Raw genomic sequence first — 144,179 nt, 5'->3', positions numbered from 1 at the left:
AGTTTATACAGATTAATCCTTGACCACGTGGATCATTTTGGTCTTTGTCTCCCTGCTGTCTGTAACCTTCCGCTCCAACAATCAGAAATCTGGTTCCCATCCATCATTCATTTACATAATTCCAGTATACATTTATAGTGACTTCAGAAATGTTAACTCAGTCCAGCATGAGAAATTACTTTACCAGCTAGAGTGTGATGCTCAGGTACAGTTCTTTTGCTGTTAGTCTTAGTCTCCACTCATTCCAAAGCGAGGTTAGTATCTCCTCCCTCCCATTCCCTAAAATATAGTTTTTTTATTCTCAGAGCCTGCATTCTATCCTAAGATCCCAACCACACAAATGATTTTTTTAATTGCTAAAGTAAGGTTCACTGTTTATGCTGTAAAGTTCTATAAGTGGGTTTTAACCTATACATAATGTCATGTATCCACTATTATAATGCCATACATAATCATCACCACATTAAAAAATCCCCTGTCTTTTACCAATTCAGCCCTCCCTGCTCCAAAAACTTTTGGCAACCACTGATCTGTTAACCATCTCTATAGGTTTCCCTTTCCAAAATGTCATACAGATTGAATTACACAGTATATTGCCTTTTTCAGACTAGCTTTTCTTTTTCTTAGCAACATGCATTTAAAATTCACCCATTTTGTGGGGGTTGATAGCTCATTCCTTTTTATAGCTGAAGAGTATTTCATTTTACAGACATACAGTTTGTCTATGCACTCCCCTATTCAATGACATATTAATTACTTCCAGTTTCTGACAATTATGGATAAACCTGCTATAAACATTTGCAGGTTTTTGTGTGAACATAATTTTCAGATCAGTTTGGTAAATACCTAAGTGCAAGATTGCAGCATCACATGGAAAGACTATGCTTAGCTTTGTAAGAAACTGCCCAATTTTCTTCCAAAGTGGCTGCATTATTTTGCATTCCTACCAGCAATGAATGAGAATTCCTCTTGCCATCAGTTAGTATTGTAATTTTTTTAAAATTTAGCCATTCTAGTAAGTGCATAGTGGTATCTCATTTCTTTTAATTTGCAATGATAAATGATGTTGGGCATCTTTCCATATACAGATGGTCCCCAACTTAGGATGGTTTGCCTTATAATTTTCAACTTTACAATGGTGGGAAAATGACACACATTCACTAAAAACTGTACTTGGAGTTCCCATACAGCTATTCCGTTTTTCACGTTCAGTACAGTTTTCAACAAATTCCATGAGATATTCAACACTTCATTATAAAATAGGTTTTGTGTTAGATAATTTTTCCCAATTGTAGGCTAGTGTAGGTGTTGTCAGCAGATTTAAGGTAGGCTGGGCTAAGTTATGATGTTCAATAGGTTAGATATATTAAGTGCATTTTTTTTACTCACGGTATTTTCAACAACAGATTTATCAAGAGGTAACCCCATTGTAAGTTTAGGGCATATGTATTGATTTGCCATCTATATATCTCCTTTGGTAAGGTGTCTGTTCAGATATTTTCCTAATTTTTCTATTGAGGTAAAATTCACATAACATAAAATTCACTGTTTTAATCATTTAAAGTGTAGAATTTAGTGGTTTTAAGTGCATTTGTAATGTTGTACAGTCATCATCAGTGTCTAACTCCAGAACATTTTTATCACCCACAAACGAGATAGCATACTCATTAAGCAGTTACTCCCTAGTCTATCTTCCCCCCAGCCCCTGGCAACCATTAATCTGTGCTCTGTCTCTATTTTGAATATTTACTATAAATGGAATCATACAATACGTGTCTGTTGTGTCTGGCTTTTTTCACTTAGCATGTTTTCAAGGTTCAACCATGTCACAGCATGGATCAATAATTCATCAACTGATGAATGGAAAAAAATTATAGCATATTCATTCAATGTGATATTTTTCAGCCAAAAAATGCAATGAATTACTGGGTTGTTTCTACTTTTTTGGCTACTATGTAATGCTGCTATGAATATTTGTGTATGTCTTTGTATGAATATATGTTTTCAATCTTTAGGGTATATATCTAGGAGTGGAAATGCTGAGTAATATGGTAATTCTATGTTTAACTTTTTGAAGAACTGCTAAATTGTTTTCCCCAGTAACTGTACTGTTGTACACTCCCACCAGGAATGTATGAGGGTTCCAATTTCTCTAGACATTTGCCCACACTTAATTTTTTCTGTTTTTGTTTTTATATAGCCATCCTAAAGTGTATGAATTGGTATATCATTATCATTTTGATTTGCATTTTTCCAATAACCAATGCCATTAAGTATCTTTTCATGTGTGTACTGGTGATTCGTATATCTTATTTGGAGAAATGTCTCTTCAGATCCTTTGCCTATTTATTAATAAAGATGCCTTTTTGTTGAGTTCTAAGATTTCTTTATGTATTATATATACTAGACCCTTATCAGATATGATTTGCAAATATTTCATTCCATTCTATGAGTTGTCTTTTTATTTTATTGATAGTGCACAAAAGTTTTTAATTTTGATAAAGTTCAATTTTTATCTATTTTTTTGTTTTGTTGCTTGTGATTTGGTGTCATGTCTAAGAATTCATTGCCAAATCCAAGGTCATGAAGATTTACTCCTAGGTTTTCTTCTGAAAGTCTTATAGCATTAACTTTTACACAGGTCTTGGATCAATTTTGAGTTCATTTTTGTACATGGCATGAGGATCCACTTTTTTGCATATGGATATACAGTTGTCCAAGCATCATTTGTTGGAATGACTATTCTTTCCCTCATTGAATGATCTTGGCACCCTTGTCAAAAATCAATTGGCCATAGTTGTATGGGTTTATTTCTGGATTCATAATTCTAGTCCATTGGTCTCTGTTTATCCTTATGCCAGCACCTGTAGCTTTACGCTAAGTTTGAAAACGAGTTAGTGGGTGCAGTGCACCAGCATGGCACATGTATACATATGTAACTAACCTGCACATTGTGCACATGTACCCTAAAACTTAAAGTATAATAATAATAAATAAATAACTAAGTAAAACAGAAATGCTTAGTCCTCTACTTGTTCTTCTTTTTCAATATTGTTTCAGCTACTCAGGGTCCCTTGTGATTCCATATGAATTTTAGGATCAGCTTGCTTGCTTTTGCAATAAAAGGCAGATTCTAGAGGTACTGTATTCAATGTGTAGATTACTTTGGAAAGTGTGGTGATTTTAACAATATGAAGTTTTTTAATCCAACACATAGAAGGCCTTTCTGTTTAATTTATTTAATGTCTTTCAGCAATACTTTATAGTTCTCAGTGTACAAGTTGCACCTCCTTGGCTAAATTTGTTCTAATGTATTTTGTTCTTTTTGATGCTAGTGTAAATGAACTGTTTTCTTAATTTCAATTCAGATTTGTCACTGCTAGGTTATAGAAATAAGATTGGTTTGGGTGTGTTGATTTTGTATCATACAATGTTTTTGTGTATTCTCTAGAAGATCCTGGATTTTCATGTGATCATGTTATCTGCAAATACTGATAGTTTACTACTCCCTTTCCAAGTGTGGATACCACTTATTTCTTTTTCTTGCCCATTTGCTCCAGCTAGAATTTCAAGTACAATGTGGTGAAAGCAGGCATCCTTGTCATAATCCTGACCTTAGAAGAAAAGCTTTCAGTCATTCACTATTAACTATGATGTTATCTGAGGGTTTTTCATAGTTGTCCCATACAATGTTAAGGAAGTCCCCCCCTTCTAGTTCTAGTTTACTGAGTGTTTTTATCATGAAAGGATATTGGATTTTGTCAAATACTTTTACTTCATCAACTGAGATAATCATGCGGGTTTTTTCCTTGATTCTCTTAATGTTAGGTATTACCTCAATTGATTTTTGTATGTTGAGCCACCTCTACATTCCAGGGCAGGGGCAGGAGGGGACAAATTTCACTTGGTCATGGTGTATAACTTTTGTAATATGCTACTGGAATTGGTATGCTAATATTTTGTTGAGGATTTTTGCATCTATATTCGTAAGGATATTGATCAATAGTTTTGTTATTATGTCATCTATGGGCTTTCATAGCAGGGTAATATTGGCCTCATAAAATGAGTTAGAGAGTATTCTCTCTCCTCTTCTATTTTTTGGAAGAATTTGAGAAAATTGGTATTAATTATTCTGTAAACATTTGGTAGAATTCACCAACAACGCCATCTGGAGGTGGGCATTTCTTTCCAGAACGTTTTTAGATTACTCATTCAAGATCTATACTTGTTACAAGTCTGTTTAGATATGCTACTTCTTTTCAGTCAGTTTTGGTACTTTGGGCATATCTAGGAATTTATCCATATCACCAAGTTTATCTAATTTGTTAACTAAAATTGTTTCTAATATTCCCTTATAATGTGACCACTTTTATTTCTAATTTTAATAATTTGAGTCCTCTCTTCTTTTTTTTTAATGTTTTTCTTTTTTTCTTTTTCTTTTTATTATTATTATTATTATTATTATTATTATTATTATTATACTTTAGGCTCTATGGTACATGTGTGCAACGTGCAGGTAAGTTACATGTGTATACATGTGCCATGCTGGTGCGCTGCACCCACCAACTCGTCATCTAGCATTAGGTATATCTCCCAATGCCATCCCTCCCCCCTCCCCCCACCCCACAACAGTCCCTAGAGTGTGATGTTCCCCTTCCTGTGTCCATGTGTTCTCATTGTTCAATTCCCACCTATGAGTGAGAATATGCGGTGTTTGGTTTTTTGTTCTTGCAATAGTTTACTGAGAATGATGATTTCCAATTTCATCCATGTCCCTACAAAGGACATGAACTCATCATTTTTTATGGCTGCATAGTATTCCATGGTGTATATGTGCCACATTTTCTTAATCCAGTCTATCATTGTTGGACATTTGGGTTGGTTCCAAGTCTTTGCTATTGTGAATAATGCTGCAATAAACATACGTGTGCATGTGTCTTTATAGCAGCATGATTTATAGTCCTTTGGGTATATACCCAGTAATGGGATGGCTGGGTCAAATGGAATTTCTAGTTCTAGATCCCTGAGGAATCGCCACACTGACTTCCACAAGGGTTGAACTAGTTTACAGTCCCACCAACAGTGTAAAAGTGTTCCTATTTCTCCACATCCTCTCCAGCACCTGTTGTTTCCTGACTTTTGAATGATTGCCATTCTAACTGGTGTGAGATGGTATCTCATTGTGGTTTTGATTTGCATTTCTCTGATGGCCAGTGATGGTGAGCATTTTTTCATATGTTTTTTGGCTGCATAAATGTCTTCTTTTGAGAAGCGTCTGTTCATGTCCTTCACCCACTTTTTGATGGGGTTGTTTGTTTTTTTCTTGTAAATTTGTTTGAGTTCATTGTAGATTCTGGATATTAGCCCTTTGTCAGATGAGTAGGTTGCGAAAATTTTCTCCCATTTTGTAGGTTGCCTGTTCACTCTGATGGTAGTTTCCTTTGCTGTGCAGAAGCTCTTTAGTTTAATTAGATCCCATTTGTCAATTTTGGCTTTTGTTGCCATTGCTTTTGGTGTTTTAGACATGAAGTCCTTGCCCATGCCTATGTCCTGAATGGTAATGCCTAGGTTTTCTTCTAGGGTTTTTATGGTCTTAGGTCTAACATTTAAGTCTTTAATCCATCTTGAATTGATTTTTGTATAAGGTGTAAGGAAGGGATCCAGTTTCAGCTTTCTGCATATGGCTAGCCAGTTTTCCCAGCACCATTTATTAAATAGGGAATCCTTTCCCCATTTCTTGTTTTTGTCAGGTTTGTCAAAGATCAGATAGTTGTAGATATGTGGCATTATTTCTGACGGCTCTGTTCTGTTCCATTGATCATTGATCTATATCTCTGTTTTGGTACCAGTACCATGCTGTTTTGGTTACTGTAGCCTTGTAGTATAGTTTGAAGTCAGGTAGTGTGATGCCTCCAGCTTTGTTCTTTTGGCTTAGGATTGACTTGGCGATGCAGGCTCTTTTTTGGTTCCATATGAACTTTAAAGTAGTTTTTTCCAATTCTGTGAAGAAAGTCATTGGTAGCTTGATGGGGATGGCATTGAATCTGTAAATTACCTTGGGAAGGATGGCCATTTTCATGATATTGATTCTTCCTACCCATGAGCATGGAATGTTCTTCCATTTGTTTGTATCCTCTTTTATTTCCTTGAGCAGTGGTTTGTAGTTCTCCTTGAAGAGGTCCTTCACATCCCTTGTAAGTTGGATTCCTAGGTATTTTATTCTCTTTGAAGCAATTGTGAATGGGAGTACACTCATGATTTGGCTCTCTGTTTGTCTGTTATTGATGTATAAGAATGCTTGTGATTTTTGTACATTGATTTTGTATCCTGAGACTGCTGAAGTTGCTTATCAGCTTAAGGAGATTTTGGGCTGAGACGATGGGGTTTTCTAGATATACTATCATGTCATCTGCAAACAGGGACAATTTGACTTCCTCTTTTCCTAATTGAATACCCTTGATTTCCTTCTCCTGCCTAATTGCCCTGGCCAGAACTTCCAACACTATGTTGAATAGAAGTGGTGAGAGAGGGCATCCCTGTCTTGTGCCAGTTTTCAAAGGGAATGCTTCCAGTTTTTGCCCATTCAGTATGACATTGGCTGTGGGTTTGTCATAAATAGCTCTTATTATTTTGAGATACATCCCATCAATACCTAATTTATTGAGAGTTTTTAGCATGAAGCGTTGTTGAATTTTGTCAAAGGCCTTTTCTGCATCTATTGAGATAATCATGTGGTTTTTGTCTTTGGTTCTGTTTATATGCTGGATTACATTTATTGATTTGCGTATATTGAACCAGCCTTGCATCCCAGGGATGAAGCCCACTTGATCATGGTGGATAAGCTTTTTGATGTGCTGCTGGATTCTGTTTGCCAGTATTTTATTGAGGATTTTTGCATCAATGTTCATCAAGGATATTGGTCTAAAATTCTCTTTTTTTGTTGTGTCTCTGCCAGCCTTTGGTATCAGGATGATGCTGGCCTCATAAAATGAGTTAGGGAGGATTCCCTCTTTTTCTATTGATTGGAGTAGTTTCAGAAGGAATGGTACCAGCTCCTCCTTGTACCTCTGGTAGAATTCGGCTGTGAACCCATCTGGTCCTGGACTCTTTTTGGTTGGTAAGCTATTGATTATTGCCACAATTTCAGCTCCTGTTATTGGTCTATTCAGAGATTCAACTTCTTCCTGGTTTAGTCTTGGGAGGGTGTATGTGTTGAGGAATTTATCCATTTCTTCTAGATTTTCTAGTTTATTTGCGTAGAGGTGTTTGTGATATTCTCTGATGGTAGTTTGTATTTCTGTGGGATCGGTGGTGATATCCCCTTTATCATTTTTTATTGCATCTATTTGATTCCTCTCTCTTTTTTTCTTTATTAATCTTGCTAGCGGTCTATCAATTTTGTTGATCCTTTCAAAAAACCAGCTCCTGGATTCATTTATTTTTTGAAGGGTTATTTGTGTCTCTATTTCCTTCAGTTCTGCTCTGATTTTACTTATTTCTTGCCTTCTGCTGGATTTTGAATGTGTTTGCTCTTGCTTTTCTAGTTCTTTTAATTGTGATGTTAGGGTGTCCATTTTGGATCTTTCCTGCTTTCTCTTGTGGGCATGTAGTGCTATAAATTTCCCTCTACACACTGCTTTGAATGCATCCCAGAGATTCTGGTATGTTGTGTCTTGGTTCTCATTGGTTTCAAAGAACATCTTTATTTCTGCCTTCATTTCGTTATGTACCCAGTAGTCATTCAGGAGCAGGTTGTTCAGTTTCCACATAGGTGAGTGGTTTTGAGTGAGATTCTTAATCCTGAGTTCTAGCTTGATTGCACTGTGATCTGAGAGATAGTTTGTTATAATTTCTGTTCTTTTACATTTATTGAGGAGAGCTTTACTTCCAAGTATATGGTCAATTTTGGAATAGGTGTGGTGTGGTGCTGAAAAAAATGTATATTCTGTTGATTTGGGGTGGAGAGTTCTGTAGATGTCTATTAGGTCCACTTGGTACAGAGCTGAGTTCAATTCCTGGGTATCCTTGTTGACTTTCTGTCTCGTTGATCTGTCTAATGTTGACAGTGGGGTGTTAAAGTCTCCCATTATTAATGTGTGGGAGTCTAAGTCTCTTTGTAGGTCACTCAGGACTTGCTTTATGAATCTCGGTGCTCCTGTATTGGGTGCATATATATTTAGGATAGTTAGCTCTTCTTGTTGAATTAATCCCTTTACCATTATGTAATGGCTGTCTTTGTCTCTTTTGATCTTTGTTGGTTTAAAGTCTGTTTTATCAGAGACTAGGATTGCAACCCCTGCCTTTTTTTGTTTTCCATTTGCTTGGTAGATCTTCTTCCATCCTTTTATTTTGAGCCTATGTGTGTCTCTGCACGTGAGATGGGTTTCCTGAATACAGCACACTGATGGGTCTTGAGTCTTTATCCAATTTGCCAGTCTGTGTCTTTTAATTGGAGCATTTAGTCCATTTACATTTAAAGTTAATATTGTTATGTGTGAATCTGATCCTGTCATTATGATGTTAGCTGGTTATTTTGCTCGTTAGTTGATGCAGTCTCTTCCTAGTCTCCATGGTCTTTACATTTTGGTATGATTTTGCAGTGGCTGATACCGGTTGTGCCTTTCCATGTTTAGTGCTTCCTTCAGGAGCTCTTTTAGGGCAGGCCTGGTGGTGACAAAATCTCTCAGCATTTGCTTGTCTGTAAAGTATTTTATTTCTCCTTCACTTATGAAGCTTAGTTTGGCTGGATATGAAATTCTGGGTTGAAAATTCTTTTCTTTAAGAATGTTGAATATTGGCCCCCACTCTCTTCTGGCTTGTAGGGTTTCTGCTGAGAGATCCGCTGTTAGTCTGATAGGCTTCCCTTTGATGGTAACCCGACCTTTCTCTCTGGCTGCCCTTAACATTTTTTCCTTCATTTCAACTTTGGTGAATCTGACAATTATGTGTCTTGGAGTTGCTCTTCTCGAGGAGTATCTTTGTGGCGTTGTCTGTATTTCCTGAATCTGAATGTTGGCCTGCCTTGCTAGATTGGGGAAGTTCTCCTGGATAATATCCTGCAGAGTGTTTTCCAACTTGTTTCCATTCTCCCCGTCACTTTCAGGTACACCAATCAGACGTAGATTTGGTCTTTTCACATAGTCCCATATTTCTTGGAGGCTTTGCTCGTTTCTTTTTATTCTTTTTTCTCTAAACTTCCCTTCTCGCTTCATTTCATTCATTTCATCTTCCAGGGCTGATACCCTTTCTTCCATTTGATTGCATCGGCTCCTGAGGCTTCTGCATTCTTCACGTAGTTCTCGAGCCTTGGTTTTCAGCTCCATCAGCTCCTTTAAGCACTTCTCTGTATTGGTTATTCTACTTATACATTCTTCTAAATTTTTTTGAAAGTTTCCAACTTCTTTGCCTTTGGTTTGAATATCCTCCCGCAGCTCGGTGTAATTTGATCATCTGAAGCCTTCTTCTCTCAGCTCGTCAAAGTCATTCTCCATCCAGCTTTGTTCCGTTGCTGGTGAGGAACTGCATTCCTTTGGAGGAGAAGAGGTGCTCTGCTTTTTAGAGTTTCCAGTTTTTCTGCTCTGTTTTTTCCCCATCTTTGTGGTTTTATCTACTTTTGGTCTTTGATGATGGTGATGTACAGATGGGTTTTTGGTGTGGATGTCCTTTCTGTTGGTTAGTTTTCCTTCTAACAGACAGGACCCTCAGCTGCAGGTCTGTTGGAGTACCTGGCCGGCCATGTGAGGTGTTAGTCTGCCCCTGCTGGGGCATGCCTCCCAGTTAGGCTGCTCGGGGGTCAGGGGTCAGGGACCCACTTGAGGAGGCAGTCTGCCCGTTCTCAGATCTCCAGCTGTGTGCTGGGAGAACCACTGCTCTCTTTAAAGCTGTCAGACAGGGACATTTAAGTCTGCAGAGGTTACTGCTGTCTTTTTGTTTGTCTGTGCCCTGCCCCCAGAGGTGGAGCCTACAGAGGCAGGCAGGCCTCCTTGAGCTGTGGTGGGCTCCACCCAGTTCGAGCTTCCAGGCTGCTTTGTTTACCTAAGCGAGCCTGGGCAATGGCGGGAGCCCCTCCCCCAGCCTCGCTGCCGCCTTGCAGTTTGATCTCAGACTGCTGTGCTAGCAATCAGCGAGACTCTGTGGGCGTAGGACCCTCTGAGCCAGGTGCGGGCTATACTCTCCTGGGGCACCGTTTCCTAAGCCCATCGGAAAAGCACAGTATTCGGGTGGGAGTGGCACCCCTGGAAAGGGAACTCCCTGACCCCTTGTGCTTCCCGAGTGAGGCAATGCCTCGCCCCTGCTTCGGCTGGCACACGGTGCACTCACCCACTGACCTGCGCCCACTGTCTGGCACTCCCTAGTGAGATGAACACGGTACCTCAGATGGAAATGCAGAAATCACCCGTCTTCTGTGTCGCTTGCGCTGGGAGCTGTAGACCGGAGCTGTTCCTATTCGGCCATCTTGGCTCCTCCCCCTTTTTTTTTTTTTTTTGTAGTTAGTCCAGCTAGAACTTTAACAAATATGTTGACTTTTTTTTTTTTTTTTTTTTTGAGACAGAGTCTTCCTGTTGTTGGCCCAGGCTGGCGTACAACAGCATGATCTCGGCACACTGCAAACTCTGCCTCCCGGGTTCCAGCAATTCTCCTGCCTCAGCCTCACGAGTAGCTGAGATTACAGGCACCTGCCGCCACACCCAGCTATTTTTTGTATTTTTTAGTAGAGATGGGGTTTCACCATTTTGGCCAGGCTGGTCTCGAACTCCTGACCTCAAGTGATCCACCAGCCTTGGCCTCCCAAAGTGCTGAGATTACAGGTATGAGCTGCCACGCCTGGCCAATTTGTTGTCTTTTAAAGATTCAACTTTTGGTTTTGTTGATTCTATTGTTTTTCTATTCATTATTTTGTTTATCCCCACTCTAATCTCTATAATTTCCTTCCTCTGCTTGCTTTGGGTTTAGCTTGCTCTTTTACTGTATGTTAGGAGCAAGCCCCTCAAAATCTGGCCGTAAACTTGCCCCAAGACTGGCCATGAACAAAATCTCTGCAGCACTGTAACATGTTCATAATGGCCCTAATGCCTGAGCTGAAAGGCTGTGGGATTACGGGAATGAGGGCAAGGAATACCTGGCCCGCCCAGGGCGGAAAACTGCTTAAAGGCATTCTTAAGCCACAAACAATAGCATGAGCGATTTATGCCTTAAGGGCATGTTCCTGCTGCAGTTAACTAGCCCAACCTATTCCTTTAATTTGGCCCATCCCTTCGTTTCCCAAAAGGGATACTTTTAGTTAATTTAATATCTATAGAAACAATGCTAATGACTGGTTTGCTGTTAATAAATATGTGGGTAAATCTCTGTTCGGGGCTCTCAGCTCTGAAGGCTGTGAGACCCCTGATTTCCCACTTCACACCTCTATATTTCTGTGTGTGTCTTTAATTCCTCTAGCGCCACTGGGTTAGGGTCTCCCTGACTGAGCTGGTCTTGGCAATTGTAGTTCCTTAAATTAGTATGTTAGTTTATTGATTTCTTTCCTACTTTTAAACTGTACGTATTTACGCAATAATTTTCCTTCTTAGCACTGCTTGCACTGCATCCTATAAATGTAAGTATGTTGTATTTTCATTTTAATTTGTTTCACGATATTTTCTGATTTCCCTTGTGATTTCTTCTTTGACTATTGGTTAAGTGTGTTGTTTAATTTCTACAAATTTGTGAAATATCTAGGTTTCTAGCTTTATTTCATTCTGGTGAGAGAAGAAGCTCTGTATGCTTTTTCACACCTTTAATTTATTGATAATTTTTTTTTACATAACATGTGGCCAATCGTGTAGAATGTCTTATGTGCACTTGATAAGAGTGTGTATGGTCTTGTTAGATGCAGTGCTCTGTATGTCTCTGAGGTCTAATTGTTTCACATTGTAGCTTAATTCTTTATTTCTTGATCTTCTGTCTATATGTTCTAAACATTATTGAAAGTGGGGTGTTAAAATTTCCAACTATAATTATTGACCTATCTATTTCTCCCTTTGACTCTATTTTGTTTTGCTTCATATATTTTGGGGTTCTGTTGTTAGGTGTATATATGTTTTAAATTGTTACATCTTCTTGATGGGTTCACTCATTTATTAATATATAATGCCCTTAGTCTATTTGGTCTGATACTAGTATACCCACAACTGTTCTCTTTTAGTTATTATTTGCATAATGTATTTTTTCTACTCTTTCACTTTCAACCTATTTGTGTTTTTCCACCCAAAGAGTCACAGATAGCATGTAGTTGGATCATTTTTAAAATTCATCCTACTAATCTCTAACTTTTAACTGGAGATTTCAATTCCTTAACATTTAATATAATTAATGATAAGTGAGGAGTTACTCTGCCATTTCATTTTGGCATTTATTTTCTATGTGTCTCACATCTTTTTATTCCTCTATTACTGCCACTTTTGTGTTTCTTCTTTCTTTTTAAAATTTTATTTTATTTTTAACTGACAATAATTGTACATATTTATAGAGTACAATGTGATGTTATGATACATGTATACATCATGAAATGATTAAATCAGGCTAATTAACATATCACATCTCACACTTATTATTTTATAGTGTGGTGAGAACATTTAAAATCTACAATCTTAGCAATTTTGAAATATGCGATACATTATTATTTACTATAGTCACCATGATGTGCAATAGATCACTAGAAATTATCCCTTCTATCTATTTGAACTTTGTCCCCTTTGACTAACATCTCCTCTTTCCATGGTAGTTTTTTTTTTAAAAACTTTTATTTTAGATTCAGTGGGTACAAGTGTAGGTTTGTTATCTAGGTATATTGTGTGATGCTGAGGTTTGGGGTACAATTGTCACCTGGGTACTGAGCATAGTATCCAACAGTTAGTCTTTCAATGCTTGTTCCCTCCGTCACACCCCCCTCTAGTAGTTCCCAGTGTCTATTGTTGCCATCTTCATGACCATGAGTACCTAATGTTTAGCTTCCACTCGTAAGTGAGAACATGTGGTATTTAGTTTTCTGTTCTTCCATTAATTTGCTTAGCATAGTGGCCTCCAGCTGCATCCATGCTGCTGCAAAGGATAGGATTTCATTCTTCTTTATGGCTGTGTAGTAGTATTCCACGGTGTATATTTATCACATTTTCTTTATCCAATCCACCATTGATGGGCACCTAGGTTGATTTCATGTCTTTGCTCTTGTGAATAGTGCTGCAATGAGTATGTGAGTGCATGTGTCATTTTGGTAAAAAGATTCATTTTCTTTTGGTTATATATTCATTAATGGGATTAGTGGGTCAAATGGTAGTTCTGTTTTACATTCATTGAGATATTTCCAAACTACTTTCCACACTGACCGAATTAATTTACATCCCCACCAACAGTATATAAGCATTCCCTTTTCTCCACAGTCTTGCTACCATCTGTTGTTTTTGGCTTTTTTAATAATAGCCATTCTGAGTGGTGTGGGTTTTGATTTGCATTTCTCTGATGATTAGTGATGTGCAGCATTTTTGATGTGTTTGTTGTATGTCTTCTTTTGAGAAATGTCTGTTCATGACTTTTGCCCATTGTTTAATGGGGTTATTTGTTTTTTGCTTATTCAACTATATAAAGTCCTTATAGATTCTGAATATAGACCTTTGTCAGATACATAGTCTGTGAATATGTTCTCTCATTCTATAGGTGGTCTGTTTAATTTTTGGTAGTTTCTTTTGCTGTGAAGAAGCTCTCTCTTTAGTTTAATTAGGTCCACTTGTCAATTTTGGGGATTTTTTGCAATTGTTTTTGAGGACTTAGTCATAAATTCTTTCCCAAGTTCTATGTCCAGAATGGTGTTTCCTAGGTTTTCTTCTAGGATTCTTACAGGCTGAAGTCTTACATTTAAATCTTTAATCCATCTTGAGTTAATTTTTTTGAATGGTGAAAGGTAGGGGTCCAGTTTCATTCTTCTACGTATACCTAGCCAGCTATCCCAGTACCATTAATTTAATAGAGACAACATTCCCATTACTTATTTTTGTTAACTTTGTCAAGGATTAGATGGCTGTTAGTGTGCAGTTTTATTTCTGGGTCTACTATTCTGTTCCACTGGCCTATGTGTCTATTTTTGTACCAGTACTATACTGTTTTGATTACCATAATCTTATAGTATAAAGTAGAGTAATGTGATGCCTTTGACTTTGTTCTTTTTGCTTAGGATTGATTTGCCTATTTAGGTCCTTTTTTGGTTCCATATAAAATTTAGAATAGTTTTTTTCTGATTCTGTGAAAAATGGCGTTGGTAGTTTGATAGGAACAACATTGAGGCCTTGTGCAGTGGCTCACACCTGAATCCTAGCACTTTGGGAAGCTGAGATAGGCAGATCACCTGAGGTCAGGAGTTTGAGACCAGCCTGGCCAACATGGTGAAACCACATCTCTACTAAAAATACAGAAATTAGCCAGGTGTGGTGGCACGTACCTGTAATCCCAGCTACTTGGGAGGCTGAGGCAGGAGAATTGTTTGAACTTAGGGGGGTGGAGGTTGCAGTGAGCCAAGATCACGTCACTGCACTCCAGCCTGGGCAACAGAGCAAGACTCCATCTCAAAAAAAAATTAAAAAATAAAAATAAAAGGAAAAGGAATAGCATTGATCTGTAGATTGCTTTGGGTTGTATGGCCACTGTAATGACATTAATTCTTCCAATCCATGAACATGGAAAGGTTTTTCCATTTGTTTGTGATTTCTATGATTTCTTTTTCTTTTCTTTTTTTTTTTTTTTGATGGAGTCTCACTCTGTCACCCAGGCTGGAGTGCAGTGGTGCAATCTCAGCTCACTGCAACCTCCACCTCCTGGGTTCACGCCATTCTCCTGCCTCAGCCTCCGGAGTAGCTGGGACTACAGATGCCCGCCATCATGGCTGGCTAATTTTTTTGTGTTTTTTAGTAGAGACAGGGTTTCACCATGTTAGCCAGGATGGTCTCAATCTCTCCTGACCTGGTGATCCACCCATGCTGGGATTACAGGCATGAGCCACTGTGCCCAGCCTGTGTCATCTATGATTTCTTTTAGTAGTGTTTTGTAGTTTTCCTTGTAGAATCTTTCACCTCCTTGGTTAAATGTGTTCTGACGTATTTTATTTTTTGTGTGGCTATTGTAAATGGAATTGAATTATTGATTTGGTACTCAGACTGAACATCATTGGTATATAGAAATGATACTGATTTTTGTACATTGATTTTTGTATCCTGAAATATTGTTAAAATTGTTTATCAGTTATAGTAGCCTTTTGCAGAGTTTTCTAAATATAGAATCATATCATCAGTGAAGAGAGATAATTTGACTTCTTCTTTTCCATTTGGATGCTTTTATTTCCTTCTCTTGCCTGATTGGTCTGACTAGCACTTCCAGTATTATGTTGAGTAGGAGTGGTGACAGTGAGCATCTTTGTCTTATTCTAGTTCTCAAGGGGAATGCTTCCAGTTTTTGACTGTTCAGTATGATGCTGACTGTGGGTTTTTCATTGATAGCTCTTATTATTATGAGGTATTTTCCTTCATGCCTAGTTTCTTGAGGGTCATTATCATGAAGGGATGTAGGATGTTATCAAAAGCTATTTCCATGTCTACTGAGATGATCATATGGTTTTTAATTTTGTTTCTGTGGTGAATCACATTTATTGATTTGCATATGTTAGAACCAACCTTGCACCCCAGGAATGAAACCTACTTGGTCATGGTAAATTAATTTTTTGTTGTGTTGTTAAATTCAGTTTGCTAGTATTTTGTGGCAGATTTTTGCATCTATGTTTATCAGGGATATTTGCCTGTATTTTTCTTTTTTGTTGTGTCTTTGCCAGGTTTTAGTATCAGGGTGGTGCTGGATTCATAGAGTAAGTTAGAGAGGAGTCTGTCCTCCCCCATTTTTTAGAATAGTTGCAGTAGAATTGGTACCAGCTCTTCTTTGTATATTTGGTACAATTTGGCTATGAATCCATCTGGTCTGGGGCTTATTTTGGTTGGTAGGTTTTTTATTACTGATTCAGTTTAGGAACTTGATATTGGTAGTTTCAGTGTTTCAATTTCTTCCTGATATCACCTTGGGAGATTGTATCATTCTAGGAATTTATACATTTCCTCTAGATTTTCCAGTTTGCATGTGTAGAAGTGTTCTGAAGATCTTTTATATTCCTGTGGGATCAGTTGTAATGTCAGCTTTGTCATTTCTGATTGTGCTTATTTGGATCATCTCTCTTTTTTCTTTGTTAATCTAGCTAATGTTCTATTAATCTTGTTTATCCTTTCAAAAAACCAATTTTTTTTTAATTCTTTGTGTGAATGTTTGGCTCTCAATTTCATTCAGTTTTGCTCTATTTTAGTTGTTTATTTTCTTCTGCAAGCTTTGGGGTTAGTTTTTTCTTGCTTTTTTAGTTTCTGTAGCTATGATGTTGATCATTAATTTCAGATACTTCTAACTTTTTGAGATAGGCATTTAATGCTATAAACTTTCCTCTTAACATTGCTTTTACTGCAGCCCAGAGATTTTGGTATGTTGTGTCTGTTTTATTAATTTCAAAGAATTTTTTTATTTCTCCCTTGATTTTGTTGTTTTATAAAAGATCATTCAGCAGTAAGTTATTTAATTCCATGTAATTTGGTGGGGGGGCTTTTTTTTGTTTGTTTTTGTTTTTAGTTTGTTTGTTTGTTTTGAGATTGGAGTCTTGCTCTGTCGCCAAGCCAGAGTGCAGTGGCACAATCTTGGCTCACTGCAACCTCTGCCTCCTGGGTTCAAGTGATTTTCCTGCCTCAGCCTCCCAAGTAGCTGCAACTACAAGCATGTACCACCATGCCCAGCTAATTTTTGTATTTTTAGTAGAGATGGGGTTTCACCATATTGGCCAGGATGGTCTCGACCTCTTGACTTCATGATCTACCTGCTTCGGCTTCCCAAAGTGCCGGGATTAGAGGCAAATTGTGTGGTTTTGAGAGATCTCCTTGGTATTGATTTCTTATTTCTATTCTACTGTGGTCCAAGAGTATAATTGTTATGATTTTGAGCCTTTGAATTTATTGAAACTTGCTTTATGCCTGAACATGTGGTCAATCTTGGAGTATGTTCCATGTGTAGATGAGAAGAATATATATTCTGTGTTTGATGAGCAGAGTATTCTGTAGATGTCTATTAGGTCCAATTGGTCAAGTGTCAAGTTTAAGTCCAGAATTTATTTGTTACATTTCTGTCTTGATGATCTGTCTAACACTGTCAGTGGTGTTTTGAAGTCCCCCGTTATCATTATGTGGCTCTATTAGTCTTTCTGTAAGTCCAGAGTACTTGTTTTGTAATCTGGATGCTCCAATATTGGGTGCATAGATACTTAGAATTGGTAAATCTTCTTGTTGAATTGAACTCTTTATCATTATGTAATGCCCTTCTTTGCCCTTTTTTACTGTTGTTGGCTTAAAGTGTATTTTATCCAATATAAGAATAACAACCCCTGCTCTTTTTTGTTTTCTGTTTGCATGGTATATCTTTCTCCAACCCTTTACTTTGAGCCTATGGGTGTTACTACATGTGAGATGAGTCTCTTGAAGACAGCAGACAGATGGGTCTTGGTTTTGTTTTGTTTTGTTTTGTTTGACACAGAGTCCTGCTCTGTCACCCAAGCTGGAGTGCAGTGATGCAATCTCAGCTCACTGCAACCTCAGCCCCCCAAGCTAAGTTGATCCTCCCACCTCAGCCTCCCAAGTAGCTGGGATTACAGGTGCATGCCACCATGCCTAGTTAATTTTTGTATTTTTCATAGGGACAGGGTTTTGCCATGTTGCCAAGGCTGGTCTTGAACTCCTGGGCTTAAGCAATCCACCTTGGGTCTTGTTTGTTTTTTAATTCAACTTGCCACCATCTGCCTTTTAAATGGGATGTTTAGGCCATTTACATTCAAGGTTAGTATTGACATGTGAGGTTTTGATCCTATTATGAAGTTGTTAGCTTGTTGCTTTGTAGTTTTTATTGTGTGGTTGCTTTATGGGATCTGTGGGCTATGTACTTATATGTGCTTTTGTGGTAGTAGGTATCATTCTTTTGCTTCCATGTGTGGAACTCCCTTCAGGATCTCTTGTAAGGCTGGTCTAGTGATAATGAATTCCCTTAGTGCTTGCTTATCTAGAAGAGATTTTATGTAGTTTTAACTTATGAAGCTTATTTTGGCAAGATATTAAATTATTGGTTGGAATTTCTTTTCTTTAAGAATACTGAATATAGGCTTCCAATCTCTCCTGGCTTGTAGGGTTTCTGCTGAGAAGTCTGCTGTTAGCCTGATAGGGTTCCATTTGTACATGATCTGCCCTTTATCTCTAGCTGCCTTTAAGTTTTTTCTTTAGTGTTGACCTTGAACAATCTGGTGACTGTATGCCTTGGTGATGTTTATTTTGTATGGTATTTTCAGGTGTTCTCTGGGTTTCTTGTATCTGGATGTCTCCCTCTCTAGCAAGATTAGGGAAGTTTTCTCAAATTATTCCCTCAGATATATTGTCCAGGTTGTTTACTTTTTCTCCTTCTTTCTCAAGAATGCCAATAATTTCATAGGTTTCATCACTTTACATAATCCCATATTTCTCAAAGACTTTGTTCATTTTTAGAGTCTTTTTCTCTATTTTTGTCTGACTGGCTTAGTTCAAAAGACCAGTCTTCAAGTTCTGAAATTCTTTCTTCTGCTTGGTCCAATTTATTAATAAAGCTTTCTATTGTATTTTCAAATTCCTTAAGTGAGTCTTAAAATTCAAAAGCTGTAATTGATTTCTTTTTAAGATGTTTATTTCTTCCTTCACTTCCTGGATTGCTTTATAAATTTCTTTGTGTTGATTTTTGGTCTTGCCTTGGATCTCATTGAGCTTCCTTGCAATCCATGCTTTGAATTCATCTATCATTTCTGAGTTTCCATTTTTATTCGGGATTATTGCTGGAGAGCTAGTGGAATCCTTTGGTGGTGTCAATACATTCAGATTTTTCATGGTGCCAAAAGTCTTGCCCTGGTTCTTTGTCATCTGGAGACACTCGCACTTCTAATTTTTGTAATTATTTTCATGTGGGTAGAATTTTTCTTTTTTTTACTTTCCCTATAATGTTATTTTTTTCTCTCCCTTTTCCTTTTCCCCCCTCCCAGTGGGGAGGGGTAACTGTAGTGAATGCTGGGTAGGGTATTTTGACTTTGTTCTATAGCCCTATGCACTTCTTTCAGAATCTTTATATTGGGCTGTGCAGTTTAGCTTGCAAGCCCATAGATGGTGCTTATAGGTAAGAGCTGGCTATAGCCAACATGGCTGGGTATATACTTGATCCTTGTTTACTGGCAGAAGCTCTCTGTTGCCTCAGGAAATGGTCTGACTTATGGAATGCACAGTGGTCTCAGCTCCCTGCTCAACCCTGGGGAGGTGTAGGGCCATGAAGGACAGGGGCAGGCTTGGCAGGTGCACCTTCTTTTCCCCCAATAGCGGGCACCAGCACCAGCACTGAGGGAGAATCCAGTGGGCAGCCTACTAAGTGTCCAGAGGTGTGCCTAGGCATGATGTTGGGAAAACTTGGCTCCAGATTCACTGCAAGGGGTTTGGAGATGGCCTAAACTTCTAATCCAAGAGAGTGAGTGCTCCAGATGCCTAGAGATCTGCCTGAGTGTGTAGCAGAGAGGGCCCCACACACAAGGATCTCTGCACAGGAAGGGTGGGATGACTCAGACTGCTGAACCAGGCAAGCAGGTGCTCTGAATGCCTTAAGGTCTGCCTAGATGTGTAGCACAGAGGGTCACCCTGCACCAGGATCTCTGCACAGGAAGGGTAGGATGGCTCAGGCTACTGATCCACGTTAGACAATGCTGCAAATGCTTAGAGATCCGCCTGGGTGTGGTACAGAGAAAGTCCCACTGCACCATGATCTATGTCTGGGAAAGGTGGAGTGGCTCAGGCTGCTGAACCACTCCAAGTGGATACTCTTAATGCCTGGAGATCTGCCTGGGCACAGGACAAAGAGGGCCCCCAATTCCAAGATCTCTGCACAGGAGGGATGGGGTGGCTCAGGCTGTTGGACTAAGCAAGCAGGTGCTCCACATGTCTGAAGATTTGCCTGGGTGTGGAGCAGAGAGAGCCCCAATGCACCATGATCTCTTCATAGGAAGGGTGAAGTGGGTCAGGCCGGTAATACAGGTGAATGAATGCTCTGAAAGCCTGGAGATCTGCCTGGACATGGTGCAGAGAGAGCCCCACTGCACCATGACCTCTGCACAGAAAGGGTGGGTCAGTCTGCTGAATCAGGTGAATGGGTGCTCCAAATGCCCGCAGATCTACCTGGGTATGGAACAGAAAGAGCCCGCTGCAAAATATCTATGTCCAGGAAGGATGGGAAAATTCAGGCTGTTCATCCAGGCAAGCAGGTGCTCCAAATGCCTGATTTCAGCCCAGGGGTAGAGCAGAGAGGGCCCTGCTCCATCGCTATCTCAGGAGAGCAGGATGGAGGGCCCTGCTCTATCGCTATCTCAGGAGAGCAGGATGGAGGACCCAGCAATGGCACACACAGACCAGTTCCAGGTCACCAAGCTGGCCCTGGCTGCAAGTCTTGCCACCCAGGAAAAACTGCAGCTGCAGCAGCTCTCCTCCCACCCTAGGCTTGCAACAGGGGAGAACATGATTCCAGAGCCTAGTGGTGAGACACTCTCCTCATTTCTGGCTATGGAGGCTCCTACTCAGCTCCAGAGCAAGTGCTGCAATCTGTGGCCTGGGACTAAAATGCCCGCACAGCCATGCTGCTGGCTCACCAAGGAACAGCTGACTTTGTACACGCCCAGATTAAACATGGCATCCTGCTCTCAGCCCTGGGTCTAGGAAAATGTCTGCAGCTCTTCCTGGTTTTTTTCATTCACAGTGTCTCCAAGCCTCTCCCCAAGTTAGCTGCAGGGCTTGGGAGAAACAAAGTGCTCTCCTACAGCCTGGGATGATGAGATCCACAGTGACAAGGTGAGTCACAGAACGAGGCCCTCTGACTGTCTCATGTACTGGGGCTTCACTCACTTATATCAGCTGGACACCATAATGGAAGCTGTTTGCTGGCATTCTCCTTTCCAGGACTCGGACTGTCCTTCATGATTCCAGTGGATTCCTATTTTCCTTCTTAAATTAAAGCTCACAGAGTTGATCTTCATGTACTATCTTGCTATTTCCAAGTGGCTGAGGCATGCTGAAAGTCTCTAATCTGCCATCTTGGGGGAAGAAAGCTTTTTCTGTTTCATAGATATTTTCTTGTGTACCATTTTATTCCCTCCTGTTTCTTTTACTACATATTTTTTAGTTATTTTCTAACTGGTTATCTAGCAATTACAATTAACGTCTTAATTTATAACAACCTGGTTCAAATTCATACCAACTTAGTTTCAGCAGTATGCAAAAAACTTAGCCTTTATGTTGTTACTGTCACAAGTTACATCTTTGTACATTGGGTTATAAATTATAAACATATACTTATAATTATTGTTTTATGAATTTGCCTTTTAAATCATATAGGAAAGAGTGTTACAAATCAAAAATACATTAAAACTGACTTTATATTTACCTATTAGTTAACATTTTTTTAAATTTATATATTTTTTTGTTACAGAGTCTCACTGTGTTGCCAGGCTGGAGTGCAGTGGTGCCATCTCAGCTCACTGCAACCTCCGCCTCCCAGGTTCAAGCAATTCTTCTGCCTCAGCCTCCCAAGTAGCTGGGACTACAGGTGTGCACCACCACACCTGACTAATTTTTGTATTTTTAGTAGAGATGGGGTTTCACCACGTTGGCCAAGATGGTCTCAATCTCCTGACCTTGTGATCTGCCCACCTTGGCCTCCCAAAGTGCTAGGATTACAGGTGTGAGCCACCGCACCCGGCCATTGGTTATCTTTACCAGTGTTTTTATTTCTTCACGTGGATCTGAGCAGGTCTACTAGTACTGTCAAAGTTTATCTGGGAATATCTTAATTTTGCCTTCATTTTTAAAGCATAGTCTTGCAAAATATAGAATTCTTGCTTGTCTTACGCTGCTAGGACCACAATAACCATAGACTGGGAGGCTTAAACAGCAGAAATTTGTTTTCTCACAGTTCTAGAGGCTGGAAGTATAAGATCAAGGTGCCAGCAGGGTTGGTTTCTGGTAAGCCTATCACTTTGGCTTGCAGGTTGCCCCTTCTTGCTATGCCTTCATATGGGCTTTTCTCTGTGTATGTGTACTGAGAGAGAGATCTCTGGTGTCTCTTCCTCTTTTTATAAGGACATCAGTCCTATTGGATTAGGACCCCACCTTTATGACCTTATTTAACCTTAGTTACCTCCTTAAAACCCCTATATTTGAATACTGTCACATTAGGAGTTAGGACTTAATATATGAATTTTGGAAGGGACTACAACTCAGTCTATAAGAATTGTCTTTTGACAATTTGATTATAATGTGTCTTGGTGTGTACCTCATTGAGTTTATCTTAAGAGTTTTTTGAGCTTCTTAGATGTGTATATTCATGTCTTTCATCCCTTTGGGCCATTATTTCTTCAGTTATTCTTTCAGCCTCTTTCTCTTCTCTCCTCTGGGACACATGTTTTTATATGTTATGTAAATGGGTTGGAGATGGTCCTTCAATTCTGGCCTAAAATAATTCCCATGTTGTTTACTTCTTGACAGCAGCCCAGGACCATTAGCCCAAAGCCCACTGGTGCCAAACACAAATTCTCACACATCCAGTTCCTTTGGATATAGTCCAAACAATTTTTAGCCATTTACAACCTACTCACTTTACACATCCCCTGAAACTGCTCTCAATATTTTTTAACCATAGATAAGATAAACCCTGTAACTATTTTTAAAAACAAACAAACAAACCCACTGCTACTTTTTGAAGCTCTCTGACTTCCCACGTTGCTACTTAGCAACATCACCTAGACATCTAAGCCCCTTCTCCTATTTTCACTTCTTCCCTGGGAGTGCTCTTGTCCTGTTTCCTTTCTAGGTGGTGGGTTCATGATGTTGTGTTGAAGATTTCTTCTTGGGAGGAACATCTTTCATGCAGCCCTATCTAAGCACTGCCCAACAAAGCGCATGTATTACTTCTTCTCATGGTCCTGTCTCTGCCTTAATCCTAGATGTTTGATGGTGACTCAGAAGTATCATTACCTCTGTTTATTTTTTCATCATTCATTTTTCTTTCTTCTACTCACACTGGATAATATCAATGGGCCTATCTTCAAGTTCAGGGATCCTTTCTTCTGCACACTCAAATCCGCTGTTGAACTCCTCAGTGAATGCTTCATTTCAGTTATTGTACTTTTAAACTTCAGAATTTCTATTTAATACCTTTCTATAATTTCTTACTCTTTGGCTAGGTGCAGGGGCTCATACTTGCAATCCCAACATGTTGGGAGGTCAAAGCAGGATAATTGCTTGAGTTCAGGAGTTCAAGGCCAGCCTTGAAAACATAGAGAGACCTCATCTCTACAAAAAATGAAAAATTAGCTGGGTGCAGTAGCATGCACCTGTAGTCCCAGCTCCATAAGAGGCTGAGGCTGGAGGATTGCTTCAGTCCAGGAGTTTGAGGCTGCAGTGAGCTATGATAATACCACTTGCACTTCAGCCTGGGCAACAGATCAAGACCCTGAGAAAGAAAAAAAGAATTAAATTTCTTACTCTTTGATGTTCTCTGATGAGGCATTTTTCTTGTGGTTTCTTTTTGTTCTGTATATATTTTTTCCTTAAGTAGTTTGAGCACACTTAAATTACTTGAATTAAAGTCTAGTAAGTCCAATGCCTGAGCTTCCTCAGAGACAATTTCTATTATTATTTTTCTTCTTATATATGGGCCATACCTGATTGTTTCTTTGCATGCTTTGTAATGTTGTGTTGAAACTAGACATTTCAAAATCTAAAATGTAGCAATATTATAATATTCTCCTCCCTCAACAGGTTTCTTACTGCTGCTTGTTGTAGCTGTGAACTCAAAAGTATGAGACAGGTCCAAATCAATTTGGAAAGTTTATTTTGCCAAAGTTAAGGATGTGCCCATGACACAGCCTTGGACGGTCCTGATGACATGTGCTCAAGGTGGTTGTGATACAGCTTGCTTTTATACATTTTAGGGAGACATAATACATCAGTCAATACCTATAAGATGTGTATTGGTTCAATCCTGAAAGGCAGGACAACTTGAAGCAGAGGCATTCAAGTTATACATAGATTTAAAATTTTTCTGATTGGTAATTGATTGAAAGAGTTAAGTTATTATCTAAAGACCTGAAATCAACAGCAAATAATGATATGATGATAAGGAGTTGTGAAGACCAAAATTTTATCATGCAGATGAAGCCTCCAGGTAGTAGGCTTCTGAAAGAATAGATTGCAGATGTTTCTTGTCAGACTTAAGGTCTAGGTTGATGTTAATGCTGGTTGGTTTTTCCTGAATTCCAAAAGGGAGGAGGGTATAATGAGGCACATCTAACCCCCCATCCCATAATGGCCTGAACTAGTTTTTTAGGTTAACTTTGGAATGCCCTTGGCTGAGAGGAGGGGTCCATTTAGATGGTTGGAGGGCCTTAGAATTTTATTTTTGGTTTACATAGTTATTGCTTGTTATTCAATTAATGGCTTTCCAAACTAATTTTCTAAAGTCTGTGTCCTTTATCATATGTAGCCACTGAAGTCTCTGTTTCATTAACTTAGTGGTCAGCTAGTGATTTGATAGAGATTTCTTTAAACACCTGGAACAGCAACAACAAAACTCTTCCTGTCTTTGCCAACACTCCCCGTCTGGGTTAGGGCACTTAGCCAAGCAGTTTACAATTCTACCTCAGCCTTCCCTTGCTGTTTGTGTGGACTCTGAGGGTCAGATAGAGATGAAGACATAAGGCCTCCTGAGGTATTTCATAAAATGCACCCAGCACTGGGCATCATATGGCCTTCTAGATTCCCCATAATATGCAGGAATTTATCAAGGTCTTTATTCCCCAAAACATCTGTTCTCTACCCTTGCCTTCCAGGCTTTTTAGCTTCTCTGTTGTTCATCCCAACTATTATTCCTTGCTCCAGGTGGCAGCAGCAAATACATTTGCATTATAAGTTAGACAAAATAAATGCAAAGCTCTGAGCTGGTATTTAGGAAGCCATCAGACAGGTCAAAACTAACAGCCACTATTCTTTGAGAATAACACCTATATTGCTCTTTCAGGTATCAGCAATATATAACAGGAATAAGGGCTGTGGTTCTTAAAGGTCACTGCCATGCTGGGGAGTGAGAAATGATACCAATGGTTCCAAGGAAAATTGTACCAAGCTGTGTATAATTTATTAATGGTTGCCTTTCTTGTAATCTTTAATTAGATTCCATAATCTCCACCCCCACCCTCGCAACACACACACACACACACACACACACAGTTAATTCTGACAGTTTTTGCCAGCTTATTCATTGCTTTTGTGGAATCATGGACTTTTGGAGTTCCCTTTTCTGCCATTTTCACTAATATCTCTCCAATCATCAAATTCGTTTGTTTTCCTATTGTTGAGTTTTAAGAGTTTTTTGTGCATTTTGGATACAAATTCTTTACCTTATATGTAATCTGTAAATATTTTTTCCAAGTTGATGACTCATTTTTCATTTTCTTAACAGTGTTTTTTTGCAAAGCAAAGATCTTTAATTGTATTAACCTAATGTTTCAAAGTTTTTCTTTTACAAATCATGCTTTCGGTATTGTATCTAAAACCTCATCACCAAACTCAAAATCATGTAGATTTTCTCATATGTTTTCTTCTTCAAGCTTCATAAATTTTTATTTTGTAGGTCTATAATCTATTTTAAGTTAACTTGTGTGTAATGAGTAAGGTCTGTGCCTAGGTTCACTTTTTTTTCTTTTTGCATATGGTTGCCTGATTATTCCAGCACTATTTGTGAAAAGACTATTCTTTCTCCATTGAATTGACTTTGCGTTTTTATCAAAAATCATTTTACTATATTTGTGCCAATATATTTCCTGATTCTATTAATATATGCTATTTCATTGATCTATATGTCTATTCTTTCACCAATACATGCTGCTTGATTATTGCAGCATTAGAGTAGGTATTAAAATAGGGCAGTGTCAGCTGAGTGCAGTGGCTCACGCCTGTAATCCCAGCATTTTGGGAGCCCAAGGCAGGCAGATCATCTGAGGTCAGGAGCTCAAGACCAGCCTGACTAATGTGGTAAAACCCTGCCTCTACTAAAAATACAAAAATTAGCCAAGCGTGGTGACACACACCTGTAGTCCCAGCTATTCAGGAGGCTAAGGCAGGAGAATCACTTGAACCCAAGAGTCAGAGGTTGCAGTGAGCCAAGATCGTGCCACTGCACTCCAGCCTGGGCAACAGAGCAAGACTCAGTCTCAAAAAATAAAATAGGTTAGTGTGAGTCCTCCCGTTTCTTTTTATTTTTTTCTAGGGGAGGGGGGTCTTGGGTTGGCTATTCTGTGTCCAACTCTATATCTTTGGCATTGTCTTTTTTAAACACCTCATAAATGAATAACCACCAAGCATGGCAAACTTTAAAACTATGAAATATTAGGTAAATGTGTTTGAGAAAGAGGAATAAAGGTGTACCATTGGTCCCCTGTTAGTCAAACATGAAAAACAATAGAAGGATTTGTTGAAAAGACATTTAAAAAGTATGAAAAATTAGAAAATGTGTGAAGCCTGCTACTCTAAAAAACTGCGGAGAATGTGGAGTTATTAACACCACAATTTTGGATCCCTAGACTCCATGTATGATTATCATACAAAAGATTTAGTTAGATCAATGTTCGAATTTGTGAATCTACTATTAAAAAAACTGTTACTATTACCAGAACCACTATGACACCTTGATCATCATGACAGAAATCTAACTTTACTAGATTTAACACACAAAGGCTTCGACCCAAGCCTATGCTTTAAAATTAGGATAACTAAGAGTGTTGGGATTTTCATCTAAAAGTAATGTCTGTGACAAAATGCACCCAAGAGATAGTCTGTCACATTCCATGCTAGTATTGCCAATGAATAATTTTAAAAAAATTTTTTTTTATTATACTTTAATTTCTGGGATACATGTGCAGAATGTGCAGGTTTGTTACATAGGTATACACGTGCCATGATGGTTTGCTGCACCCATCAACCCGTCATCTACATTAGGTATTTCTCCTAATGCTATCCCTCCCCTAGCCCCCCACACCCTGACAGGCACTGGTGTGTGGTGTTCCCCTCCCTATGTCCATGTGTTCTCATTGTTCGATTCCCACTTATGAGTGAGAACATGCAGTGTTTGGTTTTCTGTTCTTGTGTTAGTTTTCTGAGAATAATGGTTTCCAGCTTCATCCATGTCTCTGCAAAGGACATGAACTCATCCTTTTTATGGCTGCATAGTATTCCATGGTGCATATGTGCTACATTTTCTTAATCCAGTCTATCATTGATGGGCATTTGTGTTGTTTCCAAGTCTTTGCTATTGTGAAGAGTGCTGCAATAAACATACATGTGCATGTGTCTTCATAGTACAATGATTTAAAATCCTTTGGGTATGTACTCAGTAATGGGATTGCTGGGTCAAATGGTATTTCTGGTTCTAGATCCTTGAGGAATTGCCACACTGTCTTCCACAATGGTTGAACTAATTTACATACCCACCAACAGTGTAAAAGCATTCCTGTTTCTCCACATCCTCTCCAGCATCTGTTGTTTCCTGACTTTTTAATGATCACCATTCTAACTGGTGTGAGATGGTATCTCACTGTGGTTTTGATCTGCATTTCTCTAATGACCAGTGATGATGAGCTTTTTTCATGTTTGCTGGCCACATAAATGTCTTCTTTTGAGAAGTGTCTGTTCATATCCTTTGCCCACTTTTTGATGGGGTTGTTTGATTTTTTTTTGTAAATTTGTTTAAGTTCCTTGTAGAGTCTGGATATTAACCCTTTGTTGGAAGAATAGATTGCAAAAATTTTCTCAGATTCTGCAGGTTGCCTGTTCACTCTAATGATAGTTTCTTTTGCTGTGCAGAAGCTCTTTAGTTTAATTCGATCTCATTTGTCAATTTTGGCTTTTGTTCCCATTGCTTTTGGTGTGTTAGTCCTGAAGTCTTTGCCTATGCCTATGTCCTGAGTGGTACTGCCTAGGTTTTCTTCCAGAGTTTCTATGGTTATAGGTCTTACGTTTAAGTCTTAAGTCTTAATCCATCTTAATTCTTGTATAAGGTGTAAAAAAGGGGTCCAGTTTCAGTTTTCTGCATATGGCTAGCCAGTTTTCCCAACAACATTTATTAAATAGGGAATCCTTTTCCCATTGCTTGTTTTTGTCAGGTTTGTCAAAGATCAGATGGTTGTAGATGTGTAGCATTATTTCTGAGGCCTCTGTTCTATTCCATTGATCTATACATCTGTTTTGGTACCAGTACCATGCTGTTTTGGTTACTGTAGCCTTGTAGTATAGTTTGAAGTCAGGTAGCATGATGCCTCCCAGCTTTGATCTTTTTGCTTAGGATAGTCTTTGCTATACAGGCTCTTTTTTGGTTCCATATGAAATTTAAAGTAGTTTTTTTCTAATTCTGTGAAGAAAGTCAATGGTAGCTTGATGGGGATAGCATTGAATCTATAAATTACTTTGGGCAGTATGGCCATTTTCGTGATATTGATTCTTCCTATCCATGAGCATGGAATGTTTTTACATTTGTTTGTGTCCTCTCTTATTTCCTTGTGTAGTGGTTTGTAGTTCTCCTTGAAGAGGTCTTTCACGTCCCTTGTAAGTTGTATTCCTAGGTATTTTATTCTCTTTGTAGCAATTGTGAATGGGACTTCACTCATGATTTGGCTCTCTGTTTGTCTACTGTTGGTGTATAGGAATGCCTGTGATTTTTGCACATTGATTTTGTATCTTGAGACTTTGCTGAAGTTGCTTATCAGCCTAAGGAGATTTTGGGCTGAGATGATGGGGTTTTCTAAATATATAATCATGTCATCTGCAAACAGGGACAATTTGACTTCCTCTCTTCCTATTTGAATATGATTTATTTCTTTCTCTTGCCTGATTGCCCTGGTCAGAACTTCCAATACTATGTTGAATAGGAGTGGTGAGAGAGGGCATCCTTGTTTTGTGCCAAAGGGAATGCTTCCAGCTTTTGCTCATTCAGTATGATATTGGCTGTGGGTTTGTCATAAATATCTCTTATTATTTTGAGATACATTCCACCAATACCTAGTTTATTGAGAGTTTTTAGCATCAAGTGGTGTTGAATTTTATTGAAGGCCTTTTCTGCATCTATTGAGACAATCATGTGGATTTTGTCATTGGTTCTCTTTATGTGATTGATTACACTTATTGATTTTCATATATTTACCCAGTAGTCATTCAGGGGCAGGTTGTTCAGTATCCATGTAGTTGTACAGTTTTGAGTGAGTTTCTTAATCCTGAGTTCTAATTTGATTGCACTGTGGTCTGAGAGACTGTTTGTTATGATTGCCATTCTTTTGCATTTGCTGAAGAGTGTTTTACTTCCAAATATGTGGTCAATTTTAGAATAAGTGCAATGTGGTGCTGAGAAGAATGTATATTCTGTTGATTTAGAATGGAGAGTTCTGTAGATGTTTATTAGGTCTGCTTGGTCCAGAGCTGAGTTCAATTCCTGGATATCCTTGTGAATTTTCTGTCTCATTGATCTGTCTAATATTGACAGTGGGGTGTTAAAATCTCCCACTATTATTGTGTGAGAGTCTAAGTCTCTTTGTAGGTCTCTAAGAACTTGCCTTATGAATCTGGGTGCTCCTTTATTGGGTGCATATATATTTAGGATAGTTAGCTCCTCTTGTTGCATTGAATCCATTTACCATTATGTAATGCTCTTCTTTGTCTTTTTTTATCTTTGCTGGTTTAAAGTCTGTTTTAATCAGAGACTAGGATTATAATCCCTGCCTCTTTTTTTTAGCTTTCCATTTGCTTGGTAAATATTCCTCCAGCCCTTTATTTTGAGCCTATGTGTGTTTTTGCATAAGAGATGGGTCTCCTGAATACAGCACATCAATGGGTCTTGACTCTTTATCTAATTTGCCAGTCTGTGTCTTTTAATTGGGACATTTAGCCCATTTACCTTTAAGGTTAATATTGTTATGTGTGAATTTGATCCTGTCATTATGATGCTAGCTGTTTATTTTGCCTGTTAGTTGATGCTGTTTCTTCACAGTGTTGATGGTCTTTACAATTTGGTATATTTTTGCAGTGGCTGGTACTGTTTTTTTCCTTCCATGATTAGTGCTTCCTTCAGGAGATCTTGTAAGGCAGGCCTGGTGGTGACAAAATCTCTCAGCATTTGCTTGTCTGTAAAGGGTTTTATTTCTCCTTCACTTATGAAGCTTAGTTTGGCTGGATATGAAATTCTGGGTTGAAAACTCTTTTATTTAAGAATGTTGAATATTGGCCCCCACTCTCCTCTGGCTTGTGGAGTTTCTGCAGAGAGGTCGACTGTTAGTCTGATGGGCTTCCGTTTGTGGATAACCCGACCTTTCTCTCTGGCTGCCCTTAACATTTTTTCCTTCATTTCAACCTTGGTGAATCTGACAATTAAGTGCCTTGGGGTTGCTCTCTTCCTGAGGAATATCTTCATGGTGTCCTCTCTATTTCCTGAATTTGAATGTTGGCCTATCTTGCTAGGTTGGGGAAGTTCTCCTGGATAGTAACCTGAAGAGTGTTTTCAAATTTGGTTCCATTCTCCCTGTCACTTTCAAGTACACCAATCAAACGTAGGTTTGGTCTTTTCACATAGTCCCATATTTCTTGGAGGCTTTGTTCATTCCTTTTCATTCTTTTTTCCCTAAGCTTGTCTTCATGCTTTATTTCATTAAGTTGAGCTTCAATTTCTGATACCCTTTCTATTGCTTGATCGATTTGGCTATTGATACTTGTGTATGCTTCACGAAGTTCTCGTGCTGTGTTTTCCAGCTCCATCAGGTCATTTACGTTCTTCTTTAAACTGGTTATTCTAGTTAGCAATTCTTCTAACCCTTTTTCAAGGTTCTTAGCTTCCTTGCATTGCATTAGAACATGCTCTTTTTGTTCAGAGGAGTTCGTTATTACCCACCTTCTGAAGCCTACTTCTGTCAATTCGTCAACCTCATTCTCTGTTCAGTTTTGTTCCCTTGCTGTCGAGGAGTTGTGATCCTTTGGAGGAGAAGAGGCATTCTGTTTTTTGGAATTTTCAGCCTTTTTGCACTGGTTTTTCCTCATCTTTGTGGATTTATCTACCTTTGATCTTTGATATTGGTGACCTTTGGATGGGGTTTCTGTGTGGATGTCCTTTTTGTTGATGTTGATGCTATTCCTTTCTGTTTATTAGTTTTCCTTCTTACAGGCCCCTCTGCTGCAAGTCTGCTGGGGTTTGCTGGAGGTCCCCTCCAGACCCTGTTTGCCTGGGTATCACCAGTGGAGGCTGCAAAACAGCAAAGATTGCTGCCTGTTCCTTCCTCTGGAAGCTTTGTCCCAGAGGGGCACCCGCCAGATGCCAGCAGGATCTCTCTTGTATGAGGTGTCTGTCAACCCCTGCTGGGAGGTGTCTCCCAGTCAGGAGGCACGGGGGTCAGGGACCCACTTGAGGAGGCAGTCTGTCCCTTAGCAGAGCTCTAGTGCTGTGCTGGGAGGTCTGCTGCCCTCTTTGGGGCTGGCAGGCAGGAACATTTAAATCTGCTGAAGCTGCACCCACAGCTGCCCCTTCCCCCAGGTTCTGTCCCTGGGAGATGGGAGTGTTATCTATAAGCCCCTGACTGGGGCTGCTGCATTTCTTTCAGAGATGCCCTGCCCAGAGAGGAGGAATCTAGAGAGGCAGCCTGGCTACAGTGGGGTTGCTGACCTGCAGTGGGCTCCACCAAGTTCGAACTTCCCTGTGGTTTTGTTTACACTGTGAGGGGAAAACCGCCTACTCAAGCCTCAGTAATGGCGGATGCCCATCCCCCTACCAAGCTCCAGTGTCCCAGGTCAGCTTCAGACTGCTGTGCTAGCAGCGAGAATTTCAAGCCAGTGGATCTTAGCTTTCTGGGCTCTGTGGGTGTGGGATCCACTGAGCTAGACCACTTCAGTCCCTTTTCCAGGGTGTTTCATGTGTCCATGTGAAGAGATCACCAAACAGGCTTTGTGTGAGCAACAAGGCTGTTTATTTCACCTGGGTGCAGGTGGGCTGAGTCCAAAAAAGGAGTCAGCAAAGGGTGGTGGGATTATCTTTGGTTGTTATAGGTTTTGGGATAGGTGGTGGAGTTAAGAGGAATGTTTTGGGGGCAGGAGGCGGATCTCAAAAAGTACATTCTCAAGGGTGGGAAGAATTACAAAGAACCTTCTTAAGGGTGGGGAAGATTATAAAGAACCTTCCTAAGGGTGGGGGAGATTACAAAGCATATAGATCAGTTAGGTGGGGCAGAAATAAATCACAATGGTGGAATGTCATCAGTTAAGGCTATTTTCACTTTTTTTGTGGATCTTCAGTTGCTTCAGGCCATCTGGATGTATATGTGCAGGTCACTGGGGATATGATGGCTTAGCCTAGGCTCAGAGGCCTGACATTCCTGTCTTCTTATATTAATAAGAAAAATAAAACAAAATAGTGGTAAAGTGTTGGGGCAGCAGAGATACTGGGCTGCAATTGTTTGTTAAAGAAGGATTAGAAACGGCTACGAGAGAATGACTGAGATTGATAGTGTGGTGGAGATAGCTGGAGAGAGGTAGAGGGTGGCATAAGAATAGGAACCAGAATAAGAGTAAATATAAAAGTAAAGAATAGGACTTCATCAGGGTGAAAGTATTGGAGGGTACGTTGCCATTGAAGATGTTCTATCCACTTAAAGAGAGACTTAAGGGTGGCGATTTGAGGTAAAACCAGGAGCCACTAAATACTAAGAGCCTGAGAAACTGCTTGGGTGATTTGACTAATAAAGGCCAGCCCATTATCGGACTGTATAGAGATGGGAAGGCCAAACTGAGGAATTATGTCTGACAGAAGGGAAGAAATGACTGCGGTGGCCTTCTCAGACCCTGTGGGAAAGGCCTCTACCCATCCAGTGAAAGTGTCTACCCAGACCAAGTGGTATTTTAGTTTGCTGACTTGAGGCATGTGAGTAAAGTCAATTTGCCAGTCCTGGGTGGGGGCAAATTCCTGAGCTTGATGCATAGGGAAGGGAGGGGGCCTGCAGATGGAACACTGAGAAGTGATTTCCTTGAGGATAGATTTCCACGATGGAAAGGAAATGAGAGGTTCTAAGAGATGGGCTAGCAGCTTGTAGCCTATATGGAAGAGGTTAGGAAATGATGACAGAATAGAATGGGCCTGTGAGGCTGGAAAGAGATATTTTCCTTGGTCCAAGGACCATTTGCCTCGTGTGGGAAGAGATTGATGGTGGAAACTTCAGTAGGAGAGTAAATAGGAGTGACCAATGAGAAGGAGAAAAACTGGCCATGAGGGACAGAAGTTGGAACGCCTGCTGCTTTTTTAGCTACCTTATCAGTATAATCATTGCCCTGAGTGATGGGATCTGATGCCCTTTGATGGCCCTTGCAGGGAATGTCTCCAGCTTCCTTTGGAAGTAAAGTGGCTTTGAGAAGAGTTTCTATTAAAGAGGCATTAATGATGGAAGACCCTTGAGTAGTGAGGAAACCTTTCAGCCCATGAAACAGCATGATGGTGCAGGATATGGGGTCAGTATAAATATTGACTCATAGTCCCTCTGCAAGAGTGACAGCCCGAGTTAAGGCAATGAGTTTGCCTTGCTGAGAGGTAGTGGAGGGGGCAGAGCAGTGGCCTCAATGATAGATGTGGAAGATACCATAGCATAGCCTGCCTTTGCTGGTGAGTGGCTATTAGGCCTAGTGGAACTGACATCAATAAACCAAGTGTGATCAGGGTGAGGAACAGGAAAGAAGGAAATATGGGGAAATGGAGTGAATGCCAAGTGTATCAGAGATACAGTCATAGGAGTCAGGTGTGGTATCAGGAATAATGTGGGAGGCCAGATTGAAGTCCGGGCCAGGAGCAATGGTAACTGTGGGAGACTCAACAAAGAGTGAGTAAGCTGAAGGAGCCAGGGAGCAGAAAGTATATGTGTCAGGGGTGAGGAAGAAAATAGATTTTGGAAGTTATGAGAACTGTAGAGTTCAGCATAGTTTGTGAGTTTGAGGGCCTCTAAAAATATTAGGGTGGCAGCAGCCACCATACACAGACATGAAGGCTAGGCTAAAACAGTAAGGTCAAGTTGTTTGGACAGAAAGCCTACAGGGCGCAGTCCCGGTCCATGTGTAAGAATTCCAACTGCAGAGCCCTGTACTTCAGCTGTGTATAATGAAAAGGGTTGAGATGAGTCAAGGAAAGCTAGTGTAGGGGCAGTCTCTAAAGCTGTCTTCAAGGAACGGAAAGAGGAGTGGGGAAAGGACTTAGGATCTGTGGGGTCAGCTAGGTTTGCTTTTGTGCGTTTATATAATGGTTTAGTCAGGATGGTAAAACTAGGTATCCAAAGGTGGAAGTACCTAACCATGCCTAGGAGGGAAAGGAGTTGTTGTTTTGTAGAAGGGATTGGGGTTTGGGAGATTAGCTGGACATGATCAGCAGGGAGAGCATGTGCATTTTCATGAGAACTATGCCAAGATAGGTAGCAGATGAGGAAGAAATTTGGGCTTGAGTGAAGTAATGGGGGCTGTCTGTGAAGCCTTGTGGCAGTACAGCCCAGGTAATTTGCTGAGCCTGATGGGTGTCAGGGTCAGTCCAAGTGAAAGCAAAGAGAGGCTGGGATGAAGGGTGCAAGGAATAGTAAAGAAAGCATGTTTGAGATCCAGAGCAGAATAATGGGCTATGGAGGGGCTGTGGAGGGAGGTATTGAGGTTAGGAGAGTATATGGCTTTGGCACCATGGGGTGGATAGGCAAGACAATTTGGTTGATAAAGCCCAGATCCTGAACTAACCTGTAAGACTTGTCCAGTTTTTGGACAGGTAAAATGGGGGAATTGTAAGGAGAGTTTATAGGCTTTAAAAGGCCATGCTGTAACAGGCGAGTGATAACAGGCTTTAATCCTTTTAAAGCGTGCTGCGGGATGGGATATTGGCGTTGAGTGGGGTAAGGGTGATTGGGTTTTAATGGGCTGGTAAGGGGTGCATGATTGGTCACCAAGGAGGGAGTAGAGGCGTCCTATACTTGTGGTTTAAGGTGGGGAGATACAAGGCGAGGATGTGAAGGAGGCTTTGAACTGGGAAAAAAAGGTGGCAGTGATGTGTGGCTGTAGCCCAGGAATAGTCAGGGAAGCAGATAATTTAGTTAAAATGTCTCGGCCTAATAAGCGAACTGGGCAGGTGGGGATAACTAAAAGAGTGCATAAAAGAATGCCCAAGTTGGCACCAGAGTTGGGGAGTTTTAAGAGGTTTAGAAGCCTGGCCGTCAATACCCACAACAGTTATGGAGGCGAGGGAAACAGGCCTTTGAAAAGAAGGTAATGTGGAGTGGGTAGCCTCCATATTAATTAAGAAGGGGACGGACTTACCCTCCACTGTAAGAGTTACCCAAAGCATCTGTGATGGTCCAAGAGGCTTCTGAGGCGATTGGGCGGCGTCAGTCTTCAGCCACTAAGCTGAGAAGATCTGGGAAGGAGTCAGTCAGAGCCTTGGGCCAGTTGGACAGTCCAATTTCCAGTGGGGTCCCACACAGATGGGACATGGCTTAGGAGGAATCCCAGGCTGTGGGCGTTCCTTGGCCCTCTGGCCAGGCTTTTGGCATTTGAAGCAAGGCCCATGAGGATGTTTTGAAGGAGCCCCTGGGAGCTGTGGCTTGGATGTTCTGAAGTTTTTGTTTGCTGGAGACGTGGTTGTGGGCTGTCTTACAGCGGAGGCAAGTAGCTGTAACTCAGAAATGCATTGCTGTCTGGCTACCTCCTCTCTATTATCGTACACTTTGAAGGCGAGGTTGATTAATTCCTGTTGTGGGGTTTGAGGGCAGGAGTGAACGGTTCTGTGCTGCTGGCATTCCAGGTGCCACTGGGTATGAAAAGAAACTCCTGCAGCTAGCTTGGTGTCTGCCCAAACAGCCTCCCAGTTTTATGCTTGAAACCCAGGGCCCTGGTGGCATAGGAACCCAAGAGAATCTCCTGGTCTGAGGGTTGAGAAGACCATGGGAAAAGAGTAGTTTCTGGGCAGGAATGCACCATTCCTCACGACACAGTCCCTCATGGCTTCCCTTGGCTAGGGGAGGGAGTTCCCCAACCCCTTATGCTTTCCAGGTGAGGTGACACCCTACCCTGCTTTGGCTTGCCCTATGTGGGCTGCACCCACTATCTAACCAGTCTCAATGAGATAAGCCAGGTACCTCAGTTGGAAATGCAGAAATCACCCACCTTCTGCATTGATCTCACTGGGAGCTGCAGACCAGAGCTGTTCCTATTCGGCCATCTTGCCAGCCCTCTACCAATGAATAAATTTTTTTTAAAAATGTTGCTAATATGGACAAATGCCCTATATTGATTCCTGATGTCTCTGAAAGATGTGAGTAAACCTGAGAAAAAGTCATAAGAGTAGGTTATTTCAAAGGACTGTAAAAACCCTTTTAGCTTCAGGGACAATTCAAGGCTGCAAAAGAATTAATGTTCCTGCCTCTAAATTACTCAAGGTACTCAGAATGATGGGTTTTTTAAACAAGCAAGAATTCTCAGGGAAATTCATTTTTATTATAATTTAAAAAGAAATTTAATAATTCTCACTTCTTCCCTTGAGTAATATAAATTTCAAATGTCTTCTCTTTAGTAAAAAATGTTTCAGAATTTTCAGGAAATGTTAAATGTTAGAACTAAAACAATACGATATTAAAATAATCAATGAGGATTCCTCTTGAAATAACTTTATCTCTACTTAAGGGAAACTGTCTATCCAATATTTTCCTCAGGAGACAATAGAGCAGGACAGCATTACATGGTCAATTATCTAACATCTCACTTCCTTGTGCCTCCAGAACACAGGAATTCTTTCTTTGGGGTTCTGTAATGAAGAAACTTTTTCTATTAGATGCTATTAAAGTTTTCTTTGTGTGTTTTAATTTGGAAGAAACAGTGTCGAAGTTGGTGGTCTTTAATCTAGATTTGTACTTTATTTTAAAATGTGCTGTGGGTGGGGGAGTGGAAGTTCTCCAATTTCCTTATTAGAAATTAGGAAGAGTCCTTTCTTCAATATAGATTAATACAAAAAAAATTTTGAAGAGTGAATAATGTGACTTATGGGTAATAAATATTGGCTTGCTCTATCCCCTTTCACACTGTATGTAAGCCATCCCCTTTCACACTGTATGTAAGAGGATGAAATGAGTGATATTTCATCCTCTCAGCAGATGAGTAGTTGTGATTTTAGTAGAGGTTCTTTCACCTTATTTGCTTCATTTCCTCAATGATTGCACTTCAGTCTAAGAAAAAAATCTTCTTCTTACTTATGGTAACAAGAGTAGGGAGGGCACAAGTCAAGGTATTACGTGGATATTAATATAGTGCAGCCTAAATTTCATTTGGCATCACTAATTATGACACAATGTTATTAAGGTCCATATTTATCTCCTAGTTACTCCCTGATGATGATGCATAGTCTCTGATTTCTCACAAAGTGTCTCTAAGTATTCCTGAAATGTCTCATTTGTCCTAAACTTCTACCATATTTATTCCACTGGACTGCAAAAAAAAAAAAACTTCTGTTGTTCCATCTAGCAAAGTAATTCACTACTGATGACTAGTGCTACTCTATCAAGCACTTGTGGAAATTTAACGCCATCCCATACTGTTCCCCTATATTCAATATAATCCCTACTGAGACTTTGCCACATGCAGCAGTTCTCCAGAGATACACTTAGACCTCAAGGTGTGCAAACTGCATCGCTGTGCATATCAGGGATTAGCAGATGTTTCCTCAGCATTATAACTCACTCTATGAGTGCAATACGAAGGATATTTGGGAACCCATGGGTTAAAGATTTTAATGAAACAGTTCTTTTGGTTTTTATTTAAATATGTAGTTTTCTTTCCCTGAAACCCAGAAATGTATCCAGAAGGCTGGATTGAAGACAGATTGATCAACAACCATCAGGCTTTATGCAGAATCCTTATTCTCTCAGAAGAAAATATGGCCAATTCTCAAGCTGAGATTTGAGAATCTTCTATGCTCAATTAGAGAGAAACTTCAACAAGTTGTTGTTTGTCTTATTAAATATAGTGTTCAAAAGGATAATATCTAACTTTCAACTGTTTTATTTTTGATTTGGCAGTTATTTATTATTCCTTCAAGTTTTTGTTTTAATCACTGTAAAGCTATCATGAGACTTTTGGTCTCTGCTCTAGCATGTAAAGAGATTGAAAGTCACCACGCCATCCTAATTACAAGTAAAAGCCTGAACAAACTGAAAAATGAACAACTCTTCTTAGATCTGTCAGAGGAGCAAGGTCACAGGGCAAACAATTGTCCTACAAATTGGAGACACAGAGAATCACAACTTACAGGAGCTGAAACTCTCAAGAAAAAAAATCTCCATGAGAACAAATGCCTGGGTAGCAAAATGTGAACTGTAACTGATGAATTGCTGGAGGCTCAGTGTGGAAAAACTCCAATGCAACCCAGTCCTAGGGCTGAAGCCATAGTTTTGTGAATTTTAAAATTCAGAACGTTGACCAGGTTTTCACAGTGAATATTGGAGGAAAATTCCTTCATGCTTATGGTGATGAAGGGGGAAAGAAACCTTTTGAAATTTGCCAGAACCTTTTGTCTTCTTAAGAAGGTCTGCTCTCCAGAGAAACTAATTTACCAGAGCCTAAATTATTGGGGTTTTGCTAGAGCTTAACTGACTTTAGGGAAGGAAAATAATCAACTCCAGCCTACTCTAACCATCTTGTCCCCAAATCTAAGAGGTGAGGGAGAGTGTCGGAGACGGAGAAGCACTTGGGAAATTCATAGTCCAGAGACACAGTTTCACTAAAAGACTGAGACCTAATCATAGGACTACAGAACACATCCCCATCCCCACATATTACCACCACATTACTAAAGTACCGTTTACAGTAATTCTTTAACTACAATACATCAAAAAAAAAGATTATAAGGCACACTAAGAGGCAAAAGACACATTTTGAAGAGAAGAACAAGCATAAGATCCAGACTTCAATATGGCAGGGATATTGAAATTATCAGAAAGGGAATTTAGAACTATGACTAATATGCTTAGTGTGGCTACAACTAACCTGCAGATAATCACCAGAGGTCCTCTCCCCGGCTTAGCACAGAAAGAGTAGGCAATAAACTCTAGCTCACAGCTTCTTCCAGAAGAGCAAAAGAGTTAGACTGCACATCTAATGCCCCAAATTATTTAGGTGCTACCTGAGGAGCTGGCTTCCATCTTCCTGTCTTAGAAAGTTGACATGGCCTGGCATACACTGTCTTCTAGGAGTGACAGAGAACAAAGCAGTGGTTTGAACTAGTATCCAGGCAGTCAGCACAACTCCTCTCTATGGCTCAATTCAGAGCAAGTGGGTAAAAAAACAAAAACCCCAAAAACCTCAGCAACCAGCTTATCCCTGCAGAGGGAAAGAGTTGGACCATGCACCTAGAGTTCCAACTTCTATAGGAGCTACCTGATGACTTGGCTTCTTTTCCAGCTATCTAAGGGTGTTGACAGAACCTGGCATACTCTAAAGGCCTGGAAGCCACTAAGAACAAAGACAGAAGTTTGAACTAGCATGAAGGTTTGAGAGGCCCACAAAAGTTTGGGCCACGTTGATTGGCGAAGCTCTTCTCCTGTACAAGACAAATCCAGAAAGACTGGGAGATGGTAAAGTTTTTTCTAATGCATAGATACCAACAGGAAGAATCAAGGAAAATTAAGAAACAGAGAAACATTATCCAAACAAAAGAAAAAGATTAAACTCCAGAAACTGATCCTAATGAAATGGGAATATATAAATTACTTCAGAGAAAAATTAAAATAAGTGTCACAAAAAATACTTCATGAGCTTGGGGGAGCAACGTAAAAACAAAAGGATAATTTCAACTAAGAGAGAAAATTTTAAAAAGGACCAAACAAATCATGGAGCTGAAGAATACCAATAGCTGAACTGAAAAAATCAAAAGAGGGGTAAAACATATGAGTAAAGCAAACAGAAGAAAAAATGAAAGAACTTGGAGAAAGATCACATGAAATTATTCATCAGAGGAGTAAAAAAGAAAAACAGCAAAGATAGCTTAAGGGATATACAGCACACAATTAAGAAAGACCAATACAAGCATTATAGAAGTCTCAGAAGAGGAAGAGAGACAGACAGCGAGAGAAAAAATAAGCAGAAAGCTTATTCTAAGAAATAATGACTGAAAAAGTATCAAATGTGAGAAAGGAAATGGACATTTAGATGCAGGAAACTTATGGAACCCAACTTAAGATGAACCCTAAAAATCCACACTGAGAAACATTATAATTAAATTGTCAAAGACAAAGAAAGATTTTTAGAAAAGCAACATGTCACATATGAGGGAATCCTCATGAGATTATCACTGGTTTTTAGCAGAAATCTTGCAGGTCTGAATGGCATGGGATGATATATATTCAAAGTGCTGTGGGAAAAAACAAACAAACAATCAAATAATAAAATACATGGCAACACTATCCTTCAAGAATGAAAAAGAGATAAAGACACTCTGAGACAGAAAGGGGCTTCCAGTTCCAAAAGTGGCATACAGTGCTGAGATTATCACCAGCAATATCCCAGAACTCAAAAATGAGATAAAGCAGTTCCTGGGGTCACAGGGAAGTGAAAAACCTCTGAGTAGATGATAAGAAAATCAGACTTCCATGTCCATAACACCCCTTCCCTCAATTTTCCCCACACCAAACATGCAGAAAATTTCTCCCCAGCTCACAATTTTTACACTGGAAAAACTGAGCTCAAGATGAATAACCAGCTTCCCCACTATGTTGAGTTCCATGACAGAAGACATGTCCCTGCCCCAACCCACAGGAAGCATTGTGAATGCCTAATGGGAGAAATAGCCCTGTGGACAGCCAGAGACAAAGGGAGATGGTGAGACTGCCATCCCCTACCCTGGAAAATGCTCTGTAACTCAGCCAAAGACGATACTAAACCCAAGTGAATGTTCAGCAGCACCATGCTGTAGGAAATGTGTTCCATAGGTCTCCTGAACATGAACCCCTAACCAGCCTTCCCATACTGCTGGGATGTACCTTTGGGGCATTCTCCATTTGGGACAGGCAGCACTCTGATCCTTTTCTAGACCTGAAACAAACCTGGGCTTAAAATACTGTCTAGTGCTAAATGGACACAGCAATCTAGTGGGAAAAAAAGAAAGAAATTCAACAGGAAGGCCAGGCGCAGTGGCTCATGCCTGTAATCCCAGCACTTTGGGAGGCCAAGGCAGGCGGATCATGAGGTTGGGAGATCGAGACCATCCTGGCTAACATGATGAAACCCCATTTCTACTAAAAATACAAAAAAAATTAGCCAGGCGTGGTGGCAGGCACCTGTGGTCCCAGCTACTTGGGAGGCTGAGGCAGGAGAATGGCATCAACCCAGCAGGCGGAGCTTGCAGTGAGCCGAGATCATGCCAATGCACTCAAGCCTGGGTGACAGAGTGAGACTCCATCTTAAAAAAAAAAAAAAATAGAAATTCAACAGGAAAATTACCAAAAAAAAAAAAAAAGTCTAAGAAAACTATCCAATTAAAAAAAAAAAAAAAAGCCAGTCAGAGAAGACTGGAAAAATAAATAATCAGTGCAAAGACATAGATGCACATCATCAATAAACAACAGCAAAGAGGGAATCAAGACCTCCACAAACGAATGAAGCAAGAAACCAGTGATGGACCCTAAAGAGATGGCAATATGGTAAGCTCACTGACCAAGAATTCAAAATAGCAAATTGCTGGGTGTGTTGACTCACACCTGCAATCCTAGCACTTTGGGAGGCCAAACTAGGAGGGCCAGTTGAGCCCAGGAGTTTAAGACCAGCCTGGGCAACATGGCAAGACCTCATCTCTACAAAAAAAATTTAAAAATTCGCCAGGCATGGTGATACGTGCCTATAGTTGCAGCTGCTCAGGATAATGAGGCAGGAAGATCACTTAAGCCCAGGAGGTCAAGGCTGCAGTAAGTCAAGTTCAGGCCACTGCACTCCAGTCTGGGTGACAGAGTGAGACCCTGTCTCCAAACACACACACACACACACACACACACACACCAAGGCACAGTTTTAAGATAATTCAATGATCTCCAAGATAACCCAGAAAAGCAATTCAGAATCTTACCAAAAAATCTAACAAACAGATTGAAATAATGAAATCAAATAGAAATCTTGGAACTGAGAAATACATTGGCTGAACTAAAAAATTCATTAGGAGGTCCTCAATAGCAGAATGGATCATGCAGAGGAAAGAATCAATGAGCTTCCCCTCTCCCCTGCAAGATGGGGAATTGGAGGCAATGTCAGCATGCCTTTCCACTTGGAAGGACAAAATAGTGCGTAGAGATTCACATTGTGAACTTTTTTCCAAGAAGCAATACAGGAACTTAACAGGAAAAGTGAAAGAATCCACAGACTCTTTGAAAGAAGTGGCAAGCTTCAGCCTACACCGTGAAACAGGCCAAAAACTAAGTCCCCAGAGTGTTAGAGTGGGAGAGACTGCCTCCAGGATACATATCCCCATCAAGGAACTTATAAATCCAGGCCACAGGTGAAGGCCTTAATCCAACACAGAACTGGAACTGATTTAGGGAACAGTGAAATATAAAAATAGAAGCAGCAGTGGGAAGTGCCTTGCAGGCATTCCCAATCTCCAATGCAGACCAAGGGAAGCCATTCCTTATTATATCTCACAGAAACCTCAGCAAAGTCAACCAACCAGCTCAGACATTAGTCACAACTCCCAACTGAATTTCACAATATAACATCAAGTGGGGACAAATTCTCTTGGCCAGAACCCTGGAGGGGTGGGGTCGGCAAGTGGAAAGTATGCTATATTCGTGAGCAGAGGAGCCAGGCACCCATCCTTGCAGGTGGATGGGGAAGGATGTGGCCTGAAAGCTGTGGTTGCTATCCTCATGGGGAAAATTTATGGCCTGAGGAAGGTTTGAGTTCTGAGTGCAGGCTACCTGAAACTTAGCCCAGTGCTACTAGCAGGGCACTGTGGGAGTGAGATTAGCCTGGCCAACTGTGTGGGATCTAAGTGAGGCTTACTGCCACATATTACTCCCCACCTCTTGTACAAGTTCTTCTGAACAGCAGATGCAGTTACACTCACCTATGGAACATTACCTCAGAGGCTTAAGAACGACCTTCCTACCCCAACAGGGGTCACAGCTTGCCCCACACACAGAGAGTCAGAACGCAGACCCACCTGACTCAGACCCCACCCAGTTATGGCCCTCCACACACCCTGATAGCTTAACACAAAGACAGAAACTTTGATGATCATATGCCTCTTCCCTAGCACCAAGGAAGATTGCAAAAGTAAATTTTTTTAAATTCTTTTTTTTTTTTTTGAGATAGGTCCTCGCTCTGTTGCCCAGGCTGGAGTGCCATGCAGTGGTGCGATCACAGCTCACTGCAAGCTCCAACTCCTGGGCTCAAGTAATCCTCCCTCCTCAGCCTCCTCTGTAGCTGGGACTACAGGCACAAGCTACCACACCTGACTTTTCTTTCTTTTTTTTTTTTTTTTGAGACAGGATTTCACCATGTTACCCAGGCTGGTCTTGAACTCCTGGGCTCAAGCAATCTGCCCATCTTGGCCTCCCAATTATAGGCATGAGCCACCATGCCTGGCTTTTAATTCTGATAGTAAGAAATAATATTAAATTCGTATAGTAATAAAAATTTGTTTTAATTCTTACAGTAAGAAATGGACTTTGCCCCCTAGCAAGACTCATAAAGAGTTCCATTTCCAGGTACCAGAATGAGTGCAAAATGACCAAAACAGTCTTATCTGGGGAAGTATCAGGAAGTGGACATGCTCCCCATTTGGCCTAATATCTGGACATTGACAAAGAATCAATTGCAAAGTACAGAAGAGAACTAGCAAATGGAATCCAGAAACACATAAAAAGAATTATACACCATGACTAAGTAGGGTTTATTCCTAAAATGCAAGCTGGCTAATATTAGAAAATTAATTAATTTAATATACCATATCATTAGGATAAGGAATAAAAATGACATAATTATATCAATACACGCAGAAAGAGCATTTGACAAAATCCCTTCAGGATGAAAACATTCAACAAACTAAGAATACAAAGGAACTTCTTCAACCTGATAAAAGATATGTCTTTCATCAGGCATCTCCCTCCGACTTCTCCCTCCTCAACCGCCTAAAGTGTTAAGATTGCAGGTGTGGGCATGGTGGCTCACTCCTGTAATCTCCACACTTTAAGAAGCCAAGGTGGGAGGATTGCTTGAGCCCAGGAGTTCAAGACAAGCCTAGGCAACATAGTGAGACCTCTTCTCTATCAAAAAAAAAAAAAAAAAAAAAAAAAGCTAGGCACGCTGGCACACACCTGTGGTCCCAGATACTCCAGAGGCTAAAGTAGGAGGATTGCTTGAGCCTGGGAGGTTGAGGCTGCCATGAGCCAAGATTGGACTACTGCTCTCCGGCCTAAGTGACAGAGTGAGACCCTGTCTCAAAAAAGAAAAAAAAAAAGATATCTATGAAAAGCCACAACTAACATTATACTTAATGATGAAAGACTGAAAGCTTTCCTCCTAAGATCAAGAACAAGAAAAGAATGTCTGCTCTCACCACTTTTATTCAACATTGCATTGGAGGTTGTAGAAAGGGCAATTGGGCAAGAAAAAGAAGTAAAAGGCATTCAGATTGGAAAGAAAGAAGTAAAACTATATTTGTAGATGACACAATCTTGTATATAGAAAATCCTAAGGAATCCACTAAAACATCATTACAACTAATAAATGAGTTCAGCAAGGTTTCAGGCTACAAGATTGATATATGAAAATTAGTTATATTTCTATATGCTGCAATGAACAATCTGAAAATAAAAGTAAGAAAACGGATGCAATAGCATCAAAAAGTATAAAATAGTTGGGAATAAATTAAACCAAAAAACTGTAAAACCTATATCCTAAAAACTATAAAACATTATTAAAATAAATTAAAGAAGAATTAAATAAACGAAAAGGCATTCCATGTGCTGGATTGAAAGACTTAATACTGTTAAAATGGCAATACTTCTCAACTGACCTACAGATTCAACCTATCGTTGTCAAAATCCCAGTTAAATTTTTTACAGAAATTGACAAGCTGACCCTAAAATTTATATGGAAATTCTCTTGAATTTCCTTTAGAATAAGTTTGAATTAGCTTTAGAATAAGAAAAACAACCTTGAAAAAAAAAGAGCAAAGTTGAAAGACTCACACTTCCCAATTCCAAAATTTACTACAAAACTACAGTAGCCAAAATGGTAAGGTACTGGCATTAAAGATAGACATATAGATCAATGGAAGAGAACTAAGGGTCTAGAAATAAACTCTCAAATTCATGGTCAATTGGTTTTTGAAAAGGGTGTCATGACAATTCAATGGGGAAAGGATAATCTTTCCAGCAAATGATGCTGGTACAACTGCATATCCACAAGCAAAAGAATAAAGTTGCATGTACACAAAATTTATGCATATACATAGGCAAAAATCAATGGATCAAAGGCCTAACTGTATGAGCTAAAACTGTTAAATTCTTGGAAGAAAACATAGGCATAACTCTTTGTGACATTAGATGAGACAATAGTTTCTTAGATATGACACCAAAACACATTCAAGGAAAGAAAAAAAAGGATAAATTGGGCATCATGAAAATTAAAAACATTTGTGTTGCAAAGGACACCATCAAGAAAGTGAAGACAATCCATAGAATGGGAGAAAATACTTGCAAACACATATCTAATAAGAGACTTGTATCTAGAATACGTTAAGAATTATTACAACTCAATAATAAAAAACCAAATAGCTCAATTAAAAGTGGGCAAATGATCTAAGTGACATTCAAAGAAGATACACAAATGACCAACAAGCACATGAAAAGATGTTCAGCATCATTAGCTATCAGGGAAAGGCAAATTAAAACCACAATGAGATACCAATCCACACTCAACAGAATGGCAATAACCAACAACACAGACTATTACAAGCGACGTTGAGGGCATGAGGAAATTGGAACTCTCATGCACTGCTGGCGGGAATGTCAAATGGTGCAGCTGCTTTGGAAAAGCAGTTTGGCAGTTCCTCAAAAAGTTAGACATAGAGTTACCATATGACATTTCACTCCTAGATATATACCCAAGAGAAATGAAAACATATGTCTACACAAAAACTTGTACATGAATGTTCATAACAGCATTATTCATAATAGCCAAAATGTAGATACAACCCAAATGTTCATTAACTGATGAGTGGATAAATAAAATGTGATATGTATATACAACAGACTATTATTCAACAATAGAAAAGAAGTACTACTACATACTGTAAGATGAATGAATCCTGAAAACATTATGCTAAGTAAAAGAAGCCAGTGGCAAAAGCCCCCATACTTGACTATTCTATTTTTAGATAATATCCAGAGAGGGTAAATCCATCCAAAAAGTAGATTAGTGGTTACCTAGGACTGGGGGGTTATGAGAAAATAGAGAGTGACTGCTGAGGTATATGGGGTTTTAAAGGGTGATGAAAAAAATATTGTGGCAGGGCACAGCGGCCCATGCTTGTAATCCCAACAGGCATGGGCCTGTTTGGGAGGCTGAGGTCAGTGGTTTGCTTGAGCCCAGGAGTTGGAGACCAACTTGGGCAATATGGTGAAACTCCATCTCTACCAAAAACACAAAAATTAGCTGGGCATGGTGGTGTGAACCTGTAGTCCCAGCTACTTGGGCAGTTGAGGTGGGAGGATCACTTGAGCCTGGGAGGTGGAGGTTGCAGTGAGCCGAGACTGGCCACTGCACTCCAGCCTGGGCAAATGAGTGAGACCCTGTCTCAAAAAACAAAAAGAAAAGAAAAGAAAAGAAAGAAAAGAAAAGAAAAGAAAAACATGTTCTAAAATTGATCGTAGTAACAGTTGCATGTCTCTGTGAATGTACTAAAAACCACTGAAGTGTACACATTAAATATGTGAATTGTGTAGTGTATGAAGTATATCCCAGTATAGCTGTTATTTTTAAAAAATGGAAAAGAGAAACCAATTAAAGTCAGAAATTAAACCCAGAAATTACTAGAAATAAAGTAAAATCCTGGAACTTTCAGAATCACTTGAAGGACTCTACCCCAAGACACAGAATAGAAATTTTAAGAAAATCTTAACTAGTTTTTAAGGGAAGAGTGACTTGCAATATGCAAGAGGACTACATTTGTCACAGTCCACTTAGTGTTGCTCTAATGGAATACCTGGCGCTGGATAATTTATACAGAAAATAGATTTATTTGGTTCATGATCCTGGTGGCTGGAAAGTTCAAGATTGGGCAGCTATATCTACAGAGGGTCTTGTACTGCTTCCTTACACTCATGGTAGAGAGTGGAAGGTGGGGGAGGTGTATGCAAAGAGGCCACATGGTGAGAGAGGAAGCAAGAGAGAGAATCCGAGGAACCCAGGCACTATTTAGCAAGCTGCTCTCTCTGATGTAAAATAATCCATTCCTGAGAAAGGAAGAACTCATTGCAGCCGGAAGGCATTCATGACAGTGGTGTCCCCATAACCCAAACATCCCCAAGTAGGTCCCACCTCTGAATACTGCTGCCACATTGGGGATCAAATTTCAATATGAGTTTTGGCAAAATAATCACATCCAAACCATGGCAACATTATTGTTGGTGAATATATGAGGAAACTGGCACTCTCATGCCCTGTTGGTATATAGGTGAATTGGTACAATGTGCCAGATTTCTGCACATGTGTACCATTTGGCCTAACAAACCCACTGCAAAACATGAATATACAAAGGTGTTCATCAGAATATTTTTAGTATTGAAAATTGAAGATACTCTGTGTCCGTCTACAAGCAGTGCTTCTCAATCCCAGTTGACTTCGTGCCCTTTTTATAATAAATACTTTGTAACACTCCTCACAGTCCTGAAATGAAAGTCATAGGTACATACAACAAAATATACCTAACTGTAATGTGAAAAAAAAAGTAATTTATAACAAAATATGTATTTCATCATGTACATAGTCTAGACACAAAACATACTCTAGAGGGCAGTACCACTCAATTAAGAATTCTTTATCTATAGGAAACTGGTTAATTTATGTTATATAAAAATAGTGTTTAATCAAAAAGCAGCAATTTGGATGGGTTCAGTAGCTCATGCCTATAACCAGAGCACCTTGGGAGGCTGAGGAGGGAGGATTGACACCAGGAGTTTAAGGTCAGCTTGGGAAACACAGCGATACCGTCTCTACAAAAAACAAACAAACAAACAAACAAAAAACAATTAACCAGATGTGGTGGTGTGCCTATAGTCCCAGCTACTGGGGAGGCTGAGGTGGGAGGGTCATTTGATCCCACGAGTTGGAGGCTGCAGTGAGTTTGATTCTGCCATGGCACTTCTGCCTGGGTGACAGAGCAAGACCCTGTCTCTATAAACAAAGTAAATAATAAATAAAAAATAAATTACAGATATAGTTCTATTTGTATAAATATATAGTAAAAGGTCTAAAAGAATGGTCACTAGGATACTGATGAATCGACAAATTGTCTCCAGTTATAGGATTTGTAAAGATTTTTATTTTCTTAAGCATTTCAATGTTTGAATTTCCTTGCCTTTGTAAAAATAAAAAAGTTCACATCAAGTCCCGTTTGAAGAATCACAACACAGATCTCTATGGTTATGAAGCAAGGTCATGCCATCTGCAGTGCAGACTTAAATCCCTTTGGTAAAATAGTTCCTGGCCTTTTCTAAGTGGCTGTTGAAGATGTTGAAGGGGCAGGTTCTGGTGATCAGATGGCCTAGGCCTCTCCTGAGTTGCCTGGTGGTCATAATGGCCAAGTAAGTACTGCTGGGCAGGAAGCTGGAGGTCCTGCACTGCAAGGACATCAGCATTTTTGTCAACATCTACAGGAACAAGTTTCAGTATCTAACCTTCCACAAGACCATGAGCACCAACTCTCTCTTTAGACCCTACCACTTCTGGGTCTCTTCTACTTTCGGGCACCTAACTGCATCTTTTGGGTGAACCATGAGTGGTATATTGCCCCATAAAACCAAGTGAGGCCTGGCCACCTTGGACCACCTCAAGGTATTTGATGTGATCCACACCCCCTGTGCCCTGCCCTTTGCAAAAGTGGATGGTGATTTCTTACTCTACTCAAGGTTGTGCACCTGAAGCCCACACAGAAGTTTGCCTACCTGGGGCACCTGGTTCATAAATTTGCCTGGAAGTATCAAGCAGTGACAGCCATTCTGGAGGAGAAGAGGAAGGAGAAGGTCAAGATCCATTAGGAGAAAGAATGGGGAGGGGCAAAGGGAGAAGGAGCAGTTTATGAGGCTGCAGAAACAGGCTGAGAAGAATGTGAAGAAGAATATCGACAAATACACAGAAGTACTCAAGACCCATGGACTCCTAGTCTGAACCCAATAAAGACTGTTTATTCCTCACTCTTGGCCTAGCCTGCCCTTTTTCCATTGCTGCCCTAGTTTTTGGGGGGACCCAAAGGTGACAGTTCTGATGTGCAAGTGCCACAGGCAATCACTTAGGAGTGGCCTGAAAGACAGTAGTGAGGAGAATACCTCTAAGTGGGCAGAGCTTTGGTTTGTGGCTCAAAGTAAACTTACACATTAATTTATGGGCACTAGCAAAAGGCTTACTGTTTGGTCAGGGGCTGGAAAAACAAAGATTGGGGATAAAGAGTTCTGGGAAAGAGGCATGTGGATGACCCTATAAAATGGATATGAAATGCGAAGATCTTTGCTTCATGTGTTAATACCCAACAGAGAGAATCCATCACAGAAGAAGCACTAGACAACCATAAGGAACAATGTCCTGGCCAGATGACATCAGCCAGTCTCTGCCATTGGCTACACTAGTATTGGCCCAATAGGCACATGACAAGGGTAGCCATAGGTGCAGAGATGGAGGTTATACATGGGCCTAATAGCATGGCTCCCAATTAACAAGGCTGATCTAGCTACCACCACTGTCAAATGTCCAATTTGCCAGCAACAGAGGCCAATGCTTGGCCCCCAATGCAGCACCATTCCTTCAGTAGACCTACCAGCTACTTGGTGGCAAGTTGTCTACACAGGACTCATTCCATCCTGGAAGTAGTATCAATTTATCTTTATTGGAACTTAAACATATTCGAAGTTGGATCTCCTGCCTGAAGGGTCTCAGGTAGTACCACTGAGGGCTTAAATTGTTTGATCCACTGACCTAGGATTTGGTGCAGCAGTGGGCACAGGACCATGGGCTCCACTGGTCCTACTATATACTATACCACCTCGAAACTGTACTGATTGAGCATTGGGATGACCTGTTAAAGGTTCAGCTGGGGTGCTAGTTTGCAAAGGATACCCTGTGAGGAGGCATCATACCCCAGGACTCAGTGTACACTCTAAATTGATATTCTCAAAAGTAAGAATACAAGAATCCAGGAGCTAAAGAGTGCAAATAGGAATATCTCCATACATTATGATTCCCAGGGATTTGCTTAGGGAAGTTGTACCTTCTTTCTCCTTAAGTTAGAGATTTTGGCTACGAGAGAGAAAATGTTTCCACTAGCAGACACAGGCAGAATCCCATTAAACTCTAGCTGCTGCGTGGTCATTTTAGTCTTCTCATTCCAAGAAACAAGGAGAGGAGTCACCATTCTGGCAAGGGTAATTGATTCTGATTTCAGTAGGGCAGCTGTTCCACAAAAGGGATAGGAAAGAATATGTTTGATACCCAAGTGACCCATTTGTTTTTCTCTTGGTTTTCGCTTGCCCAATTTACATGGTCCATGGAAAAGTGCAGCAGCTACAACCTGGGAAGAATTTGGTGATGAAGGACTTGGGTCCCTCACTGAAGAGGGTTTGAGTTATTCCACTAGATAAGCTACTGTCTTACTGTGTTTGGGCTGGTATAATAAATATCACAAATTACATGGCCTATAACAACAGAATTATTTCTTGTAGTTCTGTAACCTGTAAAATCCAAGATCAAGGTACAAGCAAATTTAGTGTTTAGTGAGGGCCCACTTCCTGGTGCCTTCTTGCTGTGTCTTCACATGGTGGAAGAGGCAAGGCAGCTGTCTGGGACCTCTTTTATAAAGGCACTAATTCCATTCATGAGGACTCTGTCTTCATGACCTAATCACTTCCAAATCACCCACCTCCTAATACTATCACATTGGTGACTAGTTTCAATATACAAATTCTGGGGATACCCAAACATTCAGTCCATAGCAACTACCTAGACCAGCAGAGAGTGAGGGGACTCTAGAATGGGTAGTGGAAGAAGGAAATGATCAGCACCAATTATGGCCCCAAGAGCAGCTTTCAAGGCTGTAATTAATCCCACCAACCTTCTTCTAGTAAGTTTCTCCAGTTTCTTGGAAGCCCCAAAGAATTTTGGAAGAGCTGCTCCTAGATCTTATATTCATAGAGGTAGACAGTAGTGGATATCATGCATGGTGTATTGTAGATTTCTCCCAATCCAGGAATGAAGCAGTCATTCTACCAGATGCTGAAAGTGTTCGAGGCTGACAACTCTCAACTGAATCCTTCAGTATCACTTACCCTCTGCTGAAGAGGGCCTCCTCACCTTTCTGGGTACAGCCAAAATGATTGGTCAATGAGATGGCATAAAGTCTTCAGAGTTCCCTGTAGGAATGGCTGAGACCTCTGTTGGACTTCACTGCAGGTCAACTTCTTCCTTTGCCTAAGCCTGCTTTCTTTACTCTCTCTACAGGTGGATGCTAAGAGCACCCACCAATGACATTTCTGCACTCTAATCTTTATCTTAAAGTGTTTCCCAGGGAATTTGACCTGTGACAGTTTCCTTTCCCCACATATCCCTTAACTGCGAAGACCCTTAGTATTGTAAATTTTTAAAAAATCAAAATTGCTTAAATAATGAAGGGGACTTATTGGCTTACATAACTAGGCAGGTATCAGGATTTATTTGATCAATGGCTTACCAATTTCAACAAGAAACTAGTTTTGCTCCACCTCTCTTCTGGGCCTTCCACAGAGGCAGCATTATTCCAAAGCTAGGTTAGTTTATGATAACAGAGTAGCTACAGTAATTCCAGGTTTAAATTCTCACTTCTCATCATCCAAACAGGAAGAGAGCACACTTTTAGTAGCTTTATCTGAAGCACAAGGAAGTCTTTCTCAGTCACCAGCTCTTCAAGTGTTACTGACACAAATTGGCTAAAGGAATGCTTGTGTTTCCTAAACTACCCACTGTAGCAAGAAGTATAGGATTACCTTGAATGGTTTAAAATAGTCAGGGCTGATTCCTGGAATTGGTGTTGTGTTTTAATCTTTGCCCCCCCGCCCCACAATCGCATGACTACTACACAAGCGGTTAGAATGGAAGGGATGTTGTGGAGGCAAACTCTATTGGTTTGCTAGGGCTGCCATAAAAAAAAAAAATCACAGACTGGGAGGCTTCAACAAACAGAAATTTATTTTCTCACAGTTCTAGAGGCTTGAAGTCCCAGATCAAGGTGTTGGCAGGATTGCTTCTTCAGAGGTCTCTCTACTTAACTTGTAGATGGCTGTCTTGTCTCTGTTTTTATGGTCTTCCTTCTGTGTGCACACATGTCTGTGTCTGTATCCCCTCTTCCTATAAGGACATCAGTCATATTGGATTGAGGCCTACCCTAAAGAGCTCATTTTAAAACAGTCACCTCTTTAAAGACCTTATATCCAATAGGGTTATGTTCTCAGTTACTGGGAGTTAGGACTTCAACACATGAATTTCAGGGGACACATTTCAGCCTGTAACATAAACCCAACATCAGCATCAATTACATACTAATTATGTTGATCTGCTTGACTGCTGCACTAAACTGTAATTTCTTTAAGGGCAAGGACAACATGCCTAGTGTAGAGCTCCGTACACAGTAGGTACTCAATATGAGATAATTGCTTGTTGAGGACTATAAAGAGTTCATTGTAGGCCGAGTGTGGTGGCTCACGCCTGTAATACCAGCACTTTGGGAGGCCAAGGCGGGCGGATCACCTGAGGTCAGGAGTTTGAGACCAGCCTGGCTAACTAATAGTGAAACCCCGTCTCTACTAAATATACAAAAATTAGCCAGGCATAGTGGTGCATGCCTGTAGTCCCAGCTACTCAGGAGGCTGAGGCAGGGAGAATTGCTTGAACCTGGGAGGCAGAGGAGGTTGCAGTGAGCCAAGATTGTGCCACTGCACTCCAGCCTGGGTGACAGAGCAAGACTCCTTTTCAAAAAACAAAAAACAAAACAAAACAAAAAAAGACTTCACTGTATTTGGCATGTATGAGGTCACAGTGACTTTTTCCAGGTCAGACTTGACAATATAAAAATTAAAACCTTCTTATGACAAAAGCTACCATGAGCAAAGTCCAAAGATGATTATGAAAAAAAAAAAGTACCTGCACATATGGAACACCAGGAGTTAAGAGTTGTAATACACAAGGGATCATATAAACAGATCAGAAAAGGATGAAAACTCAACACAAAAATACAACGACTATGAACAGTCCAAAAATATATGAAAAGAAATCAACCGCACTAGCAGTCAGCTAAAAGCGAATTGAAACAACAGTGAAATAGCATTTAATGCCTATCAGACTGACAAAAATTTAAGATTCATGCATTAGTCCCGGCAAGGGTGAGGGAAATGGGTTTCTTCTACATTTAGATTGGAATATGAACTAAAATAATCCTAGAGGTAGAGGTAATCTGGCAGTGTGTCAGTCATAACAGCATTGGTCACAAGTAACAGCAAACCCAACTCAAAAAAGTTACTTATTAAGTCACATAACTGAAAGTCCAGACACAGCTGTATTTAGGTTACCTAAATGGTATCATCAGAACATAGTCTCTTTTCCTGTCTTACTTTTGTTCTCTGAGAAGTCATTCTCAGTAAGGGTCTCTCTTTGTGAAGGGAGCTTACATATTCACATTGACAAGTCCAGCACAGAACAAAAGTCTTTGATCTAATTCTGCTTGGCTTGAATTGATTCATGTACCTATCCCTGAACTACAGAACATTAAAATTAGTGGGGTACTACATTCTTATTAGCCAGTCCTGAGTTGAAGTCCAATGTAGAAGCCAATGGAGGACCCAATTCCATTGGTAACCCACAGATTAAGAGAGGAAGAAGACTAATTCATCTGAAAACTGTTACCAAAAAATCCCAACAAAACAACAAAACATAAAACCTCACAACCCTCTACAGGCAGTATCTATTAAAATGTATTTTTAAAGGCACATATCTATGATTTTGACAATCTCACTTTTAGGCTCAATTCTATACAAAAATGCATAATTTAAAAAAGATATACATATAAGGATATTTATTCCAGCATCACTTGTAATGACATGAAATCTGGAGAAATCTGTATTATTTATCAATACAGAAATAGTTTCAAAAATTATAGTACAACCGGCCAAGTGTGGTGGCTCACATCTGTAATCCTAGTGCTTTGGGAAGCTAAGGCAGGAGGATCACTTGAGGACAGGAGCTGGACACCAGCCTGGGCAACATAGCAAGACCCTGTTTCTACCAAAAGTTAAAAAAAAAAAAAAAATTAGCCAGGCATGGTGGCTCATGCCTGTAGTCCCAGCTACTGGCAAAGCTGAGGCAGAAGGATCACTTGAGTCCAGGAATTCAAGGCTGCAGTCAGCTATCATCACTCCTGGGTGATAATAGAGAAAGATCTCAAAAAAAAAAATTATGGTACAATAATACTATATAATATTATGCAGCTAGTTAAAACAATGAGCTAAATAAGCTAAATATTTATAATTAACTGTTGAGTTAGAAAATTTGCAGAAAAACATACATAGTGTGATTACTTGTAAAAATAAAAATAAAAACCTCCTATGTGTTTCTAAAACACATTAGAAAAAGCATTGAGAGAAACGTCAATCTTTTAACATTGGTTTTGTCTAGGACTGGGATAGGGAGAAGAAAATTATCTTTTTCTTTATATACTTCTGAATATATTCTATATGGTTCTGTGTTGTTAGAATTGTTAAAATGAATGCTTATTACCTTTTAAAAAGAGTAAATAGAAACTGAAATGAAGAAGTAGTCTTAGAATTTAAATTGTGTTTAAACCTGGAGGAAAGAGACATAAGTTAGTCTTTAGTAAAGGAGACATTAAACCTATCGAAGACCAACTAACTCACGGAGCCACATCCTGAGGGGACAGAAGGGAGCTGTTTCAGAGCAGAGCCCCAATGTACAAGGGCTGTGATGTCTTCACTGTTCCACAGGGAAATGTAAACAAACAGAATAGTATTTCATAAAATTTAGTTTTTTTGGCTTGAAAATGTATTTCTTTTAAGAAATCATGGTGACAAATATGGAAGGACTTTACAAATATATAGTTATTTGTCAAGATTAAAAAGTTACCAGCCCTATATCTGTTTTCAAATTGTTAGAAATGTGAATGGCCTATAAATCAAAGTCTGAAAAAAACAGATCTACAGCACAAGTAGAAAGCTAAGCCATGCCTAGCGTTCCATTATTGGAACGCTAAGCATGTGGGAGTTATTTATATCCTACTGCTCAAGGTCATCGCCGAGGTCTGATTGCAAAAATTCAAAAAATTGTGGCCTTGCGCGGTGGCTCACTTGTAATCCCAGCACTTCGGGAGGCCAAGGCAGGCAGATCACGAAGTCAGGAGATCGAGACCACCCTGGCCAACACGGTGAAACCCCGTCTCTACTAAAAATACAAAAAATTAGCCGGGCGTGGTGGCGGGTGCCTGTAGTCCTAGCTACGTGGGAGGATGAAGCAGGAGAATGGCGTGAACCCGTGAGGCGGAGCTTGCAGTAAGCCCAGATCACGCCAATGCACTCCAGCCTGGGCGAGAGCGAGACTCCGTCTCAAAAAATAAAAAAATTTTGCAACCTCAGGAGTGAATGGGTTAAACAAGAGACTAGATAGTTCTTCCTCTGTGATAGAGGAAGACAAGTAGGCATGGATGTACACAGTTCTAGATAGACTTTGTCAGTAGAGGGAAAGAAGTTGAGGAGTTTCTCTCTTATAATGACTGTGGTGAGATCATTTGCTGGGTTCAGGGTTAAGGGGCTCAGCAGCAGTGGCAGTGAGGTTGAGACTTGAGGGAAGTGATAAACATGTAGAAGAAGTGGTGTCGGGGATGGAAGACCAACCTGAGAGTGTACTAGAGTCTTCAAATTTGGAATAATACCTGTCTGTATTTGGTTTGGGTTACCATTTCTTTAATGAAATTGTCTTTGGTTCCTGTATCAGGGTTCTCCAAAGAGAGTTCTCCCTGTCTCAAAAAAAAAAATTATGGTACATTAATTCTACATAATATTGTGCAGCTAGTTAAAAGAATGAGCTATTTATAATTAATATATTAATATAATATATTAGCTATTTATATAATGAGCTATTTATTTATAATTGAGTCAGAAAGAGTTGAAGAAAAATATATATGGCATGATTATTTGTAAATACACAAATGAAAACTTCCAAGTGTTTTAAAACATTAGAAAAAGTATTGAGAGAAACTTCAATCTTTAACATTGGTTTTGTCTAGGACTGGGATACGGAGAAGAAAACAATCTTTTTCTTTATATACTTCTGAGTACATTTTACATACTTCTGTGTTGTTTAAATTGTTAAAATGAATGCTTATCACCTTTAAAAAAGAGTAAATATAAACTGAAATGAAGAAGTAGTCTTAGAATTTGAACTATTTTTAGATCTGAGGCAAAGAGAACTAATAGGATATATAGATACATGAGGGGGGCTTTATTAGGGGAACTGGCTCATGTGATTATGGAGGCTAACGAGTCCCACAACAGGCTATTTGCAAGCTGGAGATGCTGGTATGCTGGGAGTGTGGCTCAGTCCAAGTCTGAAGACCTGATGGCAGGGGTGCTGGTGTTAAGCACTGGAATCCAAAGGCCAGAGAGCTTGGTGTTTTGATGTCCAAGGCCAGGAGAAGAGTGTATCCAAGTTCCAGAAGAGAGACTGTTTTTGTTCTACCCAGGCTCCCAGCTGATTGGATAGTGCCTGCCCACATTGAGGGTGGATCCTCCCCTTCTAGTCCACTCAGACTCACATGCCAATCTCCTCTGTAAACACCCTCACTGACATATCCCAAAATAATGCTTTACCAATTCTCTAGGTATTCCTAATCCAGTCAAGTTGACATCTAAAATTAACCATCGCAGTTTCCTTTCTATTCTCTCTTTCTTTTATTCCATCGCCCTCCCCAGGCTTTGTTTTTATTATTTTATATTCTTTTTATATTTATATTCTTCCTTAGTTTTTTGTTTTCTATTTTCTTTCAAGGAATACAACTTTGTCTTTGTACATATTTGAAACCACTATACTGTCTGTGAGACACTGTATTCATTCATATACAAGCTCAAAGCACCTCCCGAATAGATGTCCAATTAATTGTTGCTGAAATAAATTTAATTCCACATGGAAAATAATAGGATAGTATCATCCTGATTAAAATACTTCATAGTTGTGACATGAAATAACTATTCTTATTACTGGAGACAGGGTCTTACTCTGTTGCTCAGCCTGGAGTGAGGTGGCATGATCATGGTTCACTGCAGCCTCAACCTCCTGGGCTCAAATGATTTTCCCACCTCAGCCTCCCAAGTAGATGGACTACAGGTGTGTGCTACCATGCTCAGCCACCACTGGTTTTTAAAACCAGTGGTTTTAAAAATTTTTTAAAATTTTTTAAAAAATTCCTGCAAACTATTTTTTCCTCACATGGATATTGTATATTTGGTCATGTTTTCCTTACATGAATTTTAAAATTTACATCACCCCTTTTTTTTGAGACAGGGTCTCGCTCTGTCACCCAGGCTGGAGTGCAGTGGCGTGATCACAGCTCACTGCATCCCTGACCTCCCAGGCTCAACCAATCCTTCCAGTGCGCGCCACCACTGCTGGTCATTTTTTTAATTTTTTTTTGATTTGATTTTTAAAAATATTTTATTATTATTATACTTTAAGTTTTAGGGTACATGTGCACAATGTGCAGGTTAGTTACTTATGTATACATGTGCCATGCTGGTGTGCTGCACCCATTAACTCGTCAGAACACAGTTTTTTTAATTTTTATTTTTAGTAGAAACTAGGTCTCACTATGTTGCCCAGACAGTATACCCTTTGAATTCATACATTTTTATTGCCATAAAAATGCCAGAGATCATTAAAATAAAAATGTCCTGTCTTATAGAAACTAAAGACCAAAAAGTTAGGTGATTTATTCAAAACTGAAAAGGTGTTAAGTGACAGTATTAGAACCATGTTTTTCTTTTTTTTTTTTTGAAATGGAGTCTCACTCTGTCGCCCAGGCTGGAGTGCAGTAGCGCCATCTCGGCTCACTGCAACCTCCACCTCCCAGGTTCAAGTGATTCTCCTGCCTCAGCCTCCTGAGTAGCTAGTAGCTGGGATTACAGGCACGTGCCACCACGCTGGGCTAATTTTTGTATTTTCAGTAGAGGTGGGGTTTCACCATGTTGGCCAGTCTGGTCTTGAACTCCTGACCTTAAGTGATCCAACGACCTCAGCCTCCCAAAGTGCTGGAATTACAAGCATGAGCCACCACGCCTGGCCAGAACCATGTTTTTCAATCCAGTATATTTATACCATGATTTCCTCCCTTAATTTGAATTTTATACTGTATCCTATTTATAAGTTAAATTAAAATAGCAGTTATTTCTGAAAAAGCTCCATCAAAATCAATACGTTGATTACCCATTTTTAAACGTGCCACTGTGGGTTTCTGTTGCTATGTGACAGGACTGATATTTTAAGTGCCTGGTAAAGTGCAACACACCAAGTGGACATTCAGTTTAAGGTTGTTTTATGATGCATACCATTTGTGCTTTTTACGATTAAAATCAAATCTAAAATGTTGACAACGATGGTTTGTATATCAACTTTACTCCTCCATTTTATAGCCCATCTTTTATTGATTTAGAACTCTGTACCTCTTTATTATATTGTAAATTTTAAAAATATGAAAACATCAGAGAGAATAATAAATCTTTACGTCCAAACATAATAAGGAGGATGCTGCATATACAGAAATACACATGATCTTTTCTGTGGGAAGAATGGCCTATTACAAGCCACCACTCTCGTCTATTTGCACATGAAGGTAGAAACCACAGTGGCATTAAGAGCATTTTTCCTTAAGACATGCTCACATGATATCTAGGAGGCCAACAGTAAGAACGTGAAAACTTAATTTTCTGCTAGGAAATAAACACATCAAAAGATTTGGTATTTTTTAGTTTTGATGAAATCATACTGTTATTATCAATTTAAAATAGTTTTCTATTTAGCAGATTTTATCATTTGGGCTTTAATTAAATTTTGAGAAAAAACACTCTCCTAAAACAAAACTGAGATTTTTAAAAATATAGATTTTACACATACATAGATTTTTTAAAATATAAAACATACAGAGAAGCATGTTGTACCAGGAGTCCATATCAGGAGTTACATTCTCTAGAGTGAATCCTAGAGATTGTATACATAACAAAGCTACACCCTTATTCTGTTGGATGGCTCATAAATGTTGATATGGTTATATCTTTCCACACTAATTTTCACTATCTCTTAACAATCATCCTTTGTAATCATTCTTTATATCCAAATAGTATATATCCTTTACTATTTGCTCTGATTTTGACAGGGAAAGGTCCTTCATAAGAATTTCGTTCTTCCATCAGAAGAAAGCATTTTAACGCCTCTAGCTCATTTTTCCCTCAAATATCCCAAATACAGTAAAGCCATCTAAATTCCCAAACCCCATATCAAAAATAGTACACTGAAAAACTCCAAAGACTTTGACAGCTACAAGACCGCCATTCATGTGTTCCTTCAGCAAGTGCCAGACGCTGTTATGAAAGTGATAAGACACTGTCCCAATCCTCACAGTGTGAGACAGTGAGCAGACTCAACAGAATGCATAGGATTAAAGTGCCAGAAAAGCGACGTCCTCAGGGCGGGAGCAGGGGACGCGGCAACGTAGTCTGCGAGAATGCGGTAAGGCGGCAGTGAAACTGTCGGTCGGCGGGGCCGCGGCAAAGTGGGGAGGAAACTCTTCCCAGGCAGGCGTCAGGGTGGCTGGAAAGCGCAGCACGCGCGGACAGAACGGGGGCAGGCGACAGGAAAAGGTGTGAGCGCGCGACTGAAAGCGACTGAGACCTGGGTGAGCCGTGCGCGGGGAGCAGAGCTTAGTCCTGTGGGAGCCGCAAGCAGGACAAGGGCGTGGGTGGGAGGACTGGAAGGTCAGCTGGTAGATGGGGTACACTGAGGGCAGGCAGAGCAACCGGAAGCTTGCTGCAGTCGACGAGAAGAGAAACTAGAAGGTTAAATAACCAGTGACTTTGAAAAAGTCAAAATACTTCCGAGGTAAAATAAAACATTTAACAACACGCCGGGGGAAAAAGTGGAGGCACACACGTCACTAACCACAACGCGGAGGCCTTTTAAATAAATAATGATAAAGTTTTTGTTGTTTGAGAAAGGGTCTCGCTCTGTCGCTGAGGCTGGAGTGCAGTGGAACGATCGCGGCTCACTGCAACCTCCGCCTCCCGGGTTCAAGCGATTCTCCCACCTCAGCTTCCCGAGGAGCTGGGAGCGCAGGTGCGCGCCACCACGGCCGGTTAATTTTATTTTTTGTAGAAACGAGATCTTAATACGTCGCTCAGGCTGGTCTCGAACTGCTGAGCTCTAGCGATCCGCCAGCCTCGGCCTCCCAAAGTGCTGGGATTACCGGCGTGAGCCACCGCGCACCTGGTCCAAATTTAATTTTGTGATGTGGGGTTAAGACATGGGAAAGCCCCTAGGCTCGGGGAGTCAGGCGGGAAAGCTCTCCCCCCGGCATCTAAGAAAATGCCCACCAGAAAGGAGGAAAGGTGGGCTTCCAAATTGCCGACTCTTCACTCCACGGGCTGCATTTCAGGTGGGCAGCGCAGCCAGGTGAACACTCAATCCACCGCAAACATACGGACACGTTTCAACATCAGATTACCATGAAGATAGAGGAGCACACCCTGCGCAAAATCCTTCCTGTCCAGTCCCCTTAAAGCCTCTTTCATTGCCCTCCGCGACGCAGCCTGTAAAACTGCCAAAGGAGCGCAGAGGCCAAAGTCCACGCGCTGCGCATGCGCACCATCCGCAGCGTGGGCGAAGGGCGGGGCTGGAAGGACGTTTCCCAGAAGGCCCCTCCGTCGCAGCTGCCGTTCCTCCCGCTCACAGGCCGCGTGACCTGACTCCACCCACCACGCTTCTCAGTCTCAAACAGCAGTTTGCCAGCGCCCCCCTGCGGCCCAACTGGGTACTGCGAACATGCACTCAGGGCCAGAACGACCGAGTAGGCAGAGTGCGGCGAGTCCGGCTGCCGCCGTCGTCACCTTAGCGCGCCGACAGTGAGCCGAGCGAGCGAGGGAAGGGAGGAGGAGGGAAACGCGCGGGGAGGGGAGGGGAAGGAGGAGGCTAGACAAGGCGGGGGATGGGGGAGTAGCGGTGGCGCAAGCCGCGCGGAGCAGCGCAATCTGGGTCGCTCCCTGCTTCGCCACCGCCTCCGGACCGAGCCAGCGGAGTCAGTGTCCTAGAGACCCTGTAACACCACAAAGCGGACGAAGGAGTCCATGTTGGGGAACTTGGCGGCGGAGTGACTGGGACCTGGGAACCTGCTGTGGGGCCGCGGCCGGACCGAGCGCCTCGACCTCGGCCTGAGGTAAACACTGGTCGACCCGCGGGGTGGATGGGCTTGGGCAGCTGTCTGGGCGAGACGAGGGTTAGCGGCCGGCGCAGAGCGCTGGAGCGGGCCTAGAGCGACGCGAGGGCTGACAAAGTTTCGGAATCTCGCGCGGCCCGTGCGACGTCGTGCGCTGGGAGGAAAGTTGGAGCTGCCTCTCGAGGTGGGGGAGGCTGCGGCCGGGAGGGCCCCTTTCCCTCTCGCTGCCCCGCGAGGGAGGCTCGGCCCGGCGCTGGGCCGCCGCCGCCTCTCTGTCGCATTCCGTCCCATTTCCTCCTTGTGGCCTACGCGCCTCCCGACGCCTTAGCCGGCGAAGCCTGTTCCCGCCCGGGTGCAGGGTCCTACGGGGGAAGAAGGGGCTCCACGCCAGAACCGCCGCAGACACCCTCCTCCCTGCAGTGGAAACGTGTCCTGCTGAGCTTCCGGGCGCTCCCGACCGCGGTGTCGGCTTTTCTTGGGAGACTTTGGTCGCGAGCGTCCAAGCCCGCTAGTGAAACCAAACTTTACTACGCCGTGACCTCTCGAGTGCGCGAATGGGGAAGAGCCGACGCTTCTAAGCATCAGCTTTTTTCACTCCGTGATCTGAACTTCAAACTACTCATCCACCCCCCAGTGTTTTAAATTCGCTACCTGGGCTGACAACTACGGGGCCGGGAGATATAAATTTAGCCTAATCAGTCGCTCCTCCTCAGACCTAGGAATTTTGAACCATTAAAAAGATTTCTTACAGATGGCTGGGGGTCTTGCCACCAACACGTATTTTGAAGTATTGTTTCAAAAGCAGACGCCTGATTTAGAGTACTTGATTTAGACATTCACGGATTCAAATGTTGAATTTTGAAATACCTCCAATATATTTCCGTATTGTATTACATACAGTGTCTACCAGCTGACTGTTGTTCATTCATTTTGGATTACATTTTAGCTAACATGCTACCACTGACCTAAGATACTTAAGCAAAACTGCTGAAAAATGTTTTTAATGCTTTGTGTAGTAGATGCTGATGTTACATTTTCTCCGATTTGGGAATTTTCCCCGAATTTTGGGAAAAGCATATTAATAGATGCATTATTTTTTCGTTTTAAAAGAAAAATTAATTTCTACATATCACTACCTACCTCAGCAGCAGAATATTAGGGCAGTACATTTTAAAATAACTGTTGGTTTTTGTATTTTATTAGTAATTGTATTAAAATTTTGACATGTAATCAAGTCTGTTTCTAAACAATTGCTTTCTCTTTCCTGTTTCTTTGGCAGTTGGCTTGATCTTGTCACTATTTTGGTTAAAAGATGCAAGAAGAAGTTTATGGGCCTTTTGTTTTTGTTGTTTTAACTGAGCAAGAGAAATGAAATCTTGAAACTGTCTTTGGATTTCTTTTGTTTTATATTATCCTATCGGATAATCTGAATTTATATTTTTTATGCAATGTGAGTTTTTTAAAAATAGTTCTTAGGGTAGCTGCATTTTAGCTATAATATTTTTTGGTGCTTGCAGATGTTTTAACAGTTATTCGGTTTTTCACATTCAGATAGTGAACTTTTTCCCTGAGAGTTTGAGTACATTTTAAGATTTCACTGGGGTAAAATTTGGATGTTTGCTTACTGTAAGTACACTTACGCTTTAAAGACGTTCTTCAGTATAAAGGGGAAGAAACTGTAGAAGAAAATGTAAAGTTTCTAAATATGTTGCCAGAAAACATGTCATGGAGAAAATTTTACGGAGAATTTTTCATTTTTTTCTGTTAATACCTTCATGTGGTAATAGGGCTAGTGTGTTAAGATCGAAACTTTTCAGGAGTTACTTAGCTCTCTATCGTCCTTTGGCACCAACTAGAGCTTAGACAGTTTTCTTGAAAACCTGTGCTTTTATTCAGCAGAGATAGGATGAATCAGTGCAGTTACATGATACTGTTGATTCATCATCAGTAACATCTTTTAGTAATCAGAAAATACAGTATTATACTACCCATCAACTTAATACTGAACTTTTAAAGTATATCAGAGATAGTTGTAGCACCTTAATTAAAGAGAGTAGCAGGCATAAAAGTAATAAAAAGAAAGTCAACTGTAGAATAATTTTCATTGTAACTTCCCTTTAGCAAGCCCTGCTGTCACCTGCTTTTGTCTTTTAAGATGTAAATTGTACCTTGACTTACCTTGCCCAGTGAAATAAACTTAAAAATCCAGATTTTTAATTATAGTCTGTCCCCCAAAATAAGTTAATAACCTTGCACCTTGTCTTGCTTCTGAGAAGTAATAACTGTTAGTAGTGCTGAGTAGAGCCCAGAGTTAAAATATCCAATATCATTTTCTTGCTATTCCCAAAACTCATCTTTGCATTGTATTTTTTTTAAGTTGTGTCTATGAACTTAATGTATGAATTCCTAGTACATAGACACATAAAAATTCAATACAAAACGTAAAAACACAACCACTATTTTGCTTTCAAAAATATCTTCCTAAAGAGTCACTGTGACCTTTGCTGATCTACAGTCTTTAACACTCCATAGCCAGAGTGATCCTGATAAAATGTCAGGTCATATAACTTCTTTTCTCAAATGGCTTCCCTTCTCAGTCATAGTAAATTCCATACTCCTATGGTCTACAAGGCTCTATGATTTAAGTCTCTTCTTCCTCTCTGACTTCATCTCCTCACTCTTTCTCCAGTCTCCTTTCACCTAGACTGTTGTGGTCTTCTCTAACTACTGTGTATAAAACAACAGCCTTCCCCCTGATATTTCGTATCTGTTTTTATGCCAGATTTTTCTCCATAGCATTTATCATTTTGCAACATATTGTGTAATTTAACTTAGGTTTATTGTTTATTTTCTTCACTCTAATTTATCTTCTGTGAGATCAGCATTTGTCAGTATTTGTCACTGTTTTGTGCCTAAACACCTGAACAATGCCTTCAATGTAAGTTAATGAATTAACATGCTTGCAGCTGTAAACGTTACAAATAGTGATTGTGGTTTGAAACTTTAGACTAAGCAAGTCTCAGTCTGTGGCATAAACTGCCAAGTTACTTGTATCCATGCATGTGGGCCATGTTCATTTCAGGGGTTCTTGTTTTTTGTTGTTGTTTGTTTTTTTGCTTTCAGATAGCCTCTCGCTCTGTCTCCCAGGCTGGAGCGCAGTGGTGTGATCACAGCTCTCACTTTGGTGCCCAGGCTGGTCTCAAATTCCTGGGCTAAGTAATCACCCCGCCTTGGCCTCCCAAAGTGCTGGGATTACGGGAATGAACCACCACACCCAACCTAAGGGGTCTGTGTTTTTAGAGGAGTATAACAGTATGTGACCTTGAAACTATCATTTGTCTTAATATAGAAGGAGCTAAGAATGCCTCAGCTAAGAGTAGAGCAGTGCATTAGCCTGTTTTCACACTGCTGATATACCTGAGACTGGGAAGAAAAAGAGGTTTAATTGGACCTACAGTTCCACATGGCTAGGGAGGCCTCAGAATCGTGGTGGGAGGAGAAGGGCACTTCTTACATAGTGGTGGCAAGAGAAAATGAGGAAGATGCAAAAGCGGAAACATCTGTTAAAACCATCAGATCTTGTGAGACGTGTTCACTACCATGAGAACAGTATGGGGGAAACTGCCCCCATGATTCAAATTATCTCCCAACAGGTTGCTCCCACAACACGTGGGAATTATGGGAATACAATTCAAGATGAGATTTGGGTGGGGACACAGCCAAACTGTGTCAAGCAGTATAACTGTCTTATTGTTAAAAATGTTGTCATTTAGAAGCCGTATTAATTTCTTATAGTTCCAGCAGGCAAAACTAGGATTGTGGTGATATGTATTGAAAGGGAGGAGAGAGGCAGCAAGCGATCTGGGAGAATTAGTTAGCAGGCTTTTTTAGTAGTCTGGGAGAGATGAGGATAGCTTGAATTAGGATGATAGTTGTGGAGATGGGCTCAGTGGATGGGATTTGAGACCAGCAGGCCTCAGTTAATAGATTGAAAGTGGGGGAGAAAGAAATTTGAACGATGACTTCTGGATTACATTCCTGGGTTGTGCCAGATAAGGACCAGAGCTCTTTTGGTTTTAACATATCAGGCTTAAAGTACCTTTGGAGCTTTCAGGTAGAAATTCCTGTAAGCAATTAGATATATGGTTCAAAAATTCAGAGAAGTATGGGCCGTAAATGGAAAACTGGAGTTGCCCATACAGGTAATTGGAACTATAGGTATGGATGAAATTGCCTAGGTGAGGGAATATAACTTGGGGGAAAAAAAGCCTAGGATGGAACCACAATGACCTCTAACATTTAAAAAACTTTGCTGGAAGAACGTGAGCTCCCAGAGAATACCATGAAGATCAGAGAAGCAGAGGGTGAGTGGGGTGTTACAGAAACCAAAGAAAGAGAATGTTACAAGGAGAGAGAAGTCAAGAAGAGAGAGTTGGGTCAAGTGTTGATAAGAGCTTAATAAGGTAAGAACTAAAAAAAATTTTGTTGAGTGTAACAGTGTGAAGCTCATTGGCCTTTTGAACAAGCAGGACAGTAAGGTTCTTATTTTCAGATTGATGCTTCTCTAATTGCTTAACTAGATCTAAAAGTATTGAGATCAAAGTTTAAGAAATTATCACCCATATTACAGAAGACAGCTAATGTTTATCAGATATTTACTATGTGTCAGCCACTCTGTTGTAGACATTTTACATACATTTTCATTTGATCTTTTTGGTAGCCTTGCAATGTTGACTGTATTAGTCCATTTTACAGAAATGAGTCTGGGGCTCTGGAGAAGTTAAATGACTTGTTAAGTGTCAGAGAAGTTGCTAAGTATCTATACCTGGGTCCATCTGACTTTTGGCCTTTAGTTGTTTCACTGATCTAGAGGAACCTCTAGATCAGATTAAGGTACTAGAGCTCAAACAGAATGGTAAAATCTTCAGTATGGGGTATCTAAGAAGTATAGGGTAAGGGGTGCATCCCAGGACAGGATGTCAGAACCTAAGTAGAGAAAAAAGTTATGCAAAGAAGGTAGGGAACAGCAAAGGCAATGGGAAACTGGCCACATGCAGGGGGTTGATCGAATTTAGTAAGTAATGATAATGAGTCAGAGTTCTCCTGGTGAGAAGGGAGTTATAAATTTGGTAATGGAGAAAATGAGAACAAATCTTGTGGACTGAAATTGGAGAAATTGGTACCAATTCATGGTTTTCTACACATAGACATTGAAATAATTAGAGCATCCAAATCTCGTTTTCTAAATACCTTTCTCCACTAAAAGCAACCACTCTTTGGAGGAATGGCTGCAGGGAAAGTACAAGGTGAGCTTCATTTTCTTATGTCCAAAAGTAAGGAAGTGGCTGGGTGTGGTGGCTCACACCTGTAACCCCAGCACTTTGGGAGGCCAAGGCAGGCGGATCACTTGAGGTCAGGAGTTCAAGGCCAGCCTGGCCAACATGGCAAAATCCCGTCTCTACTAAAAATACAAAATTTAGCCAGGTGTAGTGGCCCATGCCTGTAATCCCAGCTACATGGGAGGCTGAGGCACAAGAATCGCTTGAACCTGGGAGGCGGAGTTTGCAGTAGGCCAAGATCACCACACTGCACTGCAGCCTGGGTGACAAAGTGAGACTCCACCTCAAAAAAAAAAAAGGAAGTGCAAAGAGCAAGTCAAAAGAAAACAGAAACTATCTTGAAGGGCTTTCACTAGCCAAAGCTGAGATAATCTTGGAATAAATAAATAGGAAGTTTAATAAGGAATGGGCTATTTTTACAGTCTCAAAATACTTTTCCACAAAAATGCATGTTAATTACCAATGGGACAAAGTAACTACAGTGAAGACACTTGGACGATATTACCTCAATCAAGTTATCAAAGTGCACATCATCAGTAATGAGATAAACAAACTGTATGCCATTTGACAGGACACAATGAGAAAAACACATCATAATTACTGTCAAATAGTGTACAACCTGAATCTAACCATAAGGAAATATCTGGCATCCTACAGAAAGAAAACTACATCTGAAAAAAAAAAAGAAGTATCAGGCAAACCCAAATTGGAAGACATTTTGCAACAAAACCAATCTATAAGCTTTAAGAAGTACAAACAAGGTCATGAAAGTTAAGACTGGGGAACTGTTCCAAGTTGAGGGAGTCTAAAAAGAAGTAATCCCTTTTTCTTTTTATTAAGGTAAAAAGAACCTTAATCTGGGTTCCCTCACTATTCATAACATGGGCATTTTGCTCACTAACTTGGGCTCCAATGCCTCCAGCCAGAATAGCAGCATACAGACATGTTCTTTTAAAGTTTATACTTATTCCTTTTTGTAAAAGATTATTATATCAACACTTTTAGTGAAAATTAAAAGTGTTCTCAATCTTTAAATTTAAACCCTCTTGAGTAAATTTAAACCCTCTTGAGACTCTCACATCTCTATTAGGGATAAGACTAAACTTCTTCCTTTTTTTATCCTTTCTTTTACCCTAGACTTCTCAGATGTACTTTTAGGATTGTCTTTTTATTGTAATTTTGCCAGTAAGGTAAAAATTAGTTCAGTCGTGTGTGTGTGTGTCAGTCAGACCTGATTTTGAACTCTGGTTGTCCTAGATGACTGATTGTCACCTTTTATAGGTGATCTAATCAGTATCTCAATTTCCTCACCTGATTTTTTAATAACATTTATCTAAGTCCAGTGGTAATAGCAGCTAACTCTGTCTCTGTTCATACTCTTTAAGTTAGCTCTGTTTAGTGGGTGATTTTTAAGCCTTTTTAATGCCGTGTTCTGTTGTTCAGTATTGACGGTGTTTTAATTTTTTAAATGTATCGTGTTCTGGTATTTTGAGGATTAAATGTGGAAAGGCATGCCAGAATGTGTAGTTCATTACCTAGTATATTGTAGGCATTCACTCTACCCATAGTTCTGAACTCCAGGTTTGTTGATATCTATGTGTCTATTAGGTCTGTGCCCTAGGGGAGCTTAGTCCTTATCAGGCCTTCTTTATTGATATCTAGTCTTCTTTCCATTTTCTCCTAACTAGTTTCTCGTACTTTCCATCTCCCCACCACCTCCACCTTTCTCCTACTACATTAAGCTCAAAATCCCCAATTTAAACATCTTATAAACCACTTTCAAAACAAATAAATGGGAGAGAGGTAGACTTGAAGTCCACCTAAGGAAACACAATGTAAGTCCTAATTTGGACTTAAGAACATTAACTTTTTGCACTTTATTATCATTATTTTTCTTTACTTGCCTCAGTCGTTAGTTAGTCCCCCACTGGCACATTTAAAAAATGTCTTAGGAACTCTTTGCCTATTTCTCACATTTGGCACTTGGCATATGCTATCTTGTTCATCTTCTGTATCCTATGTCTCCAAATCTACTCTTTGTACCGGGAAGGGATACAGTATCTTAATCCGTCTTTATATTCCAATACCAGGCTCAGTACCCTGACCACAGTAGTTATTTAGCAGCTTAAAGTAAACCAAAACAGAAATACGAACATGAATGAGAGCGGCCAAAGCAACACTGTTTTAAAAATTCTCTGGGATCAATGAAACAGTCTACAAATGATAGGTTTTGTTTGTTTTGTTTTGAGATACAGTCTCATTCTGTCACCCAGGCTGGAGTGCAGTGGCACAATCTCGGTTCACTGTAACCTTTGCTTCCCAAGTTCAAGCAATTCTCCTGCCTCAGCCTCCTGAGTAGCTGGGATTACAGGCGTGTACCACTACACCTGGCTAATTTTTGTATTTTTAGTGGAAACAGGGTTTCGCCATGTTGGTCAGGCTGATCTCGAACTCCTGACCTCAAGTGATCTGCCCGCCTCAGCCTCCTGAATTGCTGGGATTACAGTCATGAGCCGCCGTACCCGGCCCCAATAGGTGATTTTTTAATGTAAATATACTTATAGCACTATTTTGTATGCCTAGATGGCTTGTCAAGAAGAATGTTTCTGTAAACTGTTATAATGGGGAATAAATATTAATGACTCAAAAAATTTATAAGCTATCATTCACCTGAAAACTTCATCATAGAAAACCCTTCAGATAGGACAGTTTTAATGTAATAGGTCATATTTCTTTAGGAACTGTTGTGCATGTCCAGTTACTTAAGGCATCAGCTTGAATAATATGAGGGAGATGCATGAAACGAAATAGCTTCATTGTTTCAAAACTACCACAGAACTAGATATAATTAAAACTGAATTGGAGGGTAAACAAATCCACTTAGACTCTTTAAAAAGGTTTAAAATATAGTTCATATTAATATAGCCATTCCAACCATCGTTTATTAAAATTGTTTGCATTATTTGGCATATCTTGTTCTATACATTTAACCTATCTTTATTTTTAAAGGGAGTTTCTTGTAGACAGGCATGTAATTCAGTCTTTCTTTAAAATCCAGTTTGATAATCTCTTTTAATTGATGTGCATGATTATTTACATTATTTACATTTAATATAATTATTAATGTTTGTTCCTCTATTTTCTTCCTTTTTTGGGAGGTGTGGGGAGAGACAAGGTCTCACTCTGTCCCCTGGCTGGAATGCTGTGGATGGCCATAGTTCCCTGCAACCTTAACCTCCTGGGCTCAAGTAATCCTCCTGCCTCAGCCTCCAGAGTACCTAGGTGTCTCACTGTGTTACCCAGACTGGTCTTGAACTCAGCCTCAAGCAATCCTCCTGCCTCAGCTTCCCAAAGTGTTTGTCTTTTTTGGATTATATGAATATATTTTGATATTTTATTTTCAATGTATCCCTTGGTTTTTTAACTCTTATGTCTTTGTATTATTTTTTAGTGATTGCATTAGGGCTTCATGGTCCAGTTGAGTAGCCAGTAACTAAATATGTGACTCTTGAGCACTTGAAATGTGGTTAATTTGAATTAAGATGTACTATAAGTATAAAATACACACTGGATTTTACAAAAAGAATGTAAAATAGCTCATTAAACAATTATTAAATCGATTGCATCTTTAATAATTTTTAAATTTATTGCATGTTGAAATGATAATATTTTGGACATACTGGGATATACCGTTTGATCCAGCAGTCCCACTACTGAGTACCCAAAGGAAAAGAAGTCATTGTATGAAAAAGACACATGCACACACATGTTTATAGTAGCACAATTCGCAATTGCAAAGATATGGAACCAACCTTAAGTGCCCATCAACCAACAAGTGCATAAAGAGAATGTAGTATATATACACCATGGAATACTACTGAGGCATTATGTCTTTTGCAGCGACTTAGATGGAGCTGGAGGCCATTATTCTAGGTGAAGTATCTCAGGAATGGAAAACCAGATATTGTATGTTCTCACTTATAAGTGAGAGCTAAGCTATGAAGATGCAAAGGCATAAGAATGATATAATGGGCTTTGGGGTGGGTGCTGTGGCTCATGCCTGTAATACCAGCACTTTGGGAGGCCGAGATGGGTGGATCACTTGAGGCCAGGGGTTTGAGACCAGCCTGGCCAACATGGTGAAACCCATCTCTACTAAAAATACGAAAATTAGCCAGATGTGGTGGTGCGCGCCTGTAATCCCAGCTACTCCAGAGGCTGAGGCGTGAGAATTGTTTGAGCCTGGGAGGTGGAGGTTGCAGCGAGCTGAGATTGCACCACGGCACTCCAGCCTGGGCGACAGGGCAAAACTGTCTCAAAAATAAATAAGTGGACTTTGGGGATTCGGTGAAAGTTGGCAGGGAGTGAGAGATAAAAAACTACATACTGGGTACAGTGTAACGCTGCTCAGGTAACAACTGCACAAGAATCCTAGAAATCGCCACTAAAGAACTCATCAAACTATTGACATAAAAATAAATGTAAAAAAAGATTTTTTTCTTCATGTTTGCTTTGCTGCAGTTGATTATGATTGATTGATTGATTGATTGATTTTTGAGACAGAGTTTCGCTCTTTTTGCCCAGGCTGGAGTGCGGTGGCACGATCTCAGCTCACTGCAACCTCTGCCCCCACAGGTTCAAGTGATTCTCCTGCCTCAGCCTCCTGAATAGCTGGGATTATAGGTGCCTGCCAACATGCCCAGATAATTTTTGTATTTTTAGTAGAGACGGGGTTTCACCATGTTGGCCAGGCTGGTCTTGAACTCCTGACCTCAGGCAACCCACCTGCCTCGGCCCCCCCAAAGTGCTAGTATTACAGGCTTGAGCCACTGTGCCTGGTCTTTGATTATGATTTATAAGCATGTTTTTCTATTGCCTTTATCTTATTTGGTGTTCTCTGAGCTTGGTGAATTTCTAAATTTGTGCCCTTCTTCAAGTTTGGGAGGCTTATGAACATTATTTCTTCAAGTATTTTTTTCTGTACCAATTTCTTCCTCTTTCTGGTACTCAAGTGACAAATAAAACTTTTGATGTTGTCCACAGGACCCTGAGACTCTTTATTTTTTTCTTCTTTGTTTTATTTCTCTGTTCTTCAGATTAGATCATTTCTGTTGATTTGGCTTCGTGTTCACTGACTCATTCCTTTGCATTTCTATTCTGTTGTTGTACCCTTTTCTTAGACATATTTCTTACCTCTAAAATTTTAATTTTTTATACTATTTCACTGCTGAGAATTCTGTCTTTTCATTTTTTTGAAAGTGTTTATTTTTTTCTCCATGGAGAATAGTTATAATAGCCAAAGTCCTCAATAATTCCAGTATCTGAGTTATGTTGGGGTTGGCAATTATTGATTTTCTGTTCCTGAGAATTGGTCACATTTTCTGGTGCTTTGTATGTCAAGTAAGTTGGAACTGTATCCTGGACAATATTGTGTTATATAGATTCTAGGTCCTGTAAATAGTCTTCTAGAGATGTTTTGTTTCTGCTTTGTTTTAGCAAACAGCCCATTAGATTCAGTCCGTACATTTTGGTGAGGTTTTTGTTGTTGTTTTGTTTTTGAGACAGGGTCTCACTCTGTTGCATAGGCTGGAGTGCAGCGGCACGACCATAGCTCAAGCAATCCTACTGCCTCAGCCTCCCAAGTAGCTGGGACTGCCTGTGTGCACTACCATACCTGGCTAATTTTTTGTTGTTGCTGTTAGCAATGAAGTCTCACTATGTTGCCCAGGCTGGTCTTGAACTCCTGAGCTCAGTCTTGCCACCTTACCTCCCAAAGTGCTAGGATTACAGGCATAGGCCACCATGCCTGGCCTCAGACTGCAAACTTTGTCTTACCTTTTGGGGGTGATAGTTCACCTTTAGTTTAGTTTTCAAAGTCTTTGCTGTATTGCCCTGGGTCTGTCCTGTGCTAACTGAATGCTTGCATAGCTCAGCTAGGACTTGGGTAGATTCATGCAGAGAATTAAGGAATCCCCTTGATCAGACTCTCTCCAGAATTTTTTCTCCACCCTGCAGTGTCCCCTTTTCCTGGTTCCTTTGGCTAGAAACGCCCAGAAAAATGGGACTTCTCTCAGACTTTTAGCCACCTGTGCCACTGCCACCGTGTAGCCACCCTTAGGACAAAGCTATGAGAGAAAAGATGAAAAATAAAACAGGAAGACTCAATGCAGTTCACTTCTCCAGATTTTTACTCCCCTCCACATTCCACCCGCTTTAATTTACTTTTCAGAGTATAGTACTTGGATGAATTCCTTTAGTATTCTGCCCAGATTTTTTGAGATAGGTTATAATGGGGCCTACTTTGTGTTAGCCAAAACCATATTCTAAAATATGTCTGAAAATAAAATTTGAATCAAATATTTCTAAAACTTAAGAAATTTGAAAACCAGTGGACTAGGGAGAATACTCCAAATTTTCAGACTGAATAGCCCCGTGAACAGCCTAGAGTTAATCTGTAACTAGAATAACTGGGGGAAATGAGATAAAAAACAAAAGCGTATTTATTCAAGGATGACAGATTATATTTATTCCTCAGAAAATGGGAGAATGGTGTTTGGGTCTTTGGATCTTTTTGGGAGACAGGAATCTCAGAGCTCTAAGGGGCTATTTGTTTAGAGATTATTTTGATACAACTTTAAGGGACTTGGATTAATATCAGGGTTATTTCTTTGGCATGGATTTGTAAGACTGTTCTCTACATTATCACATCATTTAGAATAGTTTGTTTTAGGGATGAGTTCATTCATCGTTTTTGACTCTTCATCCCTGTTTCCTTTCTCATTAACATGTCTTACTGATATACTTTTATAGTGTCGAACAAATCATATCCTGTGTTAGTCATGGCGAACATAGCAGAAGACTGACCAGTTAGAAATTTCACTTGAAGAGGTAGTTGGCAGTTTGTAGCATTTATAATAAGATTACATTTAGGCGATAATCCGAATATCACTCAATCTCTAACAGCATTATTTTGGTCTGAGTTGTCTCTTCCAAAAACCAACTATATATACTCTTTGACAATATTTCTTTATTTTGTTAATTTATAAATCACCTGCCCTGTTTCCCTAAAACAAACTATTCTAAATGATGTGATATATTAGGTTATGTCCTAAGACATTGACAACTAGTATCTTACTAATATCAGTTTAGCTTTTCCTATTAGTGTATTTTGGGAGGAGGAACACTAATGGTATTTTGGAACCTGGTGGAGCAGGACAGTCTTAATCCAGTTATTCTACTCTCAGATTCTTTGCACTAAAAGGGCATGAGAGTCACTCACTAAATAGAGCTAATTTAAGAGAATAGAACAGAGTTAGCTGCTATTTATTACCACTGGACTCAGATAAATGTTACTTAATTAGTTACTTAAATACTGTAAGGATATGGTGTTCAGGTGAGTTTTTGGGTAACTTATGACCCTTATAGTGATCTTTTTGTGTGTTAGGCTGTTTAGTGTCAATGGTTAAGAGCATAGGGGAGCCTGATTACCTCAATTTCAGTCCCACCTCCACCACTTGCTAGGTGTTTCCACAATAAAATGGGGGTAACGACAGTATCACTGTAAAATGAAGTTAATCTCTCAAGATCATAGTGGTTTGTTAATATATTTAGAGAGAGGGGCTAAGTGTGTTTAGAATCATGCCTGACAAATAACATGTGCTATGGTTGCTAAACATATCCATAAATAATTGGGCACTCCTTTGAAGGCATGCTGTTGGATCCTAGTAATATGGTGATAAAGAAGGCAGGTTAAAAGCTTAACATTTTTGCAGTCATTTGAATCATTAAGAATGTTACCACTTCTTGTTGTTTGAATACTCGTAATTTCTAGTGACTTGGATTAATATTTGTGTTATTTGTTGGTAAATTGCTAATGGGTTCCAGTCCTACTACTTAATGCTGGCTTTTTGATCTTGGGCATGTTACTTATTTTCATTGTATGTAAAATTGAGATACCTCTTTCACCAGGTTCTATAAAAGTTAAATGAGATAATTCGTGACCTGTTAGAAAGTAGTAGCTAAAAATAATATGAAACACTTAACACAAAAATCTAGGTTATGGGCATTTGTAGCATTTGTAATATGATTACATTTAGGAAAGAATCCCAATACCTATTCATGCCTTATGCTAATGTGGCAGAATTTTTTTTTTTTTAATTTTAAGTTTGCATAGTATGTAATACAATCGGTATCTGGGTTAGAGTTGTATTTCATAGGAGTAAGATTGTGAAATGCTTCTTTAAATTATGTGTAAAATATTCATATGAGGGCACATTGATACATATACATTTATGTAACATAATTGTACGTATCTCTGAGGTACCTAGAAGGATGAGTTTGTGTTTAAGAAATTCAGATAGTAGGCATAGCTAGAGAAAAGAGTAGATGTCCTGTTTACACTGTGCAAGATAATTGCTTTTTTCTGTCTTGATTTTGTAATAACTACTTGTACCAATTTGTAAGGGATTAGTATGAAGAAAGTGATCAGTTCTCAAGAAACCAATGAAAGAGTAACTTTCAGCGTTTGTGCAAAATAAACTAATTTCTGGAATTGAAACTCTGTAAAGTTTTAAAAATCTTGTTTAAACAGAACAGGATAAAATTTCAGAAGCAGTGTTTTGAACGTCATCCCTTTTTTCCTATTAAATCCATTCTCATTTTTCTGTAACAAGTATTTTTATGTGGTCATTTATTTTCACTAATTCTCCCCCTTTAACTCTTAGGATTTTTCTGTGGTTTCAATGTTTACGCTGTCTCCAAAATTCATGTTGAAACTTAATCCTGAATGCAACAGGATTAAGTGGTGGGGCTTTTAGGAGGTGATTAGGCTGTGAGGGCTCTGCCCTCATGGATGGAATTAGTGCCTTCTATAAGGGCTGGAGAGAACTAACAGGGCCCTTTTATAAGGCACTAATTCCATCCATGAGGGCATTGCCCTCACAGCCTAATCACCTCCTAAAAGCCCCACCACCTAATACTTCAAGATGCAGTAATAGATGCCATCTTGGAAGCAGGGACCGGGGTCCACACCAGGCACTGAACCCGCTGATGCCTTGATCTTAGACTTCTTAGCCTCCACAACCGTGTAAGAAATTTCTATTTTTTATAAATCACCTGTCTCAAGTGTCTTTTTTTGTTTGTTTGTTTTTGTACAGCAGCACAAATGAACTAAGAGAGCTTTGTTATTTGCAAGTATTTTCTATTTCCTACACAATTTTCCCATCTCCCTTTTTTGGGAGGTGAGTAGATGGACAGGCATTGTCATTTCTGCTCAGAAGTCTTTCCAAGGTACACCAAGTGTTAAAGTAAAAATATAGTTGACAGTTTTCCTGTTTTTCTTAAAAGGATAAAAATTCACCAGTTCTTCCTCTACTTCCATATTTCCATCCAGGATGCCTTTCTTCTCTTTGTTATTCTGCCTCCCAGATGTGAAAATACAGTGCTGTCGATCCAAGTGCTCCTGTAGTCTTCTTGGGAGGTTTGGTTGTAAAATGAGTCTGTAACATCTCACTGCTCTTTTGCTTTTTGTCACTAATAGGCATAAAGTTTAGTTTTCTACATGTAAACTCTACTTTTCCAAACGTATAACTCTTCCCTTTAAAGTACCTGTAACAGGCATTCAGAAATTGCCTGGCGGAAATAAATACAAGAGAGCTTTAGGTTTGCCCTTAGCATATAAATTAGTTATGTCATTGTACTTCAGTAAATGGGGATGAGAATCTTGAGGATAAATGAAGATTGTGTAACCAACTCTTTGTATTCTGTCCTCCATACCTTAAGCAGGAGTGGGGTTATTAGACAACAATTGCATAAATATATTGAAGTTATCAAAGGACATATGCTACTGTTTACAGTTGTTTCTCATTTGGAGAAATAATGGAAGCCTGTCATATTTGATGATTTTTCAGACTCTCATGGTAAACTATCCAGGCACATAAAAGGCACTCATTTTTATTTTCTTAAATAAAGTATTGTGTTGTAAATATATTCTTCCCATAGAGTGGACGACTGTCACATAAGAGTGTAACCTAACTGGGAGTCATAATAGATGTCTTCCTTTGGTGATCACCAATGCTATCATTAGGGTTTTGGAACTAATCTGTTTCTGCAACTCTGCCTTAGAATTTAGTGCAGTTGTTAAATTGAGCCTGTTGTTTTTAATCTCTGTATCTCTACAGGTTATAGATATCTGTTGTCTCAGACCTGTCAGTGCTGTAGAAATGGAGAAAGCAGAGATAAAACATTCAAACACCCCCTCCCAAGCTCATCTTGTGGCAGTATAATTTGGGTGCCTTCTGTGTTGGCTGTAGTTATAAGAATTGGAACAACTGAAACTATGAAGTTGACAGTGAAAAAGTGCCTTTCTTGAAAATGTTAACAATTTATATTTTAGTTCATAATATTTTCAAAAAATTGCTCTCATGTCTTTTTAAGAAAATTTAACTTTTATTATATACAGTAAAATTGAGCTTTTTGAGGTGTATAGTTCTGTGAGTTTTAATACATGTGTAGACCTGTATTACCACTACAGTCAAGATTTGCAATGGTTCTATCATCCCACCCCCGCCAAAAACTGTGTTGTTCTATCTCTGTAGTCATACATTCCCCTAACCCAGGTAACTGCTAACAAGTTCTTCATCACTATAGTTTTGCATGTAAATGCAATTCTAGAATATGTTGCCTTTTGAGACTGGCTTCTTTCACAAAATAGAATGCCTTTAAGATGCATCCAATTTGTTGCATGAAATGCTAGTTCATTCCTTTTTATTGCTGAGCAGTATTTCATTATATGATTGAATGTACCATAGTTTTTGTTTTGATGAGGAGCAGAATATAAATTTGTTCTTTTCATGTACTTTTTTTTTTTGTACAAGGATATTGCTGGATTCATAAAATGATTTGGGAAGTGCTCATTTTCCATTTTCTGGAAGAGATTGTGTTGATTTGGTGTTATTTCTCCTTTAAATATTTCTTAGAATTCACCAGGGAAATTATGTGGGCCTAGAGGTTTCTTTTTTGGAAGGCTTTTAACTACAAATTCAATTTCTTCAAATAGTCCTAAGGCTATTCAGGCTACCTACATCATCAGTCTGGCAAGAGGTTTAAATTTTATTGATCTTTTAAAAGAATGAGCTTTTGGTTTCATTGATTTTTATCTGTTTTTCTGTTTTCAATTTCACTGATTTCTGTTCCTTTATTTTCTTCCTTCTGCCAGTTTTGTATATACTTTGCTCCTTTTTTAGTTTAAGATGCAAGTTTAAATGACTGATTTGAGACCTTTTCTGATAGAAGAAATTTAATACTATAGTGCTTTTGCTACATCTCACATATTTTAAATATGGATATGTTTGGGTTCAGGTCTATTTTCTGTTTGTTCCTCTGTTTTTGTTCCTCTGTAACTTCCTTCTTTGGGTTATTTGAACATTTTTTTAGTATTCATTTTAACTGGCCAACTTGGACTGATTTGAAGGGAACTGGGTATAGTAGTTACCCCTTTTCCATGTGGGATATATTCCAAGTAGATGCCTGAAACTACAGATAGTACCAAACTCTGTGTATATCATGTTTTTTCCTATATGTACATATTCATGATAAAGTTTAACTTATAAATTAGGTGCAGGAAAAATTAACAACAATAACAAATAATAGAACAATTATAACAATATACTGTAATAAAAGTTATGTGAATGTGGGCTCTCAAAATATCTTACTGTACTTTACTCACCCTTCTTGAGATGAAGGTGGAGCGACACAAGACATTGACTAATGTTTTTAGTGGTAGCTCTAAGAATTATACATACTTAAAATTTTAGTCTACTTAGAATTGATATTTTACCACTTGAAGTGAAATAGAGGTCTTCCCACCGTGTATGTCCCTTTACCTTCCCCCTTTATGTTGCAGTTATCTTGTGTTAAATGTACACATATAGGCACACCTCTTTTTATTGCAGTTCAGTTCATTGTGTTTTGTAGATACTGCATATTTTACAAATTGAAGATTGTGGCAATTCTGCATCAAGCAGGTTTGCTGCCGTTTTTCCAACAACTTGTGTTTACTTCATGTTTCTTTCACATTTTGGTAATTGTCACAGTATTTCAAATATCTTTGTTATTATTATATCTGTTGTGATCTGTGATCAGTGATCTTCATTGTTACTATTGTAATTATTTTGGGGCACCACGAAGAGTGCCCATATAAGACAGGTAATTTATGTTTGCCTGTGTGCTGACTGCTCCACTGACCAGCTGTTCCCTCATCTCTCCCCTTCTGCTTGGACCTCCCTATTTCTCAACAATATTTAGACCAAACAGCCTTGTCACTGATATGAAGAAAGTTTGACTGATCTGGGTAGAAGGTCAAACCAGTCGTAACATTCTCTTAACTCAAAGCCTAATCCAGAGCGAGGCTCTAACGCTCTTCAAGCCAATGAAGTCTGAGAGGGATAAGGAGGCTGCAGAAGAAAAGTTTGAAGCTAGCAGAGGTTGGTTCATGAAGTTTAAGGAAAGAAGCCATCTCCATAACATAAAAGTGCAAGGCGAAGCAGCAAGTGCTGACGGGGAAGCTGCATCAGGTTATCCAGAAGACCTAGCTAACATCATTGATGAAAGTGGCTATACTAAACAAAAGATTTTTAATGCAGATGAACCAGCCTTCTATTGAAAGTAGATGCCATCCAGGACTTTCATAGGTAGAGAGGAGAAGTCAATGCCTGGCTTCAAAGCTTCCAGTGACAGGCTGACTGTCTTGTTAGGGGCCAATGCAGCTGGTGACTATAAATTTATAAACCAGTGCTCATTGACCGTTCTGAAAATTCCAGGACTCAAGAATTATGCTGAATCTACTCTGTGCTCTATAAATGGAACAACAAAGCTTGGATGACAGCACATCCATTTACAGCATGGTTTACTGAATATTTTGAGCTCACTGTTGAAACCAAATGCTCAGATAAAAAGATTCCTTTCAACATAGTACTTACTTATTGACAGTGCACGTAGCCATCCAAGAACCTGATGGAAATACACAGGGATAAATGTTGTCATGCCTGCTAACACAACATCCATTCTTCAACCCAGTGATCAAGAAGTAATTTTGACTGTTAAGTCTTATTCTGTTAGAAATACATTTCATAAGGCTACAGCTGCTTTAGACAGTGATTTCTTGGATGGATATGGGCAAAGTAATGGAAAGGATTAACCATTCTAGATGCCATGAAGAACATTCGTAATTCGTAGAAGGAGGTTAAAATATGAACAGGATTGTGAAGAAATTGATTCCAACCCTCATGGATGACTTTTAGGGATTCAAAACTTGTGCGGAGGAAGTAACTATTACAGGTGTGGTACAAACAGCAGGAGAACTATTATAGAATTAGAAGTGGAGCCTGAAGACATGACTGAATTGCTGCAATTTTATGATCAATCTTGAATGAAGAGTTGTTTCTTAGGGATGAACAAAGAAAGTGGTTTCTTGAGATGGAATATGCTCTTGCTGAAGATGTTGTGAACATTGTTAAAATAGTATTTAAACTTAGTTGATAACACAGTGGCAGAGTTTGAGAGGATTAACTCCAATTTTGAAAGACATTCTGCTGTGGATAAAATGCTATCAAATAGCATCTTGTACACAGAGAAATTTTTTGTGAAAGGAGTCTGTCAGTGTGGCATACTTGAATGTTATTTTAAGAAATTGCCACAGCCAACTCTGCCCTTCAGCAACTACCATCCTGTGATTAGTCAGCAACCATCAACATCAAAGCAAGACCCTCCACCAGCAAAAAGATTATGACTTGCTGAAGCCTTGCTGAGATGATTGTTAGCATTTTTAGCAATAAGGTATTTTTAAATCAAGTATGTACAGTTTTTAGACATAATGCTGTTGCACACTTAATGGATGACAGTATAATATAAACATATATACTAGGAAACCAAAAATTTTGTGTGACTTGCTTTATTGCAGTATTGTTTTATTACTCTGGTCTGGACCTAGACCCATGATGTGTTTGAGGTATATGCCTGTACTGGAAATCTTACCAGAAAGTGTTATAAATATTTGCTTTAATGCCAAACATATTTTAAAGAATTCAAGATGAGAATAGTTAACTATGTTTCCTCAGGCATTTACTGTTTCTGTTGATCTTCCATCATTCCTAACATTGTTTTTCTTCTGACACAACTTCATTTAAGAATTTTTTTAGAGCTAGGAAAGAATTCTCATCATTTTTCTTCCACTTTGAATACCTTTTGTTTCACATTCATTCCTGAAGGATATTTTCACTAGATAGAGGATTTTAGGTTTACACTTCTTTTCCATTTTAGCGTTTGAAGGATGTTGTTCCCCTTTCTTCTGACTTGCATGGTTTCTGATGAGAAATCACTGGTGATTCAAATCATTAAAGTCCCTCCCCCTCGTAAGTAATGCATCATTGTTTTTTCTGGGTGCTTTCAAGGTTTTCCTTTGTAATTTTCAGCAGCTTGACTCTGATGTGTGTCCAGGCATGGATTTCATTGGGATTATTCTGTCTGAGGTTTTGAGAACTTCTTAAATGTAGCAGTTTATGCCTTTCACCAAATTTCAGGAAGTTTCCACCCATTATTTCTTCTTCTTCTTCTTTCTTCTTTTTCTTCTTCTTTCTACTTTCTTTTTTCTTCGTTTCTGCAGTGATTTTCCTTTCCTTGCATTCTTGATGTGAATGTTGGGTTTTTGGTACTGCCTCACAGGTCCCTAAGCCTTTAATTTTTTTTTCCAATATTTTTCTCTTTGTTTTTTAGGTTGGGTAATTTCTATTGGTTTATCTTCAAGTTCACTGACTCTTTACGCTTTTATTTCCATTCTTCTGTTGAGTCTATTCAATGTATTTTTATTTCCGTTTTCACTTTTTTTTGGTTTCCATTTGGTTGTTCTGTATGTCTTCTATTTGTTTGCTGTGATCTTTTGGCTTTCCATTTGTTTCAAAAGTATTTACTTATACTTGTTGGGATATATATATACTGGCTTTAAATCTTTGTCTACTTGTTAGGTAATTCATTTTAGATAGTTTACCCAGCTGTGTCATCTTGGTGGTGTTTAATTGTCTTTTCCCATGAGAGTGTTATTTTTCCCAGCTCTCTCTATGCCAAGTAATTTTGGATTGTGTTCTGTACATTTTGAATATTATGTTACAAAACTTTGTCTTTTGTTTAAATGCTATGGAAAATGTTGATGTTTTTGTTTTTTGGAATTTTTTTTTTTTTTTTTTTTTTTTTAAGAGACAGGGTTTTGCTGTCGCATCCAGGCTGAAGTGCATGGCATGATTGTACCTTCCTTCATCCTTCAACTCCTGGGCTCAAGGGATCCTCCTGCCCCAGTCACCTGATTAGCTGGGACTACAGTGACACACCACTACGCTTGGCTACTTTTTTTTCTATTTTTTTGTAGAGAGAGGATCTCCCTTTGTTGCCCAGACTGGTCTCTAACTACTAGCTTTAAGCAGTCGTCCCATCTTGACCTCTTAAAGTGCTGGGATTACATGCTTGAGTCACTGTGCCCAGCCAATATTTTTATTTTTACAGGCAGTTGATCCAGTTGGGTTCAGGTTGGCCACAAGTTCCAATCAGCTTTCTGTAGGTTGTAGTTTTTTAACTTCAATTCTGTTTTCAAAACTTTACATTACTATTTATACTTTTTCAATATGCGTACCCAGTAGGCAGTCTGTGACATGTGTGAGGTTTATCTTATATTTCAGTTTTCAGAGTCTGTGGTATGCTGCTTGGGTTTAAATCCACATATGTTCAGCTTGGGTGAGTTAGTAGTTCAAAAACAGCTGTTACTTTCTTGAGTTCTTTTCTCTCTGTTATATCCATGGTATTTTCTAGATCTGGGACACTCTTTTCTGTCTTTTGGCCAGAAAATTGGTTTTCATTTACTCCATTTCCTATAACTGTGTCTGGATCCAAGTAACAGGAAGACAGAAGTCAACAAGATTGGCCCAGAGTTTTTTTATTTGGTGAGGATGGTTCATCTCTGTCTTTTCTTAAGAGTTTTAGGTTTCTGCTGCTGCCACTGTTGCACCCACTACCACCACCAGATCATTTGGGAGTTGGGGACATGAGGAATGAGGAACAGAGAAAGGGGGAACACAAAAAAAAAAGGAGCAGTTTCCCCCTCTCTTTCCGAACATTAGGAAGGAGACACTCCTTCCCCCCAGCTCCCCTACCCATTACCCACCTCACTTTATATTTAGAGGGATTCTCTTAGAGCTTGCTCTCTGTTGTTACCAATGCCTACTTTCTAGGTTTCAGGCTTTATTAATCCCAGGCTAGGGGATTCTGGATGGAGAAAAGGTGGTAAACTTACTGACAGTTTGATGATGCATCAGATTCTGGTGTCTTCTCTAGTCCATATGCTATTATTTACTCCTGAGTCTTCAGATAGCTGCTCCATTCATTCTGTCAGTATTTTGTAGTTTCATTCAGTGAGATTAACAAGGTGGGATGTGTTTATTCCATCTTACCTGGAACTGGAACTCCTTGATCTCACTTTTGATCTATTTTAGAATGTAATGCCAACTTTAATCACCTCATATTCATGTTAAATACAGTTTGAGAATTATATTTTATAATTTTTTTCAACATATATGTGACCCTGCTGCATGCAACAGTACAATTTCTGTTAAGGAGATGATGCTACATTAAATGAAGAAGGAAGCAGGAAAATTAATTTCTTTTTTTAGAACACTTCTGATGAACTTTCTAAATAAATGTATTAGCTTTGAAAAACTTGTCCTATTTTCACTTCAGTCTTCATTGTCTGGCTGAGGATTTCTGGCTTGCCTTTCACTTTGAAAATGTTTTATTCTTCATTCATTTTACTCTTTAGAAAATGATTTGTTTCAATAATTAGGTTTTTGATCATTGTAGAGCATAGTGTGAGGTGACATGCATCATTATGGATTATTTTGGCACTCGCTTCCACACTGCATGAGAATTTTAGAGACGTTCTGAAACATATCCTTACTTTCTGGATTGATAAAGGAAACTGATTTTATTAAAAGACCTGTAAATGTGGGTGACTTCAGCTTCCTAATTTTCCGTTTATCTGGTAAGCACAAGATAATAGGATAATTTGTTCATCAGTGAATGGTGCTTGGTCCTTTTCTTAATATAGGTCCACAGTGGAGGAAGTGAATATGAAAGATTCCTAGAAATTGCTTTTGTTGATCACCTGCTAACAAGCAATCAGGTCACTGATAATCTTCTTAGAAACTGAACTAGAAACTAATTCCGGAGACTGGTATGCCCTTGGCATAAGTGTGCCCAACATAGAGACTGCTCCTACTTTCCCTTTTATTCAACCCTGTCTCTAATTTATCATATCAGTGCTCTTCCATAGTAGGGTCTGTCATGGCAGGATTGGGCTTGGGAGTAGGGTTGGTAATAGTGTGATATTTCCTCATGGCCATTTATATCCCTCTTCTTTCTGTGTAACCAGAGAATCTAATTCTACCTTTTTGACAAAATATCACTAGAAGGCTGGGCACAGTGGCACATGCTTGTAATCCTGGCATTTTAGGAGACCAAGGTGGGAAGATTGCTTGAGGTCTGGAGTTTGAGACCAGCCTGGGCAACAGAGTGAGACTCCATCTCTACAAATAAAAAAATCAGTTGAGGCCGGGCGCGGTGGCTCATGCCTGTAATCCCAGCACTTTGGGAGGCCAAGGCGGGTGGATCACGAGGTCAGGAGTTCAAGACCAGTCTGGCCAAGATGGTGAAACCCCGTCTCTACTAAAAATACAAAAATTAGCTGGGCATGGTGGTGGGCACCTGTAATCCCAGCTACTCAGGAGGCTGAGGCAGAGAATTGCTTGAACTTGGGAAGCGGAGGTTGCAGTGAGCTGAGATGCGCCACTGCACTCCAGCCTGCACTCCAGCCTGGGCGACAGAGAGAGACTCCGTCTTAAAAAAAAAAAAAATGGTTGAATGTGGTGGTGTGCACTTGCAGTCCTAGCTACTTGAGAGGCTGAGGCAGGAGGATTGCTTGAGCCCAGCAATTCAAGGCTGCAGTGAGCTGTAATTGTGCCACCACGCTCCAGCCTGGACGACAGAGCAAGACTGTTTCTCTTAAAACAAACACACACACACACACATACACACACTCTCTAATAGGAGACTTGATCAATTTAGTTGTTATTTAGTAATGTTGATTTATCTTTTTTCAGTCGTTGCATTTGCTTTAGGGAAAACAAAGTGGCAAGCAACAGTTTTATTACTATTTCCTATTTCTCTGTTGTTTCTCACAATAAGAATAATAATGATCTTGATAACAGCCATTTATTGTATGATGGTAGAGTTAGGATTTGAATCTAGACCTGTTGGATTCTAAAGTTTGTAGTATTAACCAGGATGTAGGTATCTTTAGATACCATGGGCTTACTTGAAGAACAGCAAGAGCAAGCAGGGAGAGGGAGTTTTGAAGTGAACTGGAAGGGAAAGGAGCTCTGTTTTGTAACAGCAGAAAGAAACAGACTTTGGAAGAAAAAAAATAGAAGGAAAGAAGGGTAGTAATTTGAAACCAAACCAGACTAGGCTAAAGAATAGTTTACATTATTAGGAACCCTGGCTACTTCTGATTCCCTGAGGCTTGAGGTACCCAGCAACTGTTACAATGGAATGTACATTCTTAGCATCCCAAATATAATTTGAAACAGGTTTTTAACAGCTGTGTTCTACCGTAGCAGTGCAGCTATTAAATATATTTTTAAATAGCTGTACAGTAGCACATTGGGCTATTTAAATTAACTAAAACTTCACAAAAATTTAAAATTTATTTTCTCACATGCACTGTCCACACTTGAAGTGCTTGATAGAAGAATTCCCTGTTGGGCAGCACTATTCTAGAGAACTGAAATGCCTTAATAAAGACCATTTTTGTTTTTTGCTTTTTTGGGTGTTCTTTAAGATGGAGTCTCACTCTGTCGCCCAGGCTGGAGTGCAGTGGCGTGATCTCGGCTCTCTGCAACCTCCACCTCCTGGGTTCAAGCAATTCTCCTGCCTCAGCCTGTAGCTGGGATTACACCACGCCCGGCTAATTTTTTGTATTTTTAATAGAGATGGGGTTTCACCATGTTGGTCAGGCTAGTCTCGACCTCCTGACTTCAAGTGATCCGCCTGCCCCAGCCTCCCAAAGTGCTGGGATTACAGGTGTGAGCCATTGTGCCCTGCGTCACTACCATTATTTGAATGCGGTATAGTGGCTGGCCTAGGACACTCATTTCCATGTATTCTACTGTGGGAAAATGAGTTTTGAGTTCCTAAAAAGTGATTTGTATCAGTGCTTTTTTTTTAAATTTTAAATTCCAAACTTTAATGCCTTATATGATAAATAAAATTTAAAACTTAGACCATTCTTCCCTAATTATTATATGAACATATTTGGAGTATCACTTTCAGTATCTAGCAGAAACAATATGTTAAGAAATGGAAAAGAGCAACTGGAAGATAGAAGTATGTTAGATCATTATATTAGGGGTAACAGACTAAAAAGATATTTTAGCTTGGAAAGATAAAGCCTAGGAAGAAACATTAAAGATTGACATTTGTAAATTAAAATAATCAGAAAAGCAAAGTTTACTGAAAATCTAGAATTAACATCCATTTAGTAAATGTAGAACCAATAAAAGAAAATACAGTTTGACTTATAGATAATTAACTTACAGAACTTAGTAGAGCTAATAAGTAGTATAGGTAGAATATAACTTATGATTATAAAGCTATAAATAGTTAATAACACAAAATTGAGATATATCTAACTTTTCAGGTAACTACAAGGAAGGGTAGTCCTACCTACCCACATCTTACCTCTTAGGGCTATTGACCACAAATTACTGGCTAGGACTATAACTCTGTGTGGTATTACTGTGTTCCTGTTAGTGGATATTCAAAGCAAAGCTTTTATTCAAAAATACTTGTGGATCCTTGGATTGAAAACTGGAGTCCAGGCAGATAGAACAGATAAACAGGACAAGTTACAAGTTTATAAGTTGTTGAATTGAGACTTACGACTTTCATCTAGCAAAATGCTAAGTTCCTGTCATTTTAAATGACTAAATTAGTAACATGGCATAATCATTTTCAGGTATAAAAACAGTTAATACAGGACATGTTAAGGAATAAAGCGTGCAACTTCTAAAACTTTGGAATGCTTAAACAGTTTTTAAAGCAGATTTCTTTCTTTTTGAGATGGAGCCTCACTCTGTTGCCCAGGCTGGAGTGCAGTGGCGCAATCTTGATTCACTGTAACCTCCGCCTCCTGGGTTCAAGCAATTCTCCTGCCTCAGCCTCCCTTGTAGCTGGCATTATAGGTGCCTGCTACCACACCAGGCTAATTTTTGTATTTTTAGTAGAGACAAGGTTTCGCCATGTTGGCCAGGCTGGTCTTGAACTCCTGATCTCAGATGCTTCTCCTGCCTCGGCCTCCTGAAGTGCTGGGATTACTTGCATGAGCCATTGCACCCAGCCATTAAAGCAGATTTCTAAGAAAGGCAGTCTGTAACTTCATTGAGGTTTCTCAGTTTCTCATGTATATTTCACTATATGGGTCTTAAAATAGAGAAGACAGTGCTTACTATAAAATGTTAATTATAGGTTTGTTGTTGTTTTTTTTTTTTTTTAACAGGGTCTTGCTGTGTTGCCCAGGCTGGTCTTGAACTTCTTGGGCTCAAGCGATCCTCCCACCTCGGCCTTCTAAGTAGCTAGGATTATAGGCATACACCAATGCACCCCACTTTAAAATATAAATTATAAATTATGTATCAGGTTAGTATGCTTAAAGGAGGAAATGTGAAAATAGCATAGGTTAGACTATTAAATAGGACAAATAAATCACTGCGTTACATAAAGGGATAGTATATTACATCTGAACATCTCTTAGGTTTTTAAAATATTGTGTTAACTTTCAAATGACATTTTATCACATTGAATTAACTCCAACCTTAATTTTTTTTATTCTCAGATATTTAGGATAATGAAGGAGATAGTATGGTATGAATTTCCCCAAATAAAAAATAATAATATACAGCAGTGCAATATAACTCTAAAAGTAACTAAATTGGGAAGTTCTCTAGCGTGGTGCTTCTCACACTTTAATGCACATATGAATTATGTAGAGATCTTGACAAAATGCAGATTTTGATTCACTAGGTATGGATGGTACCTGAGATACCGTGCATTTGTAACAAGTTCCTAGGTGGTACTGATGCTGCCTTTCTGCATGAATAGCAAGGAGATTAACCTGTAACTCTGAATTTTTAAAAAAGTTTTTCTTGATACATAATAGATGTATCATATTTTTCTTGGTACAGAATAGGTGTATCAAAATACATGTATTTGTTTTGGGGGTACATATAATACTTTACTACATTCATGTAAGATATGATCAAACCAAGGTAATTGGGATATCCATCACCTTAAACATTTTTCTTTATGCTGGGAATATTCAAATTCTCCTTTTCTAGCTGGTTTTGAAATATAAATAGATTATAGTCACCCAACTGACCTTACTCTGGGTCTCATTTCTTCTATCTTAACTGTATTTTTGTATCCATTAATCAACCTCATTTTATCCCCTGGCCCCCAGCCTCTTGTAACCACCAGTCTACTCTCTGTTCTCATGAGATCCACTTTTTTAGCTCCCACATATGAGTAAGACCATGCGATATTTGTCTGTCTGTGCCTGCCTTATTTCACTTTACATAATGACCTCCAGTTTCATGCATGTTGCTGCAAATGATAGGATTTATTCCTTTTTGTGGCCAAATAATGTTCCCTTGTGTATATATACCACATTTTCTTTATTCATCCATTGATAGACATTTGGATTGATTTTATATTTTGACTGTTGTGAATATGCTGCAGTAAATATGGGATTGCAGATAGCGCTTCATTATATTGATTTCCTTTCTTTTGGATATATACCCAATAGTGGAATTGCTGGATTTTATGGTAGTTCTCTTTTAGGTTGTTTTTGTTTTTGAGGTGGGGTCTTGTTCTATTGCCTGGACTGGTCTTGAGCAACTTGTCTCAAATTGTCCTCCCACTTCAGCTTCCTGGGTAACTGGGATTATAGGTGCACACTACAGCACCTGGCTTATTTTTAGTTTTTTTTGAGGAGGCTTCATGTGCCCTTCCATAATAGCCATACTAATTTCATATCTGAATTTTTAAAATAATAATCTTCTGTTCAATCAGCTCTATCATTTGAGCTGCTTAGATCAAAATACTTTGGAGTTATCCTGGATCCTTGCCCTCTAACAAATACTCCATATTGAATTTACCAGCAAATCCTGATGGCTGTATTTTCAAAACATCTGAAATCTGAGTACATTTCATCACCTTTGCTACCACTATGGTGTAAGCCACTGTCTATCTCTCCCCTAGATTATTGCAGTAATCTCCTTGCTGGCTTCTACTTTTTCCCTTGCTTCCTCTGTTCAGAAACCCCTAGTCGCTCATGTCACTCAGAGAAGCCAGTCTTACCTTAGCCTAGAAGGTGCTACATGATCTTATATTACCTCTCTGTCCTCATCTACTTTTCTTGTTTCACTGTATTCTAGTCATTCATCTCTTTGTTGTTCCTTGAACATACCAGACATGCCTTAGGACTTTCATATTGGCTATTCTCTCTGCCAAGAATGCTCAGCCTGGAAGCACTGGATGATATTCACATAACTGTCTCCTTTGCTGCTTTCTGATTGCCAGTTCAAATGTCCCTTTATCACAGAAGCTTTCCCTGAGTATTCTGTATGAAACAACAGCTTCCTCTTTTTTTATTCCTTAATAGCCACACTGTTTTTAATTTTTCTCCATAGCATTTCTCAACGTCTAACATACTAGATATTTTACTTACTATTTTGTTTATTTTGTCTTCCCCACTACAACATAAAGGTAGAGATTTCTGCCTTGTTCAGTACTAAGAGAATTGCCTAGTATACCTATAGTATTCTATAAATCTTGGAGCTAAAAAAAAAAAAAAATCCCACAAAAGATCACTAGGCCTTTGCTTGAATACTTTAATTGATAGATTATTCTACCTCCCTTCAGAACAGTTCATTTTATTTGAAGATAATTGCTAATGTTCTTAAGCTTTCTGTTCTTCCAAGCTAAACATCCTTACTAGTTTACCTTTCTGCGTATGATAGGGTTTCCAGGGCTGTCACCATTTTAGTCATCTTCCCTGGACATTTATCATTATGTTGTTTGTCCTTAAATACCAGAACTAAAACAAGTTAGTTTGCATCAGAACTAAAACAAATGTTGCACACATAGGCTAAGAGTGCGAAATATTCCTCATCCAAATTTATTGTCAGATTGATTGGATTAAAAAAATTTTTTAGATTCTAATGCTGACTCATTTTGAGGTTGTATTTAATCTGCTACAACATTTAAATCATTCTTACGTATGCTACTAAGTTTCTTCTGCTTTTATGGTTGGTTTTTGAACTATAAGTCTGGGACTCTGTATTTCTCCTTATTTAACCAAATAGGGAATTTTCCTGGGCAGTTCATACCTTTAATGTAGAAACTATCATATGTAAATTATTTTAGAAATTAATAGAAAAACCCATTCAGATACATAGAGGAGAATCACAACTGATAAAATCAGGGATTTCTTGTGCCTAGATATAAATGCATATTTGGACATTTCATTGCAATTATGTCTTGCATCAGTTCAGGAAGGAATATTAAGAGTTGATTTAAGCCCAGGTGCAGTGGCTTATGCCTGTAATTCCAGCATTTTGGGAGGTGGAGGCAGGAGGATCGCTTGAGCCCAGGAGTTGGAGACCAGCCTGGGAAACATAGCAAGACCCCATCTCTTAGGAAAAAGAGTTGATTAAAAAAAAAAAAGTTACTGTATGAATTTCTTGCCTTTTGCCAAATTAACATCCTTTCCCACTTTTCTCATTTTTACCTTTTTATAAGCACCATTTTCCTAGTCTTTTAGGCCAGGATATTGTCTCTTTCACTGTAGTTGCTCACCAAATCTCAGAAATTCTTCAGCCCTTTAATTTCGTGCGTTTCAAATATACTTCACAGCCAGTTATTTTAGCTATGCAAATATCTCTGCTTATAATCTCTTTGCATTGTAATCCAATCCATACTTGGCTGGCATATCAGTCTTTTTTTAAAAAATTCACTTATATCACTTTTATCTTGTCACTCTTCTTCAGAGAATCTATAAGATTGAATCTAAGGTTCTCAGTCAATCATTAGTGATCCATCTATAATCTAGCCATACTTGATTTACATTGCTCTGCTTATTTCTTATTACCTCTCACTGTGATTTTTCAGATAAAATTCATGGCTTACATGCCAACCCCCTCCTCAATAGAGAGACACACACACACACACACACACACACACAACTGTCTCTTTAGTAGACACACACACACACACTTTCACCCACTCTTTTCTCTCACCCACTCAATTGTGAGATTGGCCTAGCTAAATGCTATTGTATTTCTCCATACTGTGTTGCTCCTTGAATGCCTGAAGTTCCTCAACACATATAACCTATCACATTCTCTGAAAACTCTATTCCAAATTGATCTCTGTTCCTTAAGCTTCAATTGCATTTATGTCTGTGCCACAAAATATATCATTTAGGCTTTGTTGCTTAATAGTTATAAAAGGCTTTTCCTTTCCTTTTTTTTTTTTTTTTTTTTTTTTTGAGACAGAGTCTCACTCTGTCGCCCAGGCTGGAGTGCAGTGGCGCGATCTTGGCTCACTGCAAGCTTTGCCTCCCGGGTTCACGCCATTCTCCTGCCTCAACCTCCTGAGCAGCTGGGACTACAGGCACCTGCCACCATGCCCGGCTAATTTTTTGTGTTTTTAGTAGAGACAGGGTTTCACCGTGTTAGCCAGGATGGTCTCGATCTCCTGACCTTGTGATCTGCCCGCGTCAGCCTCCCAAAGTGCTGGGATTACAGGCGTGAGCCACCGTGCACGGCCAAGGCTTTTCCTTTCAATAAGACTGTGCATTTTGATAGCAAGGAGTATAAAAGAGTACTGGATTATCCACAAACTGGCTTGGCTCGTACTGTGTTCTTTTATGTGTAAAATAATTTCTTACAGTTTAGGATTTTTTTTTTAATATTATTGGGAGAAGGCAAACATAAAAATTCTCTATTATAATTTATCTTATAGGAAACCCTTTTCCAAAGAGAAATGAAGAAGAAAACTGAATGTACCCTAAATATGGGAGATAAGAAGTATGAAGACATGGAAGGTAACTTTTCATTTTTATAAAGTTTGTTTGTTGAAAGCAAAACAGTTGTTTCCAAACTGTGCACTTGTATACATTTCAGAATACACAGGAGTTTTTTGTTATTGTTGTTCTTAAATTCCAAAATAAGCTGCCTAAGTATACACATTTTTTTTCTTCCCATATCTTATTTTCGACTGATCAAGTTTTTTGATTTGTTAAATTGTTTACTTTTCCCTTTTTTCTTAAAGGTTTACTCTCTACTGGTTTGGGAATTACTGTTTCTGTTTTTGTCCTTGTCTTTTTAAAAAAGAAAAAAAGTTAGTGTTGGTACTATCCTCTGCTTCTAAAGCTAATTTAATCTTCACTACCAACAGAAGAACCCAAGAATGCTCTAACTCTGATAATCCTAATCTCAATTTATAGGTTATAGTTCCATTATTTGAGTTCTTTTATTTCAGACACCACCAGTTAGATGATGTTTTATGCAGTGTTGCTTGAGTTTATTTCCTCTTCATTTCTTTTCTTTCTGAAAATAAATCTGAGAAGTTTCTTTAGTGAAGGTCTGTTGGTGGTAAACTCTGAATTTTTTTTGTCTATTTTATCCACTTTAAAACTATTCAAAGATAGTTTTACTGGGTATATAATTCTGGAATGATAGTTTTTTTTCTCTTAGCACTTTGAAGATATTAATCATTTTTTTTCCTTGCTGTCTGGAGATTTCTTCCCAGTCTAATTATCATTCTCTTTTGTAGGTGATCTGTCTTTTCCCATTTTCTGCTTTTAAGGTCTTGGTTTCGTCTTTGATATTTTACAGTTTTACTCCATTGTTTCTAGGCATGGATTATTTTTATTTCTCTTAACAGTATGCATTGTGTTTCCTTTGTTGGTTCATGTTTTTAATCATTTCCCGACCATTACCTCTTTGTTGCCTTTCCTTTATTCTCTTTTGGATTTCAATTAGTATGTTAGACCTTTCTGTAACCTCATTTCTTAACCTCTGTTTCACAGGCTATGTCTTATATTTCCTTTTCTGTCTCCTAGAGTCTAGCTGGTTTCCTCAGATTTGTCTTCCAATTCACAAGTATTTTTCTTGGATGTAATCTGCCGATTGTCCATTTTATGTGGTATTTGAAACTTCTGATATTTGAAGTTAGTGGATTTCTAAATGTGTTTCCTGCTGCTTCTCACTCAAGACAGCTTATTTTCTTAGGTTTGGTAATGTTTGATTATGAGCTTACATTTGATAAATTAAATCTATGAGGGCCTAATTTAGGTATTCTTTCCTCCAGAGGATTTGTATTTGTTTCTTCCCAGGCCCATGCTGGGACCTCTTTAGCCCCATTTTAAAGTCTTAGCTTGATACTGGAGTCTATCAGGATTAGTTTTCCTTCCTGAAGTGGTTCTAAGGCTTAGTCTCCAGATCTAAACACTGGTTTGGACAGTTGTGCCCAGGACAATTCCAACTTTTCTTGATATTTACTGTTCACATTTCAGCTCACCAATCCTTTATTTCTGTTTTATTTTTATGTTGAGTTTCAGAGTATCTATTATTTTCTTATGAGCCAGCGATGCATACTTTTGTATGAGTTGATTACATTACTGGTGGGAGTTTAAAGTAGTAATCCTAAGGAGAATAATTTGGCAATACCTATTCATAATACAAATGTATACATACATTACTCTAGCAGTTCCATTTTTAGGAACTTACACTACAGATATACTTTTAAAAATGTGAAATAACTAAATTTTTATTGCAACATTGTCATAGCCAAAAGTTGAAAACAAGTGAATGTCCATGAATAGATTTGAGTAAAGAAAAAAGCAGACTAGTGTGTGTAGTATTCTTGTATTTGTGTAAAGAAAGGAATGTGGAAGAGTTTGTATTAGCATTTGTTTTTCTGTACATTAAAAATTCTTAGGAAGAACACAAAAGAAATTTAACAGTTGTTACTTATTGGATTGGTTGGAACTGGATGGGGATAAATTTGAATGAGAAATTTGCTCTTAAATTTTTGAACCGTGTGAATGTTACTCACTTTAAATTTAATTAATGAAAAGTTTGTTTCACTCCCCCGTTAAAAAAATTTAAGAAAGTAAATGTTGGGCATGTTGAGCTCAAGCAGTGTGTTTGTTATATTTTATCTAAGATCTATTTTCTTTATAGTAGGAGGGTCCTTTAGCGTATCTAATCCACTATACTCTAGAAACACAAGATTTTTGGTCTGGAGAACTTGAAAGCACATATGGCTGTTTTACTTTAACAGGTGAAGAAAACGGAGATAATACTATTCCCACTGGTCTGTTGTACAGTGAGGCTGACAGATGCCCAATATGTCTTAATTGTCTAATAGAAAAGGAAGTTGGTTTTCCAGAAAGCTGTAATCATGTCTTCTGTATGACTTGTATTCTTAAATGGGCAGAGGTAAGTCTGACACATCAATGTATTTTAATTTCCTAGCATGATTTCATTTCACGTAAAGAGTTGATACTGCCTTTCATAAATTATTTCACAGTAATGTATTCCTACTTTGCACAAATTTCCTTGTATTATTCAAATTCTGTCAGTCATTTTCTTCTAATTTTCTTTTATCAGCTTTTGATTTTGCAAATAACATTTTAAATGCATACTCTTTTTTAAAAAGTTAATAACCTTACAGGAAGAACAGATCAAACATTTTTTTTTCTGGTAGAAATGCAGTAATTCATTTTTCAGTGTACTTGACTCTGTACTTAATAGGATAATATCTGTTTACCACTAATAACACCTTCTGTCTGCTTTTTGTTTTGTATTTTTCAGGGACTTTTCACATAGGTTATTTGATTTCTTCTTTATATCAGCCTTGTGGAATAACCAGAGCAGATACGATAGTGTCCTTCCATTTTACAGATGAGGAAACTTGGATTTTATGTTCTATGACTTGGTCAAGATCTCATAGTTTAAGAGGCAGAAGTGAATTTAGAACTGATTTTCTAATTCCTGTTTTTAATTTAGTGTGGACTAATTTCAGAGTCTGAATTAGAGATATTACCGTCATAGACAGCGAATAAGAAACAAGACATTTGTGACTTCTAATGTATTATGTTGACTCAATTTGGGCCAAATACTTTGAAGTAAATATTAATTTAATATAAGCCTTATTGTTATGAAATGCTAAGTAAAAAATTATTGTTCATATTAATCATGCTATATTTTCTAAGTTAATATTTGTCAGTCTGTAAAAATTAGTAAAGAAGATAATATCTTAAAAATATTTTAACATTAGCTGCATTCAAATTGTTAATGTTCTTAAATACATTGGAATTAATTGCATATTACATCATCGGGGTTTTCAAAGCGCTATGTTTTGCTTAAATTTTCATTAATAGTGTGGAAAGGAGAATATAACTGTGTAGTGACTCTGGCTGAGTTCTCAGAAGAGGGAAGAGAAGATTTGTTATACAAATTGAATTAATAATAGTATACATATAAACTATTTTAATTTAGTAAAACCTAAACTGGTCTTTAACAAGAAGTGACACTAAGGATAGGTGAAAATGTATTTTGGGGAAAAGTATTTTGAGTTTTGCTGAATTGATATGGTTGGTAAATCTCTCTCTGTAGGATCACTGTTTAATGAAATAATGCATATTTTTTTCTGCCACCCGAATAAAGATTTTTATCTGTGTTGAATTTAGTGCACATGGTTGCTTTGTGGTTAAATTTTTTTAGATATTTTGCTTTGGGTAAAGAAATAATATTGTTGGATGGGTGGAAGGTTTCAATACAGTGCTTTTTATAAGATTGTATTTGGTGACCACATAATTGTGAACTTCAACAACTTAATCTGAGTATATGTTTTTCTCTAAGAAAATTATAATGTGTATGTAATAAGCAGATAATGGTTCTCCATCCTTTCTTTCAACTTCAAGTGCATCTTTCACACAACCTTTACCCTGATGTACATGTTCCAGGTTTCTCTAGGGTATGTATCTAGAGGTGGAATTACGGGTTGTAGATGATGCACATACTCAACTCTACTAGATAGTGGCAAACTTTTCTATATTTTTAACTCTTGTTGAATATTTTTAAGTTGAAAATACTGGAAAACATACATGGTATGGCAGCCAACACCTTTCCCGCGTGTAATATTTTTCAAATTGCTTTTCAAAAGAAAGTACTTATCTTTATGCTGCTATTATAAACTGTGATGCTGGGCAGGCAGGGAGGAGTTGTGATAGTGTTTAAACAAAGGTAATTAACCTTTAAAGGGGAGAATAAACAGAACATTCTGAATTATTTCATTGTCCCTGATGGGGATAGCAATCATCAGTTAAATAAACCTTTCAGTTGACCAGTAACAAGAGAGCAATCTATTAATCAATTGCTTATTATAAATTATAAGTGAATGCTGGCTAAAAAAATCACGTAGACTAAGTTTTCAGTTTGAATCTTTTATTGCTGTGATAAAAATAGATGTTTCGAAGCATGTAAGTGCTTTCACAAATAGAATCAGATTTCAAATTCAGGAGTATGTTTCTTTTTTTCATCATTATAAATTAAGCTCCATCCTCTCATTTCCCTCAGTCTCCTTCCATCTAAAAGCAAAGTTTACAGTTTACTTCGGATTTCAGGATCAGGAATAAGTGTCTTCAGTCTTCTAACAGGCCATGCCTTATGCCTAGGCTGTCATACACATTCCAACATTTAATTTCATTTAATTCACTATGTTAATATTTATTTGCTATACAAGACAAGGATTCTAAACTTATGATTTTTAAGTACGTCAAGGGATAGCCCGAAGTTAAAATCTTTTTTAAAAATTGGTCTGTGATGTACAATTTTATGCATGTTCACTCCTTTTTTTTTTTTTTTTGAGACAGAGTCTCACTCTGTCACCCAGGCTGGAGTGCAGTGGCACCATCTCGGCTCACTGCAACTTCTGCCTCCCAGGCCAAGTGATTCTTGTGCCACAGCTCCTGAGTAGCTGGGATTACAGGTGCGTGCCACCATGTCAGGCTCATTTTTTTGTATTTTCGGTAGACATGGAGTTTTATGTTGGCCAAGCTGGCCTCAAACTCCTGACCTCAAGTGGCCCACTCGCCTCAGCCTCCCAAAGTGCTGGAATGAATGTTCATTTCTAGTAGTAGAGTAGAAATCAAAGTGAGATTTACAGTGGTTGGAAATCTGCATAAGAGAACAGTACAATTTGCATCTTTCTAGATTTCTGTATCTTTCAAAATTTCTGTGCTTTCTGAGATTTGTACCCAAGGTTCACTGAAATATGATTCAGAAGGGATATCAAGCACCAAAAAAGGACTCATTTATTTACTTTCACCTTAATATTTTAGGTATTGAACACATTCTTAAAAACACTGGTCTGTAAGAAACTGGTGTTTTGAAAAATTGAAGTGTGTTGTAGTCTAGTATATTTATTTTGGACACATAGATCAAAGTTAGTTTCAGTCTTTTCAAGCTCTAAAATTTTGGTTCTGTGGTTATTTAAACAAAAACTATGTAAGAACTTTAAAGTGATTAAGTAAAAGTCTTTAGGTATGTCAGAATCCTCTTTACTTAGGGCAGAATGTTTCAGGGTGAACCTGTGGTAGCCTTTATGGCCCATAGCCTAATTGCCTGCCAGGGACACTAGAACAAATTGAAATTAATCATGTCCACTATGATTATCTTTAGTTTCAAGGAATTCATAGATGGTAAGCCTGTTGATTTATAAAATAATGATGATTATATAGAAATAGAATATTGAACAATGACACAATAATTGACATTAAGGAAGGCTGAAATTTTTGTTAATTTAAACTATCACTGTTAGATCCAACAATCTGAAATTAAACAAAAGACATTTGAACTGATGAAATGTATATAGAGCCAGTATGCTCAAGCTTACCTATTCAGTTAGGAAGTTATTTGTTTTACCCATATTGTGGGCAAAAACAATATATATTTATTGATAGCTTTTAATAAATGTATCTGAGTTTGCATACTTTAGGAAGGTAAAGGACAGAGAAGTCTTGACACACATTGTAGTAGTGACAGTTGATTATGATTTCCTGCAGGCAAGATAATCTCCAACACATACAAACACACACAGGTTAAGTAAATGGGATTTATTGGCCAGGCATGATGGCTCACGCCTCTAATCCCAGCACTTTGGGAGGCCAAGGAGGGTGGATCACTTGAGCCCAGGAGTTCAAGACCAGCCTGGGCAACATGGTGAAGCCTCATCTCTACTGGAAAAAAAAAAAAAAATTAGCCAGGCATGGTGGAGTATGCCTGTAGTCCCAGCTACTTGGGAAGCTGAGGGAGGAAAGATTGGAGGATCACTTGAGCCTGGTGGGAGGTCGAGACTACAGTTTTCTGTGATTATGCCCCTGCACTTCAGCCTGGGTGACAAAATAAGACCCTATCTCAAAAAAAAGAGAGAAAGTAGGATTCATTATTTCCCACAGTTGCCGAGAAGTGATTAAAAATTTGGCCCTTAAAAATAAGGTCATGGTTTGAAGACACATGTTTAAAGCATTAAAGAGTTCTTAACACTATTTAATGGAACCTGCAGTATATGTGATGAGGATGTTCTTGATATCTGCTGGCATTCTTTTCCCTTTTACATAATATAAAATATTTCCCTTATCTTTTAAGTATTATTTTTAAAAATGTGATTAGTTTCCCATTATAAGCAGATTATTCTCCCTCCATTTTATACAAAATCATCCATTTTGTATAAAATGCCGACAGCTTCAGTATGAGAGAGTAAAGGTTAATGAAATCAAAATTGGGCAGTTGGCAAAGGCATGGTTTCTCTCATAAACTAGAAATGAAGTGTCTTATTAAGGTGACATGCAGTTCTTGAAGAAGTCAAACAACAGTGTTCAACATAGATGAGGGTTATATTTTTGAATTAATAATAAATACCAAAAAATCAAGATGTGAGTTCTTATGTCTGGACTGCAAATGTGTTTTATATACAGGTGTTTCTTTATGCAGTAGGTGGAAATTTGTCCATTCTGGTTGTTAGACTACTTTTAAGTAATACAATTCAGTAAAGCTTTATTATCTGGAATTCTCAATCAATTTTTCCTCAAATTCTAATTTTAAAAAAATTAACCAGAACTAACCCAGACCCCTCTGTTACGTAGCTCTCTGTGAACAGTAATGTAAATGTACCTGTGCAGTACCACTAACATTAGTCCTTTATAATTTATAAAGTATTGTCAAATAAATTTTTTAAAGTTATTACACCTATGCAATAGATGATCAGGGCTCTCTCCATCTTCATCCTTAGTGTGAGTTGGAGTGATTGCTAGCTCCACAAGAACTTGAACTTGTAGCTAATTTTTTCAGATCCACCACTATTTTCACCCTGTGAATTAATCCTTTGGGAAATTTTTTAGTAGAGCAAAGAGGATTTTTGCATTGTGAACACCCATTACCTAAAGCATATATCTAAAAGAATTTAAGTACTCTGTTTACCAGTAAGGTAAATTAACATGCATTTCTTTGTGCCTAGTTTTAAATGTCAGAATATGTAAAATGATCCATATGGGTAGTTTACTGAGTTTTTTGTTTTTACACTAGATAAAGTGTTACCTGTTAATTGTCAGAATAAATTAAGATTACATGTAATTCTTCCCAACTGTTATCTTGGAGAACATGAAAGGATTTTAAGTAGTTTGATGAAATGCATTCTTACTGGGGGTTAATTTTATCACTGACAGCCATTTGTCCTTTAGGGATACACTCCTGAATGCTGGTATAAAGAACCACAGTTTCACTAATATGTATTAACAAAGGCTGTCTTGAAAGAACTGGTTAAATGTGATAGGGAACATGTGGGCTGACTGCAGGTGAACAATTAATTTGGAAGTACAGGTGAGGTACTTCCTCACCTTAGAACCATAAATGAAAAAGATAGGTCCTGGAAAAAGCTTTAAAATAAGCATTAGCCACTAATGGTATGCATTCCTAAGTCATCTTTATTTGATTTTGAACTAGAATTTTGTATAACATGCTCTATTTTTTTAGTAGAGAGATAGATGTTCGAGATTCTCACGAACAGGCAAACCTACCTATAAGCATAGGTGTTGAGATTTAGTTTTTAAGCACTTGTCTTAACACTTGTTTCTCTCTCTCTAAGAGGAGCTATCTATAAGCAGCCTATGTGATTGAGGATAGAGCAGCAGGAGGAAGCGAGAAATTAGAAATCGAGGATCCTGAATTCCCAAATAAGGAAGGTTTCTTGTTCTTACATTTAAATGTGGGTTTGTCTGAGCTGAGAATTTATAATGCTTCAGAATAGTAGGGTGTGTTTTACTGAAATCATTAGGAAGATTATTTTTTTCTATCAAAATTGCCTCCTTAACTGATACAACCTTAGTACAGAGCATTCACAGTAAAACATATGCTCTGTTTAATACACATTACGCTGTAAAGCAGTGAGCAAATTCCATTAATTTTGTAGCTGTATCATAAAGCCAGTGATGTTATTAGACTACTTGGTTATGAAACTGAATTAGATACTTTAAAAATTATTGAAATGAAAGTCAGTAATTCAAACAAGTGAATCATTGAAGGATATTTTGTTGTATATAAGGAATCAAAATGGTAAATAATTGAAGGATATTTTTATTGTATTTAAGGAAACAAAATTTGAGATAATTTTCTTCAAAATTAAAATAAAAAATAGAGTAAGTATTAGTTAAAATTTCTCTACATTTGTTTAAAATGTGAACTTTTAAAACCTCACAACTTGGAAATTTAATTGTAAATTTTACTCTGAAAACTAAAAACATCTTTGAGACCTTTCTGGATGGATATCTGCTGGATATAAGAGTGAGGCATCCTTGGGAGCTCCTTAAAATTAGGCCAGTCGGGGCCGGGTGTGGTGGCTCACGCTTGTAATCCCAACACTTTGGGAGGCCGATGTGGGCCAATCGCTTTGAGCTCAGGAGTTCAAGACCAGCCTGGGCAACATGGCAAAACCCGATCTCTACAAAAAATACAAAAAATTAGCTGGGCATGGTGGTGCATGCCTGTAGTCCCAACTACTTGGGAAACTGAGGTGAGGCCATCGCTTGAACCTAGGAGGTTGAGGTTGCAGTGAGCCGTGATGCCGCTGCACTACAGCCTGGGCAAGAGGGTGAGACCCTGTTTAAAAAAAAATTATGATGGCTGAGTCTGTGTCAAAGAAAATTAACTTATTTTTTGGTGTTAACTAAATTATCTTTAGGAAATTACATTTTATATAGATTGTGATCATATATGGTAGTAGTTTTCCTATTACTACTACTTTTTTTGTTTTGTTTTTCCTTTGTGTTTTTGTAATACCAGTGGAACCTTTTCTTAAAATGAAACTTTAGACAAATCTAAGACAATTATGCTTAAGGAAAAAAAAGGAGGAAAATCTTACTCAGAACTCTGTTTTTTGAAACAGATCAAGTGGAATGGCTCAGAGCAGGTGTGATGGCTCCTCCTGTAATCCCAACACTTTGGGAGGCTGAGGTAGGAGGATCGTTTGAGCACAGGAGTTCAAGATGAGCCTGAGCAACATAGTGAGACCCTGTCTCTATGAAAAAAGTTTAAAAAAAAAAAAGAAAAGAAAGCTAGGCACGGTGATACATGCATGTAGTCCCAGCTACTTGGGAGAGTAAAGTGGAAGAATTGCTTGAGCCCCAGGAGTTCAAGCCTGCAGTAAGCTGTGATCAGGTGACTGCACTCCAGTGTGAATGACAGAGTGAAAACCCTATCTTAAAAAAAAAAGTAACAGCTTAGATTAAAACTGTCTTAATTCAAAATTGTAAAGGAAGGCTGGGCACAGCAGCTCACGCCATTAACTCCTCCAAGGCAGGTTGATCGCTTAAGCCCAGGAGTCCAAGACCACCCTGGGCAACATGGTAAAACCCCATCTCTACGAAAAATACAAAAATTAGCTGGGTATGGTAGCATGCACCTGTAGTCCCAGCTACTCAGGAGGCTGACATGGGAGGATCATCTGATCTCAGTCTGGGAGGCAAAGGCTGCAGTGACCCATGATAGTGCCACTGCACTCCAGCCTGGGTAACAGAGCGAGACCCTGTCTCAAAAAATTAAAAAAATGAAGAAAGAAAAAATTGTAAAGGAAAGAATGCAATTTAGCTGATGTCAATAGAGGAAATTTAATAAAAAATGAGATTGTATGATTTGAGAGTCTTTGAAAGATTTGATGCATCTGATACAAATTTCTTGAACACGTGACTTTCTTTGGCTCTTAGTGTCAGAGATCAAAATAGCTAAAATAATGAAGTACTTGGATTTCCATCTACGTCATAAACTTTGCAAATTCCAATAAAAATTGTTAAGAACTCATGTCTCTCACGTGTATATGTATCATATTGTGGTTGTCTTTTGTTAATTAACCAAGTTTTTTTGTTACTAAAACTAGTTGATTACAAGACCTTACATAATATTTAGTATATGCCACACTTTCTTCTAGGAATTATTTATTCCCATAAAAACCTTAGAGGTAAGTTATTTTTTCTCATTTTCACAAATAAGATTACTGAGGCACAGACAGACTGTAGCTTGCTCAAGTTTACCTAAAAGATACGAAAGTAGTACAGTAAATTCACGGCTTCTACACATCCTAGTTTTTACAAAAAAAGAAATTTTCATTTATTACTGTATAACCTTTTATTAACGTTTCTCTAAATTTCCCTTTAAAATAGGAATAAAAAATATATTTTGAAGCTCTTGTAAAAATAGGAAGCACTAGAAATATTTCACTTTTAATTTTATTTATCTATGTTTCAGAGATGGGATCTCACTCTGTTGCCTAGGCTGCAGTACTGTGGTGTGATCATGGCTTACTGCAGCCTCGAACTCCTAGGCTCAAGGAATCCTCCTGCCTTGGCCTCTCAAAGTGTTGGCATTACAGGCATGCACCACCATGCTCAGCCAGATTTCAACTTTTAAATATTTTTGAAAACCGTAAATGTAGCATTAATATAATCTCTAAGAAATTTCATACAGGGTATGCCACTGGGATAAACAACAATAGTTAAGATGTTAAGTTCTCCGAACTAGACAATGCATTATTAAAAAATATATGAACTTCTTTGTTGCTGAAGCAAAGCTTCTTAAGGTCAGGTTTTCTATAGGGAAAATAATAGCCTCCTAAATCCATAATACTTAAAAGTAGGCTAAACTGGCTTCTTCCAGTCTGAACCAATTTAATATAGTAAGGTCACATTTCCTAATTCAGATGTGGTAAAGCTTTTTTCCCATTGAAGCCCACTTAAAAGAGAAAGAAAATAGTAACTTAGCCCATATTTTGGCTGCTCCCAAAGTGACTTGTGAGTGTTGTGAAAATGTGTTAAATGATCAAGGACCGTACACAATCTGCTCTACTTTTACTTGTATAAGCATGTCTTGATACATGGTAAAACCCAGAAAGGCAAAGATCACATTTTTTACATAGGAATGATATATCTAGTTTCCATTACTATCTTTGAGACTATTGCTATTAGATTGTTAAAATTCCGTTTTATTTTTGTAACCATAAGTATTAAAATATCACGTTTTGGTAAGCTCTTTGCAGAGTTTTCCCTCCTACCCTAATAGAAAATACACTTCATCTTAAATTCTTTAAATAATGTAAACCCATTCTTACACAAATATTTAGTAGTTTTATCACAGAAACTCTTATAGTTGATGCACAGGAATTTTAAAAGGACAGGAAATAAAGCAAGATAATAATGATGACTTATAATCATAGAATCACTTAAGGACTAATTTCCTAAATAAATAAAGAGCACCTATAACTCAATTTGAAAAAGAGTAGCAACTTTATAAAAACGTAAGCAAAGAACTTGAATAGACAGCTTAAAGAAAAGGAACTTTGAATAGTCCTTAAAAATAGGAAAATATGCTCAACCTTACTCCTATAAAAGGAAATGTAAACTAGAAAACTCTTATTCCTATTATGCTGTTAAGGATAAGGCAGCTCTGAATTACTAATATGAATCAATCTTAAGTTTATATACTAAAAAGATACACATATATGCATATGCAATGGATATCCACAAAAGGTTATGTAAGACACTGCCTCTGGAGTGGCCATTTAGGTGGCTGAGGGGAGAGGTGGAGGAGTACTTCATTTTCTTCATATATTTCAAATGTTTTTATTGCTGGCACAACTGCCTATTTAATGTAACTAATTTGGGGGGAAAATATTAAGTCATAGAATATTAAAATTTGTGAGGGACCTTCTGGAGCCATTTGGAGTGGCCCAAGTTTAGCATAACAGCCAGCTTTACATCACAGAACTGCTGTTGTCAGCCCAACTCATTTCACTATGCTAGTAGTTCTCAACTGGGCAGCATATCTTAATGGGATTTTAATAACAGATTCTGTCTTGTTCATCATTGTATTCCAATTATCTGGCATACAGGAGGTATTCAGTAAATGTTTGAATGAATGAAACAAATTTAAGGTATAAAAATATTTTTTACTTTCGAAGATAGAGATGAAAATAATTTTATTATAGAAAATTTACAATTGTATTTATAATTTTGATCTAAAGAAACATTTGTAAATATACAATTTGTTAATCACTTTTCAGACACTGGCTTCATGTCCTATTGACCGTAAACCTTTTCAGGCTGTGTTTAAATTCAGTGCATTGGAAGGTTATGTTAAGGTAAGTCTTTTTATTCTGCAACATGAATTATGTAAAAATTAATTGAAGCTGTTTGACTTTGATTTCCAGTTTGTGTATATTTGAAAATTGTTCAACTTAAGGTTTAATATGTTATTTTAATCCTCCTTAGCATGATAAATTTATACCTTTCAAGTAATATACTTAAATTCTGAACCTTTTATTCATTTGCCCCCTAAAGAGGGCATATCCATAATGATCACCTTGTAATATACCACAAAATGTATTAGATCTCTGATCATCTGAAGGACGTTTCCTACTAAGGCTTAATTATAAAATACTTAACATTTTAGAATATCTTGAATGTGAGGACTTGTTCCCATATTTCAAACAATTTAATTGGATAGCACTTTGAATACATGTTTTCCATTGAAAAAATGTTTGAAATGAAGTATTAGATTCAAAGACCAACTCCCACAAAACCTTAAGTCCAAAATAACTGAAAACTGTGTTTTCCTGAAAAACATAATTTTGAAATTAGCCAATAAAATTAAATTCTGCTTACCTCATTAATGTTACTTACTGTTGTGAGCCATGATTATGATTTGTATTTATGTTAACTTTTTGCTTACCTGAAAAAGCAAAAAAAACATGTCTGAGTTGAGTAAGAAGAAAAGAGAAAAGGAGAAGAGTAGTAGTTAAGTATATGAGAAAGATTTCTTGATGTATCACTACCAAGTCATGAATGAAAAATAGCTAAAAATGAGAGTACTCAATATAAACATAAGTGATGCCGTTAATAGGAGAAACAAACCGTTTTTAGGTAGCACTGTTAGCTTTTGTCCACTTGGTTACTGTCTATGTAAGTAGAAAAGGGGATGGAAGCATTGTACAACTATTTAATTATTTGTATTTCTCAGTGTAGGTTCTTATAATTTGTTTTGATATATTTTTACCAGATGAATCTTGATGCAAGGTACAAACAGGACTGCAATTCAAATAAACGGTTTGCTTGTTGTAAAACTTTGCCATCAATGCAAATTAGTTTATATCTCAGAAAAAAGATAAAACATTATGGAAGTGTAATATAGTAAGTGTGGCTTTTCCTGAAGACATATTCTCCATTTTTCCAAATGCTGATTGTGTGTATAATTACATTGCAAAAGATTCATTAGTGTAAAGTAGATTCCAAATATATTTTTCTGTGAAATTATGTTTTCTTGCTTAGAATAAAATTTTGTTTATTTGATAGAGTTTGTATTTTACTTAAAAGTTTGGTACAGTGCTAGTTTAATTTTGTTTAACTTAAAAGGTATTTCTTGGCACATGAGATATCTTCCACATTGTCTTAAGTGCCTTCCCTAGACCTTTACTTCTTTCAAATCTTCACTTCATTATCTTTCTCCCTTTACAATTGAACTTCTTGAATTCTACATCTACCTCTTCTCAATTATTACTCACTTTTCAGTTCCCATAGAACATTTACCTCTATTATCTTATTTTACAAACACTACCCTCACCAAGGTCCAGGCTCAGACTTCCACATTCCATAGTTTGTTTTCTGCTGACTACCCTCTACTTCCTTCGGCTTCTAAAACATCCTTCTCTTGTGGGTATGTATATATGTATGTATGTATGAATGATTGTTTTACTTCTCTGTCCTTTCACAATCTTCTTTGTCATATCCCTACCCTCCTGTTCCTTTTCTTAATCATTAGGGCTCATAGGATCTTCATTTAAATTCTCTCAGTATACTTTCTTTCTAAGTCTTCTCAGCTATTATATACTTCAGTAGCTTTAAGTACTGCCTATATTTGGATGCTTCTAAAATTCTGTCACTATCCTAGACTTCTTTACTGAGAGCCAGACCTGTATTTACAACCACTTGTGCATCTCTATCTGGAATACCAACAAAATCTAACATTAACAACTCCAAATTAATCACATTCCCTACCCCTTTCCCCAGCCCCAGTTGTTAATGGAATCACAGCCCCAGTCACCAAGATCAGAAATATCTGGGACTTTTCCAGTTTTCTCTCCCTCATCTGTTTTTTTTCTGCTCAATGTCTTAAATATGTTTCTTCTTTATCCCTCCATTGTTGCCTCTTTGTAGACCCCATTCTTTCATCTAACTAGTGCTGTCTGATAGAAGTATACTATAAGCCACTAAATAACTAAAATGTTAAGTAGGCATCCTAAAATAATAAAAAAATGAAATAAATGGAATGATTTATTTTTAATCCAATATATCTAATGTATTAGCCCAACATGTAATATTTTAAAATTATTATTATTGAGAGATTTTACATTCTTTTAAAAAATTATGCTAAGTCTTTGAAATCTTGTGTCTATTTTATACTTGTGGCACATTCCAATTTAGATGAGCCACATTCCAAGCACTGAGTAGCCATATGTGGCTAGTGACTGTTGTCTTGGACAGCATAGATCTAGTCTATCTTAAGAGCTTTCTTTTTGATTTCCTGGTTTTTATAGTCTCTCCTTAACTGGTTGATTCTCCATATCACACCAAAGTTATCTTCCTAAAAACAAATTTGATCATCGCATTCACTTGCTTTAAAAAGTCCACTTACTCTCTGATGCCTGTAGATGTTATTCAAGAACCTTTACAGTCGAGTCCTAACACATTTCACCAATTTCACATCTAGCTACTCTGTTTTTCCCTGTCTACATTGGCTTCTCACTGTTCCTTACAACTCTGTTCTTTCCTCCACCTAGAATATTTTTTTCTTAGACCAATTCCTAACTATCCTTTAAGACCAACTCGTATATCATCTACTCATTAAAGTCTTCTGTGACATCCTCAGTTAATTTCTGAGTCCTATATGTATATACAAATCTGTGTTCATATCTCTGTTATAAGCACTTAATCTATTTATGCTTAGCTGTCACTGTTTTGTTTCCCCAGAGCTAAGCACACTTACTAAGCTTATGGTTTAGCATGCTTGAATGAATAAGCATATGTATTTAGACTACACTTTTTAATTGGACAATTTTGTTTCTGTAATTTTAATCATTTCAAGGAAGAATTTAAAGTTATTTGTAATGCTGGATTGTTGCTCTCAATCGATTTTGCTTTTCTCATAGGTTCAAGTAAAAAAACAGCTGAGAGAAACAAAAGACAAGAAAAATGAAAACTCATTTGAGAAACAGGTCTCCTGTCATGAAAATTCTAAAAGCTGTATAAGGTTAGTGATTAACTTTAGAAGTGGAATGCAAATGAGTGGAACAGAAGTGAACTAGTACAAAAAGGGTATTAAAAAAAAATGAAGTGGGGTTTAAATGTATTTAATCACTTATTCAAAAGCACACAGTTGATAATTTAAGGAGGGACTAGCTGAAATCTGAGAATCTAATGTGAGCTCTACTCTGTTTTTGGTGAAGAATTGGTTCTGGCTGGGCATGGTGGCTTACTCCTATAATCCCAGTGCTTTGGGAGGCTAAGGTGAGAGGATCACATGAGACCAGGAGTTTGGTACCAGCCTGGGGAACATAGGACCGTCCTCCCCTCCTCTGTCTCTACTAAAAAATAACACAAAATAAAAAAATTAAAAGAATTCGTTCTTTTCAGTTTATTTCTGAATCTGTTTTAGACCAAACCTTTTGTAAAATAAAATGTTCAGCAATGTAAAATTTCTGAATGCTGGCCAGGTGTGGTGGCTCACACCTGTAAGGCTAGCACTTTGGGAGGCTGAGGTGGGAGGATCACTTAGCTCAGGAGTTCAAGACCAGCCTAGGCAACATAATGAGACCCTGTCTCTACTAAAAATTTAGAGATTAGCCGGGCATGGTGACACATGGCTGCAGTTCCAGCTACTCAGGAAGTTGAGGCAGGAAGATATCTTGAACCCAGGAATCTGAGGCTGCAGTGAGCTATGATCACACCAGTGCATTCCAGCCTGAGCAACAGAGCAAGACTCTGTCTCAAAAACAAACCAAAATTCTGAATGCTTACCCTCATTTTTGTACTTAATCACATACCAATGTTAAACACCTAATAGATAAGCATTGGTGCTCATACCACACTGTGAATAGCACTGATCGAGTTATTTATGGACAAAAAGTACGGAATACCTAATGGGGTAGCACAACATTCTTCATCAGTTATAATTTAAACTGTTTATTAACCTTCACATACTGCTTTCCTGTGTTGCAGCAGGCACTTGCTATCTACTATAACTGTTTATGTTAAAACATTTTTTTAAATATATAGGTTTCTTTTTTTTAGTTGCTATTAAAACCATTGCCTATTTTAACATAAATGCCTAGAAATGCGGTGTTTAATACTTGAGTTTAGTAGGTGTTTAACACATTTTTGAAGTAAATTGAATATGAGTAGTACACTGGAAATTAAGTAATGCTTAAATAACTTGTTCTAATACATTTGAAACTTAAGCTCATTTTGATCTGAAATGTATTTAGAGCTGTCCAAGAATTGAATTTTTAAGTCAATATGTTGTCAGATTCATAATTAAATCTATGATTCATTAGTACTTTTCATCAGAATACTAATTTCTTAAAAGAGTAAGTTTATTTAGTTCCTAAAACAGTTGGCAGTAGTCACTGAGGTTTATTCAACCTATCACTAATTTATAACACTGTAGCTCCTTAGATGTTAACTTTTGGGGAGTTGTGGCATTCTTTAAGAATGTGAAGAATGATTCAGATCCCTTCTGCTAGAAAAATACACGTTTACAGACATAAAACTTTGTATATGATTTCAAGGTATTCATGGAATACCCACTCCAAGAGCCTACCCATGAGCCCCAAAGTTAGTAACTGCATTAGACCAAATTTTATAATTATTTCTGAAAAATACTTATCAGCTTTGGTTCTTGCATTTGTATTTACATAGTAGATAGTAGTACACTTTTCCCAGGCATAGTGAAGAAATACCTTTTGGTAGAAATACTTTAATTCTTGATACAACTCATATCACTGGCTGTGACAGTATCATAGATGTGCCTTTTTTGTGTGTTTTTTTTTTTTTGCTCCCTCAAAATTACCCAATTCTCTTGGCTCTTGCCAAGGGTGTAGTGGTCATCACAGAATGACCTATAAGGCTCACAGCTCTTATTTGAGTCTAACATAGCAAAAGTCGTCCCCATATTTAACTGCTTTTTCTGAGATTTGTCATAAGGAAATAACAGCTGCAAAATTAATAATTTGCCTTTGCCCACCAAGGCATAGCTTAACTATTTTTCCCAAGGTGGAAAATCTCTGTCAGCTGTTGGATATTTACATTATACTCTTTTTTGGAGTTTTGGATGTTTTTAGTAGTCCTGTCATTCAGTCTTCTGTTTACTGAATGCTTGGTCTTCCAACACACAGACAAACTCCATTCAATTTTCCTCTCCCTTCCAAAGCAATAAAACCCTGGGACCTCTCTCTTTCTGATACTTTTTACCAGTTCCAAAGAAGGCATTGCAGTGGCATTTTGTTTCTTGGTAGTGAACCTCCATTTTAAGTCATTGTAGAGAATGGTAACTGAGTGAGGAGTGGAACTAATCATGCTTTCTTTGCTAGAATTTCCTAATGGTCCTTTTAAAAAGGATAATATCTGCTTACCTCTACTCTGCATGGCTCAATAGCCAGTCAGTCATGATCAGTCAGTAAGATTATTGTTTAAAGACTGAGATGAGGCCAGACGTGGTGGCTCATGCCTGTAATCCCAGCACTTTGGGAGGCTGAGGTGGGAGAATCACTTGAGATCCGGGGTTTGAGACCAACCTGGGCAACGTAGTGAGACCTCGTGTCTAGTAAAAAAAAATAAGAAGAAGAAGAAGAAGAAAAAATATATTAGCCAGGCATGGTAGCTTACACCTGTAATTCCAGCACTTAGGGAGGCCAAGGCAGGAGGATCACTTGAGCCCAGGAGAGAACAGCCTCAGGAACAAAGGGAAACTCTGCAAAAATAGAAAAATTAACCTGTCAAGGTGGTGCATACCTGTAGTCCCAGCTACTCAGGAGGCTGAGCTGGGAGGATTGCGTCCGCCCAGGAGGTCAAGACTGCAGTGAGCCGTGATTGCACCACACCCGTCCAGCCTGGGTGTCAGCAAAATCCTGTCTCAAAAAAAAAAAAAAGACTGAGATAATACAACTCAATAGATATTAAAACCTAACTTGACATTCTAATATCTCATAGGAGTCTGTGAGAATATCCTTAAACCATTTGCCAGATTTCAGCATAGTTACCAAAATCAGTGCATGATAGATTTCATTTTGAAGAAGGAGAATGAGTTGAAAATAAGTGAGCAAAATGACAGTTTTTTTCTTAATTCTTTCCTGTCTTTATTGATGTTTACAGAAGAAAAGCCATCGTAAGAGAAGATCTATTAAGTGCAAAAGTTTGTGACTTGAAGTTGATACATAGTAAGTTACTTTTTGCTTTTGTATTCTACCTTTTTTTGTTGTTTTTTAATTTAATGGTTGTGTCAGAGTTCTCATCAGTAACACTTCAGGCTGGAAAATAGTCCTCAGAGCTGTGTACATTGTGTTAAATCCTACATAAATTTTGTTTTCATGGAGCAATTTATACTGTTTTCTGCCCCTTTTTTTCTTCTTGCTCCTCTTAGAAGGGGTGTGTGTGTGCGTGTGTTGGGAGAAAAGAGTGTTTCACGATTTCGTGGTGTTGACCAGCTCATACTGTGGCCTTATTCCACCCATTAGTGCAGAAGTCCTTAGGGGAGATGAGATTAAATACCTTGTGGGCCAGTTACTGTAAGCAGTAGCAAAGGAAGACTGTGACAGCAAGAAAGTAATTCACAGTTCCTGAAGGAAATTGTAGTTTGGCCTCTAGCTAATTTGAAACTTTAGAAATAAAGCACCTCTAACGTATTTAGCTACATGAGCAGTTAAATATTCTTGTCTTCTCTTTTTGTCTGGTACATGATTTTCTAATACACAGGAAGGCTTTGCAGCAGAGCCTGAATAAAAATGACAACATCCATAGTTGTTTGTGACTCCTCCTTGGGGGTTCAGGCTGTTTATTCTGTCCCAAAGAACATCTTACTATGATCTGTTTGTAAGCAAGGAGGTGGGCATTTATTTTCCAGACTAAGTCACAGTGAATTTCCACTTACAGCTAGAACTAGTGAATTAGTGAGCTGTGAAAGAATTAATTTATTGTTTTCAAAAGTGAATAACTTCATTTTTTATGCATTATGAATACCAAGTTTTGTTGGTTTTTTGTTGGTTTTGTTTTTGATTAGAATTAATATGATCCCTCAGGTTAGATTTACAGATTAACAAACGTTCTACCTTTGAAATTTTACTATTAAAGTGAAATTGAAACAAAAGTTGTTTTGATCTCTGGACTTTTGTAGTTAAAAACGCATTTTTCTTTTGTCAGCTTTAGATATGAAAACAGTCTTTGCTTTTCTATGTCATTGCTGTAGATTAGCATTCTTTTTTTATGAATAGCATTTGCTTGCCAATTCTAAGAACCAATATAAAATTTACTGCTGAGGAAGATTAAATGGTGTTACAGATTTTCTCTAGATAATTTGGCCCACTAAATTATTCTAGTCTTAGTTTTAAGACCACTGACCACTGTAATTTTCTTAAAGTGTATATCTCTTGCCTGGGCTCATTTTTAGAAGGTGAAATACAGGAAAATCTTAAATTCCATATGCTTCAGTATAGTAAAGCTCATTTATAAGCATCTATGATTAATTCTGATTTGAGATTTTGTTTTACTGTTTAGAATGTGGAATATTAGATTGGATAGCTATTTTAAAATTATAATGAGGAAAAAAACAATTTCTGCCAGAAGGTTAACATTGTCTAAGGCCTGTAACTCAATACTGTATCTACTTAAGATGCCTGAAGTCATTTGTTTGGTTTAGGATAGGCAGAAATACTCATTATACTTTGAGTGGCTAATACAAGAGTGCTGATGCCGAGGTAATTATGAGCAAATGTCTTCACTGACCAACCTGGACTGATCTGAAGGGAACTGGCTATAGTAGTTACCCCTTGTCCATGGGGGATATGTTCCAAGTAGATGCCTGAAACTACAGATAGTACCAAACTCTGTGTATATTATGTTTTTTCCTATATGTACATACCCATGATAAAGTTTAATTTATAAATTAGGTGGTGGAAAGATTAACGATAATGAATAGTAATATAGAACAATTATAACAATATACTGTAATAAAAGTTAGGTGAGTGTGGGCTCTCTCAAAATTTCTTACTGTACTTACTCTTCTTACTTACTCTTCTTGTGATGAAGGTAGAGTGACACAAGATTTCATCATGTTATTCAGAATGGTGTACAATTTAAAACTTAAGAATTGTTTGTATCTGGAATTTTCCATTTAATATTTTTAGGCTGCATTTGACCACAGGTAACTGAAACTGCAGAAAGAGACACCATGAATAAGGGGGGACCACTTTACTCATGGATTATCCATTTAGTTATTAATAGTTTTGCTATGATGTTACTTTTTACTAGGGAAATTTGATAAGTCTAACATGGTCAGTTTTTCTTCCTATGTTGAAATAGATTATTTACTGGATGAAGTAGCTTATATTTAGGTATTACATTTGATGAAAATTATTCAGGTTTAAATTCTAGATTCATACTCAATACATACTCAGTCTTGGATGTTCATACTCGGAGAAGCACAAGGGAATTGAGATCACTCATACATTCAACAAATACCTAACTACTGAGCACAGTGACTCTTAGGGGTATAGTAGTGAACAAAAACAACAAAGTGCTTGTCAATGGGATCTTCTCGTAGACAAACACAAATATAAATATATATATAAAACAGGTGGTAATAAATGCTCTAAAGAAGAATAAAGCTGGGTAAAAGGTTAAAGGGTGATGACATTGTGGAGATGACAGTTTATTTAAAGTGTTAGGGAAACCCTCTTGAATAAAGATATATTTGAGCAGTGACCTTCAAGAAGTAAGAAGTTAAGCCCATGAAGATATCTCAGGGAAGATTGTTCGGGGCAAGGGAACAGCAAGTATAAAAGCCTGAGACAGCAATATTCTTGGAATGTCTCCAAAGAATATTAAGGAGGTTAGTGTGGCTAGAATGACAGAATTAAGTAGATGGAGGAGAAAGAGTAAGACGTAAGGGGAGATCATTTAGGGCCAGTGTGAGCTAGGGAGTGTTTTCAGGAGTAACATGATCTGGTACATTTTAAAAGGATTACTCTGGCTGTGAAGGGAAGAAAATCATAGACGAATAAGAGTGGAAGTGGAAATTGACTATTTAGGTGGCTTTTTTCTTTTTTGTTCTTTTTATTTTAGGTGGCGTTTTTCTAGGCCACAAATTGTGGTGGCTTGGGCCAAGGAGATATTAGTGGAGATGATGAGAAGTGGTTCAATTCTGTATGTACCATTGATCCTTGAAAACACAAGAGTTAGGGGCACCCCTGCACAGTCAAAAATCAGTGTATAACTTTTGACTGCCTCAGAACTTGACTACTAATAGCCTGCTATTGACTGGAAACCTTACAGATAACATAAACAGTTGACAAACACATTTTATATGTTATATGTATTATATACAGTATTCCTACAATAAAGTAAGCTGGAGAAAGAATGTTATTAAGAAATCATAAGGATGAGAAAATACATTTACTGTTCATTGAGCAGAAGTGGATCATCATAAAGGTCTTTATCCTTGTTGTCTTCACATTGAGTGGGCTAAGGAAGAGAAGGGGTTGGTATTGCTGTCTTGGATGGCAATGGCAGAAAAGGTGGAAGGGGAGGCAGGAGAGGCAAGCACACTCAGTGTAACTTTTATTGAAAAACATTCATGAATAAGCAGACCCATGAGTTCAAACACATGTTGTTGAAGGGTCAACTACATCATACTTAAAGATGAAGCTAACAGGATTCGTTGATGGATTGGATATAGGCTACAAGAAAGAAGGAAGTCAGGGTTGACTACAAGGTCTTGACCTAAGGAACTGGTAAAATAGGAGTTGCCAGTTACTGAAGTGGGGAAGGCTGGTGGGAGAACGTTTGGGAGGGTATAATGAAGAATTCTCTTTTGGAAGTAGAATGGTGGTGGTTTTTGGGAGTGGGGAAAATAGGGAGATGTTGTCAAGGGATTCAGAGGTTCAGTTATGCAAGATGAATAAATTCTGGATACCTAATGTATAGGTGTACAGCAGTGTGGATATAATTAATAATGGTGTATTGTACACTTGAAATTTGCCAAGCCAGTAGATCTTGTGTTCTCACTACAAGAAAAAGGGAGAGCGGTAACTGTGAGGTGATGCATATGTTTAGTTTGTGGTGATTATTTTCACAATGTGTACATATATCAGAACATTAAGTAGTATACCTTAAATATATACAATTTTTGTCAATTGTACCTCAATAAAGATGAGAGGCAAATTCGTTTTTCGATAAGTAAAGTGTCTACGACCATAGAGATGCTCTGAAGAAATTGGATGTTTGCATTTCATGTACAAATAAGATCTATTCATCTTCATGTTATTTTAATGGTGAACAGTTTGTGTTGATATATGTTTATTTATGCTTGACTCCTCAGTTAAATTGATGGTTTCTTCCAGTTGTCATTTCTTTTCTCACTCTTGAGTTCAGGCAGAATGTTTAAGACTATGATGATCAGAAATAAGATTGAGGCAACATGGCAAAACCCACCTCTACAAAAAATACAAAAATTAGCCAAGTGTGGTGATACACACCTATAGTCCCAGCTACTCAGGAGGCTGAGGTGGGAGGACCACCTGAGGCTGGGGAAGTTGAGGCTGCAGGTGAGTCATGATCATGCCACCGCACTCCAGCGTGGGCGCCAGAAGTAAGACCCTTTCTCAAAAAAATCAATAAAAGGAAATAAGACTGAAAAGGAAGATTGCTATGCAAGTAGACACAATTAAAAGTTTTTTTCATTGAGATACAATGCAGTGAAACTGTTTTAGAAAAACTAACCTGGTTAAAGTATTCCAAAAGGATGGGAAGCCAAGTAATCTGTTAGAAAGTTTCTAAAGATGTCAAGAGAGAAGGTTAATAAGATAACTCTGTCTTCTGAGATTATGTATTAACATCATTTTGTAAAGTCTTTTAAAAGGCTAAATGTCTTGTCCGAGATCACATTGCTAATAATTGGAGCCACCAGAATTTGATCCAGTCTTCTGACTCCATATCCAATGCCATTTTCTACTACAAAATAATACCAAAGCATGATATTGTTAGTGTTACCAACCTTAATTAAGCCTCTCACTTTATGGTTGTCTGCAACCTTTGTAACTGAAATTATTGCCATTCTGATGGATCTTGTTTGGATGTACTTTTGAGCTCAAAAATAATTTGTAATGTAAAATTAGCTCTCTTTCATCTTGATAACAGAATGTCTGCTCCCCACTTATCAGTTAACTGTGATTTTTTTTTTTCCTTCAGGCTAGAGGTCATAAATCATAGCTGTAAGATTAGAACCTTTAAGAGTTTTTGCCTTTAATGTGGACATTTCTTTTGTTTTTAATTTTTCTTTTAATTTTCACATTTCTTATGAGGTTTCTTAGACAGTATTTATTCACAAACTGACTAATTAGAAGACTAAGAGAACCTGTAAGTGTAACTTGGAATGATTGCAAAGTTTAGGGGCAGAAATGAGCCTGTCATGCAACAGAAAAGACAGCTTGTATCCTTAAATGTTGACATTTGATGACTAAGCAAGGAACCAAGAGACAAAGTCACGAAGGTAGTTAGTTGGGGATTGTGCAAATTGAATACATCTTTATTTACCCAGTTACACTGAACAGAAACCATGATATAGCCAAAGGATAATTTAAATTTCTTTTTATAAAAGGACTGCTTGAGAAACTATTGTCTGTGTCTTTATCTAGGATTGATTGGTTAGATTTTAGAAGCAACTCTGCTTAGCTTAGCTTCTTTTTTTCTTTGCTTATTTATTTATTTATTTATTTATTTATTTGAGATGGAGTTTTGGTCTTGTTGCCCAGGCTAGAGTGCAATGGCACGATTTCGGCTCACTGCAACCTCCGCCTCCTGGGTTCAACAATTCTTCTGTCTCAGCCTCCCAAGTAGCTGGGATTACAGGCATGCACCACCATGCCCAACTACTTTTGTATTTTTAGTAGAGACGGGGGAATTTCACCATGTTGGTCAGGCTGGTCTCAAACTCCTGACCTCAGATGATCTGCCCGTCTTGGCCTCCCAAAGTGCTGGGATTACAGGCGTGAGCCACTGCACCTGGCCAAACTTCTTTAATTTCTTAAAGTTTTGTGAAGCAGAATGGGACTGTTCTTTAAACATAGGTCTGTGACTTTCTATCTGAAGTCATTTGTTATACAGTAATCAAACTAATGAATAGAGCTTATGAAGTTGCAAATTCTTATATCTTGATTAGAGATTATTATTATAGCCTGTAAATATAGTATAATATTAGTTAAAACTTCAGCAGGTCTAATAGATGATTTTACTGGAAGCCAAGCCCCTTGAGTTTTGTACAGTTTTTTACCATTAAAACACCTGTGACTTTAGTAAAATTAAATAAACGGTCTAGTTTTCTCATATAATGAAGATGATGTTGCCACACTAGAGGTATAGTGAAAGGTTAGACAGCAAACCTATTAGCAAATTTGTTGAGGAAATATCACTTTCTTTCTTCTGTCATACTAGATAACTGAATTATACATTTTTGTTTTTGATCTCCTTTATATTCACTTTGTTTCTTGGAATGAACATTAATCTTTGGTTTGGGATAGTAGTTTATAATTGATATAGTTTACAGAAAGGATCTCCCTTTCAGGCATTTCTTAATGTAGTACTTCTTTAAGTACATACTAGATCCATCTAATTATGTCTTTATTAAACTTCGGAATCAATTAATCAAACTTTAATTGGATGCCTGCCAAGTACTGGGTTCTAAGCTCAGAGACTTTATTATACTTGTTTGTATCGTACAAAAGGGTGTTTTCATGAAACATCCTTTGGGATTAGTGTTTCATGAAACATGTTTAGGGATGTGCTGAATTAAAATAAATAAAACAAGCTTCTAGTTAAGCATAGCAGATTGAGTACTTGTTTAATGCTCTGATCCCTCTCATCCCAAATCTCTACTAAAATGACAATAAAGGAATGAAAGAAAAATGTGTGTGTTTTTTTTGTTTGTTTGTTTTTTTGTTTTTGAGATGGAGTCTCGCTCTTGTCACCCAGGCTGGAGTACAGTGGCATGATCTCAGCTCACTGCAACCTCCGCCTCCCAGGTTCAAGCGATTCTACTGCCTTAGCCTCCTGAGTAGCTGGGATTACAGGTGCACGCCACCATGCCTGGCTAATTTTGGTATTTTTAGTAGAGCAGGGTTTCACCATGTTGGCCAGGCTGGTCTCGAACTCCTGACCTCAGGTGATCCACCAACCTCGGCCTCCCAGAGTGCTGGGATTATAGGTGTGAGTCACCGTGCCTGGCCGGAAAGAAAAGTTTTAAGCCGCAAAGTTTAAGCCACAAAGACAAGAAAGCTGGAGAGAGGGGTACAGCACATAAGTGTCCACAAAATAGAAAGTAAAATAGTATGAGGGGGATGGTAAATTGTCTTAGCAGAAAGCTGATACATAGACATTTCATGGGGAGAATGGAGTTAAGAATCTCAAGACAGTTCACATACCATCAAACCTTAGAAAGTCGAGTTTGGAGGCCTCCATTATCTGTGAAGGCAGAGATATGGGGTGGTTTTAGAAAACAGAATTGGTTAAAAATTTTTAGATCCTGAAGATTCCTGGCTGTGGGTAGAGGAAGGGGAGTACCCAATGAAAGACTGGAGATTTACTCTCCAAAATAAGTATTTAAACCAGATTTAAACTTTAGCATAAATGATGGTACATGAAACAACAGAGAGGGAAATTAAGTCAAATGATGAGGCTTCTAGTCCTCTACCCAAGAGCATTTTTCAAAGCACTGGCAGTCTTGATTATTATAATTTTCCAAAGTAGGAAATAAGGGACATCTTTTGGAAAACTGACTTGCCCAAAAGAAAAGACTTAAAGATAATGTCATTTGAGAGTCCCCCAATGAAGTAACCAGATGTCTGCTTGATCACCCTACAGTGAAACACATTAGCTGAAAGGCTCTGACCACCCATCTGCACCATTTTTAATCAATATTTTAGTGTCCCGCAAACAATCAAGGATCTCCAGATGTTTGAGGGAAATCAACATAATAGACATCAAAACAAAGACAAAAGCAACCTGATGGGACAGACCCAATGCTGGAAAATAGGGAATAACTTAAAAAAATTTAATATCCTCAAAGCCTGAAATAAGTGATATTTTATCAATGATACAAGAAAACTAATATTTAAGAAAAAGCTTTTAGAAGTTAAAAATATTACAGCAAAAATACAAAAATTCAACAGGAGTAGAAGATAAGTTCATAAGTCTCAAAGTAGGACTAAAAGTCAAAGAGATGATAGGATATTCATTTAAGAGATTCAATATCAAATAATAAAATTTCAGGAAGGAAAAATGCAAAAATTTATTTTTAAAAAAGTAATACAAAGGAAATTTTTTCCGTAATAGTAGAGCACAGGTGTCCAGATATGAAGAAATAATATAATACGTAGTAAATGAAAAAAGAATTATACCAAATACTTCATAAAGTTCTAGAAGTCTGAAGATGACAAGAGAGAGAGTAAAAACAGACCATATAGAGGATTGGGGTTACAGAGTGTCATCCAACAACTAGTTGGAGTAGTGAAGCAATGCCTTGAAAACTCTAGGGAAAATAATTACTAACCTAGACAATTCTATAACTTATCAAACTATCCATCGTGCACTAACTCAGAATTCCCACCCTTTTCCACTTCTGCTGGAGGATGTATGTGTATACTTCACTAAATGAGATAGTAAATGGAAGAACAATGTGAGATTCAGAAAACGAGTTCCAACTCAGGAAAAGATAAACAGGACAAAGGATTATTGGGATAATGACAAAGGGCAATCCCAGAATGACTATTGAACAGCAGCTTTGAGAGTTACCAGTTTATACTGGACCAGGACAAAGAAAGAGTTTTGCCAGGAGAGTGGGGAACTAACTTTATAGATGAGTTGTTGTGTTTGAGTGTATTAAACTCAGATTTATACTTTTATTGTAGTTAGCTAAATTAATGGTGGATAGTAAGGAAGAAAAGGAAAAGAGAAGACAAAGCCATTATTAACCCTAGGGAAAATACCTGAAGCTGGCTGGGCGTGGTAGCTCACGCCTGTAATCCCAGCACTTTGGGAGGCTGAAGTGGGTGGATCACCTGAGGTCAGGAGTTCAAGACCAGCCTGACCAATATGGTGAAACCCAATCTCTACTAAAAATACCAAAATTAGCCAGGCGTGGTGGCATGCACCTGTAGTCCCAGCTTCTCAGGAGGTCGAGACAGGAGAATTGCTTGAACCTGGGAGGCAGAGGTTGCAGTGAGCTGAGATTGTGGCACTGCACTCCAGCCTGGCCAACAAAGCGAGACTCCATCTCAAAAAAAAAAAAAAAGAGAGTAGTATAAGGATGTTATTTAGAAATAAAGAAGTAAATGTTAGAAGAAACAGCCAAAGGATTTGATGAGTGCTTTGGGGAAGCAGAAATCAAGAGCGGGTATTTCCATAATTTTTCTTTATAAGTTTGGAAGTACTGTTTGACATCTTAAAGTATGTACATGGATTACTTTAATAAAAATTAAATGAAAAGGCGTATCACTGCCCACCAAAAACAGACAAGTAGGGTGGATTTGTGAAACGATCTTCGGGAAACCACAATTTAGACAAATTCACCAATATCAAATACTTTAGAGATTGTCATTGAAGCTGCTCAGTAATTACCTGAGAATTACCCAGAAATATGTGAAATAGCTTTTGAACTGGATTTTCACATGTAGCATTGCCCAGAGAAAACTAACAGTTCTTTCAGTACAAAGCATTTTATCTAATGATGGCTTTCTGAGATAGGTTTCCAAATGAAAGAATGCTATGTAAACACTACATACTCATTAAGTGTTGAGTGAATGCAACCTGAAACAAAACAACTCAGCATCTTTAGGGCATAAAAGACACTATGTGGGTCTAGTACAGCAATTCTATGTCTAGCTGAAGGAACATGGTTATGTCTAAGAGTGTTATCTGTGTACCTACCACACATTTTTACCATACATTTCAGCGTATCATCTTTTAGATACAGATTTTCAAAGGGGTAAGGCAGTAAGTTCCGGAACTCAGCCTGTTCGCCTTCCACTAACATTGAAATTACATTTGTTACAGTAGTTCTGAGAGGGACTTGTGCAAAACCAAACAGATGTTGTATAATAACTAAAAAGGAAGTTAGTATGCTATTAAGTAGAAAGTGGGCTGTTACCAACTGAACTAACAGAAGTAAACCAAAATACATATGATCTTGCAGTGCAGGAAACAAGCCTCCTAGTTAGTGTGATTTATTTTGAACAATGTCAATAGGCCCTTTGTGAGGCAAGCAAGGGGGAAAATTAAAAGGCAGTTGTCATATGCACTGTGGACAAGTCAGAAGCAATGCAGCCACCAACACTGTTGTAACAGAAAGCTGTTTCAGTCAGCACATCTACTTTTCCCTCTTAGTATAAAATTTGAAGGAAAGAACATACCTGAAGTGGGTGCCATTGGCTAAATGGTAATTTATGGTTAACAAGAGCTGATGGCCCCAGGCCCCCTAGTCAGCCTCTACTTGAGATAGCTACCTGTTTTCTAGATGATAGCTGGAAAGAAATGTTAAGTGTATTATTGATATTAAATAGCTTGACTTCTTGTGTATACCTTTTGTTACAAGATAGTTTAAGCTTGCATAAGGTAGCAGAAAATGTTGATTAGAATTTTAACTCACATGTTGTAAACATAGCAGGTTTGACATATTTCACCCAGTTTCTCTATTGTGGCCTTTTATATTTTACTTGTAGTTGTAGCTTAACAAGGTAAGATGAAATCAGCATTTGGGAAAATTGTGTAAAAAATTGTGTATTATTTGAAATGCAGCTTTTCTACGTATTTCAACCCTTGCCAATGTGCTGGTATCAATGCTGGTTTACAGCCTTTTTAATAAAAATTAATACAAGGTAACCAAGTCCTTTTATGTCTTTGTACAGGAAACTCTTTATACAGTGAAACAGGAGGAAAGAACAATGCAGCAATAAAGATAAATAAGGTTTGTTGAAACCAAGAAAAATCTTTTTCGTAGATAATAACACTTTAGGGTTATTTAGTCCATAAATAACCAGTGCTTCAGGTGTATCAAAATATTTAAGTATAACTATTATTTACCTATTATTTATTTGCTGTTTCACTAACTACTTTTTACTTTTGTAGCCTCAGAGATCAAATTGGAGTACAAATCAGTGCTTCAGAAATTTTTTCTCCAATATGTTTTCTTCTGTTAGCCACTCTGGAGAATCTTCCTTTACCTATAGAGCTTATTGGTTAGTATTTTCTACTTTTAATTTATGCTGTTTATACTTGATGTTTAATAATTATTAACTTTTGCTAGAAATTTAAACTCTGGGCCCAATAAAAACTGAAAGGCCCACCTTGGTTTGTTTGCTTTAGTGTTTTTTTTTCGGGGGGGGGGGAAGGTAAACTAGCTCTAGCAAAGAGAAAACCTGTTAATTTTGGGAGCTTCTCTATTGTGCAATGATTGCCTATGCCAGTGTGCTTTGTTTTCGTTAATAAGTTGTTCTATATAAGCTGTTTATATGATAGAGAAGTAGGTTATTTATTAGCTTGTGGGGATGTTACCTAAAGAAGAACCCTTTTACAGCTGATCCATTCATCTTTGAATCCTAGTGACTGGCATATAGATACTAAGTTGATATTTATGGAATTTGAAGATTAAATTGAGGCTTTAAAATCACGTACAGTTAGTTGAGCCAGCAGCATAGAATAAGATTGTGTGATTTAATTTTAGAACTTGGCAAGGTACCAAGAAAAAAATTATTTCTAAGCAGGCTTTTGAAAAGCTGAATTATACCCATTTTTGGTTGCAGTCATCTTACCCTCCTTTATTTTCTTTTGTCTTAGGCTTAGTTTCAAGTAGGAAACTATTGCACCTAGAATTTCTTCCTTTCAATAATGAGGATATTACTCTGACTTGACTTTATTTAAAAAATTCTGTCACTTAAGATAGAAATTCAAGGGTTATTTTTAACAGTCAAATACAACTCTGATTTGCAATATAAAAATTGTACTAATTTTAGGAATGAGTTTATTTTGAAAGTGTTTAAATAGAAAAGAGCTCGCATTCTTGTGTGATTCATAATGCCAGGTACAAAAACGGCTGCTATTCTTTGTATGACCTAATTGTTTTTTTGAACCTAAAATTGTGAGATTCTGATGAAGGTCTAAAATTTATCTTTTAGTACAGAATTTATAGAAGCCAGTGAAATCAGTGCACTGATTAGGCAGAAGAGACATGAACTGGAATTGTCATGGTTTCCTGATACATTACCTGGAATCGGAAGGTAAAAATAAAAAATTATTTACTCAGGTGTTTACATGCTAACATGAACAAGATAGCATTAGTACTTAAGTACAGGGGTACCTTATTCAATTGTTATTTTCCTAAGGAAGTTTTGTGCAAATTAAACTTTGGTGTTTCAAATGCCCAATAAAGATTGCTATATAAAGGACCCCTTAGAAAGTAAAGAATCCTTAATTTATCTGTTTAACAAGTATAGCTGTGTATATGCTAGATTTATTTAAAAGGGAGAGAACCTGAATATTAAGATTTATTGTTAGTAATACATCTGTCATCATTCCTCTACTCTTCTCCCGTTCCAGTCTTACCTGCGTGCTGTCAGCTGAATCACGCTTTTACCATATTCCTCTCCTCAAAAATGTTCTTCTAAATAACTATTTGATCAAGTGCCTACTCTACCCTGACACTCATGACTTTCTGTAATCTAGTTTTTTATTTCTTAGTTTAGTCCTGAAGCTGCTAAGATGGTGCTAGATATATAATATATACTTAAATCAAGCTCCTAAGTAAAGATTAGGGTCACTGCCTGAGTTTTATATTAATTCCTGTAACATATTATGACTTTATTTTATATGTCACTATAATATAGTTCTGTATAGGGCATTCACCCTCTAGGAATGATGGCAGAACATAATAGAAGTCAAATGAAGAAGTCCAGATGTATGTACTATGAAACCCTTCTTTATAGTTACATATTTTTATACATGTACAAGTTACATTTTTTTTTCCATGCTTCTCCTACTCCAGAATCTCACCTTATACTGAATCAGATAGTCTTTTGTTAGGAGACCTAAATGAATAAGAAAAAGAAAGCCGAGAAATGGTTTGGGTTTGAATGGAGAAAATTTGAAGGGCGGGGGGGGGGGGGGATGGGGGGGGGATGGGGGGGACGGGGGGGCGGGTCTTAACAGGTCTCTAGGGACACTGAGAACTTTGAAGAGCCATACCCAGGTCGAGGAATTTTAGAATATAACATAGTGGTATAAATCAGTTCCTTGGTTGCCTGGAAAGGAGGGAGAACGATACAAAGGAGTGTGAGGACACTTTCTGGGGGGCAGAAATGTTCTCTTTCTTGATTGGGGTAGTGGTTAACACAGACATATATATATATATATATATATATATATATATATATATGCACACACTTTGGTCAAAAGTTAGCAAATGTACTCTTAAAATCTGTGCATTTTATGTTGAATTACACCTCAAAGTTGATTTTATTTTTTTAGAGTAGTGAAGAACATAATGAAAGCTGGAAAATTCTTGACAAAATACTACATAAATTATTTCAAAGAGAAACGTCTGTGTTAAGTTGCTTTCATCTTTTCTTTGCCATGAATTTATCAGAAAAACATACTTTTAAAGGTTTTTTCTGCATTTTAGCCAGTTGGTAGCTATCTTTAGACAAGGAGTAACCTTGAATTTACATTTTTAGTTATTTGCGCAAAAAACATTTAAGCACTGTATTTTAATATTGCTAACCTGATTTAGAGAATTAATACTTTTAAATTGCTGGTTTAATTTTTTAAACCATTTAAACAAAAATATCTTTATTATGTTTTCAGAATTGGTTTTATACCCTGGAATGTTGAAACAGAAGTCCTTCCTCTCATTTCTTCTATGTTGCCAAGAACTATTTTTCCAACAAGTACCATATCTTTAGAACATTTTGGTAAAGTTTGTGAAATCATTTTCTATTTTAAAAATTATTATTATTAGTTTCTTCCAGTTTCATAAAAATGTGTGTTTGATGACTTAGAAAAGCTGTAAAGTAAGGCATAGTAACTTGTAAATACGTCTATAAATATTTGGACAATGACTTAACTTTAGAATTGCTTCAACTAGAGTGTATGTATATACATATATAGATATATAGTCTCTCTATATCCATATATATATATCTATATAGATATATAGTCTATATAGTCTATATAGATATATAGTCTCTCCATATGTCTATATACACACACAATCGAATATTATTCTGCCACAAAAAGAAGGAAATCTTGTTGTTTGTACCAACATGGATGAACCTGGAGGACATTAGGCTAAGTGAATAAGGCAGGCACAGAAAGACAAATAACCACATGATCTCACTTATATGTGGAATCTTAAAAAGTTGATCTCATAGAACTAGACTGTAGATTAGGGGGTGGGGTAGTGGTGGTGGGGTGGAGGTTGTTGGTCAAAGGATACAGTTTCAGCTGGATAGAATAAGTTCTAAAGATCTATTGTGAAACGTGATGACTATAATAATACAGTTGACCCTTGAACAAAGGTTTTAACTGGGTGCCGACATTTATACATGAATTTAAAAAATATATATATATCGCAAAATTTTTGGAGATTTGCAACACTGAAAAAACAGACAAATCGCATAACCTATAAATAGTGAAAAAATGAAGAAAAAGGTATGTCATTAATGGCATAAAATATATGTAGGTACTAGTCTATTTCATCATTTACTACCATAAAATATATACAAATCTATGATAAAAAGTTAAAATTTATCAAAACATATACACACTCAAACCACATGGTTCCACCATTTACAGTCACAAGAAATGTAAACATCTGTAAAGATACAGTATTAAATCATAGCTGTGTAAAATTAAATGTAGTACATATTTACCAGTGTAACAATTTTTGTGGCTGCCACCTGTTGCTGTTCTGGTGTACTCAAGTGTTGTGAATGTCTGGGAGGTTGAGGCTACAATGAGCCGTGATTGCACCACTGCACTCCAGCCTGTGCAACAGAACAAGAGCCTGTCTCAAAAAAACAAAAACAAAAACAACGCAAAACTTGGTTTAATGTAATCATCTCCATGTGAGCGTTTGTCTTTCTAATAGATTGCATATCACAGTAAAAAGTGATCTCTTGCAGTGCTTGCGTATTTTTTCATAGTGTTTAGTGCAATACTGTAAACCTTGAGTAACACCTTTGGGACTCACATGAAGTGCCATTAGTGATGTAGGAAGTGCTCCCAAGAAGCAAAGTTATGGCTTTATAAGAAGAAGTTTAATTCCTTGATAGGAACAGATTGAGATCTATAGCTGCAGTTGCCTGCCATTTCAGACAGATGATTCATCTTGTAAACAAATGATATAAACTTAGGGTATCAATAAATACAGTACAGCATTATAATGTATTTTCTCTTATGATTTTTGTAATAACCTTTTCTTTAGCTTCTTTTATTGTAAGAATACAGTATGTAACACATTAAAAAATATGTTAATTCACTGTTATCGGTAAGGAGTCTGGTGAATAACAGTTAAGTTTTGGGGAGTAAAAACTATGCCAATTTTTGACTGTGTTGGAGGTTGGTGCTCCTAATCCCTGTGTTGTTAAAGGGTCAACTATATTGTATTTTTGAAAATTGCTAGAGAGTGGATGTAAAGTGTTCTCACTAAACAAATTATAACTATGTGAGGTAGTGCATATATTAAGTAGCTAGATTTGGTCATTCCACAATGTATATGTACTTCAAAACATCACGTTGTACATGGTAAACACATACAGTTTTATCTGTCAGTTTTAAAAATAAAAAATATTCCAACTAGAAACTCTGTTGTAGTTTTTAGAAATTACAACTTGGAGGCTTTGAGGAACTGATTAGAAGTCTCCTTTCTGTTTCAGGCTTTCATATCCAAACCATAGATCTTTAGAAGTAACATCTGTTAATTAATTATTAATAAATAGTTTGAGTCTTTATTAATTCATGGATAACCTGACCATTTTCTCTCTCCTTTTGCCTAGATAATCCCAGATCACGGCCGGGCGCAGTAGCTCACGCCTATATTCCCAGCAGTTTGGGAGGCCGAGGCAGGCATATCACTTGAACTCAGGAGTTTGAGACCAGCTTGGGCAACATGGCGAAACTCTGTCTCTATTAAAAATACAAAAATTAGCTGGGCATGGTAGCGCATGCCTGTAGTCCCAGCTACTCAGGAGGCTGAGGCGGGAGGATCACTTGAGCCTGGGAGATTGAGGCTTCTGTGAGCGATGATTGCTCCAGTGATCACGCCATTGCACTCCAGCCTGGGTGACAGAGTGAGACCCTGTCTCCAAAAAAAAAAAAAAAATTAAGCAAGTAGCAGTTACAAGACCAAAAGTTATTTTCCTTTTTTTCTCTATAAAATTGCCCACTTGGACCAAATCTAGTTATAACTTATTTCAGTGTCATTAAGAAAGTTGATGAATATCTCATATTACTCAAATGTTAGTAGCTGTGCATTTATTAATAGTTTTATTTATAAGTATTTTGTTTCACTCTGTTGCAGACTATTTTATGCTAAAATTAGCTAAAGCCAAATTACTATTTCTTAAAACATATTTTTTACCTTTTTTTTTTTTTTTTTTTTTTTAAATATTATTAGGTACTTCTTGCAAGGGATATGCATTAGCACATACTCAAGAAGGGGAAGAAAAGAAGCAAACTTCTGGTACATCAAATACCAGAGGATCAAGACGAAAACCTGCAATGACAACTCCTACAAGGAGGTCTACACGTAACACAAGAGCTGAAACAGCCAGTCAGTCTCAGAGATCCCCAATATCAAACAGTTCTGGGTGTGATGCCCCAGGTAACAGTAATCCATCTTTAAGTGTTCCCTCTTCAGCTGAGTCAGAAAAGCAAACAAGACAGGCTCCAAAACGGAAGTCTGTAAGAAGAGGAAGAAAACCACCTTTACTGAAAAAGAAACTTCGGAGCTCTGTAGCTGCCCCTGAAAAATCATCTTCCAATGATTCAGTAGATGAAGAAACAGCAGAATCTGACACATCACCTGTGTTAGAAAAAGAGCACCAATCAGATGTAGACAGTAGTAACATTTGTACTGTGCAGACTCATGTAGAAAACCAGTCTGCTAATTGCTTGAAAAGTTGCAGTGAGCAAATAGAAGAAAGTGAGAAGCATACTGCAAATCATGATACAGAGAACAGAGTAGAATCTTCATCTTCTGAGTCTTGTGCTCAAGATCCTCCTGTGCTAGTTGCTAAGGAAGGGGAAGTTAAAAAACTTGAGAATACAGGTATAGAGGCTAATGTTTTGTGTTTGGAAAGTGAGATTTCTGAAAATATTTTTGAAAAAGGAGGTGATCCATTGGAAAAGCAAGACCAGATATCTGGACTTTCACAATCAGAGGTAAAGACAGATGTATGTACAGTTCATCTTCCAAATGATTTTCCTACATGTTTAACATCTGAAAGCAAAGTGTACCAACCTGTATCTTGTCCCCTAAGTGAGTTATCTGAGAATGTAGAGTCAGTGGTTAATGAAGAAAAAATGACAGAGAGTTCCATAGTAGAAATTACTGAACATAAAGATTCTACACTAAAAACAGAGGAGCTTACAGAGAGCCCCAAGTTAGAATCTTCTGAGGGTGAAATTATACCAACAGTGGACAGACAATCTGTTAAGAGCCCAGAGGTTCAATTGCTTGGGCATGTTGAAACTGAAGATGTAGAAATAATTGCAACATGTGATACTTTTGGGAATGAAGATTTCAATAATATTCAAGGCTCTGAAAATAACTTATTAAAAAATAACCTTCTGAACACCAAATTGGAAAAATCTTTAGAAGAAAAGAATGAATCGCTGACCGAACATCCTAGATGTACAGAGTTGCCTAAAACACACACTGAACAGATTCAGAAGCATTTTAGTGAGGACAACAATGAAATGATACCTATGGAGTGTGATTCATTTTGCAGTGACCAAAATGAATCTGAAGTTGAACCATCTGTAAATGCTGATCTTAAACAAATGAATGAAAATTCTGTGACACACCGTTCCGAAAATAATATGTCGTCTTCTGATCTTGCAGATGAAAAGGTTGAAACTGTTTCTCAACCATCTGAAAGCCCAAAAGATACCATAGATAAAGCCAAAAAGCCTCGTACTCGAAGATCTAGATTTCATTCTCCATCTACAACTTGGTCGCCCAACAAAGACACTCCACAAGAAAAGAAGCGGCCCCAGTCTCCATCTCCCACAAGAGAAACTGGGAAAGAAAGCAGGAAGTCTCAATCACCATCTCCTAAGAATGAGTCAGCCAGAGGCCGGAAAAAATCCCGTTCTCAGTCCCCAAAAAAGGATATTGCAAGAGAAAGGAGGCAATCTCAGTCTCGGTCTCCAAAAAGGGATACTACTAGGGAAAGCAGAAGATCTGAATCACTGTCCCCAAGAAGAGAAACTTCTAGAGAGAACAAAAGATCTCAGCCAAGAGTGAAAGATTCCTCCCCAGGAGAAAAATCCAGGTCCCAGAGCAGAGAACGAGAAAGTGATAGAGATGGGCAGAGGAGAGAGAGAGAAAGGAGAACCAGAAAGTGGTCTAGGTCCAGATCTCATTCTAGGTCCCCGTCAAGATGTAGAACAAAAAGTAAGACTTCATCGTTTGGTAGAATTGACAGAGATAGTTACTGTCCCCGGTGGAAGGGAAGATGGGCAAATGATGGTTGGAGATGTCCACGAGGAAATGATCGGTACAGAAAGAATGACCCAGAGAAACAGAATGAAAATACCAAAAAAGAAAAAAATGACATCCATCTAGATGCTGATGATCCAAATTCTGCTGACAAACATAGAAATGACTGTCCCAATTGGATAACAGAAAAAATAAACTCTGGCCCTGATCCAAGAACCAGAAATCCAGAAAAGTTGAAAGAGTCTCATTGGGAAGAAAATAGAAATGAAAATTCAGGAAATTCTTGGAATAAAAACTTTGGTTCTGGTTGGGTATTTAACCGTGGTAGAGGCAGAGGCAACCGTGGCAGAGGCACTTACAGAAGTAGTTTTGCCTATAAAGATCAGAATGAAAATCGGTGGCAAAATCGAAAACCCCTCTCAGGGAATTCAAACAGTTCAGGGAGTGAATCTTTCAAGTTTGTGGAACAGCAATCCTGTAAGCGGAAAAGTGAACAGGAGTTCTCATTTGATACACCAGCAGATAGATCTGGATGGACATCTGCATCCAGCTGGGCCGTGAGAAAGACTTTGCCAGCAGATGTACAAAACTACTACTCACGACGAGGCAGAAATTCTTCAGGTCCACAGTCTGGATGGATGAAACAAGAGGAGGAAACATCTGGACAGGGTAATGTATTTCTTGTTGGTTTATTGATACTGTTTTATTTGAAGAATTATAAATTTAATGTTATTTGTATGAGTTGAAATGATCCTCATTTATAGTTTTTATAATAAGCTGAACCTTAGTTGTTTACAAGTCACTTTGCATTATGTAAATATATATTACACGTACGTTTATCTACATAAGTATATTATTGATGCTACCTCTGCTCCAAACCTTGCCAAAGACTTAAATATTTTCAGCACTGTTTGCTACAATAAAAGAGTTTGGGATATTCCTATGCAGGATTTAACTTCTAATTTGTTTATTTTAGATATGTACACTTTTAATTTTTTGATAATTGTTCTCATACAAATAAGCCATTGTTTTAATAGCAAAGATTTATATTGCCTTGTTTTTTTTTCTTGTTAAGAACATTGCAAGAAAAAGGCTGTTGAAGATAGAAAAATTGAATAATCATTTTCAGGTGAATGTTTGTTTTGTTTTTCGAGATGGAGTTTCTCTGTTGTTGCCCAGGCTAGAGTGCAATGGCACGATCTTTGCTCACTGCAACCTCCACCTCCTGGGTTCAGGCGATTCTCCAGCCTCCTGAATAGCTGGGATTACAGGCGCTCACCACCACGCCTGGCTAATTTTTGTACTTTTTTAGTAAAGATGGGATTTCACCATGTTGGCCAGGCTGCTCTCGAACACCTGACCTCAGGTGATCCACCCGCCTTGGCCTACCAAAGTGGCGGGATTACAGGCTTGAGCCACCGTGCCTGGCCAAATGTTTTCTTTCAGTTAGAAAATCAGTCCACATTATTTAGAAATGACAGGATTAAATTAGCTATTGGAGATTGGTATTGGTATACTGAGCCTATTAATTGCTATTTAATTTTACTGTAACCAGTGGTTCTTTGTTTCTCTGTCTAAAGAGATTTATAACATGATTTTTTTCACAAGCTTTTTTTCTTTTGATAGATTCTAGCCTAAAAGACCAAACAAACCAGCAAGTTGATGGTTCTCAGCTACCTATAAATATGATGCAACCACAAATGAATGTAATGCAGCAACAAATGAATGCACAACACCAGCCTATGAATATCTTCCCCTATCCAGTGGGTGTTCATGCTCCTTTGATGAACATCCAACGCAATCCATTTAACATTCATCCTCAGCTACCCTTGCATCTCCACACAGGAGTACCCCTCATGCAGGTAGCCGCTCCTACCAGTGTATCTCAGGGACTACCACCACCACCACCCCCTCCCCCACCATCCCAACAAGTCAACTACATTGCTTCACAACCAGATGGAAAGCAATTGCAGGTATGTTTTTAGCAACTCAAGTTTAATCAATATAGCCATTGTAAACATTTAGCTGTTCATGACAGATGTTCAAAAAAAGGCATCCTGGCATTCAAAAACAATTGTTTATTTGATTTCAGTTATGGTAAACCTTCATAATCCCTCTTTCACTATCCTTCTCAAAACCCCCCAACTCCCAAATTAGAAAATTAATTAAATACTTATTACCAAATCCAAGCTACATATATGCTGTTACTTATATCTGAACAGGATTTTTTTTTTCATATTAAGTAAACCAAATTATAAGCCAAATTAGAATCGAGTGGTAGGTGCTTTACATTTTTCCCCTGTTTTGCACTGTTTAGGGGGTGTATGGGGACGGTGGGAACTAGTGATTAAGTACTGTGATGAAGCTTTTATTGTCTTGTTCAGACAAACACTAGATAAAGCTGTTTATTATCCATTACCATCTGTGTTTCATTTTCATGAATTTATCATGCTAAAAAGAAAGGAGAAGTGCCTCTGTGAGACATAGAAAATTTGAATAATTTGCAAACACTGTGTTGCTTATAATTTTATGACTGCCTTTTAAAAATTTTAGAATCCTAGGCCGGGCATGGTGGCTCACGCCTGTTATCCCAGCACTTTGTGAGGCCGAGGTGGGTGAATCACGAGGTCAGGATCAGCCTGGCCAACATGGTGAAACCCTGCTTCTACTAAAAATACAAAAATTAGCCGGGTGTGGTGGCAAGCACCTATAATCCCAGCTACTCGGGAGGTTGAGGCAGGAGAATTGCTTGAACCCAGGAGGTGGAGGTTGCAGTGAGCCGAGATCGCGCCACTGCACTCCAGCCTGGGTGACAGAGCAAGACTCTGTCTAGAAAAAAAAAAAAAATACAAAAATTAGCCAGGCGTGGTGATGCATGCCTGTAATGCCAGCTACTAGGAGGCTGAGGCTCGAGAATCATTTGAACCTGGTAGTCGGAGATTGCAGTGAGCCAAGATCGCACCACTGCACTCCAGCCTGGGAGACAGAGTGAGACTTCGTCTCTAAATAAATAATTAATTAATTAATTAAAATAAAATAAAATAGAATCCTGACAGTAAGATAGAGTTGAAGGAATAGGGAAATTGGATTTTAGTATTTGGGATCTTAATCTTTTTCTCCTGTCAACTTACTGCAGCCTTTTTTTCTCCTGTCAACTTGCTACAAGCCATTTGACTTTACTGCCTTATTTTTTCCAATCTTTAAAGTGGGCGCACTTTAATATTCGTTAATATTCCTAAAGATCCTTGCAGGAAAGATACAATATTTTAAATGCTATTCTCCTTCTCCTTGTTTTTAGTGTTGCTGTCAGAATGTTACAATGCATATATATAATTTAAAAGTCATCTTGACATATCTAAATAAGGCCCCATTTAAGAATGTTACTGATTTTTCTTTAAAGGGCCCTTTAGATATAATTACCTGAAATACGCATTTTTCTTTAGTACTAAGGTTGGTTTGCTTTGTGTTTTTTAATGTTATTTCTAATACATCACTAAAAGACTTCTATCGAGTACAAGTAATTCATTAACTGATGATAACTCTTTAAAACAGGGTATTCCTAGTTCTTCTCATGTAAGTAATAACATGAGTACACCAGTTTTGCCTGCTCCGACAGCAGCCCCAGGAAATACAGGAACGGCTGAGGGACCAAGTTCTGGTAATACTTCGTCATCAAGTCACAGCAAAGCCTCTAATGCTGCTGTAAAATTGGCAGAAAGCAAAGTAAGTGTTGCAGTGGAAGCCAGCGCAGATAGCTCGAAGACAGACAAGGCAAGTTCAAGGTTGAGAGCAACCTCCATAATTCTGTATATGATAAAGGAGAAAAATTATCAGCTTTTTATTGTATGAGTGGTGAAGGGAATTTCTTATGGGCTGTCTAAATGCCATTATTATTTGAAGGAATCTCTCTAGATGTGTTGATGTCCCGTAAATTACTGGTAATATTTTATAATTGTTTTTAGAAATGTTTGATATGTTTTAGTAAATAAACTGTTTTGTATTTGTCATGTTAATAGTTGGAGAGTCTCATTGTAAATGTGAAGTATTTTCAATTTCTTGTTCGGAATTTTGTGAGAGCATATGACTGGCAAATAATAAATTGTACATTTTCTTTTCATCAGAAATTGCAAATTCAAGAAAAAGCAGCACAAGAGGTAAAATTGGCCATCAAGCCATTTTACCAAAATAAAGATATCACCAAGGAAGAATATAAAGAAATTGTACGGAAAGCAGTAGATAAAGTAAGTTATGGCTTTAGTGGAGTATGTGCATGTTTTGAACCACCTCTGTTTTAATAAATGAATGCTGAAGTTCAATTAAAATAATAAAAGCTAGCTCCTACTAATTCCTGTCTACTTTTTTGCCTTTTGATTAGTTTGTGTGAGATAATGAAACATGAAAATAAGTCTGATTATCTCTTTGGGGTTGTTTTTCACAAAGCTTTCTATTTTGGCTTTAATCCCTTTGAGCATGAAAAAAGTTTACCCCCCACCCCTTTTTTCTTAGGTTTGTCATAGTAAGAGTGGAGAAGTAAATTCTACTAAAGTGGCAAATCTGGTTAAAGCCTATGTAGACAAATACAAATATTCACGGAAGGGGAGCCAAAAGAAAACTCTGGAAGAACCTGTGTCTACTGAAAAAAACATAGGCTGAAATGGGGAACGCTGTCAAGGACATTATCAGGATATCTGCAAAGTGCAATTTCAACATGTACTATTAACTGAAAATCATACATAACTGTGATTGAAATTTGGTTTTGATAAAATTATTTTTTTAACACAGGATATGATGTTTTGTTCTAAATAAATATAGGTCTGCACTGCAACTTCTGTATCCTTCCTTCCCCTCCACCCTCCCCCACAAAATTCAAGGGAAAGTAAAGGGTTTAAAGGAATGTGCATCTTTACTAGGACTGTGTTACAGTGTGGATACTGGAAAATGTATAGCTTTTTGATTAGGGCAATGGAGTGCATAAATTAGAAACTTCTAAGTGCACTGGTTTTCAAAGAGATATATATAATGCATTTATTCTGTCAGGTTAAAATATAAAGTATGATCTTTATGATTTTTTCCCTCTAATTATAGAAAGTTAAATAATGTATTACCATGAAAAATATTCCTAATATTAAATAGAACGTATCAGTTGCAAAGTTCCTAATGTGTATTTTTAAAGCACATATCTGAATACATTGCCTAGATAGAAAAAAAATTATCACAAGTAAAATTTAGTGTTCAAAACATTGAGACACTCTTCACCTATTGTATGACCAAATAAAGGTTATGCTGCTTGTTTTTCTTTTGTGCCTTTTTTTACCCCTAATTGAGATAAGCAGTTTGACTTACTAGATTACAACTTTGGCAGTTCAAAGTCTTTGTTGAAGACTTTGAGGAAAAAGATTTGGAAAAATTGTTGACTTTCGGCCGGGCATGATGGCTCACGCCTGTAATCCCAGCACTTTGGGAGGCCGAGGTGGGCGGATCACCTGAGGTCAGGAGTTCGAGACCAGCCTGGCCAACATGGTGAAATCCCGTCTCTACTAAAAATACAAAAATTAGCCAGGCGTGGTGGTGAGTGCCTGTAATCCCAGCTATGTGGGAGGCTGAGGCAGGAGAATAAGTTGAACCCAGGAGGCGGGTGTTGCAGTGAGCCGAGACCATGCCATTGCACTCCAGCCTGGGCAACAGGAGCAAATCTCTGTCTCAAAAAAAAAAAAAAAAAAGTGTTGACTTTGTAGAAATTATGTTCTTTCATAGTATCTTCTTCTACCCGTTGCAGACGATAAATTATTTGTGCCAATTCGAGAATTGCTGTTAGGCTGTTATCCTCCCTTCCTTGGGGCTAAGAATTACAAGACTCATGGCACTGGCGTAAAGTTGTTTATCTAATCACTGATTAAATTATTTTTACACTTGAAAATCCCCAAATGCTTTACAATGAATGAAGTGTTAATTTGGTGATCAGGTGGTAGCCATTAGCCATGTTGCAAAATTCTAGACAATAAAACCTGTGTTTTACAAACGGAGGGGAAATTTAAATAATGGAGTTTTGGTTAGCCTTTCAGGGACTAGGGATTTGGGGTTTTTTTTTTTTTTCTCTTTTTAGTACTAGAATATCTCAGTTTTTATAAAAGGTAAGTTTAAAATGTTTTATCGTGCCATTATTTTAACTGGCATCTTGAAAGAACAGTGGGTTTTCTCCATGATAAACTGATTCCAGTAAGAATTTTCAGTACATACCAAGTATCTGGAAAGTTCTTCAGATAAGTTAACAGATCCAAGGAGATACATGCCTCAGTGAGATAAACTGACCTTTTTACTAGCTAAACTGTTTAGCCAGAGCAATACTCTGTAGAACTGTGCTTTTCTAAAGTAAAGAGTATCTGTTTCTCAATTTTATGTGCATAATACTTTTCCTGGTGCTAGCTTTGATAGGCAAAATATTTTGAAATGTTGGCCCCATAATGATTGTGCTAGTTCATAAGCTTTAAGTTATGAGTGTAATCATAAAAATATTTCCAAGCAGTTTTTGACCTTTATTCTACATTTCTGGGCATTTGTAATATGGTATTCTACTGGTATATATTTTTAAAGTTTGTGTTTAGATTATGATAAAGAAATTTCAAGCATATTTCTTCTAATAAAGTATTAAGACAGTGTTTCAGAATATCAAGGCACACCTCCTTAGTTGTTTTAGGTTAGAACTCTAGAAACAATTTTGTGAACGTTCAAAGTATTTTGAGTTAAGCCTAAGCTGATTAATCACACAATACATACTTTTCCTGCATTTTCTTTCAGTGACATTTGAGAATTGGGTGACATTTTAAAATGTGTTTTATACCATTTAGCTTTTGCAAACAAGTTCTAAAGTTTTGGAGAAAAAGTGGTGTGGTCAAGAGTTGAAGTCTCATATATCTTTAGTAGCACTCCCATGAATTATTTCTGTGACAGTAACAAGTGTGTGTTCCACATCTGATTGGGGCACTGGTTAGACTGCATTAATAGCTACTTGATTAGAATTCAAACTTTTAAAATTTTGAAATGTTTAAGAATGTATTAGAAAATGCATGCTTTATGTTGAAAAAATACATTGCTTTAACATTCCTCATTCTTGAGTTCTTTAAGAAATTTATGTTAATTTTGCATGGGCACAAACTTAATCAGAAACATTTTGTGGAGTTACACTTCCTCTTATTATTTATCAAGGTTCAGTATTGATCTTTGAAACCTTGGTCCCTTTAACTTACTAGTCACATTGACCAATGTTTTATAGAAATGCCTAGAATTTTGAGACTAATAGTAGTTATCCATTAACATTCCGAAAGTTTTGTGCTTTTTAAAATTTGTTTTGGTAATTATCACATTTTTTTCTCTTACCTTCGTTTAAATGGCCACAGTGTGTACTGCTTGAATGTTCCATCCAAAAGATGTAGCTTCAGAAGCACAGTGATTGCCCCAGGGTCCATGAGATATTGTTTGTATTATGAAGTTGGAGTGCTGTCTACTGAAATTATACTCTTAAATAAATATGTATGTAGTGTGTAATATTTTCTAATAAATTCTTTTGATAAACTTACGTCTTTAACATTTTATTATTAAGGTTCCAGGGGAATGGTGACTTTTCAATTATAATCCCTTACAAACGTGTTGAAGTGTTACTTGGATTTGTACCAAAGTCATTCGCATCATGGTTATGTAATACCCAAGCTCTAAAGCAAGCTTAGAGTTAGCTATAAGCATATATTTTAATGGCATTTTCCCCTAATTACATAATTATTGTAAGAAATTAGAAAAACTTTAGTAAATGTGTAAGAGACTGAAAAAGGAGAAAAATCACCTGTAATCCTACCAAAGGTAACAACTAATGCCAAGCAAACTGCACATAATTATGTTGTAACCTTTCATTTTCACTTGACGTACTGAGAATTTTCCATTTTAGTAAAAATTACAGCATGATTTATACTGGCTGTATAATTTTTTTTTTTTTTCTTTTTTTGAGATGGAGTCTCTCTCTGTTTCCCAGGCTGGAATGCAGTGGCACCATCTCAGCTCACTGCACCCTCCACCTTCCGGGTTCAAGCAGTTCTCCTGCCTCGGCCTCTTGAGTAGCTGGGATTACAGGCACCTGCCACCATGCCTGGCTAATTTTTGTATTTTTAGTAGAGACGGGGTTTCACCATGTTGGTCTCGAATTCCTGACCTCAAGTGATCTGCCTGCCCAGCCTCCCAAAGTGCTTGAATTACAGGTGTGGGCCACCACACCTGGCCCAGTGGCTGTATAGTAGTCTATAACATGACTGTACCATTAAAACAATCCTCCACTGTTGGATATTAAGTTGCCTTTTTTTTTTTTTTTTTTTTTTTTTTGAGATGGAATCTCACTCTGTCGCCCAGGCCGGACTGCAGTGGCGCTATCTCGGCTCACTGCAAGCCCCACCTCCCGGGTTCACTCCATTCTCCTGCCTCAGCCTCCCAAGTAGCTGGGACTACAAGCGCCTGCCACCGCACCCGGCTAATGTTTTGTATTTTTAGTAGAGACAGGGTTTCATCGTGTTAGGATGGTCTCGATCTCCTGAACTCGTGATCTGCCTGCCTCGGCCTCCCAAAGTGCTGGGATTACAGGCATGAGCCACTGTGCCTGGCCTAAGTTGCTTTTATGAATATAAATTAGTAAAATATAAGACGTATAAACAATCTCTACCAATTTCAGATTTTCTTGGGATTCTAGAATATCTCATTTTATCATAAAAAACTTTTTAAATGTAATTAAACACACATGATGCATACTTTATAAAAATTGAATTACATGTACTGTGAAACTTCATTTTCTTAAGCTGATTTTTCTAATCAGAGAACCATACAAGGGTTTGTTTGTATATATTTCCAAACTCTTTAATCCATTTACAAAATTTTTTTTAACTTGGCAGCAGGGTGGTTGCCGCCTGTAATCCCAGCACTTTGGGAGGCGAAGCCAGGAGGACTGCTTGAGCTCAGGAGTTGGAAAGCACTCTGGGTAACACAGCAAGACCCCGTCTCTACAAAAAATAAAGTTGGCCGGGTGTGGTGGTGTATACCTGTGGTCTCAAGATACTTGGGAGGCTGAGGTGGGAGAATTGCTTGAGCCCAGGAGGCAGAGGTTGCAGTGAGCCAAAAATTGTGCCACTGCACTCCAGCCTGGGTGTTAGAGCAAGATACTGTCTCAACAAAATGTTTTGTAAAGTTGCAGGAAAGCAGGTTGCACAGATCATTTTTCCCAGCATATGAATTATATTTTGTAAATTGTTCTGCATCTCTAGTTTCCTTAATAAATTGAAGATGTATTCTAATGTCAGTACATATAAATGTGCCATGTTCTTTATAATGGCTACATCATGTTCCTCTAGTGGTGGCCATTTAAGTTATGTGCAGGTTTTGGCTATTACAACGTTTTAATGAACACCCTGCTTTGTGACTTAATCGCCGAACAATTTTTTTTTTTTTTTTTTGAGACGAGTCTCACTTTGTTGCCCAGGCAAGAGTGCAGTGGCATAATCACTGCTCACTGCAGCCTCAACCTCCCAGGCTCAAGCAGTCCTCCCACCTCAGCCTCCTGAGTAGCTGGGACTACAGGTGTGCACCACCACGCCCGGCTAATTTTTGTAGAGATGGGGTTTTGCTGTGTTGCTCAGGCTGGTCTCAAACTCCTGGATTCAAGCAGTCCACCTGCCTCAGCCTCCCAAAGTGCTGGGATTACAGGCATGAGCCACTGCACCTGGCCTGTTCATAGGTCTTATTGAACATTCAGTTGTTCATCAAACAATGCATGCCTACTGTGTATAAGGAATTCTTAGATTCTTCATGTCTTGTCAGGTTTAATCTTACCACAGTATTCTAAAAGGAATAGTACAGTAAATATTACCATATTAAGCTTTTAGTATGTGCTAGGCATTCTGTCAAACATTTCATATGTATTACCACATTTCATTTATAAAACCAATTCTAGTAATTTGACGAAATTGAGATGCATAAAGGATTAACTGAGTTATCTAGTTGCACAGATAACTAGATAACTCAGTAGCTAGATAACTCAGTTATCTAGCTACTTAATGGAGCCAAGATTCACATCAAAGTCCGTGCTAGACTTCGGGATGTTACATTGTTGAGTTCAGATATATAAACTTACATTTGTATAGTAATGCAGGAATGATAGCTGATAGAAGTGAAAACAGCGTGGGGAAAGTGAGAGGGAGGGACATTTATCATGTGTCTAATCAGGTCCACTCATTTTTTACTTTCTTTTTTTTTTTTTTTTTTTTTTTGGAGACAGTCTCGCTTTGTTGCCCAGGCTGGAGTGCAGTGGCATGATCTTGGGTCACTGCAGCCTCAACCTCCTGGGCTCAAGTGATCTTTACACCTCAGCCTGGCTGGGACTACAGGCATGGGCCACTCCACCCAGCTGATTTTTTTAATTTTGTAGAAACAGGATCTTGCTCTGGTGCCCAGGCTGGTCTCAAATTCCTGAGCTCAAGCAACTGTCCTGCCTTGGCTTCCCAAAGTGCTGGGATTATAGGCATGAGCCGTGGTGCCTGGCCTCATTTTTGACTTTTTCATAGCACTCCCATATTTCCTATTTTGGAGATATTAAACATTTAACCATGAAGCCATCTGTAGTGAATTCTTTGCTTTTCTCACCCTGTTTTCATTTTCTCAAACAGTTGCTATCTCCTGTGCATCAATTCCTCCTTTACAATAAACTCCAGCTCCAGTTTCCAGCCATGTTACCTTTGACTTTTTTCAGTAGTTTTAACTCTTACTTAAATTCTGCGGAAACCAGTTTCATCTTAGAAACTATAGACTAATCATCCAATAGTACAGTTTTGGTCAAATTGTTCCACATCGTTTCTTCAACAGATAGTGCCAGCCTGTGTGTGTTACACAGTACAGAAGAGGGAGCAAAACAATATCATCATGGAGCCATATACTTGGTGGGGAAAACAGGTACATATATAACTGATGAGGGTGCAAATAGGACAACCAGATGCTCCAAGAATCTGATGGGTTTATAAAATCTAAGATTGGTCAGGGAGGACCCTTGGGGTGGGAAGAGGGTTGACACTTCAGCTAAGAGCCAAATGGTAGCTAGGCAGGGAGAGGAGGAGCTGGCAGAGGGAATGGGGCAAGAGTGGGTCTAGCCAGAGATAGCATGGCATCTCTAAACCTGGAATGGCTGGAATGAAGATTGGGAGGAGTTTTTCAGCAGCATATTTTGTAAGGAAAAGCTTTTAAACTGGAGGTGTTTGACATGATCAGATTTGCATTTTGAAATGAGTGCTCAAAATGTTTCAATGGCTCAATACAAGCGGTTAGAACAAGAGAAGTAGGCTGGGCGCGGCGGCTCATGCCTGTAATCCCAGCACTTTGGGAGGCCAAGGCGGGCAGGTCACCTGCGGTCAGGAGTTCCAGATCAGCCTGACCAACATGGATAAATCCCGTTTCTATTAAAAATACAAAATTAGCCAGGCGTAGTGGCGCATGCCTGTAATCCCAGCTACTTGGGAGGCTGAGGCAGGAGAATCACTTGAACCTGGGAGGCACAGGTTGCGGTGAGCCAAGATCGCGCCATTGCATTCCAGCCTGGGCAACAAGACCGAAATTCTGTCTCAAAAAAACATAAGAAGTGTTCAACCAAAAACATTAAACAACAGTGTTTTAAATTTTGTCAAATTGATAATTTCCAATTGTGGCAAGAGTGCCACGATCAAACACTACTGTGAGGGGGTGCAAATATGTACTATTTTTCTGAAAGGCAATTTGAAAATAGGTATAAAGAACCTTAAAGGGATTATATATTCTTTTCATAATATAAACATCCTGGTCCACATATTTCTTTCCAGTATTAGTGGAAACCTGGAGGGGGATGGTTAACATAAACTATGGTTCATTCATATGAAAGTATTTTACAGCTATTTTAAATGTTTCTGGGGGACAGGAAATGGAAGAATGTACTCCTTTAATACTAAGTGGAGAAAAAATAGGACACAAATTATATACCATTATCCTAACTTTCTTTAAAAACTTTAAGGCAAAAAAATACATATTATTAACAGAAGTTGTTTCTGGGTAATAGAGGATTTTTTTCCCCTGTATGCTTTGTCTCCCAAATTTCACACAGTTAATAAAAATTGCATGATCAGAAAAACTATCTTCAAAATTGCAGGCCTCACTGCTTGTGGTATGAGGGTGAGAGATGGGGTGAAGGCTTTGCTCTAGGCTGAAGAGCTGAAAGTTTCCCACTGGAACTGGTCTGAGTTCTCAGATGCTTGAGCATCTGGCTGTGATGGGCAAGTGTCTGGTGGCACCTCACACTCAGCTCCTCAGGGAGGAGCTTAACTTCTCTGGCAACTGATGAGTTCTAGTCTGTAAGTAGTCAGCACGCACTGGCTTTGTGGGGTGAGAAATGCTTTAGTCATGAAGCAGTGGACTTCCCAAACCATAACTAGCTGAGCATACTGCCCACCAATCCTGTGAGTACCACAGAAGATAATCCATTTCTGGTGATAAGCAGGGGTATCACAGAGGGCCCAGTTTTGTGACCGGGAGTATGCTATCTCTGAACCTGAATTGCCTATAAAGAGGGGTGCTGCCTATCTACCTTGCAGGGTTACTGAGGATTGAGATAATAGATGGGAATGTTTTGAAATTTCCTCCACATTTACTTGGGGAAATTCCTGCCTATATAACCAGGACTGTCTTCTCACTGCTTTCATCCCTGTTGGACAGTGATGGAAATGCAACTTAACTTGTCCAGTGGTTTGCAATCTAGCTGCATACTTAGGGTCATATGGAGAGTTTTATAAAAGGCCATGCACAAGCACAGGCCCACCCCAGACCAATTATATCTGTCTCTGGGGATGGGGTATTTTAAAATCTCCCAGGTGGAGTCTAATGTGCAGCCAAGAAGCAAACCATGTAACTTTTTTAGATCCCCTGCAGATCACAGCTGTTCAGTTAGAGTAACATAATTAATTAGATTACAACTTGTTCTCTTTTTGAGACAGAGTCTCGCTCTATCACTCAGGCTGGAGTGCAGCGGCATGATCACAGCTTACTGTAGGCTCAACCTCGCGGGTTTAAGTGATCCTCCCACCTCAGCCTCCCAAATAGCTGGAACTACAGGCATGTGCTATCATGCTAATTTTTGTATTTTTGTAGAAATGAGGTTTCACCATGTTGCCCAGGCTGGTCTCAAACTCCTGGGCTCAAGCAATCCACCTGACTCAGCCTCCAAAATGCCAGGATTACAGGTGTGAGCCACTATGCTGGATCACAGCTTGTTTGGAAACCATTTGGATTCTATCCCTGCTCTCAGAATCATCAACAGCACCTGATAGTTTGTACACACACGTAACTCCTTTTAACGTTGTTTTCAAATTCGAATCTACCACATTATCTGGAATTTTGAGCCCACTAAGCACTAGGAAGATGGCAAAACAGCACCTTCAGAGACAAGATGTCAAACATTTCCAGGATGTTCACACAGTAGTTCACGATGCAATCAACCTCTTGTAGGAACCCAGCTGTTGGTAAGGTTAGGATGAGTATACTTAATTTAACAAGATTTTTATTTACACTCTTGCCTAACGGAGTTATAGCTTCTAAAATTATCATTGTAGTATTGCTTTTTCAAATAATTTCCAGAAATCTTTTTCTTATACACTTTCAAAGCTGATAGCAGGTTCTCCTTACTGCTAGCTAAGTACAGTCAATCTTAATTACCAACAGCAGTGGCTAACACTGAGCACTTATTACTGGCTCTGTGCCAAGAATTTTATTGTATTATCTACTTTAATTTTCCTAACAACCTTGAAAGGTAGGTTCCATTATTAACTTCATTTTAGAATGGAAAAAATGCTCTCAACCATCTTATAATATTCTTCTCAGCTCATTACATGGTCTGCCCAGCGATATTTCCTTTGTGAAGTATCCAGGTCCTAACACTGACCCTTCCTCCAACCTATCTAGCAGTTTGGGCACTAGAAATAACATCTGTATATTTCTGTTCCCATTATCCTGCTCC

The 144,179-nt window shown here is 38.3% G+C and overlaps 1 protein-coding gene across 5 annotated transcripts; it reads left to right on the top strand.

Moving 5' to 3' along the window:
* Positions 1-60,243: 60,243 nt before the first annotated feature.
* Positions 60,244-137,699, top strand: SCAF11 (SR-related CTD associated factor 11). Of its 5 annotated transcripts, none has more exons than XM_063672669.1 (16): positions 60,276-60,459; positions 92,508-92,589; positions 94,833-94,990; positions 103,032-103,061; positions 105,159-105,236; positions 108,300-108,400; positions 111,520-111,584; positions 122,316-122,374; positions 122,536-122,645; positions 123,582-123,683; positions 125,266-125,372; positions 128,078-130,795; positions 131,753-132,099; positions 133,679-133,897; positions 134,248-134,367; positions 134,633-137,699. In XM_063672669.1, the coding sequence occupies exons 2-16, from the start codon at positions 92,529-92,531 to the stop codon at positions 134,777-134,779; spliced, it is 4,422 nt and encodes a 1,473-aa protein (XP_063528739.1). In that variant the 5' UTR covers positions 60,276-60,459; positions 92,508-92,528; the 3' UTR covers positions 134,780-137,699. The 5 variants fall into 5 exon arrangements, with proteins under 5 accessions (XP_063528741.1, XP_063528739.1, XP_063528740.1 ...); XM_054445016.2 differs by lacking the exon at positions 60,276-60,459 and adding an exon at positions 61,530-61,992; XM_063672671.1 differs by lacking the exon at positions 103,032-103,061 and having other exon boundaries at positions 60,244-60,459.
* Positions 137,700-144,179: the final 6,480 nt, after the last annotated feature.

The sequence above is a fragment of the Pongo pygmaeus genome, chromosome 10 (genome assembly GCF_028885625.2).
Source record: "Pongo pygmaeus isolate AG05252 chromosome 10, NHGRI_mPonPyg2-v2.0_pri, whole genome shotgun sequence".
Taxonomy (NCBI): domain Eukaryota; kingdom Metazoa; phylum Chordata; class Mammalia; order Primates; family Hominidae; genus Pongo; species Pongo pygmaeus.
The sequence above is the reverse complement of the archived record's forward strand: the minus strand, read 5'-3'. Positions and strand labels throughout refer to the sequence as shown.

Excerpts from the sequence above, each read along its gene's own strand:
- SCAF11 (XM_063672669.1), top strand. The coding sequence starts at position 92,529 with ATGAAGAAGAAAACTGAATGTACCCTAAATATGGGAGATAAGAAGTAT. Across the intron at positions 92,590-94,832 it reads GAAGTATGAAGACATGGAAG|GTGAAGAAAACGGAGATAAT; the intron begins GTAACTTTTCAT and ends TTACTTTAACAG. Across the intron at positions 94,991-103,031 it reads GTATTCTTAAATGGGCAGAG|GAATTATTTATTCCCATAAA; the intron begins GTAAGTCTGACA and ends ACTTTCTTCTAG.